This window comes from Bidens hawaiensis, unplaced genomic scaffold (genome assembly GCF_021521415.1).
Source record: "Bidens hawaiensis isolate Kalapana, Puna unplaced genomic scaffold, B.hawaiensis_p1.1 tig00001236_1, whole genome shotgun sequence".
Taxonomy (NCBI): Eukaryota; Viridiplantae; Streptophyta; class Magnoliopsida; order Asterales; family Asteraceae; genus Bidens; species Bidens hawaiensis.
Genome location: NW_027491070.1, coordinates 1,440,256 through 1,557,649, shown reverse-complemented (window position 1 = coordinate 1,557,649; position 117,394 = coordinate 1,440,256). Strand labels below are relative to the sequence as shown.

At 37.0% G+C, this 117,394-nt stretch overlaps 9 protein-coding genes and 2 pseudogenes across 10 annotated transcripts; 5 read left to right on the top strand and 6 right to left on the bottom strand.

Annotated features, from left to right (window-relative positions):
* The first annotated feature begins 5,816 nt into the window (after positions 1 to 5,816).
* On the top strand, positions 5,817 to 13,377 carry LOC143568598 (uncharacterized). Of its 2 annotated transcripts, none has more exons than XM_077054723.1 (10): positions 5,817 to 6,258; positions 8,545 to 8,659; positions 8,747 to 8,857; positions 8,980 to 9,152; positions 9,368 to 9,694; positions 10,187 to 10,312; positions 10,387 to 11,391; positions 11,690 to 12,182; positions 12,316 to 12,406; positions 12,500 to 13,377. In XM_077054723.1, exons 1-10 carry the CDS (start codon positions 5,932 to 5,934, stop codon positions 12,693 to 12,695), a joined length of 2,964 nt encoding a protein of 987 aa, XP_076910838.1. In that variant the 5' UTR covers positions 5,817 to 5,931; the 3' UTR covers positions 12,696 to 13,377. The 2 variants fall into 2 exon arrangements, with proteins under 2 accessions (XP_076910838.1, XP_076910830.1); XM_077054715.1 differs by having other exon boundaries at positions 11,684 to 12,182.
* Positions 13,378 to 15,845: 2,468 nt separating this feature from the next.
* LOC143568589 (putative LRR receptor-like serine/threonine-protein kinase At2g24230 pseudogene) lies at positions 15,846 to 18,920 on the top strand (annotated as a pseudogene).
* Positions 18,921 to 19,295: 375 nt separating this feature from the next.
* Positions 19,296 to 23,866, bottom strand: LOC143568581 (leucine aminopeptidase 1-like). Its single transcript, XM_077054707.1, has 10 exons — positions 23,611 to 23,866; positions 21,735 to 22,152; positions 21,437 to 21,631; positions 21,129 to 21,354; positions 20,937 to 21,063; positions 20,758 to 20,853; positions 20,601 to 20,678; positions 20,460 to 20,520; positions 19,901 to 20,088; positions 19,296 to 19,552 (listed from the first exon to the last, which is right to left on the bottom strand). The coding sequence occupies exons 1-10, from the start codon at positions 23,830 to 23,832 to the stop codon at positions 19,418 to 19,420; spliced, it is 1,746 nt and encodes a 581-aa protein (XP_076910822.1). The 5' UTR covers positions 23,833 to 23,866; the 3' UTR covers positions 19,296 to 19,417.
* A 7,566-nt stretch (positions 23,867 to 31,432) lies between these two features.
* LOC143568569 (transmembrane 9 superfamily member 9-like) lies at positions 31,433 to 36,327 on the bottom strand. Its single transcript, XM_077054698.1, has 7 exons — positions 36,090 to 36,327; positions 34,305 to 34,469; positions 34,113 to 34,222; positions 33,879 to 33,975; positions 33,679 to 33,791; positions 33,413 to 33,563; positions 31,433 to 32,796 (listed from the first exon to the last, which is right to left on the bottom strand). The coding sequence occupies exons 1-7, from the start codon at positions 36,201 to 36,203 to the stop codon at positions 31,639 to 31,641; spliced, it is 1,908 nt and encodes a 635-aa protein (XP_076910813.1). The 5' UTR covers positions 36,204 to 36,327; the 3' UTR covers positions 31,433 to 31,638.
* Positions 36,328 to 41,742: 5,415 nt separating this feature from the next.
* On the bottom strand, positions 41,743 to 43,079 carry LOC143567317 (early nodulin-like protein 14). Its single transcript, XM_077053768.1, has 2 exons — positions 42,668 to 43,079; positions 41,743 to 42,290 (listed from the first exon to the last, which is right to left on the bottom strand). The coding sequence occupies exons 1-2, from the start codon at positions 42,855 to 42,857 to the stop codon at positions 41,908 to 41,910; spliced, it is 573 nt and encodes a 190-aa protein (XP_076909883.1). The 5' UTR covers positions 42,858 to 43,079; the 3' UTR covers positions 41,743 to 41,907.
* A 5,293-nt stretch (positions 43,080 to 48,372) lies between these two features.
* LOC143567306 (uncharacterized) lies at positions 48,373 to 50,990 on the top strand. The gene is made up of 4 exons (XM_077053760.1): positions 48,373 to 48,917; positions 49,966 to 50,036; positions 50,137 to 50,482; positions 50,580 to 50,990. The coding sequence occupies exons 1-4, from the start codon at positions 48,804 to 48,806 to the stop codon at positions 50,742 to 50,744; spliced, it is 696 nt and encodes a 231-aa protein (XP_076909875.1). The 5' UTR covers positions 48,373 to 48,803; the 3' UTR covers positions 50,745 to 50,990.
* Positions 50,991 to 51,703: 713 nt separating this feature from the next.
* On the bottom strand, positions 51,704 to 53,597 carry LOC143566303 (OVARIAN TUMOR DOMAIN-containing deubiquitinating enzyme 5 pseudogene; annotated as a pseudogene).
* Positions 53,598 to 68,323: 14,726 nt separating this feature from the next.
* LOC143568559 (shikimate O-hydroxycinnamoyltransferase-like) lies at positions 68,324 to 71,066 on the bottom strand. The gene is made up of 2 exons (XM_077054689.1): positions 70,596 to 71,066; positions 68,324 to 69,303 (listed from the first exon to the last, which is right to left on the bottom strand). Exons 1-2 carry the CDS (start codon positions 71,031 to 71,033, stop codon positions 68,422 to 68,424), a joined length of 1,320 nt encoding a protein of 439 aa, XP_076910804.1. The 5' UTR covers positions 71,034 to 71,066; the 3' UTR covers positions 68,324 to 68,421.
* A 12,182-nt stretch (positions 71,067 to 83,248) lies between these two features.
* Positions 83,249 to 87,318, bottom strand: LOC143568554 (eukaryotic translation initiation factor-like). Its single transcript, XM_077054684.1, has 9 exons — positions 87,002 to 87,318; positions 86,117 to 86,188; positions 85,878 to 85,973; positions 85,652 to 85,804; positions 85,439 to 85,539; positions 85,267 to 85,354; positions 84,835 to 85,185; positions 84,509 to 84,751; positions 83,249 to 84,419 (listed from the first exon to the last, which is right to left on the bottom strand). The coding sequence occupies exons 1-9, from the start codon at positions 87,161 to 87,163 to the stop codon at positions 83,499 to 83,501; spliced, it is 2,187 nt and encodes a 728-aa protein (XP_076910799.1). The 5' UTR covers positions 87,164 to 87,318; the 3' UTR covers positions 83,249 to 83,498.
* A 3,817-nt stretch (positions 87,319 to 91,135) lies between these two features.
* On the top strand, positions 91,136 to 95,660 carry LOC143568652 (uncharacterized). Its single transcript, XM_077054755.1, has 12 exons — positions 91,136 to 91,537; positions 92,686 to 92,748; positions 92,817 to 93,200; positions 93,299 to 93,370; positions 93,462 to 93,587; positions 93,656 to 93,868; positions 93,948 to 94,154; positions 94,240 to 94,401; positions 94,529 to 94,622; positions 95,007 to 95,122; positions 95,197 to 95,241; positions 95,337 to 95,660. Exons 1-12 carry the CDS (start codon positions 91,205 to 91,207, stop codon positions 95,568 to 95,570), a joined length of 2,049 nt encoding a protein of 682 aa, XP_076910870.1. The 5' UTR covers positions 91,136 to 91,204; the 3' UTR covers positions 95,571 to 95,660.
* Positions 95,661 to 110,159: 14,499 nt separating this feature from the next.
* On the top strand, positions 110,160 to 112,819 carry LOC143567299 (AUGMIN subunit 8-like). The gene is made up of 6 exons (XM_077053756.1): positions 110,160 to 111,639; positions 111,725 to 111,844; positions 111,917 to 112,033; positions 112,124 to 112,213; positions 112,304 to 112,411; positions 112,526 to 112,819. The coding sequence occupies exons 1-6, from the start codon at positions 110,635 to 110,637 to the stop codon at positions 112,586 to 112,588; spliced, it is 1,503 nt and encodes a 500-aa protein (XP_076909871.1). The 5' UTR covers positions 110,160 to 110,634; the 3' UTR covers positions 112,589 to 112,819.
* The last annotated feature ends 4,575 nt before the right edge of the window (positions 112,820 to 117,394 follow it).

The window sequence follows — 117,394 nt, the reverse complement described above, 5'->3', positions numbered from 1 at the left end:
TGGGTTTAAAAGAAGCAGTTATGATATATGTGTGTACAAGACCGGATATTGGTTATGTTGTCAGTGTTGTTAGTAGATATATCAGCAATCCTGGGAGACAACATTGGGAAGGTATTAAATGGATTTTTAGGTATCTAAGTGGTACTATGCATAAAGGTTTAGTTTTTGGTAAAACTGATAATTCGGATCAGGTTATCAGTGGGTATGTGGACTCTGATTTTGCCAAAGATTTGGACAAAGGGAGGTCCACATCTAGTTATGTGTTTAAAGTTTTAGGTGGAGTTGTAAGCTGGAAGGCAACATTGCAAAAGGTTGTTGCCTTATCCACCACTGAGGCTGAGTTCATTGCGCTGACTGAAGCAATTAAAGAGTGTATTTGGCTTAAAGGTTTCATGTCAGAAATGGGTCTTGAAATAGAAGATGGGATGGTGTATTGTGACAATATGAGTGCTATTCATCTGTCAAAGCATCAGGTCTTTGTCTTTCATGAGAGATCAAAACATATCAGCGTAAAGCTGCATTGGATCAGAGAAGTTTTAAGTTCTAGGGAGATCAGGGTTGAGTATGTTGATACTAGACATAATGCAGCTGACATGTTAACTAAGAGTGTGCCTGGAACAAAGTTTATGCATTGTTTGGAATTATTGCATATTTCTTAGGTTCAGGGGCAGTTTTGGTATTTTTCAATTTCTGCTCAAAGGTGGAGATTGTTAGATATTGAGCTAAATTGAATAGATGGTCAAGAGTTAGTCAATGACAGTTGAGTTAGATTGGTTATGTCAAAGTTGGTAAAGTTGAAGATGTTACTCAGTTGTAACTTCAGGGACTGTTTTGTTACTCAGTTGTAACTTCAGGGACTGTTTCTGTTATTTCTTAAACATTGATGCTGAAGCTGTTAGCAAGTGGTTAGGGTTACAATTTGGGGATTATATAATCTCTGGTTCTCAGTTCAATTAGTTTTTAGTTTTCACTTTCATATTCATCTTGATTTCGTTTCTTGTAAACAATTAGGGTTTCATTGAGTAATCAAATCCTTGAAGTATTGGTTGAATCTTTTGATCGTTTAATTCTTTCGTTTGATTATCCACAAATTAGTTAACAATCTCGGTATCTAAAGATGACAATGTCAATTTATTTACTTGTAATTTGGATTGTGGTTTATCTTAAATGGTCAACATTTGGCTTGTAAGAGAACACGGATTAGCTATGTTCATGTTCGTTGACTTTAACTTAACAAGCGATCAAACACGAACAGTTAAAACGAACAAGGTTTTTTTGTCTGTGCTCGCTCGTTAAGAATAATGCATGTGTCCCTGCTCATTCATTAAATGTATAAATGAATGGCTCACGAATTCAGATGAACACACATAACTTCGTGAGAAAACCAATTAAATGTAAACATGAACATCGATATAATGTGCCTAGAAAGTTGATAAAACTACTAAGTTGTAACGAGTGATATTTTAATTCCATGAAAGTAAACTAAATTGTAGCGAGCCTAAAAACTTAAATAAATATATAAACGAACTTAAAAAAACGTAAAATAATAAACACACATGAACGTAACCAAATGAACAAACGTAAACGGATTCAAATGAACAAACGCTCACTAACATAAATGAACAAATGTGACATGTGTTTGTGTTCGTTTAACTAAATGAACAAACATCGTGCTTCGTGGTCGTTCATATATTAAACACACAAATTTCCTATCAAAAGGTTCACAAACAGTTCACTGAACGTTCGGTTCGTTAACAAGCCTAGACTGCCTAGTCAAATTTCAAAAAATAGCTAAAGATGGAATCCGTCAAATGGGTCGAACATCATTTTATTTAAGATTTAGATTCCTATTGCAATACCATTATTTCAGTAATTAATTTTTTAACACATTCATAAATCTATAAAAGTGAATATAAATTGTTATTAATCATCTTTTCAAGTTAATCTTGCATTTTAATTTGAACAAGTTTAGACCAAATGAAGTTGGTAGAGTAAAGATAAACCTCGCTTGTGTTTTTGCATTCATAGCAATTGGATGGCCATCAATTATTTACTACACGGGGATAGTCGGATGGATAAAATTCTGGTTAATGCCATGGCTGGGCTTTCACTTTTGGGCATATAACTAATTAACTATCTTCCATGTATTATACTTAATAAGAGTTATTTTAGCAAGGCAATGGATCAAATACAAAATTATTATATCGTGCAAAGTATGCAAACCGAACGAAAAAAAAGTGAGAGAGAATTTTGGTAAATTTTTCTATAGTGTAATTACACTGTATCATTAACTATAACTAGAGTAATAAATCTACGCTACAAAATTTACAAGTAATAAAATTACTCTACTTGTAAATTCTATAGTGTTATGAAATATGCTACTTGTAAATATTGTAGCGTAATTTTTATTTTAATTTTTATATTTCTAACATCAGATGTTACATTACTATAAGACTGGTCGCTATGGGGCTCCAAAGGCTGAGCTGGCGGGCGCCGAACACCGCAGTGGGGCGCGGTTCTTCGTTGGGCGCCGATGATTTGGTGGTTCAAACGGCCGGCGCGGATGAGGCTTGGATGGTGGGGCCCTCTCTCTCTCTCTATCTCTCAAACACACATACATACATATGTATATATGTATTAAAGGGGCTTCGAAGACCCCCGCACCATAGAGGGGCATCTTTCGGGTGGGGCTTCGAAGCCCCCTCACCATAGCGACCAGCCTAATTTTATTACTCTAGTTATAGTATGTGATATAGTGTAATTATGATATTCTACATATTTACCAAAATGCCACTGAATGATTTTGCTATTCGATTCGTACACTTCGCACGGGTTTTTAAGTTTGTACGTTAACCGTCCCCTTTTATCAAATTAATTTATATTGTATTTGCGGATGAGCACTTTCACCATGGTTCACCACACTGCGCCTCACATACCGTTCAAGCCTTTAGATGAATGGAATGCGGCCCAGGCCCAACTAAACGGCACCATACACTGTGATTATCCTCGCTGGTAATATTTGTATATTCCGACTTTAAGATATAATTATCATGTTAAAACTTAAGGTTTGTATGTTACAGGGTAGAGATTCTTTGTCATGATATTAATGTTCATATACCTCATCATGTTTCCCCAAAGATTCCTAGTTACATTCTTCGTGCTGCTCATAAATCTATTCAAGAGAATTGGGGAAAAGTAAGATTCATTGACACTTTAGTGTACATATTTAATTATTTAATTAAAAAAATGGTTATATATAACGGGTTGAAACTGACATTCGTATGGAATATGGTGTAGTATTTAAACGAGGCGTCATGGAACTGGCGGTTGATGAAGACAATATTGACGAAGTGTCATTTGTACAACGAGGAAAGAAATTACATCTCGTTTGAAGAGGTTGCTCCCGAGATACCCCGGCCGATTGCATTTCTTAGAAGGATAATGCCCGATAATGCATAATATACACCCATATCTTTTTTTTCCCTTTCTTTTCTTACTTTTAAATGATTAGTCGACGTTTATATTTATTTCCCTTTTAATTATGTCATTCGGTCCTTCAGACTTCAGAGTGGGACTAGTATAACCGGTAATTCGGTAAACTAGAAGTGTGTTGCTTCAATAGATGGTCCAGTTTTTAAAACATTGTTAAATAACTTAAATTTATAAAGATAAAGATTACAAACGTCTGAGGCATAACTGCTCATGCGTATGGTACAAGTGGTGGCATCATGATTTCTTTGTGAACCCATGTGTTAGCCAGCCACACAAAAGTGGTTAGTTCCAAACCATACAGGTGTCGAGACACTTTCATTATTGGTGGTCCAAGTCATGGTCTCATGGACACCAAAAACACAAACAAACAATAGATATAAATAATGAGTATGTGTCACTTTACATTTTGTATTACCTAAAGTAAAAGACATTATAGCGCGCTTGTCTAGTTTTTAGATCGTATTTTACATACCGAATGTTATCACATGTCAGCTAACTCCATAATATTATTTTAGGCTCCTATTGATATTCTCTGTACGTCATTTTTCTTGAATTAGCAATATACACAACAATTAATGTTGAGCATTGCACTTACCGTTTTAACCAATCAATTGTTAAAGTTGTCAGCATGATAGCAAAGTTAGCAAGTTGCCACAAATTTCAATCCAAGAACGAATACAAATACGTTCTTATGATGTTATTCGTGCGTGAAGAGGTAGGTCCCAGCAGAGCCCAGTTGGACCCGCAAGACTCACCTCAAAGAGGGACGTCTGCGCAGTTGAACCCGCAAGACTCACCTTCAACAGGGACGTCTGCGCAAAGGCTAAACTCGCAATTCACCTTGAAGAGACGTCTGCGCAGAAACCAACTGGATCCGCAGGACCCACCATGCTCAGAGACGTGGCGTCCTTACGCGCAGTACGCAAGCTGTTCCCGTAGGAAAAGCCTCCCAATGGTCGACGTACTCCGCCTGTTCCCGCAGCAACGGATACTAGCCATCAGGGAAGGCTACCCGCGCAGCAAAGCTACACGCACAAGGCACTTAACTCTTAAATAATTCAGTAATGTCACCTGAAGAAGGAGTGAGCAAGCCGGGAACACTCCCGCACAAAGCCGGGGACACTCCCGCACAAATGAGCCAGTCCGTACGATACTGGAGGATCTTTTGTACTGTACCTGACGAGGTATGGACAAAAGATCTGACCAAAGATACGACAGCTCACTGACAACAGTATGACGAGCAGCACGCTCTTGTACTGCATGTCACTATCAGCCGCTGCCTACTCACCAACCTGTCGGAGGACGTGCGTAGCCTGCAGTTGGTGGAACAGGAATAGTACACAGCCGGCCCGGTCACTATCAGCCGCTGCCTACCCACCAACCACCAGCATAGCACGTGCGTAGCCCACAGTTGGCAGAACATGAATACTATTTAGCCGGCTGTACCTGCTTGGAAACATACCTTCGGCTATAAATACTCCAACACCTTGGAATGGTATGGACACATTACATTACCTTATCACATCTTATCTTTTCTAGCAATCTCTTAATATACACTTATATTCAAGAGCAGTCTAGTCTGATTCTCACGCCGGAGGGTGGTCACAAGGAGGTACCCCCCCCCCATTCTAAGTGACGAGCTCACGGTGTCTGTTTTGCAGGTCACCAGAAGAACCATCTTTGCCGGACATAACCCCTCGTGGGAAACATCTATTTAACCCCCAGATTATCCGTAATCTACCCGGGTCAATTAGTGTTTCTTCAGTGCGATTCTTTGTTCTTCAGGAGATTGATGCAACATTTCTTGTCTCTCTAGTATTTTAAATATCTGTGCGATATGCAAGTGAAACAATAAAATAATAACACTTAAAAGAGAGAATACAAAACAATACGTTTTAACATGTTATTGTGATCAATACATGAAAATATAAACTTCAAATACCTTAATTGAAGTTTCATATGTCTAAAATTAAATTTTAACCAAATATTGATACATAAGTAATCAGGTTTTATAACAGAGACTAATCAAAAATACCCCTATCGATATGATATTATACAGTCGTATAATCATATATGAAATCTACACGTAGACATCTGTCATTGATTGTATAACAAGATATGGTTTCTAAAACAACATTTATATCATATGACTGATGAATTCATGCCGACTTGACGAGAGGAGTGCGTTCATTACAATAATAATAATAATAATACCAATAACGTTTTAAAGTTTTGATCATTCATAAATTTTAGTTATATAGTATGTCTTAATTAATTAATAACAAACATTTTATAATTAATCAAATCAAAGGTCCATATTGACCGATCAAACCCTACAAACGTTATTATTATGAAGGTGTAAGCTCACTCACTCACTCATACGGCACAAGAGTTATTATTAGGGTTTATGCAGCACACAAATCTACAATTCAATTCACCATGGCCGAACCACTGAGCTTGATCGATAGTAATAATAATAATATTAGTGTGACTGAAAACTCAGGTGGTGAATCGTCATTTAGAAGGATTGAGTTTCATTTAGCAAGTAAGTCGTTCACTGGATTCAATAACGATGGGGGTTTTAGTGTTGAAACCCTAAATAATAATAATAATAATAATAATAATAATAATAATAATAATATTAATAATAATAATAATAATAATGAAAGTGTCGGCTCGGATAGTGTCGGGTTATCGGGTAAGAAAAGAGATGCATCGGAGTTGTTGGATCAGGAACTCAGTTTTCAGATTACTATCAGGAGAATTGTAAGTTTATTATTATTATTATTATTATAATTATTATCAAGTTTAATTGTTTATTGATCATAAATGATTATAATATTAGGGGTGTAATTGTGTAAACGAGCCGAGCAGAGCTCAACGAGGCTCGAGCTAGGTTCGTTTTCACTTTCCAGAGCTCGAGCTTTGGCTCATTTTGAGCTCTTTTTCTAAAGCTTGAGTTCGACTCGTGAGTTGTTTTTCAAGCTCGGGTTCGGTTCGTTTGTTATTTTTTAATTAACTTTTATATGTTTAAAATGATTTTTATATATTTTGAGAAAAACCTTAAAATGAGCGGCTAAGCTCGGCTCAGGCTCGGCTGTGCGGTGTTTCGTTTAATACATGGAAGTCTATAAGAGGTAAAACTTAAAATTAGACCAGGCTCGTTAAGGCTCGACGAGCCTAAACGGGCTTCTTATATAAGGCTCGACCCTAGGCTCGATAACTAAATGAGCTTTATTTGAGGCTCGGGATCGATTTGATCTCAAGTAGCTCATGAGTCATGAGTGCCTCAACTTGTTTGCACCCCTAATAAATATAGTATAGAATTGTTATGTGGATGATTGGATTATCGAGTTGGGATGTGACAGGATAGTAAGTACTTAAATGTTATTCAAACTAATGACTTTTAGGTTAAAGTATAGTGAAGAAGTTGAGATGATCATTGGATATTTGAGGAACTTAGGTTATATTAGGGTACACTTTTCTTGTTATTGTGAGAAGTATAATTAACATTAAAATAAGACAATTAAGTTGCACAAATCACTATAGTTTAGTAATGATGAGTATTCAAGTAAGCGTTGATCAAGTATGGAACTATCTGATATCAGTCCAAGCCCTAAGTCATCGAGTTATTATCACAAAGAACACAAGTATTCGTTCATTTCACAATGAATACGATGGCTTCATGTCTACATTGGATTACATTGCATCATCATGATGGCATCTGCCGTATTGGTATCAATGTATCACCTTCAGTTACTACCATTTTACAATGTTTGTTATAGTTGAACACTTGAACCCACTACTGAAGGCTGATTTTAACTTTTTTCCCACCGAAGCTTTTATCTGATCAGATGGATGATATAGACGTATAGGACTATAAGTTTGGTCAGTCTTGCAGGTTTGATATGCGAGGTACGTTCTCAGTGGGAATTAAGTTACAAGTTGTTTTTAGTGTGGGGTCCACTATAAAAAATGTTGTACAATGATAGTGACAGGGGGTGATCCACGGAGACCAATAGGGCTGATGTCATCAAGATGATGCGATGTAACCCAATGTATATATGTAAACATGAAGCCATCGTATTCATTATTTGTAATGAATGACTGCTTGGAAAACCCTCTATACAATAGACTTCTTGTCCTTTTCTGTGATTCTCTTATCTTTCTTGTGATAGTTACTTAATGAATTGTGCGTTATCAGACAGTTCCATTCCTCCATTCCTGATTATCACTTACCTCAACAATGAGAAGCAGAGCTGGCGAACGCATAAAACTATTGAGCCGTACATATGTTTAGCATGCTTATTATCACACTTCACTAAACACGGTTACTAATTAATAAGATAAAAGTTGCCAAAAGCGTGATCTGTATAATCGCTTGGGTATTTGGGTTACTATTGGATAGTTTGTTGGAGAGCAATAATCAATTCGAGTATTTTGGGTTATTCGATAGTCAGATAAAAAGATTATAAAAATCCAAGAAGGTAGAAGACTAGAAGTTTTGGTCTTTAAGTTAAAATTAGTTGAATAGTCAGCTAGAGTCTTAGAGCCTGAGGTGGATAAATTGCACCCTGATGACTTTTAAAGTATTCATTAGGTTTACTTTTTACCTTGTATATTCATTTTGCAACCGGATGGTTTCTGTTGTTTTTTTAGATTTTTCTTTCCTTTCATAGTTCCTTTTTGCTTTCTTGAAATGTTTTTTCTTTCAGCTCTGATATTCATTTATTGTTCAACTTTTGCATTTTGTATGTTATATTTTTTAGTAAATGCATGCTTCTTCTGTTAAAATGCTGGCCATTTTTTTTGTTTTATGAACTAGTTATGACATAAACTAGATTTGATAATCTTTATATAGTGTGATATCTGGTTTTCTTATATAAGCTCTGATTTCTGAAAATTTTTGACTTGTGAACTTTTCGTCTGCTAACTTTTGTTGTAAGCCATTTTATTTTTGTTTCTACACATTACACATTTTGTATCACTCTTAATCAACCTAAGTTCTTTAAAAAAGAGGTCACAGGCTAATTTTCTTTTGACAATATATAGGGTGCTGGTTTGGAGAATCTTGGGAACACTTGCTTTCTTAATTCAGTACTACAATGTTTAACATACACCGAACCCTTAGCTGCATATTTACAGAGTGGAAAACATCAAGTTACCTGTAAGTACTATTTAACTTATATTTTTTGTTCAAGAATTAGGCCTTACAAACATTTGACTTATATTGTACTCCCTTTTCTCTATAAAGGTCGGAAATCAGGATTTTGTGCGTTATGTGCTATTCAGAATCACGTCAGTCGTGCACTACAGTTACCAGGAAGATCACTGGCACCTAAGGACCTTGTTTCAAATTTGCGTTGTATCCTGCAATATATATATGTTCACTTTCTTTTAAAGATTTCATTTTTTACTTTGTTTTCAGAAATCTTCAACATTTTGTATTATTTTCAGTTTTTTTAATCTTCTTTAACACATAATTAGGTATATCTAGAACTTTTAGGAATTCAAGACAGGAGGATGCCCATGAATACATGGTAAATTTGTTGGAATCAATGCATAAATGTTGCCTACCTAAAGAAGTGCCTACTGAATCACAAAGTGCCTATGATAAAAGTTTGGTTCACAAGATATTCGGTGGTCAACTTCGGAGTCAGGTGATCCCTTTGCAGAAGTGGCAAAACGGGTCGGGTATATGGTTTTTGTGGGTCAAACTAGGTTGGCTTGACCCAAAACGCTTTACCAAAGTTTTAATTTTTATGAATGATTAGTGTGTCAAAGTTGCCAACTTTAAAAGAATTAGTTAATCTTTTATATTTTACTCTTTTGACTCATGAGTCAAAACATTAATGAATTTATGTTGATATTTCAGGTGAAATGCATGCAGTGTAACCATTGCACAAACAAATTTGACCCGTTCTTGGATATAAGTCTGGAAATCTTGAATGCTGACACTTTATATAAGGCTTTTGCAAATTTTACTGCTAAAGAACACTTAGATGGTGGGGCTAAGGAATATCAGTGTCAGCAGTGCAAGCAAAAAGTCAAAGCTCTCAAACAGCTTACAGTTTACAGGGCCCCAAATGTTCTTACCGTCCACCTTAAGCGCTTTGGATGCTACATGTCAGGCCAAAAGATTGATAAGAAAGTTCATTTCGGTCCCATTTTGGACCTGAAACTGTTTGTCACCGGTCCATATGTAAGTCTGACCATTTTTGATAGGGTTTGATATATGTGATGATTGTGATAGATAGAGTGAAGATCGGATAATAGGGAAAAGATGGAAGAACGGTTGTATTAACGGAATCGTAAAGGTTACAAGTTCCGGGCCTAGCCCTATCTCACTGCATAAGCAAGAGCCATGGCAATGCCATATTCAACATAAACATGCTCCCCTCTCCCTATTGGCTATTGATACCTATTTATAGAAATATAATTACACTTAACCCCCTCCCAAAATAGACAAATGACAATTAGGACTAAAACTAGAATATGATTCCTATCAATTTTGACCTGCATTATTTCAATATATATTTTGATTTTACTCGTTTGGCGGTTTGGCCAATTAGAAATGAAACAAAACCCGAATCAGCTAATACATAAGTTAACGAGTTGAAATTAACGTATCTACTTTTAAACTTTTTTTTTTTTTTTTTAATTCTAACTAAAATTTGTTTGCAAAATGACGCAGGATGGTGATCTGAAGTACACACTTTATGGTGTTTTGGTTCATGCTGGTTGGAGTACACGTTCTGGTCATTATTATTGTTTTGTTAGGACGTCTAGTGGCATGTGGTATGCACTTGATGACAATCGGGTAATAATATGACTTGAAAGCGGATAAAATGGTTATTTTGTTATGTTATTTGTCTAACTTCTTGATTTGAACAGGTATATCAAGTGAGTGAAAAGACGGTTTTTGAGCAGAAAGCTTACATGTTATTTTATTTTAAAGATAGAAACAATTTTTCATCAAAAAAGGCTAAAGATGCTCATCAAAAAGAGATGATTGTGATGAATGGTGCACCCAATGGGCCAAGAGAGGCTCAAATGAAAGCCGGTCCAAGTAACCATTTATTAAATGCTCAGACATTAATGAAAAAAACTGCAGCTGTTGCTCAACAAAAAGAGAATATTGTGATGGCTGTTGCACCCAATGGGCCCAGTGTGCCAAGAGAGGCTCAAATTAAAACGGGCCTAAGTAACTGTTCATTGAATGCTCAAACGTCATTGAAAGAAACTGCAGATGTTGCTCAACAAAAAGAGAACATTGTGATGAATGGTACATCCAACGGGCCAGGTGCAGCAACAGAGGCCCAAATGAATCCTGGTCAAAGTAATGGGCTAAGTTCTGTTGCACCAAAAGAGGCCCAAACAAACACTCTTCTTAATAACATATCATTAAATGGTGACAAATCTTTGAATACTGTTAGCACACCCAATTGTTCTGATGCACCAAAAGACGCCCACATGAAAACAGGCCTGAGTGATGAATCAGTAAATGTTCAAAAGTCTTCGGCTGCTGTTGGTATTGAGGGAAATGAGCTCGGCCTAGTTGCTCCAAAAGAGACCCAAATGGAAATGGGTCTGAGTGATGGATCCTTAAATGCTCAAAAGTCTTTGGCTGCTGTCGGTGCTGAGGGAAATGGCCTCTCCCCAGTTGCACCAAAAGAGACCCAAATGGAAACGGGCCTGAATGATGCATCCTTAAATGCTCAAAAGTCTTTGGCTGCTGTTGGTACCAAGGGAAATGGGCTTGACCCAGTTGCACCAAAAGAGACCCAAACAGACTTCAAATTAAATACTGATGCGTCAGAACCAGAACAGACCCAAATGAAAGAAACTTCCGTTTCAAAAACCACCTCGGAGCCTAGTAAAACAGAAGACCATAAAAAGGTAATCTTTTAGGGGTTAAAACGGGTCATTTTGAATGGGTTAGGCACACTTTTTGTCTACATTAAATAAATCAAACTTTGCAGTGTTAAGTATGATTACAAAAGCTATATGTTACATTGTTATTCCAATAACTCTGTAATAGTTTAACTTTTGAATTGAATGACTTTGGCGGTTTTATGCAAAGAAACGCTTAACTTATGACTCGTTTGACCATTTAGCTAATCTTATATTTTACACATTTGACCACTGTAACTTTCTTAAAATTTTCTTATTTCACAACTAATTGGGAAAGTTTCAGGAAATTGATGAGGGTGAGTCAGCATTGCTGAAAATATCAGACCTTGGCAGGAAAACCCATAACACAGAATTGTCAAATGTGCCACAAAAGGAAAGTTCTATAAAGAATGCTTTTGAGCAGAAACCTCGTAAAAAAGTTAAGAACTTGTTAAAGTGTAATTTAACAAGTATGAAGTTCAGCTCAAATGTTCTTTTGGGGGCATCGTTAAACCGGAGGAAAAAAAAGAAACATAAGCGAAACAAACGGGTCAAGAACCTTGCTCAAGAGAATTTGGTCAATGGATGCTCGTCTTCATTTGTCAAAATCGTAGTACAGGAGACGGTCAAACATATTGTTGATGACAATGGATTCAAACCGAGAGTTGTTGAAGACGGTGCTGTACTTGCAACAAGTGATTCTAATAGTGGAAGTCAATCAAACCCTAAAAAATCAAATCAATCGTCTCAAAAGAGTTTTCTGCATATGCTTACCAGGGGTATTGATGAGAGAACAGGTGAGTAAAATTACTCTTTTGCCCTTTCTTCCGTACTTGGATAGTAATATAAATTTTTTTTCCTGTTTCTTTGTATTTTGAGTAAAATGGTTTGAATACTTTTGACCTACACATGTTTTTCCTCTTAATTCAGTTCCTCGGTGGGACAATGACGAGTCAGCACCATCTCAGATTTTTAGTGAAGAAAGGCGGGATTTTGCCATTGGTTATACTGGAGATCAATGGTGAGTTATAACACCACAAATAAACGTTTTAATCATACGAAACTTATGATTATTTATACGGTCTTTATATTTTATGAACTATTAATTCAACAGGGATGAAGAATATGACAGAGGAAAGAGGAAGAAAGTTAAGGTCTCGATAACTGAATTTGACGAAAGAAACCCTTTTCAAGATATTGCAAACGAGAGATTAAAGTCACACTCACAAAAACGAAAGAGTAATCTATCAAAAAAGAAAAACAAGCATTTTAAACAGTCAAGATCTAACAATGTGCCTTACAGGATATGATGCTGAAATTATGCCAAGAATATTGTTTTCTCAGATTTGACGATTGAGAATGCCCGACATATTTACCAGGTATTTTCGTAAAATTATTTTGTGAGTTGTAGATTGAGTGAGTTCCTGAGGTGTGAGGAGTATTTTGTCCGAAATTAGGATTTTGAGTTCAGGTTTTTTCGTACTACTGTTGAAAGCGGTTTAAGAAGTATTTTGATTTAAGAGGATATTGAAGTAATGTGATACCTCTAAATGTTTACAATTTTAATTGGTTCAAATGATATTTTAGCATATAACTTAATAAAGTTTTTATTTTTTGTTTGAATTATAATGCTTAAAGTGTATTATGCGATTCTTGGAATTTAAACTTAAAATGTGGTTCTGTATCGTCGTGCTTCAACGACGTTGAACAGCGTTGTTGCATGTAATGATCATAATACTATTTTCGGGTTGGTTTATTAATACTTTTTATGCTTTATTTATTATCTATTTTCTTTTGGAAAAGCAATGTGTGTTTTGGGTGAGCATTGGGCACAATGATTAACACCACTACAATTCTCATGATTGCTTTCTTCATAAACAAGCTTCCATAAGTATTCATGAAATATCATCAGGCTGCTAAATGACTTGTAATTATTTCCACAATCCATTGAATGATGTTTAATGATTCTTTGTAGATATCCATTAGCATGTGTTTATTTTTTATTGAAGCATTAGTAATTAGGGATTTGCGTCGAGTTGGAACCTGGCTGGATCGTGCCGGGCCCAGACTACGTTTTTAGAAAATCAAAATCGATGATCACTTTGATCTTTTTTAGATCGAGTAGGTCTTGGTTTGTGCAACCTGAATTCATCTAAAAAATGAAGACCTACATTTGAATCGAATCGAACCGAACACGAATTATTAAAGTAATCGATGATCACTTTAATCGCTTTTGTCTCAGGATGGGCCTATATTGTGTTTCCTGGTTACTTGGTCTAACCTATAACGCTATTGGCTGATAATAATTCATATTGATAGTGTAATTAACAAAGCTTGTAGCTTTCACGTTAGTTGTTAAAGGCAATCTCATATTTATGGCTAATTTAGCCAAGAAAAACATTTCTATATTTTTTTTTCATTAAAGAGAAACATAAATATTACATCAACATAGCAGGTAGGTGGGCAACAAGCTGCGCCGCCACTCCTTTCTGAATTGTAAACCCTAACCTGCTAAAGACATACCCGTGCCCCTTTAGAGTCGACACATTTCTATATTATATATATTAAATAGTTTTTATAACAAAACAAAAAATTCGAAACATATCAAATTTAAATATTTACAAGTTATTATCATTTTAAATCAAATATTATAAAAATGAAATATTCACTATCATCAACTAAATAAAATAACTGTTTTTTTTTATAATCACGAAGATTATTATTAGTCAATGTTGTTACCTATAAACTCATACTTTAATGAAATATATATATTTGTTGTTACATGTGAGCTCACATATATATGACTTCACAAGAGTTTCCATGTTTTATTTAAATCTATTTAAGCAGGTTCACGACAAATTGCTGTAGTTTTTGTTTGTGTTAATATAAACAAACTTTAATTACTTAATTAATCACTTAGTTTATATTTATGTCTATATATTTTGCTAACAAGATATAAAACCTTATGAAATAGATTGAAAATTGAATCGATTATTATGATTTATGCATAGTTCAAATTTAACTACTCTTAATTATATTAGTGTTCTTCAATGATTACACCATTTATGGGAATTTTGAGCAAACCATGTTTTTTATCACTTATTCCCTAACTAGAGAAAACGTAAAATTAAGAGAAGATACGACCAGTCGGTCTATGAAAATCTAATAGTGAACGTTTTTTTACCGTTTTATCAAAATCACCAAAACCCTTTTTTTTTGTAATTACAAATAAGTCAAGTTTCAATATTGCTTCATTTTTTTGTGAATCCAAAAAATAAAAAGGGAAAAATCAAAGCTAAGTGAAGAATGTTAAATGACAAAAATAATAAGTTGAAAGAAATTAGTAGAAGAAATAACTTTTTTCAACTTAAATAGTTATTCTACTTTTATCCACGCGGTAAAATATCTTATTTATGCATGTGCATATTTAAATTTCACTAATAAATCTGTTATTTAATTCCCCACAAACTAATACACGTGGTTTAAAATAATATACATGAGCATAATGGAAATATTTTCAGGAGAAGGCTAAAGGTTTTATATTATCAATATGATTGCAGCATGTTATAAAATATGTGTGACTCTAGCTTGTACTATGGTTGAGGTTCTTTGGTTTCAACATTCAACAAGGTCACCTTAAAATGTTTTTTTTTGGCAATCTTCATAATTATCAGGTTTTTAGTATACGCTTATACCGACACCAACGTGGACTCCTAATGGTAAGTGAATATCACGGACAACAAGAGGGGTAAGCAAAAGTCTTTCGGGACGAACACCTACAGACGATGAATGTGAGATGAAGGCCGGAAAGAGGAAGTCTGTTGAGGTTTATTTAGGATAGATACATTTAAAAAAGAATATTATATTATTTTAATCCGATATAAATGAAAGGAAAAATCATCAAAATAGATATGTTAACATCTTTTAAGCAAAAAAACACAAACATTGACTTTTAGCTCACTAAAAAATATATTTAAAATCAACCATCAAAAAACGTCAAATAAGTTAAGTTGGCTAAAGAGTCGGACTTTTAGCCGACACATAAAACGTTGAAAGGACCATGTGGCATGTTATTATTGGTTCAAGTGTGCGTGATGGCCAGAATCTAGCCACCCCTAGCCGTAGCATGTGACGTCGTGGCCGAGTAAAAGCCTCAACTAAAAAGTAAAACTTATCTATCAAACGTGATTGTTTTCGTAGACTTATAGTACTATTCAACGTTTTATGTGACGGCTAAAAGCTTGCCTCCTTGTCAACTTAGTTTATTTGGCATTTTCTGATTATTTGGTTCTTTTACAAGTAAATGTGTATTTTGCTTATAGACATGAAGATATGTCTTGATTTTTGATGATTTCTCCTAAATGAAAACTGTTGACAAGGAAGTAATTATATTTCCCTCAAAACATTCTTTTTGCTTTCTAAAAAGTTGATTTCATATCCATAATTACATCCAATTTCATCATGGAAAAAACCTATAATCCAACTTGAGTAAAAAATCAAAATGATGTCTACCACCCCAACTCACACACACAACAAAACACACTCAAAAACACACACAGTATGCCATCATTCATTGAATATCAACAGCTTTTTCTGTTAATCTCACCCACCCCATGACACATTTATCAACCCCTTCCACTCACCCTCTCTTCACTCACTAAAAACTGCCAAATTACCTATTCCCTATATTTCACTCTTTTTTTTTATTATTTTTATAAAAAAAGATTGAAGCCTTTTCTCATGCAACTTTAACAAAAAGACAATAAAGTTTTAAACTTTACTTCTTTTCTCTGATGGGTATATTTTCTTGAAACCAAGCAAATATTCTGGTGGTGGTGGTGGTGGTGGTGGTTGACTGGTGGGCAGGTAGTGAAAGTGAAAAAGATTTGATTTTATTGAAGGGTTTTACATTCCATCTTGTTATATCAATCTTTCTTTAGCTAATATTGAAAATGAGGGTTGCTTTATTAGGTTGCATTATGATATTAACACTTTTCTTGAAGTCAAACCTTGGTCAACAGCAAGAACAGTCTATACCCAATTCAGATGAGTTCTTCATCTCTCAGTTTTTTGAAAAAATGGGTATGAATTCTTCAAAAAGTTACAATCTTTCTTCATCTTTGTGTTCATGGCAAGTTGTGTTTTGTGACTCTAAACAACAATATGTCATTGGTCTTGTTGCTCCTAGTTTAGGCCTCACTGGTCCCATTCCTGATAACACCATTGGCAAGCTTAAAAAACTTCAGTTTCTTGATTTGAACAGTAATCAAATCACTGGTTTTTCATCAGATTTTTGGAGCTTGGTTTCACTCAAATCACTTAATCTTTCAAACAACAAGTTTTCAGATAATCTACCAACCAAAATTGGTAACTTTGGATCATTAGAAAAACTTGATCTTTCTTTAAATAATTTCACTGGTGGTCTCCCTGATTCATTCAGTTCTCTTGCTGGTTTACAAGTTCTTAACCTCAACCGAAACCGGTTCGATTCGGTTATTCCATCTGGGATCATAAACTGTCACTCTTTGACTTCTGTTGATCTTTCTTTTAACAGCTTTCATGGTAGTCTTCCTAAAGATTTTGACATATCATTTCCCAAGTTAAAAAGTTTGAATCTTGCTGAAAATTTGATTAGTGGAAGAGGTTCTGATTTTTCAAAAATGGTTTCTTTGAATTATTTGAATATTTCCAAGAATCTTTTTAAGGGTCCTGTGGTTGAAATATTTCAAGGGCCATTGGAGGTAATTGATTTGAGTAGTAATCAGTTTGAAGGTCACATTTCTCTCAATCATACCTTTGATTGGTCACACTTAACTCATCTTGATTTATCTGATAACAAGATTAGTGGAATGTTTTTTGGTAACTTAACTAAAGCTCATAATCTTAAACATCTTAATCTTGCCAAAAACAGGTTTTCCAAACAAAGATTCATCCAAATTGATGAACTTTATAGTTTAGAGTACCTTAACTTATCGAAAACCAACATCATGGGTCAAATTGATGATCAAATTTCAAAGCTAACTCATTTGAAAACACTTGATCTGTCAAGCAATCATCTTTCTGGAAAGATCCCATTTTTAACCTTCAAAACACTCCAAAATCTTGATCTTTCAAATAATAATCTATCTGGAGATATACCCTTAACACTCTTGCAAAAACTCCCATGGATGGAAAGATTCAATTTTTCTTACAATAATCTAACCCTTTGTGATTCTGATATTTCACTCGAAACCCTTCAATCCGCATTCATCGGGTCAACAAACAGTTGCCCGATCGCTGCAAACCCGACACTTTTCAAGAAAAAAGTGCATAAGCATCAAGGGTTTAAGCTTGTTTTGGGTTTATCCATCACTTTAGTCTGTTTGCTTCTATGTTTATTACTTTTTGCATTCGGGTATCGGTCAAGAACCATAATGTGGGATGTTAAAGAGTGTTCTCATCAAGAAAAGATCATTTCGGGCCCGTTTTCGTTCAAAACGGATTCAACCACTTGGGTTGCAGATTTAAAGGTTGCGTCTTTAGTCCCTGTGGTGATCTTTGAGAAACCATTGTTGAATTTCACCTTCTCTGATCTTTTATCAGCCACATCCAACTTTAGTCAAGACACCCTTTTGGCTGAAGGTCGGTTCGGGCCCGTTTATCACGGGTTTTTGGGCGGTGCAGTTCATGTAGCGATTAAGGTTCTGGTGCATGGTTCCACCATGACTGACCAAGATGCTGCAAATGAGTTTGAGTATTTTGGTCGGATCAAACACCCGAATCTTGTTCCGTTAATGGGTTACTGTTTGGCAGGTGATCAAAGAATCGCGATTTATGATTATATGGAAAATGGGAATTTGCATAATTTGTTGTATGATCTTCCTCTTGGAGTTCATGTGAGTGAAGATTGGAGTAATGATAGCTGGGAAGATCAAGAAAGTAATGAAAATGGTATTCGAAACGTGGGGTCCGGAGGTTCGTTGAATGCGTGGCGGTTTAGGCACAAGATCGGGCTCGGTGCAGCCCGTGCATTGGCATTTCTGCACCACGGGTGTTCACCGCCGATTGTTCATAGAGATGTGAAAGCGAGTAGTGTGTATCTTGATTACAATCTTGAACCAAGATTATCGGATTTTGGTCTTTCCAAAATCTTTGGAAATGGTGCCAATGATGACATGGCATGTGGGTCCCCTGGTTACATCTCGCCAGATGATGTGGTGACACCAAAATCTGACGTTTATGGATTTGGAGTGGTGCTTTTTGAGCTGATTACGGGTAAAAAGGCAGTTGGTGATGAGTATCCAAATGATGAGAACTTGAAAGCACAAGATTTGGTTAGTTGGGTTAGAGGACTCGTGCGAGTGAACCGTGGGTCACAAGCCATTGATCTGAAGATTCGAGCCACTGGTGATGAAAGTGAAATGGTGGAAGGTTTGAAAATCGGGTATCTATGCACAGCTGATGTTCCATATAAGCGACCGAGTATGCAACAAGTGGTTGGACTTCTTAAGGATATTGAACCAGTAAGAGAGGATAAAGAAAGTTAAATGAGTCTTTATTGTGAAAAAAATTAGTTTTAAACTTTAAAATTTGATGAAAAGTTTGTAACTTTTAAGTTATGTTCTTTGGAATGTAACTTATATTAATAAGATTGCTGGAGGTTCATACCAACATTTTAGTTATGTTTCATGGGGGTATTATAAGAAACAAGTAAAACTAGTTTTCAAATATCGCAGATATATCACTGCCATTAATTGCTTAGGTGATTATTAAATGAAAAATTAAGAAAACTAAACTAAATGCACACTCTAAATGTTATTTTTGCATTTCATAAATGCACGCGAAATGCCAACATATTAAAAATCAGAATCTTGTTTCATGAGATGGTAGTTGTCAAGAAATATTAGTGATTTGATAATTATTAATCCAAATTGGCAAACTTTGTTTCTTCTCAATTAAGAGATCAAATCACAAATTGTTCCATTTTCACCACATTTTAACTTGATTCAAACCTCTAAACTTGTAGCTGCCACATCATCATGATGACACTGCCTTATTTAGATGATGAGTTGGACTGAACCCATTCCACCAACGTTGGGATAGCAAATCCAGTTGCCGCCTTTTTCTTGTCGTTCCAAACGGGCCCAGCCATGTCGATATGCAGCCATTGAACTTTCTCATCAACAAACTGCAAAATGCAAAACATCAGTTTTGACTTTTTGACCTGGTCAAATGTCTAAAATACCCTTGTGTTGACTAAGGAGGTTAAACTGTCAAAACTTATGGTAATCACAATGGGTAAACTTACAACTTACACCAAATTGGAAATAAATAGATGTAACTTTCAAAAACAATTCATATGAGGTTAAATTGATGATCACAATGCACATATGTAATTTTAGCTTAACAATCAGCAAACTTTTAATGGAATCTAGTGGAACAAAACTATTATTAACATTAAGAAAAGTAGCTTAAATTTTAAGTTTTAATGAAAATTTAATATTGGAAACTAATTCAAATTTCATGTGGCAAATACCTGCTTCAAGAACAGAGCTGCAGTGATAGAACCACCCTGACGACCGCCAGTGTTGACCATATCTGCCACCCCGGATTTCATCGACTCCCAATAACTTTCCTCCATTGGCAGCCTCCAAAGTTTCTCTCCGGCAACTTCCGAGGCGGCAACCACCTCCTTAGACAATTCATCATTCGGTGTAAAGATGCCTGTTTTATTTTTTACCAAAATGTTAAGAAATATTAGAAGTTTACCATATAGTGGCATACAAACAACACATATTCTTAAGAATATATAACATATCCTCACTCAATGATATAAACGTGTCAAAATTGGATGGTTTGGGTGATGCTGCTTTGAATAAGTTTTGATTCCTTTTAAACATTAAATGCCATGTGCACAAGTGCTATTTTTTCAAATGGTATAGAATATTGGAATGAATTCATTTGTGTTGGTGGCAAATGATGTTAAATAAAAGGTACATGTTCCATATGTTTGCCACCCAAGAACATCAAAATCATGAATTAATAATGCATTGTGGCAGTAATTTCTTATTCATATATTAAGCTTCATATTATACCTGCAATTGAGGGCCCAAGAGCAACTACACAAGCTCCAGTCAAAGTTGCCAAATCAACTATCTGCAGATATGAACGAAGTATACTTTGTAGGACCCACAAAATATAAACGTCTAATAATGTTAATGGACAGCTAAATTTACCTTGTCTACACCTTGATTACAGGCATACACCAAAGCATCAGCAAGTGTAAGTCTTCCTTCAGCATCAGTGTTGTTAACCTAAAATATAAAAACCAATAATCAACGTATTCACGTGAAAGATTTAATGAACTACTTCAACTATACCAACTAGATATACCTCGATTGTCTTTCCGTTTGAGGCTGTTAATATGTCACCAGGCCTCATACCGGTCCCACTTATCATATTCTCACAAGCCGCCACTATAAAATGAACCTGTGATAATAAAACCATAACGAGCCAATTATAGCTATGTTCAATCTCAAGCGGGACAAACTGTTATAAACCGTCTGACTCACCTCTACTCCAGAGGGTTTAATTTGACCTAGGGCTTTTGCAGCACCTAACACTGCAGCTGAACCACCCATGTCAAACTTCATTAGCTCTATAGAGCAACCAGGGCCAGTCTTGATGTTGTAGCCACCGCTGAAAACAAATAATGTTCAAATTTATATCTTATACCCATAAAAAAAAGATAAAATTATCATTACCTGTCAAAAGTCAACCCCTTTCCCACTATAGCTAGCTTGGTTTTAACAGGCCCACTTGGTGGTTTATAACATAAATGTATAAACTTTGGAGGATTTGCAGAAGCAGCAGCAACACCGAGATACGAGCCCATTTTCAATTCTTTGCATTGCTCGGTATCCAGAATCTTTGCTGTAAAAACATCACTATATGCAGCAGCAACCTTTTCGGCTTCTTCTGCCAGTACCTCTGAAAGCATATATGTAAATACAGAGTAAGCAAAGATTGACGAAACTAAAAGATATGATAAGTGAGATGAACGTTGACTCACGTGGAGTGAGGACATTAGCAGGGGCATTAGTAAGCTCTTTTCCCAAAATTACCCCTGAGCAAACGTCTTCTGCATACTTAAGCTTCTTTTCTAACTCGGGCCCACTTCCGAGGCCAAAGAAGTCAACAGACTTGAGAGACGGCTTTTTTGACTCAGATTTGAATCTGTTGTCTTCATGAGTACCCAACAATGTACCTATAAAATGGTCCAAAAAAAGATAATGCAACAATGTATCTTCAAAAGTCCATCCGACCTACCAATTATAAAACCTCTAATAAACAAAAACAAATTAACTCACCTTTTGCAATTGCTGAAGCAGTGGCTAGCTTTTGTTCAAGAGTTAAGCCTTCAACAGAAGCTAATGCAACAGCAACATTGTTTGCTTGTGAAGCCTTTGCAGCTGATGCAACCAACTCACCAAAAGCACGAAAACCGGAAGTAGATGGGCCTGTTGGCTTTCCAAGCCCAATCAAGCTAACCCGTTTGGGCCCAAGATCTGAAACCCTAATAACCGTTGACTGTCCCGTCTTTCCAGCGAAATCTTCCTCAACAGACACTTCAGATAATAATCCACCTAATTTAGAATCAAGTTTTTCTAGAATCGGGTTTTGGAATTTTGAGTTTTTGTCTTTTGTCATGTCTTTTTCTGTCACACCAACTGCAAGTATGTCTCCTTTCCATTGTAACAAATCAGTTTCTTTAGCAGCAAAAGAGATCTTTCATGTTCGAAGAAAAGTAGAAGAAAGATTTAGTATTTTTATAAAAAATCCACAAAACACATTTCATTAAGGATAAGTTGATATCAATTATAACATTCTAGTTCTCGAAAGAATCTATTAGATGTGGAAAAATACGATTACAAAAAGTATGCTAGTACAATAATAATATGACTAGTAAAATAAAACATGTAAGAGGCTGTAGTCACTTAAAACGACAACTTCTAACTGATTTACAAAGATTAACTCGTTTGATCAGTTTTCTTTTAACCTAAAGATCAAGATGGTCAAATGTAAAACAACAGGCAAGTAATTATTTAAGTATCACTAAACAATTAGCAGAATTCAAGTCAATATAAGATACAATTAATATTTCAATGATACAATGAACTTATGAAACCAAATAACACACGGTGACCTTTAAAAATATTGCTCAATTTCTAAACTTATGCACATGTAAAAACCAAAATCTAATCACCGAATTCCCCCAAAATAAGTCATGTTCCACCAGATTATCTTTATAATCTCAAAATTGACAAGAAAAAAAGACTTAACTTAGATTTTAAAAAAATTATAAGTTTAAAAGAGTAATTAGTGGTGCAAACGAGCCGATCACCTCACGAGCTATTCAAGATGGTATCAATTCGAAACAACCTAAGCAGCACGAGCCAACCCTGAGCCTCAAATAAAGCAAGTTTAGTTATTGAGCCCGAGCTCAAGCCTTTGTTTAGGCTAGTCGAGCCATAACAAGTCGTGTTTAGTTTTTTAATTTTAGCCTTTTCGGAGATCTATGTATTAATTTCACACTACACAACCGAGCTCAAGCCGAGCTTTGGTCGTTTAAGGAATTGCACACGAGCTCGATCCAAGCTTAGGCTCGTTTAACGTCTTCACAAAATATATAAATATAACAAAAACTGTAAATAAACTAATTAACAAATAGCAAACAAGTCTAGACCTCACTACACAATAATAAAGCTATTTTAGCTATCAGGCCTGAGCTCGAGCGTTGTATGGTTAGATCGTTTAGGCTCGTCAAGCTATAACCAGCCTTGCGTATTTTAATATTTTAGCTCTTTTGAACTCCAATGTATTAGTTTCAAACCGACTCTAAGGTTTTCTCAAAAAAATATAAAAACTAAATACAAATAATAAACGAGCCGAGCCAGATCGAAGCTCGGGCTTGAAAAAACGACTCTAGCTCTTCGTAAGTCAACCAGATCAACGTAACCATACATGCAAGTGATGTAACTTCGTTAACTTAATTACTTGTAGTTATTTGGTCAAATAATCAATTAATATTACAAAATCAATATAAATTAATTACATAAGGATCAACGGATCAAGTGGATACAAATCTAGGTTAGTCAACACAATAATCAATCAATCAATTAATTAAACAAAATCAATCAAACTTAATTGATGTAAATTAATAATAATAATAATAATAATAATAACCTTGGGATGATCGATTAGGGCAGGATGAGTGAGGCCGAGAGTGGCCTTGGCGATAGCATGAGCCATACGAATATGCTGTCTTGGTGGAGAATAATAATAATAAGAAGAAGAAGAAGATATTGAAGTGATATAGGATATGGATCTGAAGTTATTATTATTGGTGAAGATGGAGGAGTATGGGTTAACTGCAACTCTAATGGCTGCTAATGCTATTGAAGCCATTTGGGATTGGATGGTGCGAGTATTTATAGGGGAATGAGTTAAGTTGGGTGAGGTGAGTGGAGTTGACTGACTCAGTGACTCACTATCTTATGCTTTTACGTTTTTTGGCTTTTAATATTATAATTATAAATGAATATAACTTTAATGAAAAGAAATCATAAAATATCTTTTTTGTTTTCTTTTATAAAAATTAAGTTGTTTTAATAATCCTTATTATTTTATTGTTACGGGCGGTATCAAAATTAAAAAGGTTGGTCATCAATGGTCCCATGTTAAAAAGAACTTAACGACGTTATATTTTTTTTCGAATTTCAAATTAATGTTTTAAAGCTTTGATTGGAAGGAGCAGGACCGTCTCCGAGAATTTAAATGACTCGGTCGAGCCGAAATAAAAAGTTTCGTAAGGCCCTAACGAGTTACGAAATTAAAAGGCTCCTAGGCCCAACATCTCAAATGGGTTATGGGTAAAAAATAGATTGGGCCCAATATCTAATAAAAAAATATTAAGATTTGTACCTATTTTATAAAAATATTTTAATATATATATATATATATATATATAATTTTGTGCCCCCGAAAATTAAGTGTCATGGCCGGTCGCCCGGGTTGCCCAACCTACCAACCGGCTCTGAGAAAGAGAATACGAGTCGATTGATGTAAAACTTAGTTTGAAACGATGAAACTGTGCTTCAATTCGAGTGTTTGAACTTACAGTTAACAAAAATCAAGTCATTTGTATCATATTTTCGAGCTAAGTTTTACATCAATTGAGTTGTATTATTTTTCCGATCAAAAGCCCTAAAACATTAGTTTGAAATTCGGAAATAAGTATAACGTCGTCAGCGCCGCCTCTGAGAATACAAATAAAAACCAAGGCCTGGGGCATAAAAAAGAAAAGACCCTAATATACAAACTTAAAAACTCTTATATAATAATTTAAACGAATAATAATAATAATAATAAAACAAAACATTTTTTTAGCAAAATGATCTAACTCAAACGTATGTATCTTCACATTCTTCTCAATTTGTGTCTTTCTTAAATCGTCTATTTTTCTCTTTTTACATTTTTGACTACCGGATAAGTTTTTAGACTTACGAGACATACTAGCTAAAAAAACACATATTATGTAACATCCCAAAATTTCAATAATAATATTTTAATATATTATATGTCTTTAACGGACAAGAATTTACCCGAGTTAGTAGATTATAAATAATAATGAGAGATAGATAAGTAGGCTAATTAGAGGAGTTGATGATGGACTAAAAAAGAAAGATGGGCCTTAGGTCCATGGGCTTAAGGAAGTATAAATACCCCTTAAACCCTAAATCTTTTCATTTCCATCCATATTATCCATCTTATTCTCTCTACACCTTAGAACACACACTTAAGCCATAAAATACCTTCCTTAGCCGCCACCCATTATCCAAACCATAAACCGATCATAGTAATCATAGATCTTAGATCATACAAGTAAGCTAACGAGTCCAAGGTCGTGTATCAAGCTAGCCGTGACTTTACTAACGTCTAAAGATACGTTTTAAGCTTAAAGAATACATTTTTATGAACGTTTTGCCATGACAATTGATCCTAGAGTAGATCGGGTCTAGATGTTTCATAAAAATACAAACTTGATGATTAAAATGGATGAAATGGACTCATAGATATAAACGGTTCATAAAGGAAACCCTATATCTAGCCTAGAACGTTTTAACCCTATAAAGGTTTAAGCTTTATGTCTAAAATGGGTTAGATCTTGAAGCCGTGATGGTAATGGGTGTAAAACAGTTATGAATGACAGTAAAAAGGGGTTTAAAGGTCACGATTTTAGCCTTAGAACTGTAACTGAGCAAGGTAGAAACATAGAAAATGGAATGATGAGTTGAACTGGGTGTTCTCGGCCAGATTTGAGGGTTCTCGGCCAACCCGTGTTTTCGGCCAAAACGAGAGTTCTCGGTCAACGAGAGTTCTCGGTGACCTGGGTTCTCGGTGACCTGGGTTCTCGGTCACCAAGAGTTCTCTGCCAAAGAGTTCTCGGCCAGTCCTCTGATTGGGTATTGGGCTGAATCCACTTGGGCCTAGACCCAGTTGAGCCCAGAAGAACAGTTGGACTGATTTAATTAAGCCCATAAGGTGCTAAGCCCAACTTAGAAGATAATTTATAATGTTAGTGGGAAATGTGTTAAGACAGTTAACGAAAATAAAATAATTTAAAATGTTAGTGGAAAATGTGTTAAGACAATTAACCCCAGCTAGGGGCTCTGCCCCTTGGACCCCGCTAGGGGCTGTCGCCCCTAGAACCTCGCTGCCAGGGGCGCTGCCCCCGGACCCCCTGTTCGTTGTGTGTTATGTAAAGATAGAAATACGTTATGAGTAGCAATAGTTAATTGATACATGTAAATATTATACAGTTAGCCGTGCACAGCTCAAGAAGGGAATAACTATTAACGGTGAACGTAACCGCATTCAGGTGAGTTTCTAGCCCCATTCCTTGTTATGTTTTCGGGGCTGTGTGCATACTCGATGTGATTTGTTAATACACTTATCCTAAGTGATAAGTGTATGCCCTATGTGATATATGTGTACGGTATGAATGATTGATTGTCGGTACGTGAACGATCTTCGGATATTGCACGTAATGTCAAGTTATAGTTATGAATATGAATGCTATGTATAATGTATGAATGATTGTTTGTCGGAACGTGAACGATCTTCGGATATTGCACGTACTGTCAAGTTATAGTTATGAATATGAATGTTATGTATAATGTATGAATGATTGTTTATCGGTACGTGAACGATCTTCGGATATTGCACGTACTGCTGATGTGGTCTAAGTTATATATATTATTATATAAATATTTCCTATACTTTGGAGTATATTTGGGGTTGCTTTTATTGAATAATTCGTCTAATTGGTTCATGTTTAGATATTAAATATTTCAAAAGACAATGAGCTAAAATGATACATTTTTACTAAAACTTGAGACCAACGAGTTTATGGTCAATTATATGTTATATACTACTAGTTATAGTTATTATATACATTGATTAAAAAATATATATATATCTTGCATAATAAACGAATTGTTCAAAGTATTAATACTTATTAATTTAAATTGTCTAACCTCCATGTTTGTTTGGTAAAGGAATATAACTAAAGAAAATGGATGTGTGATCGTTGTGGAGTTTTGTTCATAAAGTCCACAAAAAAAAGGAAAGAAAATAGAAACAACAATTTATTGGGTTTGGAAACGAGCCGTGAATTAAATTGGACTAATTAATTTTAATGGGCCCTTAATAAAGTTATGTTAATTTTGCAATAGAAAAACCCTACGGAAGAAATAAAGAAGGGACACCACAATTATAAGGGGGGTCGGCCCCTGTTAAGTGGACGCAATCAAAAAAGGAGCAGGGGCACCATTAGTGCGTTTGACTTTGGAATAGAAAGAAAAAGAAGAATACTGTGAAGCAAGCTCGCAGGGTGGTGAATTAAAAAACAAGCAGGTAGACTGCTGAGTTAATTTAAGCTCACAGGCTAGTAGCTCAATTATATTTATTTCTTTTTCGATGAACCGTATTATTTGTTATATCTTTGTTTCATCGTTATTATTATGATTGGCTAAACTTTTATACTGCCTTGGTTTGGATGAATACGTTTTAGACTCGTATTATTTTCGGTTTTGGATTATTTATTGATTGGTTTATGTTTTGGTAAATTTTTTATTGTGTTTGGTTGTGATACATATGCGTATTTGGTATTAATTTATTATCAATTTATTGTTCCATATGCGTCTTTGTGAATGTCTTTCATGTATGGATGCATATTAGGTTACTTACTGCTTGTTTGTAACTAGTTTATGGTTTATAGTTAACGTATTCCATAGGAACGGTATTTGAGAGTTTAGAAATACCTTATTTTCTGTCACTTGAGAGACTGGGAGGTAATTAAGTGTCGTCTGTTTTGGTCTTTTGCGGGTTTGGGTAGTGATTGCACGGGAATGAGTTACCCTAGATTCCTTTAGATTCTTACAAATCCGAATTATAACCTAATTCAATAAAAATACCCCTTCATGTCTTAGGGTGTTTTGTGATTAGAGTGACCGGGAGGTGATTTAATCTTTGGGTACCTTAGCATAGTTAGGTAAGGTGAGACCGGGAGGTGATCCGAACCATTAAACCGTTGAGCTTACATGATATTTAGGGTTCTTAGGTATTGTTGGTGAGACCGGGAGGAGATCTAGCATACTTTAGTTATTCCTTAGTGTCATATTATTAGAATTCGGTTACCGATCATAAATCCAATTCCGAGAGTTTACGAGTTGACTAATAGATTCTTTGCCTAGGTAGTTATTTCCCCTATTTGAGTTCCACCCCTATTTGTTCGTGTCAGTTTTAGAGTAAACATTATTTATTTAAGTTATTAGTCAGAGTCTAGTTTAGGTGTCGCTAGTGTCCTGTGGGTTCGACATCCGGACTTCATTAGGTTGTACTACAGTTGATAGGTACACTTGCCTGTCTAGTGGTCTAGCATTAGGATAGTCTAGATTTATAAATTTAAAACTAGAGTGTCTATGTTAGGTTAAGTTTTTATAGACCGTTTCGCACATCAACTGCCAAGTTATGATTATGAATATGAATGTTATGTATGAACTATGAATGATACGTATGTATGTTATGAATGAATGTAAGAGATAGAAAGATAGAAAAGTGACTGGAGCCTAATAATATCCAAGGCAGAAAAGGGACCGAGCCCTTTAATAATCTCGAGGCAGAAAAGGGACTGGCAGAAAAGGGACTGGACCCTAATAATATCCAAGGCAGAAAAGGGACCGAGCCCTTTAATAATCTCGAGGCAGAATAGGGACTGGACCCTAATAATATCCAAGGCAGAAAAGGGACCGAGCCCTTTAATAATCTCAAGGCAGAAAAGGGACTAGACCCTAATAATATCCAAGGCAGAAAAGGGACCGAGCCCTTTAATAATCTCGAGGCAGAAAAGAGACTAGACCATAATGATATCCAAGGCAGAAAAAGGGACCGGACCCTAATAATATTCGAGGCAGAATAGAATAAAGTAAAGTATAATTTGATTTATGAAAGTATGAATGGAAGTATGTATGTATGAAAAGTATGTTATGTTATTAACTAGAACTCACTCAGCGTAGCTGATTTTTAGTATGCATGCAGGTGAGTAGAATGAGACAGCTCGCTTGAGGGGAACACGTGGCATTGAATAAGAGGCTGACATCGGAAAACGTTTATGTTAATATTATGTTATTTTGAAAGACAAAGTGTTCATTCTAAGACAAGTTATGGACTAATGTACTGTTTATGAAAGTTTTTATATTCCGCGAATGTTTTTATTAACTCTGATGACTAGAACTATGTGAATGACTAAAAATCCAACGTCCAAACGTGAGGCACCGGTAACGGGGCCTTACATATTAACATGGCTAATCTTTTTTCGAACGGCGTTAACATGGCTAATTAACAAGTAGTAAAGCTAACATCATTTAACATTAAATAATTAAAACATAAATTAGAGATTAAGAGCAGGCTTAAGTGTGTTAACTGACTAATTATCATTATTATTAACAATTAACATGAACATATAACAGTTAACAAATAAATTGAGATTTGAAACAAAATTAAAATAAGACTAATAAGTTATATAACTTCAAAGTTAGCAACCTGTAATAGCCATATCAAGCTGGTCGCTGGCTGCCGGAATATCCTCGGACGTCGGAACTCAAAACTTGGAAACTGATGGTGATGGTTGTATGACTCATTGATGTGTTTGAATCATAACCCTCGCTACGTAATTTGGTTTTGTTAAATGTGAACTGGGTTTTTTTTTAACTAATGGGTCTAGTTCAGAATATATGTATAAAGAAAAATATTAAAATTCATGAGCCCTTAAAGGGAGTGGGCCTGGGACTTAAGCCCTCCCTGCCCACCCCTTGGGCCGGGCCTGAACATCGTTATGTCCTCAGGGGACCACTGGATACCAATTTTTTAAAATTTAAGATTACTTGTGACGATAAAATACATAGAGATTATTATTGATCAATATCATTTAATATGGATTATTAAAATCGAATATTCCTCAAAATTATGTGACTCGCTTCTACAAAATGACATGTGCTTGCGTACATGACTTTCTTTCCATTATTACGTTGGCAAATTGGCAAATAAATATACTTCAGTTGAGTGCTTTTTTTTTAACTTAACATGAAATACGTTATATTCATGATGTGTCATTGAGTCTGATACAAGAACTTACAACACTAATATCATCAATTAAGGGGCTGTTTGGTTAATTCAGATCTGAATAAGTCAGATCTGAATGAACCTCTGTCCCATTCAGCAACAATAATAATTCTGAATGATTCAGACCTAATTTTAATCATTCGAATGTTTTTCTATTTGGAACCAAACAGTCTGAAGTCTGATTAAGTCTGAATGAATTCATTCAGATGTAAACAAACAGCCCCTAAGTAAAATCTCTATAGATCTGAAAGCATATTCAATTAGCACTATCAAGAATCTATCATCAAACTACGAAGTTGATCAACTAAACGAACTTCGTGGCCGACGATTGTTAAGAGAGTAGATTTGTTAACATGAAAAAGAAATGAAATATGATTTGATTGTTGCTGCATTTAATCCACGTACTATAAGAAAAATGCACATGAGACTTATTAAGCTTGATTTATAGTCTTTAATTTCAATATGTTAATTATCGTCTCACTCGTGTCCCATTAGAAAACCGTTCTTTTGATAATACGTGACACAAATTTAGAAAGTATATATATTTTGGCTTAACTAGTTATCTTCTTCCCTTTTTTTTCGGTTATTTCATTTATCCTTAGTTTTTCGGTTATTTTCAAATTCTTCATAATTCATTGGCTAAACACAAAAAACGATTAATTAACGTCAAAACAACATAAGACCAATTTATAACTCTACAACTAGCACGAGCTATTAATCACTATATGTTTTCTATAAGTGAATTAGGTTTATAGATACACTTTGAGAACTTGAGCCATCATCTCATTTCATTTTGGAAGAATACAATGATTACCATTTAGAGCTTTTGATATCAATGACCATTTAGGCTATTTGTTATGGTATGGCAAAGGAGGCGTCATCTAACCACCTCACCATCTAAGAGCGCGATATACCACAACACCCTAAATATTATTCCGGCGACAAACTAGTTTCCCCTCCCGTCACTATTACAATAAAGGTGGAGTCCACCCCACTAACAACCAATCTTTTCTTTAATATATTTAAACCTAGTCAACTACTCAACCCATAACGCGTAAATTAACACATGGCAAGTTATTACTTATTACCCAACAACCTACGTGGCAATAACGTAACACGATGACAAGCTCCTACTAGCTATCCCACGACACAGCTTTACAGCTTTTGATAGTCATTTTGTATTGTGTGTACTTGTCTTAGCTACTTGCTAAGTGCCTTTCTTTTAATATATTTGCCATTAAAAAAAAATGACCATTTAGCAAGGCAATGCCCACATGTTTAATGACAGAAACATGACCAACAAACAAAATCAACTTCACAAACACAAACTTCAAAATCTTGATACATAGCAATAAACATTAAAAATAATGTCATAAAAATCCTCTCAAATCTCTACATACAAATTATGCAGAAGCAAGTAAAAATTTCAACAGTTTGTATAACTAAACATCAATAACATACCCTAATTCCCTATAAAAACATCCAAAGCTTGTTACATATTACTAACCCTCTCTTCCCTTCCTTAACCGATCAATCGATCTTCACCGAAGAGTAAATGAGCCTCGTGAACCAGAAGCACGCGTAGAAACCAATCGTACCCGTCAGCACAAAGAAAGCATATGACGCAATCAACATATACCCGAAGTATAAGATACCCGAAACTGGCTTTGTGATGTTAAGCTTAGTGAAGAAATAGAAAATGGTGTATAAGAATAAATACAAAGCCGACGAACCCGACGTTAAATATGATCTCCACCACCAAAGATAGTCCTCACTGCAGAGCTGGAAGTAGCATAACACGATAGTGATTTCCGCACATGTCACGATTAGTATCACAAACACGATGAAAAGGAAACCGAAGATGTAGTAAAACTGTTGTAACCAGATCGATGTTAAGATGAAAAAGAGCTCGATGAAGACTGCGCCGAAAGGAAGTATTCCACCGATCAGAATCGAGAAAGCTGAGCTCATGTACCAAGCTTGTTCGGGTATTTGTCTCGGGATCTTATTGGTTTTCACGGGATCTTCGAGTGCAGGCTTCTTAAACCCAATATAACTCCCGAAGAAAACAAGTGGGACCGAAATCCCGAACCATAGGAAAACCAAAGCAAACATGGTACCGAACGGGACCGCACCGGACGATTTCTCACCCCAGATTAACGCATTGAGTACGAAAAAGATGGCAAACGCGATACCCGGGAACATGAAGGCAGTTTTGAGGGTGATTGATTTCCATTCGGTTCCTTTAAACGATTTGTAAAGACGAGCCGACGCGTACCCGCCAAAGATACCCATGAGAACCCAGAGTATGAGTAGAGCCGTCATGAGCCCGCCTCGGTTAGATGGGGAAAGAAACCCGAGTACCGCAAATATCATGGCGAGTAATATCATACCGAAAAATTGAACACCGGTCCCGACATAAACACATAGTAAATCTGAGTTAACCGGAGGGCGGAAAACGTCACCATGAACCAATTTCCAGCCAGTTTCTTCTTGGGCTTCTTCTTGTGTTTCTAATTGGTTGTACTTTGAAATGTCGCGGTAAAGTGTTCTTAACATGATCATGGCTACCATACCCGATAAGAAAAGAACGATCATAAGCGAGTTAACGATTGAAAACCAGTGAACCTGATCGTCTGCCATCAGAAGATAAGTGTCCCATCTGGATGCCCATTTGATCTCACTTTCCTATATATATGAAACACAGTACTTATGATTACTCGCCACTAAAACAATATTAAACCCAAATCTTCGAATAAAACGTTTTAAAAGATTTTATGCATTAAAAACAGTTTTGACTACTTTATGCTTAACGTATTTTACTTAAATCATTTTTGAAATATTGGTATATTACATGTCTCGTTCGTTCATTATGTCCGTTTATCTTCGTTCGTTTACGTTCATTAATGTTCGTTAGCCTACATTTCTTTAAGTTAATTTATTTGCATAGGTATCTAAATATTTCAGCTCATTCCAATTTAGTCTGGTTATGATAATTTTCTAGGCCGAACGTATTTATGTTCATGTTTTGGTGTTCACTTATGTTTGTTTATCCATTTTCAGTTATGTTCATTCATTTACGTTCCGTGTATCATACGATATTATTGACGAACGAATATAAACTAACATAAACAGTCACGTTCTTAACGAACAAACACGAACAAGAAAAGCCACTTCGTTTAATCGTTCATGTTCAATCGTTTGCTTGATTAAAGTTAAATGAACAAACATGAACATGCTCCGTTCGTGAGTTGAAACGGCAAACTCTAAAATAGTAAATGATATCTTTAACCTAAAGACTTACCTGGAAATCAACATCATAAGTGAATATAACTTCTTTGTTATTTTCAACTTCTTGTGGAGGATCAGAGGTCAAGACGGTCCGTTTAGCATGTGCATCACATGTCGTTAGGCGGTTCTTGTCGTTCCACTTTCCATCATATTGATGCTTCACACTAAATCCAACCAAATGATCACAATTCAGTCAGATGTATAAATGTTAAGTCAACCCATTTGACCATTTCGGGTTGATGACGAGTCAAACTGAAAAAACTTTCAAAGCATCATTACCTGTAAGCATTAACTTCAAATCCCACAATTCTTGCAGAGTCTGTTTGAATGTCCCTGTGATACTTGACTATGAATGCCAAATGATTGTTGATAAAATACTTTTCTTCCTTTGTCTGAAGATACGCACAAGTTACAGTAAAACTTATATTTTACAGATAATATAATAAAAATACAGTTAAATTTGATTTAGTTATACTTACTCCTGCATATTGTATTTTGCGTCCAACAAAATATCCATGTTGATAAATAACAGGTGAATTTGTCATTGGAACAACCAAAGGTAGATTATCTAAGATCCTGTCAATAAACAATAACCAAAAATAAGAGATTGCATGAAACGGGAATAAAGATTATCCCATATTAGGTTGAAACGGAGGTTAAATAAGTATATTTGTTATAACATCACAAATCAAATGAGGTGTGAAGTAACCTACATGTTAACTCTATACTCGTCATCAATCTTCTCCTTAAACTCTTTGGTTTTTTTCTCATCCAGCACTACGCGACACACAACGTTACACATCTGTGGAATTCGCATTTGAAACTGCAATAGAAATGTAATTAAAATCATAGCATAACAAAAAACATAATAAGAAGAAAATCTCCAAATGTAACTTATTTTTTACCTCATATGGAGAATTTTCAATACGATCGCCACGAAGAACCTCTCCGAGATTCTCGGCACTGTCGACTATTTTATGAGGGCGACAGTAAGGAATGGAGTAGTAAGAATAAGGAAGCTGAGTCTTTGTAGAAGCCAATTTGTTTACTTTTACCCTCAGAGTATCTCCCTGCAACATTATAAGTATATATTCAGACACGTTACAACTAGATACACATAAGATGAAGCTTGAAACATAGTATGCATGATTACATATTGCCATAAACAGCAAAACATACAACAAGATTACATCAAAAACATGTTTAACCATTGACTATGAATTTTTTTTCCAATTTACAGTTACATACTAGGAATTATTTTCCATATTACGGTTACCAAAGTAACACTACAATGCATGAAACTTATCGTCACGCACAGTTGTTCACCATTCAATAAAGAAGCGTTAATTCAAGAACATTATGCATGAGATGTTGCCAACTTCAAATTTACAGTAAAAGTTTTCCGTGAATGCATACACGCGTATACAAATCAGTTCTTGGTATTACAAGACTAGTGGACATACAAGATCTACACTTTTAAGCATTATTATTATCAGTTTGTAGGGTCCCAAAGCTAATAACCTTACCATTTATCTTTTCTTATCTATAAATCAGATCAATTTCATGCACATAAACTAGTTCTACCGGACCTATACTCATCATAACATACATAATCCAATAACTACAAACTAACATTATAAATACAATAATCACATCGATAACTACAAGCCGAGTTTCAAAAGCTTCCGGCAAACAAATAATAAATTCTACTCACAGATATTCATTAATAACGCACACGCGCATCAGACTCTCGAACAGTCCAGTCATTTAATCAAATCAGATCAATTTAATGAACATAAACTAGTTCTGCAGGACATATCCTCATCATAACATACATAATCCTATAACTACAAGTTAGCATTATACATACAACAATCACAAATTCACAATAATGAAAGATCGATAACTAAAAGCCGAGTTTCAAAAGCTTCCAGCCAACAGAACATAAATTCTACCCGCGGATCTTCATTAATACCGCACACACGCATGAACATAAACTAGTTATAGTGGACCTATACTCATCATAACATACATAATCCAATAACTACAAGTTAGCATTATACATACAACAATCACAAATTCACAATAATGAAAGATCGAAACTACAAGCCAAGTTTCAAACGCTTCCGCTGAACAAAACATAATATCTACCCACGAATCTTCATCAACTTTCATTAACTTACGCACACGCGCATCAGACCCTCGAACAGTCCAGTCAACTAATCAAATCAGATCAATTTCATGAACATAAACTAGTTCTACAGGACTGATACTCATCAGAACATGCATAATCCAATAACTACAAGCTAACATTACAAAAAAACTATGATCACAATATCATAAATCACAAATGAAAGATCGATAACTACAAGCCGAGCTTCAAAAGCTTCCGCCGAACAAAACATAAATTCCACCCGCGGATCATCATTAATACCGCAGACTCTCGAACAGTCCATCCAATTAATCAAATCAGATCAATTTCATTAACATATACTCATCATAACAATACATAACACTACAATCAAATTAACAAAACAATTATAGTCTTCATACAATAACTACAAAACCCAACATTTCAAGATCTAAACCAACAATCACAAATTCACGAACAATTGAATCAACCCATCAAACGATTCAAACCCAACACAACAACAATAATAATAATAACATAAAGATGTAATTTTGAATACCTTGAAGAAATCTTGAGGGGCAACACCAGGAAGGTAGAAGGAGAGTCCATGGAATGATAAGAGAAGAAAGAAACAGATCCGTAAGTGAAGACCCAGATGCGATTGATTACCCATATCATGTAATTGATTGCAGATCTGGGTGTGTTTGAGTGTGTGTGTTGTGAGTTTGGTTTTAATGGTGGAAACCTGGTGCTGCACCTAATTGGGGATCAGGAAGATGAGTGGAGTGGAGATTGGCGATGGTTATATTATTCCCCGATCAAAATAATTTAGTCGGTAGATCATTTAGAGAATTCTTTTGTCATTCAACAAAAAAAAGTTCATTGCGTCCAGTACTTGTACTCCTTGTTTTTTTTTGGTAATAAGGGTGTGAGTAGAGGTGCACAAATCGGTTTTTTTTTAAAAACCGGTTCGGTTATTAACCAGACCGGTTTTTTTTGGCCCGGAAAAAAACCGGTTCGGTTAATAGCCGGACCGGTTAATAACCGGTTTTTGTATCTGAAAACCCTAACCGGTCTAACCGGTTAGGACCGGTTTAGAAACCGGTTAGAACCGGTTAATAAACCGGTTTTTTTATTAACCGGTTTTCTAATAACCGGTCTAACCGGTTAACCGGTTTTTTTTTTTTTTTTTTTTTGGGTTTAGGGTTTGGGGTTTAGGGTTTAGTTTGGAAGACCGAAGCCATTCTTTGCTTTCGTTGTTAGGGTTCTTTGCTTGGAAGATTAAAAACACATAACTTTCATTTATAGCTTTTACATTAAAAATACAAACATTAAATCGTTATCGCATATTCGTAACTCAAAAATACAAACATTAAATAATGCTTAGACACGATTACATTAACAACTTGCTGTTTCTTACTCATTATTTGCCTCCATGTTTGCTGTTTCTTTAACTAATTTTCTTCGCTACCCGATCCCGAGCTATTCCTTAGGTAATCGTCGTACGCGGCTTCTTCATCGGTCATTGGTTGAGTGTGTCCTTGATTGACCTCGTCTTCATACAAGCCCGCCTCATAGTCCATTTCCCCCTCGAGTGAGCGTTGATGTTGTGCCCTATCTAAAGAGTCCAAGTAATCCTTGTAGCAAATCGACATCTCTACAGCTGGTGGAGTGAGTCGAGTCCTCCTAATCGATATAACCCTGCCAGAAACAGAAAAAGCAGACTCCGAAGCTACCGTGGAAGCTTGGACCGTTAGTAAATCTTTGGCCATGGCGGCGAGGATCGGAAACTCATCCTCCTTACCTCTCCACCAAGCCAGCAAATCAAGACTTCTAAATTCATCCGGAGTCATGTGTTTCACAAAGTTGGTACCACCATACCTTCCAAGTTCACTGCTTGGGGTGTTTACCTTTTGACGTTTACCGGCGTCTTCCCAAATCATGTAGTACATCCCCATTTCAAGGTCGGTTTGGGATTGGGATTGGGCAACAGCTCTTAACGAGTCATGAATTTGGGAAGACGACCCGTATTTTGTAAGGTAAACATCATACATGTTTGACAATGTGGTGTTGAAAGCATTCTTTAAAGTTTGGTTATAATGGGGGTTTTGATCGTCGTTTAACTCTAGCTCATCACAAATTTTTTCTATTAAAGCTTCAACACCACCAACATTGATGCAAGGGTTTAACGCAGCAGCACATGTCAAAACAGCGGGTAGTTCTTGAAAATATTTTCTAAATTTTTCTTTCATTTTTACACCCATATCAAAATAAGGTGCACCCCTACAATGAAGTTCACTCAACTTTGTGCACATGACAGCAATTTTTGGTAAAGCAATGAGGCTTGTTGGATAGTAAACCCCGGATAAACTAGTTGTGCAAGATTTAAAAATTTGAAGGACCTCCGTAACGATCTCAATCAATAACCAGTTTCTAGGATCGTACGGTGCACATTTACCCCTATTTGACAAAATTTGATGAAACGCAATTAATGATTCTTTTTGTTGGATGGCTTTCTCAAACATATCACAAGTCGAGTTCCATCTTGTTGGACAATCCCAATTTGGCCCCAACCATTGACAATTAGCTTTTACACAAAATTTTTTGTATCTTGAAAATGTTGTATTGTTGCTAAAAACATCTCGTAACATTCTTTTAAAATTGTTTCTTTGCGTTTCGATCACGTTTAACCCATCTTGCACGGCCAAGTTGATAATATGTGCAATGCATCGGCTATGAAAAAACGCTCCATCTCAAATAGGTTTATACTTTAATTTTAAATGGCCAACTGCGGCCGTATTGTTGGACGCGTTATCAAACGAAATTGAAAAGATTTTATGTTCAATCTTGTATTGTCGAATGACTTTATCCAAGAGTTTAAAAATATTTCTACCCGTGTGCGGGTAATCAAACAATTGAAACGCAACGGTTCGTTTCATCATTTGCCACGACTCGGGGTCAACCCAATGAGCCGTCACACAAATGTATGAGTCGGGCGAACCATTAGGTACCGACCACACATCCGTTGTTAAGTTTACACCAGTTTGTAAGTTTGAAAAGTATGAAATTAGTTCGGATTTAGCGTTTTTCCATGCTTTAAGACAATCTCTTCTAAGGGTCGAACGACTTACGTGTTGGTAGGGTGGTTGAACATACTTTTGCATCATCTCCGTGAATTGAGGGTTGTCGAAGTGGTTGAAAGGAAGTGTTTGTTGAATCACAAAGTTTGAAAACTGTTGACGTACCGCTTCAAGGTCGTACGTAAACACCGTTCATTGATTCGTCATCTCCGGCTGCGAACTACTTCCCGATTCGTCCTTCAAGGCCTTGCAAAAGGGCCTTTGTACATGCGCTTTTAAAGTGGAGTTTGCATCTTTGCCATAAAACTTCAAACAATGTTTGCATCGAGCTTTTTGGCTACCGTTAGACATTTCGCATAGGTCGAAATGTTGCCAAACATCTTGGTTTCGTTTTGTGGGGATGACCCGAACGACCGTTTCTCCCGTGTTCGAGGCACCCATGTTGACGGATGAAGCAGCACTTTGGGAGGCCATGATAATCGACTACGAAATAAGAGCGTATGGAGTGGTAATGTGGTATAATTGAGCGTGAGATAACAAAATAATCGCGTATGAAATAAACGTTTAGAGCGTTTGGAGTTGTATAATCGAGTGTGATCTAACCAATACCCAACCTAAACTATATATAGATGTTTGTGGGGGTAAAATGGGAAAAAAAACGGTCAAAAAAAAAACGGCTATATAGCCGTTATACAACGGAAAATAACCGGTTTTTAACCGGTTAACCGGTTATAAAAAAACCGGTTAACCGGTTTTTTTATAACGGTCAAAAACCGGTTTATAAAAAAACCGGTTAACCGGTTTTTTTATAACCGGTTATTAAAAAAAACCGGTTTTTTTTATAACCGGTTATAAAACCGGTTTTGGCTCTAAAACGTGTAACCGATATACAAACCGGCGGTTTGTAAACTGGTCAAACCGGTTTACAAAAAACCGGTTTTCTTAAAAACCGGTTTCCGGTTTAAACCGGCAAACCGGTTCGAGGACCGGTTTTTTTGACCACCTCTAGGTGTGAGCGGTTTGATACAATTAAAAGACTAACATGAAACTGAAGATAAAGTCGTCAGTTTTATTAACAATTGTGTGCACGGTTCACTATGGTTACTAAATTATTTTATTTAATAAGAGTGTAAACGGTTCGGTTTGGTACGATTGTTATTTGCCTAACTAAAGTTATCGACTAATCTTTTATTAACTAATCGGCTTTCGATGAATCGTTTCGGTTTATTTGGTTAGTTTGTTGGTTTTGGGCTACTTGTCGATTAACTTCGGTTAATAAGCAAAATCAAACTTTGGCTATAATTTAGCTTAGAAGTACATGAAATTAAAGGATAAATAAATGAAATATAGATATAAAACATGAAATACATGAAATTGAGGTATTACAGCAATAATTCCTACAAACATATGAACATAGGAAAGGTTCGGTACGGTTCAGTTCAGTTCAACTAGTTTTAGTTAACCGATGATACAAAAGAATATCCGGTAACCGATTTTTGATTTTTGTTTAATAATTTGGTTATTGCTCAGCTCTAAATAACTCACACTGTGGTGTTTTCGTAAAAATCATACAAGCCGAATGATCATGTATTCTTACATGTCCACATAAGATAATGTGAGATCTTATACGGGCCCAACTTTATTAACCGATTGATATAACACTTGTATGATACTATGATGTTTTAGAAATCATACAATGCGTATGATGTAAAAGTTTGTTTCATCCAACTCGTATGATGTGACAAATGTGATTTGCAAAGGTTTACATAATAGGTATGCTTATATGCGTATATTTGACTGTATGTATAAAAACACCTATGTTGCAATAAGATCTCAAAAACCAATTTATTTAAAGTATAACTTGTTATTTTAGTAAAATATAGTTGGCAAAATATTGTTTTATATAGAAACCATCATTGATAGTTGGTTAAATATTAATGAGATTGCTTAAATGAAGGGATTGTGGTTGCTTCATATAGAAATTTCGTAGCCCAAGAAGCTCACACGACACTCGTTTTGGTAATGTGTAATTATCGCTACATAATTATTTTTTAAAATCATTAACATTTTCTAGTTGTTAATTATCCTAGTATTATGATTTCATATTAATTTATTATCATGATTATATCAGAAAGTGGTATTGGTAATTATAACATAAAGAAACATGATAGAAAAATGTATTTGATAAGGAGTTTGTAACCTTCACTAAAGGGGCATAATGATAAATCATAACTCAAAATTTTGTTGTGACAAAAGATTTGGTGTAGTGTTTAATCAAACATTGCTAACGTTTTTGTTGTATTTTGTCGAAACAAAAGATTTGATGTAGTGTTTAATCAAGCATTGCTAATGCTTGGACCATATCTGTTTCGATGTACACTCACTCAATTTTGACAGTTATACGATTCCAGAAGATGATCTAGAATTGGGTCAATTACGTTTATTAGAAGTTGATAATCGAGTGGTTGTACCAGCCCAAAGTCATCTACGTATTATTGTAACATCTGCTGATGTACTTCATAGTTGGGTTGTACCTTCCTCTTGTGTAAAATGTAGTGTTTGACTTTTGATAACAGACACACTAGCAACATCGTGACTGCGTGGCATGTGGTTGAGACGACAACACTTGGTCCTATGTTACAAAACAAAATTGTTAAATAGATAGTATTTGTAAGTAAAGATATAGAACAATATTCACTTATATATCAATGCATTTAGTTTCTACCTTGATTATGTATTGAATTCCATCTCTCTTATGTATGTTGCCCTCACAATAATTGACCAAACAATGGCTAAAGTTTGGAATGAAGCGGAAATTTGGGTTTTTGAAAAAAAGTTTGGAATGTGATATGAAACTGATGTAACGGTTTTTAGACGTCCAACTTTGAAGACGCTCTTAAGTAGTAAACAAAGTTGGTCATATAGCTCGCACTCCAAATTTGGATGCCTAACAACACCTTTTACACTTTTACCGCTTTCGGAGTTTTATTATTAATTTGTCATAGTAAACTGGTAATTAGAAACAAATGAAATAAATTGGCTTGGTAATTGTTATTTACCATTTAGTTATCTGAATGGCGAGCCTAAACGTATGAAGATTCAAATATTCAAGTAAAACAAAAAATAATTCAAATATTCAAGTAAAACAAAAAATAATTCATAAAAAGCCAAATTCCAGAATTATAAAATAGATCAACCAATTAATAAACACATAAATAAAAATTAACAATAAGCCTTTCAACAGAAAGACCATAATCCACGCAAAAGTCTAATAAAACACATAAAAACATATAGAACTTAAAAACCAACCATAAAACAAGCCAAAATAGACATAACAACCGTGGCAACACCAACAACCCCAACACTCGATGCACCAGAACCCGATTTAGGAGACTCTGTGGGAATTTGTGCCGGCGGAGGCGACACGACAGGAGAACCTTTAGGCGCAAGAGTTGGCGATGGAGTGCTATGTTTATGTGACAAAACCCTTACCTCCAATTTCTCACCCTTCTCACAATGTCCTTCGACGCCACTAATGAAAAAGAATGGACCCGACTTGTCCATCTTAACCATTGTTTTGCCATCGGTGTATTGTTTAATCGGCTTCGCTTTGTTACATTTGGTGTAGTCCCCTTCTTCTACTTCCAACACCGAATCCATGTTCGAGTCATACTTAAACACTAAGAAATTAAAAAAAAATCATATTACTCATTCTATATTATTGATCAACCATTTATAGACTTAAACTTATTTATTGAAGTTGGTCATTTATGTTTTCTATAGTGAAAGATATAAAATCAAATAGTGAAAAGCAACATTTAGAATTAATCAATTAATGAATAGTAGACGTTATAGTGTATATAAAAAAAACAAAAGAAAATTACCTAGCACACGCGTTATTAAAATAAGCAATTTTTTTTGTTTTCTATAGTAAATGATGTAAAAGTCAAATAATCAAAATCACTGTTTAGAATCAACCAAACAATGAATTATAAATGTTTATCAATTACAGAATGATAACGTTATATCATGTTAAAAAAAATAAAAATAAAATTACCTAGCACATCTCCGATCTTAATCCTTTCCAACTTAGCCCACTCGTTTAACGCGTCAGGAGACGTAGGGATATACCACAAGCTCTCTTTTCCACCAACCACAAGCTCTCTCGCTTCATGCGCCACAAAATTCATCGAAAACGAAACCAAACCCGTTATAAAACACAACAAGAAAAACCTAGATGAACCCATTTTCTCAATAAACAAGATCAAAATAATTAGGTAAAAGATTAGTATTGTTATTATTTTTACTTTGAAGAATGGTTTACTTGTGTGGTAAGAGTCCAATTTATAGATGTTATTGTGAAATCTCTCCAGACTGTAAATATTGCCACGTCAGAGTCATGGCCTCATAGATTGGTGTAGCCGTTTTAGGAGTTGAGAATATATCGTACTTGATAATAACGATTTTATTCAAAATTAAGCCGATTCATTTTAAGTAATAAATATTAATTATTAAATATGGTCAAGGTCAATTTAGAAATAAATTGATGGGTATATTTTTTATATTTATTGGAATTGAAGTTTGACGGTTTATTGATTAAAGATTTTTTTTAGTAAATGAGCATCATTTTAATGGTGCTTCGGTGATTTTCTCTAGGGCAAATAACTGGTTTGAGTGTTGTTTGTGTCAAATGTCGTGTGCGAATCAGTGGTTTTACCATGATGGGCCTTTGAACTAATTTTCCCTACAACAGGTGGCGTGGATGGCTTTTTGTCAATGAATGTACCCAGGTTTCTGAATTTTGTTAGTTGTTTAAAAATTGATTCTAGTTTTTTTTTTGTTTATTATTTACTTCTACTAGTAGCAGTAACAATAACAATAATAATAATATTAATAATAAGTTAATAACTGTGTCCGTTTAAGTTTAAATTTATGTATCTTACCAAATTAGAAATGGGCCTTATAGGCTCTTTTTTCTTCTATCCAGCCCACAAATTGAGCAATGCTATTTATTTCTTTATTTCCTACTAATTATAGGTTTACGGAATTAAATAATAATAATAATAATAATAATAATAATAGTAAACTTTTATTTCTCTCCGACTAGGATGTTGCCATGTTGGTGGTATTGGGGTTGATATGGAAGGTCAATTATTCGATTTTTTGGTAACAATAGTAAGTGATAATGATAAATTGAAACACTCCGTCTAATTAGCAACAGCAACTAGTAATATTAATGTTATCAACTTAGATTTTTCAATTATAATTTGTGTTACAAATTTTCATATACTCCAACTTATATGATTTAAATTTAATGACTTGTAGTATACGACGATCCACTAATATTATGCGTCTACATTGGTATGGCGTAAAAGACATTCAAAACCTATAGAGCCATCCAAGATACACTCATCCTATGCCCTATATTTATTTGGATATGAGGCTATGCTAGTTCTTTGTGTGGTTAGAAACATTGACAATTTTGTTTTTAATCTCTATATGTTCTGTAATTGAACATGTTTATCGTCGTCTTGATTTCACATTTTTAACGCATCATGTATGAATATGCATCCTATTTTTATAACTGGTGTTACATAATTCATTTTCTTCATTTATTATATTTTTTTTACTCTGATGGTAAAACCACACGTGATGGCTTAGTTTTCTGATGAAAACAAACGCCACAACTAAGGTAGCACCACGCCTCTCTTAGTATCGTGCTAAGTTTTAGATGAGTTATTAAATATGTTTTAAAATAATAATTGTGTAATGATTGAAAGGGATCATAGGGGATTTTAACACTACGCTACTTTTTACAAAACTAGTCATTGTAGACTATGATATAATATCACGTATCACATTACCCCCTATGTGTTTCGTCACCTTTACTCGTGGGATCCAATCTTGAATGTTACATGGTTTGGGATCCAATCTTGAATGTTACATGGTTTGTGACATATTGGATTGATATCCATAATTATCATGATGTGTCAATTCCACCACTAGATTAGACCGGCTAATGATAAGATGTTTGGTTGGGATTGTGCTTAATTAGTGTCCAAGATTAGATAGATCAACTAAATCAATGCAAATTATTAATATGTAACGAGCTGAACATCCTTATCAAATATAAAGTTAACAAAAATAAAACAAATCATCCTAAACCATAAATGATTGCTTACGTTCTATTTTTACAACCAAATCTTACAATCTTACAATACTAATAAAAGAAAATGTTAAATCTTATGTGTCACATTTATCCCAAATCCTAGGTAACATTTGGTATGCATGAATGACAGAGAGAATGAAATGATTCATTACGTGAGAATGGAGAAAGTGGTGTTTGGTTACTCAATGGAATGGAATCATTCATTACACATGGAATCTCATTACATCAAAACCATTCATTCCCACCCCTTCTTTTTTTTTCCATTCCTCCCTCACCATACTTTCTCAACATCACCACCACTACTGGTACCTGACCACCACCGTCCCTGTCGCCACCACCTTCGCCACCACCACCTTACCACCAGCGCTACCACCGCTACCTGACCATAACCGTCACCACCACTGTCGCTGCCTAGCCACCACCACCGTCGTCGCTACCCTACCATCGACATCACTATCAATGTTACTACCGCCACCCCACCACCACAACCACCCCGCCTATCCGACACCACCACCATTTTCATCGCCAGAGCTATCACCAACATCGTCGCCATTTCAGTTATTTTTTTTCTTTTTTTTTCGGAAAAAAAAAATATTCTGGGATAGGAATATTTTTATTATTTTTATTTCATTCCTACAATTTTTTTGGATACAAAACAACATAAAGTAATTATTCATTTCATTCCCATAAGTTAACCAAACAAAACAAAGGAATAGTAATGATCCATTTCATTCTCTTGTTCATTACATTCAATCTCTCATTCCATTCCCTCATCATCCCATTACTTCCAACCAAACATACCCCTAATCTCTCATTTCATTCATTCTAGCTATCCATGGGTCATAGGTCAATACCATTTTGTCTATTGGGTTAAAACATAATATTTTATTTGTTAAAAAAAATATCAAAAAAAAAAAAATCTTACAATACTAATAAAAGAAAATGTTAAAGTTTACGTGTCAAGCCCACATTTATCCTAAATCATAATCTCTTATTTCATTCATTCTAGCTATCCATGGGTTATAGGTCAATACCATTTTGTCTATTGGGTTATAACATAGTATGGATTACATTCATGATTGAGTTAATTGTCATTTTTATACATAAGGTTTGACCATCTGCACAACTTTAGTACTTTATTTAAATTTCTTGCAAATCAACACCCGACATTTCCAAAATCATGCTATTTTAGTATTTTTTTTTAACCCCATTTGTTTTTTCTATTAAGATAGGGATAAAATAGTGATATTTTTATTTCTCATTTGCTTAACCCTATGGTAAAAATAAAGGAGTCGAACTATTTTTTTAAGAAAACTACATTAACCGAACTACTTTTTTAACAAAAATAAAGTAACCGAACCATATTTTTTTTAACAAAATTAAACGAACTGAACAACTTAAAAAAAACAAACAAACCGAACCTCTTTTTTAAACAAAAATAAACGAACCGAGCCACCTTTTCTAACAAAAATAAAGAATGGAACCACTTTTTTAACAAAAAAAAATAAACGAACCGAACCAACCGAAATATAACTCATAAGTTCTACTTTGTACATTAAATAACTCACAAGTATCTTGAAAATCACAATTGAAATAACGGACTTAATTTAATTTAATTATTTGACAAATCTCGTGTAATACACGAGTTCAAAAGCTAGTTAATTATATATTGTGTTTCTTGTTTTCCTAAACTGATTATAAGTCTCGGATTTTACTTGATTAAACAAGACGTATGATAACACACATACTCATTAAGATTATGATACCCAATTCAAATTGTAACAAAAACATTTAAACACAAATAAAACTGTTTGAACACGGTAGATTTTATACTTGCCTTATTCGGTTGGATTTTAGTAACACTAACACTTGGTTGTTATTTGATTTGAGCAATCAACTAGATTACAATACTTGTTTATTTGTATTTATTTATTTGTTGCATAGTTTTTTACTGGTTCATATGATTAGTTGAAGAAAATTCAATTGGGTCCAGATTTGATTACACATTTACACAATAATGTAAAGTTGTAAACTTTATGCTTAGCATAATTGCATAATGTAAGGTTGTTCACGGTTCGGTTTGAAACTGTGAAACCGTTTAAACCGGTCATCGGTTCGGTTTCACGATTGATTTTTTTCTTCAAGTAACAGTCGGTTGGTGTCAAACAATTTCAAACCGTAGTGAACAGTTTGGTTTACGGTTTATATTAAAAACCAACCGTATAAAACTGAGCCGGACCGTATAGTATAATTATATTTAATCTTTTAAATATTTTATATTATATATGTCAATATTTATGTTGAATATGAACTTGTAGTGCAAATGTTTATATAATAGACATATTAACTATTAACTAAATACGTATTGAAAAATGGTTGAACCCAAATTCCAAATACAGAAGCAAGGTGAAATGAAACTCTTTTAAATGTTCTTCAATAAATTATTAAACCATAAATCAATATATATATATATACTTGATGATCTCATACTCGAAATCTCAGGCCACTTATTATGATGTATTTTTATGTTTCTAGACATATTGTGTTCAAACATGATCATTGACGAATTGTATTTATATATGTAAAACATTTTCAAATTATTTGCGGCCCAAACCGTGTAACCAAACCGTAATGAACTGTTTGGTTCGGTTCGGTTTAAGAGTTCAATGGTTTGGTTTACAAGAATAAAAACCACGAAAACCACACCCCTAGCATAAAGGACAAGAATTGGACAAGCATCCTAATAGGAGGACTAAACAGTAACTTATATTTGCAATAAACTCTCCCAACTTTTAAACATGTCATTTCTTACCCTTACACTTTAAGATTCTCTCTCTCCACTTAACCTGTTCAACTTGTTCTTAAACATGCCGACACTTTTTGTCAGGTAAGTGTCAACCATGGTGGGTAAACCAAGATATGAGAACACATATAGACATGTGAAATTACCATAATACCCTTTAGTTGCTGGATGGTGGATGAAAGATTCTTTTGTTTACTTTTGTAACAGGATTACACATATACAGTGACACCCAACCAGAAAGTTTATTAAATTGACCTCTATCTTCCATTATGATTCTGAAATTACACTTTTACCCTTGTATGACTCACAAAGAAGAATGTTTCAAACAAGTAACAAGAAGGGTAAAATAGTAATTTCATTATTGTCAACATCTCAAACAAAATATTAAAGAAACCAGGCCTAGAAACCTGTATCTTCCATAATTATTGTAAAAATTACACTTTTACCCTTGTATGACTCCACAAAGAAGATATTTCAAACAAGTAACAAGAAGGGTAAAATAGTAATTTTATCTAGTCACCATCAGAAACAAAATATTAAAGAAACCAGGCCTAGAAACAAGGCACAACCAACAACTGCAACTCATCTCTCTCTTCAATCTTTCTCTCTCAAGAAACACATTTTAAAATTTTTTTTTTTTAATATATATACATCTTTCATTTATTATCATTTATTGATAATAAATGGAAACTTTAACATACCCATCATCAGAAAACCAAAGAAAGATTATTAGTCTACACACATACATTATACATACACCCATTATCCCCTATGGTTCTTCAACTGGCCCATTTGGACCAAAAACTTATTATGTTAAAAGATAATAATCTTTGAAAAGAAATCATAATTAGAGTCTTCAAACTCCAACCAAACCAAACCCACCTCACACACACACAAACAAAGAGACCAATATTAATTATGTATATGTATATTATTATTCCAGAAATACCCTTCTGCAACCCCCCAAAATTCTCCATCTTCATCACTCCATTGTGTACCAAACCAACCGATTTATGTGGGCTTTTTGGGGCTTTCTCTTTGGTCATAGTTTCATCACCATCAACACAGAAGAAAACAGGAAAAAGCATATTTCTTTTTAAGTCTTTCTTTCTTTCTTTCTTCCTTACACACCCCTCATAATAATAATATTAACTCTTTCTTTATCTCTTTCTCTCTTCTTTATAATATTATTAATGTTATTGTTATCATATTTGAGATCTGATGAGTAATAAGAAGATGAAAGGGGTTGCTTTTGATTCATCATCTCATGATGATATTATTAGGGCAAGATTTAAGCATCAAACCCTTGTTCAAGATTATCTTCAGTTGCAAAAGGTATACTTTCTTGATCTTTATGCTTCAAGATTTGTGTTTTTGGAGTTGGATTGATTTGTTTCCTTGTGGGTTCTTCTTGTTTTAATTATATGTTGTGATATGTCATATAAGAATTCTTAATATCTCTTGATCTTATGTGTTATGTGTTTGAATAGATCTATATGTTATTTCAAGATTCTTAGGAAAATTCATGTTTTTTTTGTTACAGAATTGTTTTTTTATTACTTATTTGATATATGCTTGTACCCTTGATTATTTAGGTGTATTTTGTTAGTTACAAACTTTTGGGTGATAGGGTTTGGATTGAGAAGTGTTTAGCATAATTTTCTTGGCAAAGATTTTGTGCTTTATTCATCATATACAGAAGGGTATTTGTGTCATAAATCTTTTATGTTTTAGAGTCTTTTTTGAAGTTAATTAGGTTATTGTATGATTTTAAGTTGCGGTTGCTCGCTCTCTTTTTAGTTTAGTTTTTATTGTTGATTTTAGACTTTTAGTGTCATCTTAGTCAATTTAGTATAATTAGATTTACGTAAGTCCGCGTAGGAACAGGAATAAATATTGTTAGGAGCTAGGAGTCGAGTAAACGCTCGATCATAAATATTATTATTTTGCGCTTATTCATCCATAGAAGAGTGTTCATGTCATATCTTTTGTGTCTTGAGTCTTCTTCGAAGTTGCGGTTTCTCTTGCTCTTTTTTTTAATTTTTATTGCTGATTTTAGTGCCATCATGATCGTTTTAGTATAATTAGATTTACTTAAGACCGCATAGGAACAAGAATAAATATCTTACGAGCTAGGAGTCGAGTAAACGCTCGTTCATAAATATTACTATTTCAATGGTTCAATCGACGACTCGTAGGGGCGGATAAGGGCCCTTACTCCGTCCCTCACAGTGTATTACTATCGGCCCTATAACACTTCCTCCATCTTTGGAATTGAATCACACGATTCACAATAGATATTCATACCGTAACCTTCCAAAACTTTATAGGATATGTGGTTCTTTTTAGCACCAAAATCTTTAACATGTTACTGAATTTACAGGAAACCGAGGCTGCAAGAAACAGATTGGATGCCATGAAGCAAAAGAAACGTACTTTAGAAGCTGAAGTTAGGTACGGTATCGCTTTGCTAGCTATTTACAACATACACAATTTAGCAATCAAGAAATTTAATTTCCATCAAGATTCTAATTCTTGTTCTTGGTTTTCGCAGATTCTTGAGGCGACGCCACAAGTTTCTAAGGAAAACCAAACCGTCAATTCCGCAGCAAGTAAAATCGCATAATGTTGAAACAATCCAATACAGAAAAAGCAAGGAGAAGGGTAACCCGACAAAGATGGCAACTTTCCCCAATTTGCCCCTGATTCCCAACCAAGTCCAAAGGGGAAACACGCACACGAAGATGAAAAACATCATTCCAAGTCAACCACTTCCCGTGTTTCACTTGGACCGGAATGTAAATTCACATGGAAACAACTCGTCTCCAGTGATTGATATTAACCAGAAGTCAACTGTGGTTAAAGCTAAAGCACCTATATTCGACTTGAACCTGATATCCGTATGTTAGCTAACTTTGATTAACCATAAAACTCGTTTTGAAACAGTTAAAATGTTCTTTAAAGTTTTCTAACGTTTTATCGCTGGTTTATTTTCAGGTCGAAGAAGAGGAATTACAAGAGAGCTTTGATGATCAAAGGATAGAAATAGAACAACAAAATGATTTGAAGCTATCGATATGTAGAAATGTTGTCGATGGTTCAACAAACCGATCAGGAAAGAGGAAGATATCGTGGCAAGATCCGGTGGCTTTAAGGGTATGAACTGAACCGATGGTTTAACTAGATGGATTAGGTTAAATCTATATACTCAAGACCTAGACTTCGAATTACGTTGATGTTTTGATGGTAACTTTATGGCTTAGAATCTATGTAAAGAAAGGTTTGTGGGATTAGTGAGTCTTTTTGTTTTGTTTGTCATATGGAAACAAGGATGATGAAAATTATAATGATGTATATGTTGATATAATTATGTGTTTGACCACTTTGGCTGAGTAAACAAAAACATCTTTTTGGAAGAACTTTGTTTTTTTAAGTTAATGTTTTGTCTGTTTAATTTTTATATGTTAAGTTGTTTTTAAACTTGGAAAACAGTTTGGCATATAACATTATAACACTATTGAAAACAGTTTGGCATATATACATTATTGAAAACGGTTTGGCATATACATTATTGACAAAATCAGTTTAATGATGATGTTTATAAGCTATAACTGCCAGACTACCGAAGCAGAAGCATGTGGTTGGTTCGGGATTTTAATGGTTTGGTTACGACAATTAACAGCCGAGTTTGAAACTTGAAATCAGCCGTTGTAACCTTTAATAGTTATGTATTATAATCACGAACCATCAAACTCGAGATTGTCTGTTACATTTACTAGTATTTTAATCACATCTTTCTGTTCAAACTGTAAGCGGTAAAATCAGTTGGTTGGTTGTTTTCTAAAATCGTAGTCAGTAGTTCAACTTAAATTTTTCAGTAAAAAAAACGGACGGTAATACCCTTGTATGTTGTAACATTCTTAAAAGTCAAAGTCAAAGTCAAAGCACAAATGTCATAAACTCAAATCAAACACCATACTTCAGAATTCAGATGGCATCTAAAATTTCAAATTCAATAACAATTCATTACAATACTCCACTGCAGAGTCTAAACATATGGGGAAAAAGTATAAAATAAACTTCAAGTATGAAATGTAAACCTGACGCATTTGGGTTACTTTTTATACGGGCACAGCCGAATTATAATGCTCGCCAAGCCCAAACGCATGCTTATGATATGACAAAACAATACTCGAATCCAAAGAATCGCCACATTTATACTCTTTTCCCTTTTCCACATCAGGAAAATATCCAGAAAATATCATGATATGTTTCTTAAACCAATGAGTCAACGCACCGAGTTCGAGTTGACCACCCCAAGCAACCATTGACTTGACTTCATGATAATAACTCTCAAACCTCTTTTCCATATCATCATCTGTAAGGGTTTCTGACAGAAAAAAAGGAAGAAAATCCGACGCATTTTTCCTCATGTAATCAACTACCAGTTTTCTAACTTCTTGAAATGTGTAGAAAGTTGACCTTTTGACTTTTAACTGGTCTTCAACCACTTGATACAGACAATGCCCGTCTGGTTTAACGTCATTTATCATCAAACCAAGGGTTTCAAGTTTTCTATCTAATCTTTCGTTTTCAACCATTCGATCACTTACAATGTTGCTTTATTCTTCTTGTATTCTTTCTTCACGGACTGCTTCTTCTTGGGCCCCTTTATTTTCCTTTTTGCACTTTTAGTCGGTTTTGAAGGATCGGTTTGGTTGGTAACGGAGACTCGGCTATAGCTTTTGTCAAAATATCAATATCAATACTATATTCTTTCATTTTTCCAGTAGCAGTTGTGTTTGCATAACCAACAGAAGCGAGTTCGGTTACATATTTTTCCTTAAGTTCAGTAGTTATAACGAAAACACAAACTATATAGTTAGAACTGTAAATAGTTCTGATTTGGTCTCTTTAATCTCTACACAGCCATACAATAACACAAAGCTGTTTTTTATTCAGGATTAATTATCTCCCAACTTGAACTTCAAAATTTTGTTTTCTGTTTTATCTTTTATTTGTGTTTTATCTCTAAAGTTGTTTCAGCTTTTGTTTGTTTAGCAAATAAACGAGCATGAACTAAGAATCTCGTTAATTTGATTAACTAAAAATGAATGAACACGAACAGAAGCCATGTTCGTTCAATTGTTTTCTTTATGTCTTCACTTTCATTTATGTTCGTTAATGTCTGACTTGGATGACAACATTAGATCTCTTTCCAGTTTCCATGTTACGCTGACACGTTTTAAAGGCTGTCAACAACCCACTGATCATCTGATCAAAACTCACCAAAGAGATATTATATATTCATATATCAAACATAACATGAAAATTATAAAAAAAAATCACAAAAAACACCCATGTGTAGATAAAAATCAATTCATGACATATATTATATATCCCTAACAAAGATAAATTAACCTAAACAACGTGACCAACATAACCATACATAGTTACATACACCTATTCATCAGATTTCCTTTGTGCACGCGCTTTCGCCTTCATCCGACGGTTTTTCAAATGCTTTTTGCCTTTCTTATGATCCCTCATAACCACCTCATCATAAGCTCCAGTCTTACACATCTTGCACCAAAACTTGTACTTTTTTCTCATCTTTCCACCATCACTTTTCTTCACATTTGTAACACTCCTAGTTACCCCTAATCCAATCTCACCACCAGTAATATTATTCCCTTTCAAACTCTTTACCTCAGGTGTTTGTTTCTTTGCAGATATCTTCATAGATGCCTTCATAGATGTCTTCATAACTCCGAGCCCAATGTCACCGCCAGTACCGATATTATTACCTTTCAAAGAGTCCACTTTTGCCTGGTGTTTTTTACCTGCTAAATGGTCATTCAGACCGTGCTCAGATGTAGCGGTAATGTTACACACTGTGCATTTCCATTCCTCGGTTATTATTTTCGAACCAAACCCGCTTGAACTTGCAACAGACGGTGACACTTGGCGTTTTGATCCTGACACATTCACACCGGTTGGCTTTGGCTGTAACATATTATTACAAGTAGTGATGACTGATGATCAAACAACACTAGCATTCTGAATATCTATATCTAGACATTAGACAAGATTGAGTATATATAAGATTACATGCATTGATATAACATTAAAAATAATACGACATCAAGTCATGGTTGTAAAAATCCCGACTAGGCGCCGTGTACTTGCTACAAGGTATGGTGTCGAGGCGACTTTCTTTAGCTCTGCCTAGTTACTCGGAATTGATTAAAAATGGTCAACCTCCACCACAATTGGATCTAGTCGGTCAAGTCGAGCGGATTTTGACTTTAAAAAGTTATACATAATTCATATTTCTATAACATTAAAAAACGACTATCATTTTTTTAATTAATTATTTTCAAAACTTATATACTTTAGTATTTATAAATGTATCGTATTTATATTGACATTCACGTATTTTGTTATAAATATTAGTAGATTTATGATACTTGACATATATATATAATCTTTATAATTTACCACGGTCCGAGTACTCCCCGAGTACTCGCAACTCTCTAGTCGACTGCCCTGGAGCGCCTAACGACTTTTGCAAATTGCAACCATGCATCGGGTACATATAACTTTGTACATTTATGTGATCACTGATCATAACCAAACAGTACTTGCTAACTAGAGAATATTTTCTTTAGTATCGTAGAACATAGAACCAGACACATGTCACATGCATATACTCAGTTTAAAATTCAAAACCAAAACTTTAGGATTTTAACTTTTAATCATTTTAGCTAGCAAAAAGCACTCAATTATTGTTGGGATCATGTGGCATCCTTACACATGATCATGATAAAATTTTCAAGAAACCCTAATTCAGATTTGTCATTATACAGTACTTAGACCATGTGTAGTTAGAACTAGACACATCTGGGCATTTTACGCCATGTGACGCCTCGTCAGCTTTTGGGCATTTTGCAAAAAGTGGGCGCAAAAGACACCAAAACGCCTCTCTCTACCACTCTCTCACAAAAACCTCAAAATTTGTGTCATACCCGCGTTTTGTAGAAAACGCTATTGCCAAAAAGAACCCCCCCCCCCCCCGGCGTTTTCGACCCAAAATGTTGGCCGACTACATATGGTCGTTATTTTATAATTTTGTTAAGAAAGATTAGTGTCGTTTTCTTCCTGTAACATTCTATTATTGTCTGGCCCCTAGCGTCTTGCTAGGTGTTTAATAAAATTCGCCTATATTTAAATAAACAACTAACCAACATAATAAGCTGATCAGGTGATGGAGGCATCCGTTGGAACGGAACCGGAACCGGAGCCTGAACAGCCTCAAGCGCTCCGAACGTCACCGTAGTGATACCCACCGCCACCATACCTCTCCTCACGCGCCACGGGGACTGTTATACCGTACGGTGAGAACTGTTCACCATGCAACCGCATATCCGGCTCACACGGGTGGTACGAACGCAGCGGTTGCACTAGCATCAACGCCGGCGCCTCTCTCACCGGTGCCATGCCTTGTAATCCGTCTGTTACAACATTCAAATCAGATTTTTAGGTTTTACAATTTTTACAAACCATGGAAACTTTAACTAAAAACTTTATAAAATCAAATAAAAAAATACTAATAATAATAATAATAATAATAACAGTAATAACGTCTTACATCTAATCCTACACCAAGTATCTTTTAAAGTTTGACCACTTAGGCTGAGGGGTGTGGGGCTTCAACGGGGGCGCTAGAGCCCCTCTGCTCGCGCCCCCAGGCGCTAGCACCACACCCCCGGGGCGCGAGAGGGGCGCGAGCACGAAAAACAAAGCAGGCGCAAGCACCTTCGCGGGACGAATATGGCGTAAAGGGGCATGGGAAAACGTGAAAGAGCCGTTGGAGCTTAAAAATGAGCCGTTGGGCTCTTATTTAATAAAAAAAAAATTTTTTTTTCCTATATATAACCCATTTCATCTAAAACAATTATCACAACTTCCAAAAAAAACCCAAAATCAACTCATCTTCCAAACTTTTTTTTAAAAACATGGCTGGAAATTGGTACCCAAACCTAGATTCAGATTATATTGACGACGATTTATGGTCGTCACCGGACCAACCGATGTTTTATTCGGAGCCGCAACAATCATCCGGCTTTCAACCATCCAACATACAACCGTCTCCTAACTTTGTTGTTCCGGAGACACAAGAATCACACGGTGAAGCTACGGGACAAAGAAGACGCGTCCACCGGAAAAAACAAGTTGCAACGGACGGGTCGGGACCGGCTTCGACTCCGAGGACGAAACGGAAAACCACTCCGTGGTCATCGGATGAGAAGGAAGCCTTGTGACGGGACGCCAAGGGGAAAAAACCGGCTGAGGGGGAAGCCGTAAACATCGCCAATCTTGTTGAATCCCTCAATAAATTCAACAAAACCATGGAGGTGGTCTCTAATGACAAAAAGGAAAAAATTCGAATGAGAGATTTGGACTTCCTTACTAGAGACTTCAGTAACCTAAATCCGGTCGATCAAATGCTAATGGAAAAGCAAAAGAAACGTATCCGAAAGAGGTTGATCGAAGAAGACCAAGCCGAAGAATAAGAATAATGTTTTTTTAGTACTTTTATTTTTATTTTATTTTTAGATATTAATGTATTTTTTTTTAATGTGTGTTTTTTTTAATAATTTATGAGTTTTTTTAATAATACGTTTTTTGAATGTATTTATAAAAAAAAAAAAAAAAAAAATCCGCTGGAGCCCCTGCTGGAGCCCCTCCACACCAGGGCCAGGGGCTCCAACGTGGGCTCCAACACCCCCCTTATCCAGTTTCGCTCTCTACCACACGTCACAATATTATTGGCTGGAGCCCCCACTCGCGCCCCCGTTAGACACCCCTCAGCCTTATGGTCAAAACGAACATCTAATAATAATAATAATAATAATAATAATAATTACAAAATAATGGGTGAGTGCGTACGGATCATGGGTTGGTTGGACAAGTACGAGTAGTTTAAAGAAGACGACGACGGAGATGACGTGGAGATGACGTAATTGTAGCGCTTCTGCGTATCAAATCTTCGATGGTTGAACTCCATTGTTGTTGTTAGAGAGAGTGTGGAGTGAATGAATATTATTAGGGTTTCACAAATGTTATAACGGCAGCGATGGTCTTGTTTCCGTACGTTTGGTACAATATAATCATGATATATTATGGTTTTAAATAAGTTTAACTAACGAAATGGATGGTGACGGTCCCACACTTAAATATGTTTGTTTCCAATGATCAACGACTAATTATGGAAGTGTAACTCCATTAATCCCATGTTGCCGGAAAAAAACATTTTAGATAGAAAACTCCTATTTTATGTATTGGAAATAGTTGGTGATGTTGTTCTGTTGTTCATATAGCTAGTGGTGGTCAATGGCGGTAGTGTTCATGAAGTGGTGGTCAGCGATGGTGTTTAGGTGATGGTGGTGTTCAGGTTGAGTTTTCTTGAGTTTTATGGTAAAACACGTTTTCTGGTGCCCGACGACTACACTTTCTTTAATTGTGGATCATTGGAAGTAACATGTTAAAAAGTGGGGCCGTCACCAGCCATTTCATCAGTTGGAAATCACAATGAATAAAAAGTAATAATTTAAATTAATTAAAACCAATATATATGATAATTGCAAAACCATATAATAATAAGAATAAAGTTGTATTTTGTATTTTAAAATATCACACGTATTACGTAACACGATTACATAACATTTAATGATAAATTTCTTACTTCCCAGGATTTAAAAACCGTATATTCACAACACTAAACCGGTATTGAAACTGTGTATGTAAACATATTGCAAACTAAATAACTCGAAACCGTGTATTTTGAAATTATAAAGGAAATGAAATATATTTTAAAAGAAATATTTTAAAAAGTATAGAAAAACAATGATGTTATATCAATGTTTTAGAACTTTTCTTATTTGATTTATTTGTTCGGTCAATAATGGATAATATTTCCCTAAATGTATTATATAATATTCAAAAAGTAAAAATTTTAAAAATAGTATATATATATACTTATGTAGAGAAAAGATTCAATACAATAATTGCTTACGTACAAGGTTACAAGAATACTTATATTTCTTGAAATCGATCTATGAAATCACATCACAAGATCTCAAAATCGTCAATATATATCCAATTAATCATTGGTTCACCGAAATAAACAGTTTTGGATCGTTAATCGATCAATTTTTTACTTTTTTTTTTCACGTAAACCGTTTTTGAGCGTTTTAAGTTTTCGGCTGAGCGTTTTAAGTTTTCGGCTGAGCGTTATAGTATTTTTGTCTTTGATTGCCTCGCATACCTATCATGCATTAAGTCATTATTGCATAGTATCTCGACCCTAGTTATGTATATGCAATATATATTTCAAATCTATAATGATAAAGTAACTCTCCGTAAAAGCACCAAGAGTATAAAATAGGCTGTTTCTAACATCTTGTTAGTGCTTTAGTTATAGAATAGGTTGTTTGTGACAACTTGCTAGTGCTTAATTTTAAAAATTTGTCGTTCAAAATAATTATAAAGGAGGGTAAAGAAATTGTGTTTTATTTTCAGTTTTCACGTGATATCTTTTTAAGAAGGTTGCTGAAGAAACACTAACCAGACCCCAGACATATTACTGGTAACCTGGGGGTTGGAGAGATGTTTCCCACGAGGGGTTAGACCCTTGGAAGACGGTTCTTCTGATAACCTGCAAAACAGACACCGTGAGCTCGTCACTGAGAAGGGGGGGGGGGTTCCTCCTTGTGACCACCCTCCGGCGTGAGAATCAGACTAGATTGCTCTTTAAATATAAAAGTATATTAAGAGATTGCTAGAGCAGATATCAGGTATAATATGATGATAATATGATAATATAAGATGATCATACCATTGGGGTATTTATAGCCGAATGTAGGTTTCCAAGGGGTTTAGCCGGCCCAACACGCTACCAACTGTAACCTATGCACGTGCCCTGCCTGTGAGTGGTGGATAGGTAGCGGCTGACACAGAGCAGGCGTGTCGTGCACTCTTCCTCTTCTGCCAACTACAGGCTAGGCACGTGGTATGGCAGGAGTTGGTGGGTAGGCGGCGGCTATTGGTCACAGTGCTGTGGCGTGCTGTCTGCCATGCTGCTGTCAGTGAGCTGTCGCATTCTTGGTCAGATCTTTTGTCTGTACCTCGTCAGGTATCACACAAAAGATCCTCCATCATACGGACTGGTTCATTTAGGCGGGAGTTTTCCCCCTCCCGCCTTTGCTCATTCCTTCAGGTGACACTGGGGAGAGTTAAGTGCCTAGTGCGTGTAGCCATGCTGCGCGGGTGGCCTTCCCTCATGGCTTGTATCCGAGGCTGCGGGAACAGCCGAGTCCTTCACCATGGGAGGCATTTCCTGCGGGACCAGCTTGCATACTGCGCGTAAGGACGTCACTTCTCTGAGCATGGTTGGTCCTGCGGATCCAGTTGGTCTCTGCGCAGACGTCCCTGTTTAAGGTGAGTCTTGCGGGTCCAACTGGGCTCTGCTGGGACCTACCTCTTCAAGTCCCCCCAGTCCAATGTTCTTCTCATGCGTGTTTAATAAAGTGAGGTGAACTTTTGGACTTAAAAGGGTTTTGAAAAGGGTTTTGTAAGGTTTTCCATGGGAAGTCCTTGTCACTTGCAGAAATGCCCGAGTTTCCTGCTTGGTCTTTGGGTATGATGCGGGTAGGTCTGTAACCTCCTCGCAGGTCAGGAGCATTGAGTCCCAGTTGTGTGGATTCTCCATGAGGTTTTGGTAGTTTTGAACATAGTGATCAATTATGTTAAAACCACCAATTCCATCCTGGAGCTTCAAACAACGTAGTTCTCGACGTTCCCGCTATGCGGGGATGTTATTTCCTTTTCCGCAAGCATTGCCCAGAAGATCCTTCTTGGTTTCAATTCCCAGCGGAGCGCTAGGTATGTGAAGGGTTTTGCCTTAACACTGTACCTGCGCTCGTCTTACGGTTACTTTACTTCCAAGGTATTCCTGGCGTCAATTCCCTGCGGGTGCTAGGTATGTGAAGGGTTTTGCCTTTACACTGTACCCGCACCTGTCTTATAGTTACTTGGTTGCCGAGGTACTTGGCTTCAATTCCCTGCGGGTGCTAGGTATGTGAAGGGTTTTGCCTTAACACTGTACCCGCATCCGTCTTATGGTTACTTGTTCGCCAAGGTTTTCTTGACTTCAATTCCCTGCGGGTGCTAGGTATGTGAAGGGTTTTGCCTTTACACTGTACCCGCATCCGTCTTATGGTTACTTGTTCGCCAAGGTTTTCTTGGCTTCAATTCCCTGCGGGTGCTAGGTATGTGAAGGGTTTTGCCTTAACACTGTACCCGCATCCGTCTTATGGTTACTTGTTCGCCAAGGTTTTCTTGGCTTCAATTCCCTGCGGGTGCTAGGTATGTGAAGGGTTTTGTCTTAACACTGTACCCGCATCCGTCTTATGGTTACTTGTTCGCCAAGGTTTTCTTGGCTTCAATTCCCTGCGGGTGCTAGGTATGTGAAGGGTTTTGCCTTAACACTGTACCCGCATCCGTCTTATGGTTACTTGTTCGCCAAGGAAAGGGGGTATTTTCCCGCTTCTCTTTTTTTTTTTTTTTCTTTAAATTTTGAATTTTGAAATTCGAAAGGTTGGTGGAAAGATAGGAACAGTCCAAACCTCTGGAACGTCGCGCGACGGTTTCTTCTGACTGTGTCAGGACGTGCAGGAAGTTATGGTGACGTGACATTATATGGTCATTCCAGACGCTTTTTCAGGCGCGTGGGCGCGATTTTTCGGGCGCGTGGCCGCGAAATTACTGGCACACGTCCTGTCAACAGCTGTTGCCAGTCTGCTTTTTGCCACGTGTCATAGTTTCATTGCACATTTGATTTCTCTCTCCTCCGCATTAAATTCACCGCATTAATTGCGATTACTATATAAAGGGGGGGAGGGTTATTTGCAATCCACACTTTCCACTTTCATCTCTTCTTCTCAAGTAATTTCCGGCGAATTTTTCTGTTCAGTAAAGCATTACCCTGAAATCTCTTTTCATCTTTCTTCCACCATGTCTTCTCATGATGCTGATGACCAGAAGACTGCTGGCGAATGCCAGTGCTCTCTTCCTGTCGATCTGTACCAGTATATCGTCAGGAAGTTCATGCTCGAGTCTCTCGAGCCTGAGTTTCCTGAACCCCACCATACTGTGTACGATGCCCCTAGTGGCAAGATCGGGGTTTATGCTGCATTCTTTGTCTACGGAAACCTTAGGTTTCCGTTGACAAAGTTTGTGTACCGTGTCCTGGAGAGGCACGGTGTGCACCTGACAGAGGTGCACCCCATGGCCATTGCCAAGGTCCGGCACTTTGAGTGGGTGTGCCGGATACTGGGCCTTGAGCCCCTCGTTGACCGTCTGATGACCTTCTACACTTGGAGGTGCATCCAGGGGTGGTACACTCTTACAACCCGTATCAAGGGTTTAAAGATTTGTACCACCGAGCGGAGTCTTCGCTCATGGAGAAGAGAGTTCTTCTTCATATCCGCTCGCGCCATCCCCATCGCCATGAAGTTCAAGAATGGCCAGGCGCTTCCGAACCTTCCCGCCCTCAACTACGAGGAGGCAGAATGGTTCTCGAAGATATCTCGGGTCCAGTCCCCGGTTTTCCGTTTTCCGGAGTCGGCGATGGTGATGCTGGGGATGAGCCGGGTGTGGAAGGCGGCGAATGCGGATAAGGTTCCGATCGTCCTTGAATATGGTTCGAACTCTATCCCTTATGGTACGTCTTGTTTCATTTTGCTGACTTCGATTTTTTCTAACTTTCTTGTTGATTTCAGAGGGTAACGATCTTCAATCGCTCCTGAATCCGCGGGAGGAAGATGGCCCCGCACGGATGGGTACTCGTGCCCTGGACGAGAACGAGTTGCCCATCCTAGAGCAAACTGCGAGTCGGTTCGTGGAGGTTTACCCGCCGGGTCAAGAGATCCTGAGCCATCGACGGCCAGGTAAGCCTATCTTCTACCCTGAACCCCTCAATGCTGTGCCTGCTGCTGGAGTTGTTGACATTTCTTCTTCTGAGGAATCCGCAGAAGGTCCTCCGTTGGTGCGGAAGAAAAAGGCTGCCGCCGGGAAGGGCAAGGAGAAGGTGTCCACTGCCGGCCCGGTAGTCCTATCTGACTCCGAGTCAGATAGTGTAGAGGTGGCGGGGAAGCCCGGTGGTGAGGAAACCACCGCTCCGGAGGCTGTAGCTGTTACCTCCGGGGAGGCAGCGACAACGACGGTTACCGGTGTCAAGAGGATGGCTCCATCGGGTTCGCCCCCGCTCGTCCGTGCGTTCAAGCTCAAGAAACCCCGTAAGTACCCCCATAATTCTTGTCTAGATTTGTTGTTTCAAATAAATTTTCTAACACTTTTGCTTGTGCAGGTGTGGATGTTGACGCATTCCAGGGTGGAGTTGGAGCAAGTATTCCCCCGCCAATGACGGTAGGCTCGGTCAGCCTTCCCGAGGCGTCGACCCAGGCGTCTACGCCTGCTTCCGCTGGTTCCAGCCTTCCTGAGGCTGTTCCAGCTGAGAAGGTGTCTCCGCCGGCCGTGAGTGCAATTTTTACAGCATCTTTCACGGAGCCGGCGGTTATCGTTGCTGAGGAGGCGGTGCCAACAATGGCTTCCACAGCGGCTGCCACTATACCTGCGCCACCGGCACCGACGGCCGGACCATCAGGTACGCGCCGGGCTTTCCGCCGATCTATGCCACCTTCCCGTCTGCCTGACCTGTTGGATGGATTTCCTTTAGGTTCAGGTGATGGGTTTGGCGGCTATCGGCCTGTTATTGACCCTACAGGTACGTAGGGTTCTTTTTCCCGTATATATTTTTATCGTCTTTTCCTAACTGCCTTTGTTTCTTTTGCAGTGTCGGATTCCAATGAAGTGTATGTTCCAAGATGGAACATACGCCGAGGAACAACCCTTCGCACCCCTGTGGAGTGCGTGGACTGGGCTCGCCACGCTGCTCCTCATGGTGCGTTGGGGGAAGCCATGGCTAGCTACCAAGAGGGTAGGCTAACCAATGAGCTTCGGGTTCTCCAGGCCCGGACGCAGCCCCGCGTCGAGCTGCTTTGTCGTGAGAACGACAAGTTGAAAGCAGCTCGCGCCAAAGATGTATCTGAAGCGCGGGCTCTTCGGGAGGAGAACCGGCAGTTGGCCGCTGCCGCAGCCGAGAAGGAGAAGGCATTCAAGGCCCTCGAGGTTGAAGTCCAGGCGCGACTCGAGGCCCGCTCCAAGGCTGCCCAAGCTGTGAATGAACAGCTTCGGCTGGCCAAGGAGACTGCGCGAAACTCAACTGAGAGGGCTGCCAAGGCTGAAGCTGTTGCTGAGCCGCTTCGCGAAGAGAATGAGCAGCTTAAATGCAAATTAAAGGCTCTTCAGCATGCTCATGACGCCTTGGCAATGGAAGATGCCAAGAAGCTGCAGGAGATCCTTGACCAGAGGGGGGTGCTTGACCGCACTGAAAGGAAACTCAAAAGCGTCGAAGAGGCTGCCGCCAAGGAAGTTCAACTTGCCAACCTTGATAAGAGCGGAGCCGAACGTGCTTACAAAGAAAGTCAAGCTACCCTCCAATGGCTGCTTCGAGAAGCGTTGCCTCAGGTATCTTTAACTTTTTCTTTACGCTTTCTGCTCGTAATTAGAAAATGTTCTAACTTGTATTCTCTTGTAGGTTGTGCGTCGGGTCCTTTCGGAGACCTCTTATGACGATGCGATGAGCACAGCCCTCAACGCTTCTCATGAGGATGGGGAGAAGACTGGCTTCCTGCTTGGTCTAGGGTTTGCTGAGAGGGGCTTTCCGCCCTCCAACTTCCCTTTATTCAATGTTAATACTGAAGCTGCTTATGACCAAGCTGTGAACCAGTACGCTGCCTTCCCGCATCCAGTGGTGGAGAAGGTGAACGAAGCTGCTGCTGCTGATGATGGGCTAAACATCCTTAAGGCTTTCCTTGGGCAGCCGCACTCTGACGGTGCTGGTCCAAGCGGAGGTGGCCCTGAAGCCTGATCCTGAAGATCCCTTCCCACTGCTAGGATAGACTTAGCTTTGTATAGATTTCTTTTAGGCAGGTAGTTACCCGGCCACTGTTGTAATATATCATTGAAATATACGATTGTTATTCCTTTCATTGGATTCTTTGCTTTATAAACTTATGACTTGCATACTTAGTTTAAATTAGCAATTTTCCAAGTGTTCAGAATAATAACCTTTGAACGTGGTTGATAATAGGTGTGAAGTTTTGCTTCCTCTTTCGTGATTGTGCGGGTAGAACCGTCACTTGTACTTAGTAGGATGACAAGACTTTACCCTTATCTGACCTGCGTGTAGGTTTCTCTTACCTTTTGAGGATAAGTTAACCTTTGAACGTGGTTGATAATAGGTGTGAAGTTTTGCTTCCCCTTTCGTGATTGTGCGGGTAGAACCGTCACTTGCACTTAGTAGGATGGCAAGACTTTACCCTTATCTGACCTGCGTGTAGGTTTTTCTCATCTTTTTAAGAATTTTGTTTTGAACCGTTCGACGCGCGGTTGTTGGTGCAGTTCCCTCGAATGATTCATGCGGGATAGACCGGCACTTTCATTTAATGGGATGAACTCCTTCAACTGACCTGCGTGAAGGTTTGCCACGTTATTGGGTTCGTGCGGGTAAGACCGCCTTCCCACGCAACGACTTCACGTAATGTGAATGTCGTCCAGTGTTGGATAGTTTTAACCGTTCGACGCGCGGTTGTTGACAGGTTATTATTCAGTTTCCTTAATGATTCATGCGGATAGACCGGCACTTTCATTTTTGGGTGCTGAACTTTTTCCCCTTCAACTGACCTGCGTGAAGGTTTGTCACGTTATTGGGTTCGTGCGGGTAGGACCGCCTTCCCATGCAATGACTTCACGTAATTATGCGGTGAAAACCGGCATATTAGTGTCCAGAAAAGTATAAATGTAAAATCATCAGCTTCGATGTTCTAGAGAGAATCATTTCCATTAGAAGTGGCTCTTGGCCTTTTCTTTACAAATTGGAATTGATTTACATGCAAACTGTGTAAATGAGCTCCCTTCCATGTTGTTGGGATGGGAGCGCCATCGAGCCGACACGCACCTGTTTCGGGATCTCGTTCTTTACGCAGCATGTAGTCTCTACTGAAGCTGATTTTTTATTCGTGTTTACCCCAGCCGTGGTTCCACACGCACCTGCCTGCCTGCTTAGCTTTTATTTCGCCACGAGGTGCGCGAGCGTCCCATCTCTGACGAACGTTTCGACCATGTCTTTTACGTCTATGCATTCTTCAGTGTTGTGGCCTTTTGTTCTGTGATAGTCACAGTACTTGCTCCGATCAGCATCGTGACGATGTCGGATTTCTGGAGGCTTTGGCCATGGGAGCTCTTCAGTAGCAAATATGTCAGTGACGCTTTTGGTAAGTGGCGTCCATCTGGGGTTCCGGTGCGGCTTTACATTATCCCTTTCACCCAATCGGTGCTGTAAGCCGGATGAGGTGTCAAAGTTTACCCTTGACTGCCAAATGCCTTGCTTCCGTTTTTTGTTCAATCGGGCGGTGAGGACGTTGTCCTCTCTCGTCCTCTGGGTGTAAAGGTTTGTGCTCTGCGGAAGGTCTCTACCCAGTTGCTTCTCCGTTTCCGCATAGCGTTTGGCTGCTGTCATGATGCCATCCCATGTGGATGGCATTCCATCTTTACCCGTTAGGGTCCGGATAAGCTCTGGGTCCTGCGCGCCCTGGATGAAGGCTGCGCGAACAAGATCCTCGCTGATATTGCCCAAACTTAACTTCTTTGAGTTGAAGCGAGTGATGAAGTTTGGCAGAGATTCATCTTCTTCCCGTGTGCATTTAAGGATTGTCCATTGCTCCTCGGTATACTTTCGCTGCTGGCTGAAGTGTTGGCTAAACTTCTGCTGGAAGTCTGCCCAGTCGTAAATGTGGTTAACCGGTAAACGATCAAACCAAGCCCTAGCAGCCCCCACCAGCGTCATTTGGAACATGTAACACCACGTGGGTTCCGTCCAATTGCTAACGGTTGCCCCCGCTATGAACCTGTTCAAATGGTCGTCTGGATCAGATAGGCCGTCATATGTGCCTATGTTAGGCATTTGTTTAGCGCTCTTCGGGGCAATTGCTTCAGCAATGTCCCTTGCAAATTTGGACGTTCCTGCATTTGTAACGTTTGGTCTGAACGTTTTAGAGAAGTCTCGTGGACTTCCATCTATGCTTTTTGGTTTGAAGGCTTGTCCAAAATGCCTTTTCGGTTGGGTTTCCGTTTCTTTACGCTTCCCTTTTGCCTTATGACGAGGGTTCGCGTCGGAGTCGGATTCCTCCGAGTCATCCTCCCAGTATTCGAATTCGTCGGCCTGTTGCACGGAACGCAAGCGTTCGTTCAACTCAGCCTGGAATTCCTTTTGTCGTGCCTCCGCCCATGCCTTGACTTCGTCGAGAGTCTGGCGGGGGAGTCTTCGTTTTTCAAACTGGGTATCGGTGGATCCCAGTAGGCGGTCATTTACTGCACTTGCCCCTGCTTTAATAAGTGGGGTAGTGTTCGTAAAATTTACTTCACTTGCTCCGGCTTCGGTAGCCGGAGTAGTGTTTGTAAAAACTGTGTTGCCGGTATTCCCCCCAATAGCTGGGGTTGTGGTTACCGGAATTTCTCTAACCATCTTTTGTATAAAGTTTTGAAAAAACTGGAGAAAATTGTAGTTCTAGCTTTATGCACGGATGGCGCCAATGAAGAAACACCAGTCGAACCCCGACCGATTACTGGTAACCTGGGGGTTGGAGAGATGTTTCCCACGAGGGGTTAGACCCTTGGAAGACTGTTCTTCTGATAACCTGCAAAACAGACACCGTGAGCTCGTCACTGAGAAGGGGGGGGGGGTTCCTCCTTGTGACCACCCTCCGGCGTGAGAATCAGACTAGATTGCTCTTTAAATATAAAAGTATATTAAGAGATTGCTAGAGCAGATATCAGGTATAATATGATGATAATATGATAATATAAGATGATCATACCATTGGGGTATTTATAGCCGAAGGTAGGTTTCCAAGGGGTTTAGCCGGCCCAACACGCTACCAACTGTAACCTATGCACGTGCCCTGCCTGTGAGTGGTGGATAGGTAGCGGCTGACACAGAGCAGGCGTGTCGTGCACTCTTCCTCTTCTGCCAACTACAGGCTAGGCACGTGGTATGGCAGGAGTTGGTGGGTAGGCGGCGGCTATTGGTCACAGTGCTGTGGCGTGCTGTCTGCCATGCTGCTGTCAGTGAGCTGTCGCATTCTTGGTCAGATCTTTTGTCTGTACCTCGTCAGGTATCACACAAAAGATCCTCCATCATACGGACTGGTTCATTTAGGCGGGAGTTTTCCCCCTCCCGCCTTTGCTCATTCCTTCAGGTGACACTGGGGAGAGTTAAGTGCCTAGTGCGTGTAGCCATGCTGCGCGGGTGGCCTTCCCTCATGGCTTGTATCCGAGGCTGCGGGAACAGGCGGAGTCCTTCACCATGGGAGGCATTTCCTGCGGGACCAGCTTGCATACTGCGCGTAAGGACGTCACTTCTCTGAGCATGGTTGGTCCTGCGGATCCAGTTGGTCTCTGCGCAGACGTCCCTGTTTAAGGTGAGTCTTGCGGGTCCAACTGGGCTCTGCTGGGACCTACCTCTTCAGTTGCCATATGTGAAGAAGCACAATGATGTTCTAGGGAAGAAGAATTGCTATATTTTGTCTTTTTGAAAATGAAAGAATTCAAGATTTGAAGAAGGTTGGTGGGATGGTCAAAGTCACCATTCATATTGATTTCGTCAATTCATGGGAACTAAAGTTAAATTTTGAGTTATGTACGGTTTTAGTCACTGAGGTTTGCTTAGTTTTCGGTCCGGATATTTTTTTCTTTTTAGTTACTCAGTTTTCTTCTTGTCTCGGTTTATTCAAAAACTTAACACCGTCAGTTGTTGATGTTAACTTTCTCCATGGTGCATTGGTGCCCATTCACATGAGGAATTTTGTGATTTTATTTGAGTTATTTTTTAATAACCTAGAAACCTAAAGAATGTGAAAAGTTTTGTCCCAATTTACATCGGTCTTCCTTATACATCGTTCTGGTTTGACAGATTAGGTATTTTTCTTCATCTATCATAGTTATTCAACGTACTACTATTAATTTGTGCTTGTACTAATTTCATGTTGACGAGATAGGAATACATGAATAATAGGCACAACCATAAATAAGTTGACTTATATGACCTTAAATAACCCGTAAAAATTAACTTTTTTTATTTAGTATATGGATTATAGCTTTTATCTTTTAACATTTAGCTTCACGGGTCGTGCTCGTGTCAACCTGATGGGTTCATTGGTAACTCGTTTAACAGATTTATTTTTACATATTTTCCAATAATGTGTTTTATGTAATAAGGGGACAATTTGACATGGTTCAAAGAGAATTGTTTAAAAAGGAAAAGAACAAAAATAAAAATTTAACAATCTTGTTAAGCAGGTCGTGAACGTGTCAATTTGCAAATAGTCGTGTCGTTTTTAGATTTATGTGTTTGACACCATTTTTGGGTCCGGATAGCCTTTTTGGTTTCATGTCGGGTTTGACTCGTCAACCCAAAAGTAAAAAGGCCTACCCATTTAGCCATCCTAGGCTTCTAGCTATATCATATGAGAAGTATAATGTACCAAACTCACTCTTCATGGGCTAGAATTACAAATTATTATTACAAAAATAGCCAACAAATCAAACAAAAAACCACAATGAACAAACTGCCTACATCTTGTTTGGTTCAGAAACCTCACAATTCATACAAATACTTCTCAAAAAGTGGTTGTTCACTTGCATCTAAACACACTGCCAATGTCACACTTCTATCATTCTTTGGGCTCGGTAGAACATATACGGTCCCCTCGTACAATATGATCGCGGGCCCCATAAAAATGGGCCGACCCCACCCAAAATCCGCATCATGGACAGGCAGTCTAGTCCATGCATTTATATTAAGGTTCGGGCTAGCAAAATAACTCGGTCCACGAATTAGAGCCGATAGGTCGGGTTGTGTCTCGAGGTAATCAATAGCTGATCTTAAATAGTCATTGTCCATTTTGGTCAACGTGTTGTGAATAAGTTTCGCAGCGTTGACCAATGGTTCGGATGTAAGAGTACCCGACTCAGCTACCGGGGTAGCGGTAAAGACCACGTTCCCGAGGTAGCCAGGTGGGAGGTGTGGTCTCAGTCTTGACCGCCCGTCAGTGGCTACATACAGCTTGGTCAATTGGTCAACCGGGAGCCCACGAGCCTTGCACGCGCACCGCCAAATGTGGGCTGAGAGGATCTCGTACGTGCTGTAGTTGGGCCCGCCGTCGGTCCTGGCTTTCGCTTTCAACACGTTTTGTTGTTCGAGTGTGAGTTTTAGCATGGCGGTGGAGGATTTAGAACCCGGTTTTCGGGTGGTGGTGGTCATGGTGGGGGGTGGGTGGTATTCAACATGGTCATGGGTTGGAGTGGGTGGCTCGCGGGCTCGTAAGAGGGTTCGGTCAATGAAGGGTGGGATGGCTACTGAGAACCCACGAGCCATATCGGACCATGTGTTTATGAAATGGAGAGATGATAAACCATCTGATAATGTATGGTGTACACCGCAACCTAATGAGACTCCTCCACATTTAAAATATGTTACCTATAGAGTATAAAAGTCAAAATTAGAACAAGATTTATAAATTGTGGTAAAACTTAAAATTAAAAGTTAGTTTACCTACTCATCTAACTAAATTATGCACTTATGACTTGTAACTTGTAACATACAATAGGCATTATATGTGGTCTGGAAATTTTATGGGCATTCATACTACCTTAGTAAAGATATTTGGACCACATAGATACAGCTTTGAATGTTTATAGGGTGGCCTCACATGCCTTTATAACGTAATATCCACGCAAATGGCATGAGTTGGGTAATAAGAATACAATTTGAGTTTGACAAAACTTTTTTTTTTATCATAAAATTAGGAAGACTACAAAATTTTCAATTGTTCTAGAAATCATATATTTTTAGCCATTAAAAAAGGACATAGTTATACTCAAGGTTTCCAACATTTTTTAAATCAAACAACTGGAAAACTTTATGTATTTATTATTATTACTTCATGCTTATCTTTATATTTTTTTATGTTATATAGAATAGACGGTTGACATTCCGTCTCAGAAAAATTCACTCGAGGATCCAAACGCTGTTAAAAGAATAAAGAAATGCATAAAACTACTCAATTTTTTTGGGCAGATCTGTTACTAAAAGATAGATCTAGCAACTATTAAAAATCAAGTTGTTCACATGTTTCATGTTGTGTTGGATGCTATCATTTAATTCTAACTCTATGCATCAAATGACTTATTGTTTGTGATGTGAACCAAGATCTCATGACCTAGTGTATTCATATTATGTTATTTTTTGAACCTAATTTTCTTATTTCAATTGGGCAATGGAGTTTTGTTCTTCAAGGATTTTTTTTGGTTTCGGGTTTTTCAACGTGGTTCGGAAAAAAATGTGACCCAATAACTAACCCTTTTTAGGGTTCGGGTTCAAGTTATTTGCATTGTCTAAACATATTGTAAGCCAAAGCTTGAAACAAAACAGATAGATCTTAATGAGTTATTTGCTCATGGATTTTAGCGAGCTATTTGCTCTATTTTAAGTTTAGACTCGCATAACGTGAGTCAAAGCTTGATACAAAGCAAATAGATCTTATTGAGATATTTGTTCATAAATTTTAGCGAGCCATTTGCTCTATTTCAAGCTTTGACTCGCATAATGTGAGTCAAAGCTTGAAACAGAGCAAATAAATCTTAATGAACTATTTGCTCATAGATCTTAGCGAGTTATTTGCTCAGTTTTAAGCTATGACTCACATACGTCAGTGGAAGCTTGAAACATAGCAAATAAATCTTATTTAATTACCAATTTAATACCCGTACCTGTGCAAAAAACAGCGGATAAGACGAAATGTCGCCCGAGTAGTCAACGCTGGGCGTAAGGCTCCGAAACTCGGGCGAAGGCGTAAACTCTCCAAAATCATCCAAACTCGTATCCGACTCCGCTTCAACGAACAAAGCGCCTTCTCCATTACAGTTAATCACAATCCTACCACTCTCATCTCTACCCAACCGCCCAGCCATCGGATAAAACGAGACAAGCACATCCGCCAACGCCTTTTTCATCGCATTCGGGTCGAAAAAGTTGGAAGATCCATTTGGTCTGTAGAAGTAAACAGTTAGAATATGAATCCTACCAACAACTAAGTCCAAATTAGATGTCCAAAGCTGGTTGTAAGAATCAGGTGTTGTCTTTGCAGGTGGAATGAGTGATGAGTTGGTTATTGTTATGTTCATGGTTTTCTTTTGTTCGGAATTCATAAGGAAAGACTAGACAACAAATGTGTGTGGGTGTTTGGGGGGAATAATAATAATAATAATAATAATAATAATAGTATGAGAGAGGATTGGTAATTGGTTTGGGGTTGCACACATTTTGCTATTGGTGTGTGAGCCTTTATATAGAGATTGGAGTTGGGAGATTTTTAATATATTTTAACTTTTTTTTAATTGTATTTGAATGGTGGAATTAGTTGTCAAATGCCATTGAGTCTTCTTCTTCTTTTTTTATTTTTGTTATTTTTTTTACTGCGACTTTCTTGTGAACAGGAGAGCTCCAGTATTCTGCTCTGATTAGATTATTTTGTTTTAACCAAGTATACGCCGGTTTAAGAGTTTGGCTTTCGCGATTTTTTGGGAAACCATATAGTTGTCTGTTACTTAATAGTTGTTGTGTTGTCACAAAAGCAGAACTGTAACATATGATGGGACGAAAACCCAGATAGTCTTGAAATTCAAATTGACAACCATGTACAACGTCTAATTTAAAACTTATATTACCTTAATTCATCAAAAATAATACATTAAATTTTGAAATCTTACTGAAAAACCCCAAGGTTTTTATGATTACGCCACAAGTGGTGGATTCAAGGAGTCTTTTCTCTTGTTTTATTTATTTTGGTAATGAATATAATATAAGTTAAAATGTAAAAGGTTATGAAATGTAAAATGAATAAATAATTATTTTGATGTTGCCAATGTTAATTGCTTCACATGGTATCCCGGCTGCCGCCGTCACCTTGAATTTTTTATTTATTTATCTTGGTTCTAGATTAATCGTTCATAGATAACCTAATTCGAGAGTATGGTTATCAAACCATGATTATATTTTTTTCTAGCGGTTAACGAATCTTTCAATAGGTTACTGTCTAAATTTACCATATCATGATATACTTGTCTTTCATTCGGGGGGGAAACCTTCTCTCAAGGTCAACGCTCGTGCACACTCGCCCGAAGACATAAGAGTGCGGTGAGATAAAACTCGTTCAGTTTAAGAATCCAACTAATGAACACCACCTGCTCGTCTAGTCTTCCACTATCACCTGGTGTCGCCAAAACTAAATGTTGGGGCAGGATTTCAAACATGGGTCGCATAAAACACCAAATTTCTTCCTTAGACATGTCAATGAACCAAACAATTGTAAACAACTTATCAAAAAGTTAGTTTATATTATAAATGAACAAATACGAATACAAATTGCTACGATGCACTATTCAATGAACCAAACAATTGTAAACAACTTATCAGAAAGTTAGTTTATATTATAAATGAACAAATACGAATGCAAATTGCTACGATGCACTATGACGAGAAGTTGGGGAACTAACTTAGGTTAACTTCATTTGCGATGATAACTAACTTATTTTCAATCAAAATAATGTAAGTGGTTTTGAAATAGCGTAAATAAAAATTAGGGGCATACCAAGTTAGCTTTCCAATACAGTGAGATTCAAAATGACAAGAGTCACAGTTAAAAATGTCACAAGTCATATTACATTGCCTATAAGAATTATTATTGATTAATTGGTCACGTATAGTTTATAAAATTAAAACTCAATTTGCCTAAGAACCTAAACCCAAACTAAAATTATTGTACTTTTGAGTTTTTAGGCTTAAAATGATGATGATTAAGATTTTGAATAGTTAACATTTTGTATCATGGTTGAGACTTGACAAGTCACATAGGACCACCATGCCAAACAAATTCTTAAACCACATTCTTGTACTATATAGAAAAGGTGAAAGCTCATAGACCACAATTTTTTCTTGTCATTGAAGACAAGTGAACACAATTATTTGAGTGGTTTAAGTTACAACTCTAGTTTGTTCATACATTGATATCCTAGTAGACTTGCACAAGTAGAATTTAACCAAATAGCAAGAGGTTTACAATTTGAATTTCAATATTGGTAACATTTATTATTGATGATTATCAAGACGTTTGTTTATGAGTTAAAGAGGTTACCGGTTGTACTGTCTTATTCAATTAGTCAAAATAAATAAATTATAAGTTGGGTGTGGCTCAATGGTAGAGCACTCACTTTATAAGTGAGATGTAGGGGGTTCAAACCTCAGTATCACCAATTTATATGAGAGATATGAGGGATGACCCTGGCTTGCCAGGGTTCGAGTCCTGATCTCACCCGGTTTTACCGGCTCCTCGTTGTCGTGCCGTTTGGCGAGCGTAAGGGTCGGGTTTTATCCGGTGAATCCCTCAATAGATGGACCGCTAGGGGCTCCGTCTGTCCGGACTAGTGGCCGGCTCGGGCTACCTTTAGCAAATGGGGGCCGCGTACGGAATACCCAGCGTTACTTAGTTGGCCGTTCTGAAAAAAATAAAATTAGTCAAATAAATTCGGATGATTTGTCCTTCCAGGCTTCCCTAAATACGCATATACTCGTTTTGTAAGTGTTACCTAATCTATAAATAAATGAAAGAAAGAACCAACTACAAGACAACGATTTTAATGCTATTTATTTGATTGGTGTGAAATCCTAGCCACAACGTATATACCCATAAAATTCTCATAACTATCGGACTCAATCTCGAAATAAATGCATGTCAAGTATTAAAAGTATGTACCGTGTAACGTCTCTCACCCAGTCTGTTGATCCAATTCATAAATTCGAAGTTACACTCTAGACAGTGAGTTATTGAAGTGGTAACATAATTAGAAACTATATTAATTGATAATTGTGAAGATAATATTTTTACAAGTTGCACAATATTATATAAGCTTCTAGAAAGTCTTCTAAAAATATCATGTAAATTATAATGCTAAATAGTTGATAGATGGTCCCCACTTAAAAACGTTTTTTTCCGGCCGGAAGTCGCTACATATCAAGTTCGAGATCCTTGCATGATTTTTATCGTTATGAACCTTTATGCACCGGGTTTTCTGCTAAACAGAAGATGATGAGTTTAGGCTACCCAATACTTTTACAATCTCATGCGTATGAGTCCGTCTTTTGTCATCAGGTTACCCAGCAACCAAACTTTATTCGCTGGGTATCCGAATAAATAAATGAACGATTGGATTTGGAACAAATATTTTAATAATTAATATATATCTAAATGTGAAAATATAGCTTATATATTTTGGCAACATTATTATATATGTCACCTTCATGTGGAGAAAAATGAGGTTGGAGACGTGATGATCATCTATATTTATTGTGATTCCAACTTGTCTATATTATCACAAAAAAAATGCATAACATGGGAAACCCCTACCTAACCGCTCTTTTTTTAAATTGAAGCCTTCTAGAAGGTCATGTTAATTATGAAACCTAACCAATTTACTATGAGAAAATTTACCATTTATGTTTATTTTATTATTTATATGAAATACTGTATAACTCAGTAAAAAAATATATATACAGTTACTTAACTATTAAGTTATTTTAATTTTACCTCCTATACCATCGAGTAAGTTATTTTAATTTTACCTCCTATACCATCGAGTGTGTTTTTTACTGTTTAATTATACCTTCATTAAGCTCGAGTAGGTTCAAGCTTAACTTGAGCTACGAGAGGCTAGTTTCGAGTTTTTTTTCTAAAGCTTGAATTTGGCTCGTGAGTTGTTTTTCAAACTCGAGCTCGGCTCATTTATTATTTATTAGTTAATTATTATACATTTTTATTTTTTAATTATTTTTATGTATTTTGAGATAAACTTAAACAAGCCTAAGCTCAGCTCGAGCTCGTGTAGAACCTTAAGCGAGCTAGAGCTCGGCTTGAGCTTGGCTGTGAAGTGTGAAACTAATACATTAAACTATCAAAGTCCAAAAGAGGTAAAGGCTCGTAAGTTGTTTTTCGAGATTAAGCTTGGCTCGTTTATTATTTATTAAATAGTTTATGCTCGCTTTTTTTTGTTATTTTATATATTTTGAGAATTACTTAAATGATCAAAGCTCGGCTCGATCTCGTGGAGTACCTTCAACAAGCCAAATCTCGGCTCGAGTTTGGTTATGGAGTGTGAAACTAATACATCAACCTATCAAAGTTCAAAAGAGGTCAAATTTAAAAGTACACAACGATCGTTTGCACTCTTGTTAAAAACTTAGCTCACCAAACTGACTTGATTTGAAATTAGCCGAATACCATTGGGTCCTAGCTTGGATCGAAATTTACATGACCATTATGATTTATAAACTCAAGGACAAATAAACGTTAAACCAATTCAACTCACTCTTTAAATAGCCTTAGTCAGAGCGGCTCACCGCTCAAGGGGGAGTAAAATAAAGTAACAACTATTTAATTCTAGTTTTGAAATTGTTAGATTACATGACTCGTAGACAATAATTATACGTATGCATAGATGTGGAGTCATGGTATTGAAATTGAAACAAACAAAAATGTATTGATTAGAGGGGACGGGGCGGTGCATGGTGGCCTCCCCGTCACGCGTGATGGGGTTGGACACACCGCCGCCGGTTATTTGGTCACGCGCAAATCACAATTTTGCGTGATGGTCATCACGCTTGGTGGGGGTGGTTTCCAAGAAAGAATGTAACCGTTGGGTGGGATCTAGCCGTTGGGGGGGGGGGGTTTAAATAAAAAAAAACCAATATAAAACGAAAACAAAAACATAACCAAATCCAAATCAAAACCAAATTCAACTCAAAAACACTCTCAAACTTCACCTTCATTCACAACAAAAAAATATAGAATTTCCGAAACACTCGATGCCATTAGACACCGATAGCTCTTCGTCTTCGGACGATGACATTCTCGAATGGTTCCCGTTGCTATACAAAGAACTTGAAGGCCCGAGCCGTCCAAAGAAAAAGCTGGTGGAGCGTGATCGTATACATGCCCACAACGTGCGGGATGAACATATTCATCATCGGTTGAGATGGGATCTTGTTACCCATATAGGTTCTTTAGGTTTGGAATTTCCGGATTCAGACGAGGAGTAAACGTTCGTTGTAACTTTTATTTTTTATTTCTAGATTTTAAGTTGAATTATATTCTATTAAACTATTGTTTTTATTTTTAAGTTCTATTAAATATTGTTTTAATTTTTAAAGTTAAAAAAAAAATTCCATCACACCATACCACCACCCCTAGTAAAAAACCATCACATGTGATGAAATTTGGGTTGGTAATGTGACACAATGTAATTGGGTGGGGTGTGTCATGAGTGATCACACCACATCCCCCCCCCCCCAACCCCCCAACCCAAGAGCTGCAACTTGATAACGTATAAGGTTAACTGTACAATACCACAAATGGTTTCCAATAAGATTACAAACATAAAAATATAGCAAAACATTGATACAGAAAACGAAATTTACTAGACTATAATTTACGGCATATTAAGTTATTCGATGCCATCATCATGCAATAAAAAAAAAGACTTCGTTTTCAAGTCCACCGCCAATTTGATGATTTACTCGTAATATTAAAATAATATAATCCCTCAATTAAAGGGAGGTTGGGTTATACTCACACACTTATTATTTTATACTTATGTTAAAGACAAAAATGTCATATTTATTTGATGACAAATAATATATTTTATGCATTTTTATGTTTCAATCTCCAATATTAGTACATATTATATTCTATTAAAATCAACTAGGTAAAAGTGTCTCGATCATCTATAGATTTGTTGTCATGACTCATCATATATAGCTTTATTTCTTTTCATGTGAAAATAAACGCGTTTAATTAATAAAGTGTTTGTCTTATAAGTAGCTCGATTTAGTAATTGGTTTCTTACTGTTTTCCCATTTTGTTCATCGGAGTAGACAAAGTGGTGTTCTCAAAGGAAGGATTGAGAAGGATTTTGGGTTGGTCGCGACCATCATAGGGTGTTGTTCTCACTCGTTTTTCACTATTCTTAATAATAATAATAATAATAATAATAATAATAAAGGGAAGGCTTTTGTGTTTGTGAGAGGGGTGGGGGTGGGGGTGTGAGGGGGGGGGGGGGGGTAGGGTGTTCATCGAATTGAATAACGAATTTTCAAGTTAATCGAATCGAATAATTCGAATAATTTATTTTTTTGCTGGTATTCGTCTTCGTTTAAAAGTTGGATTATTCGATTCGTATTCGTATTACATCCCATATTCGAAATTCGATTATATTCGTATTTGAAACTCGAATTCGAATAAATTTGAATTGATTCAAGTTAGCATATGCTAAAAACTTCAAAAATCATAATCATCAATGTAAAACACATAAATATAAGTTTAAAGTAGCTACAATACCATATGAAAATAAGTTCAAAATTAAGTATTGACAAAATTAAGAAATATCAGTATGAGTTATTGGGATTTATTATTATGTTTTGACATTTATTATTTAAGGATTTGACCTAAATTAACAAATTAAATATATATTAATATATTATATAATTTGAATTCGAATTTCTAATCGAATCGAATAAAAAATCATGAATTCGTATTCGATTACTATACTCGAATACGAATCGAATCAAATTCGAATATTTTTTAAATCGAATTCGAATCTTCATATTCGAATTCGAATCGGATCGAATTTCGAATGTTTCGAATTCGAATCAAATTTTGAACACCTCTATGGGGGGTGGCTAAGGGTGGACAAAGTGTGTTATAGACGGGATCGGTACTGATCAATACAGGTGAGAACATCAACCCATGGTGATTGGTATCGAGGCAAAAGGCGTCCTGCACGGATTGATGATGTCAAATTTATAAAAGAACAAAGAACAAATGGGTTGAGGAAAACAATTTGGTTAATATTATTTAAACAAAAGGCGCTATATACTTTGAAATGCATATTGAAAAGTATTAACTATGTATAACTACAATCATAGGCAATGATAAAAATCTTAGATGTCTTATACTCATGGATACATACATTATTGATACAAATAAATTTAATGACCCATAGGGACAACCACACATTGTACATAATGTATGGGTTGTGTTGTTCCAGAACCTTTTACAAGTGATTCAACTTTATTGAACATATTTTTGGTATAATGACCAAACCAACCTTAATTCATGCCTTCATTCCTTTTATCAAACAAATTATTTTCACACCACGCAATGTAATTATAAGTTAGTAAAATCTCACTTGGCAAATGTAATAATGTATTTAGGTTCGGATTGACGTTAACAAATATAATTTATCTCAATTTCTTTTTTAAATTGTTCAGTAGTTGTTCTTCACTAATCTCTTATACATGGCAAGGTGATGACTATCGTCAGAACATCTTTTTGATATGTACTGAAATATTCAAATCGATACCTGCGAATTTGGTATTTGTGACACTCAACAGGAATATGCTAATCATTTATACTTTATGGCAACTCGCTAATAAGGTTTGGATCTTAATAAGTTTGTGGTGTCAAATACCCCCCCCCCCCAAACACTATTTTCACTTTTACGGTTCGGGACCTCCTCGAAATACATAAGTTTGTCCCATTGTGTAACAAAAAGAAGGTGGTGCATAGTATTATAATGACAGGCCGACATGGTGACATGTTGGTGTATTTGGAAAGCGAGAATCGAGACTATCTTTGAAGATAAAGCGGAGGAGACATTAAATCTTTGGGCTTTCTTTGGATTAAAAATAGGTCCTCGTTTAAAATTTTAAATTGGAAAGATTGATGTCATTTTTATCTTGTAACTCGGTTTTTTTGTCTATTTTATCCGGTTAAATGAAAGTTGCCATCCAGAAAATATAAAACAAAAAGAAAACGTTTAATACACTTTAATTTAGAAATTCATGTTACCTCACATGTCACCTTCCATCATAATAACATGAATATATTTATTTCACTATCGAGTTACCAATAGTTATTGTGAGAGTGAATTTCAACCGTTCAATGGACCACTTCTTTGTAGTATTAGGTACTAACGAATCCCATACACGTACACGAATCGAAAATATTAAACGTCATGTCACTATCAATTGTTAACTCAAAGTCCATTTTGTTCTAGAAGCTTTCTATTTATAACATATAGTTGTAACATATTAAAATTTTAATTATTTCATAAAATGCAACCGGCCTTCTTGTTCAATAACATAGAGTTCTGAAGTTTCAAACATGACTCAATATAGATTTTTCTCATATTGTGGGCATCTTGTTGATGATATTATATGATGAATCATGCCGCTTAAAAATAGTATAAACGATTGATATTCGTGCACTTTGATGGTTCTAAACGTAGTTAACAAAAATATGTTAATTTATTAAGGGGGTATTTGGGTTAGCTTTTATTTTTATGCTTGTGCTTATATATTAAATTAGCTTATAGCTATTTTCTATTATTTTGATTAGTTTTTTTTAAAGTGTTTGGATTAGCTTATATTCTACAAGTTAATTATGTGTCTTAATAAGTTGTTAAATACAGCATTCTTTAATATGTTAGAGTAATAAGTTGCTTAAAAAATTACTAATCTACCACCATTTGAGGATAATTGAGTAATTTACACCCTTAAACAAATAAGCTTCATCAAATAAGCTAAAAAACCATATTCAAATAAGCTTCTTTAAATCTACTTATACTAATAAAAGAAAATAATTCTGACACATGATATTCTGAGGTTAATTCTCATTATCAAATTCCCTCTAAAATCACTTTTCTATCTTATATATATAATAAAGGAAACCCTTTTATGCCACGTGTCAATCTAATAGTCTTCTATTTTTATTTTTTCCCGCCCAAAATCTAAGGATGATATTGTTGCGATATCATCATTTTATTTTTTTACACAAAAATTAATATATTTAGATATATATGATCTGTAACTTTATGTTATTCAGTAATATTTAAAATTTTGCTTTATTTTTTTTTAATTATTTAAACCCGTGTAATACACGGGTTTTTAATCTAATATTCTATTGACGGAAAAGAAAAAAATAAGCATAAGTTTAAAAAGCTAAGCCAAACACCAAGTTAAGCTTATTTTATATAAAAAAAAACTATAAGCGTTGTTAAAAAAGCTAGGCCAAACACCCCTTAAATTACGTAACATACACGTTCAATCAATTAATTAAGTGATAGAGTCGTATATTCCTAACTACAAATATATATAGTTTCCAAACTATATCGGCTACATTATTAAACAGGGTTCATATTTAATATTGATGCAATCATAAAATCCTCACAACTTTAATCTGTCAACTTTCAACGTTCATAATTTATTGTTTGAACTATTGTCGTGTCCATTTGTATTTTGGCTTTCTTCTACGCATTAATTTTAGTATACTGTACCACTTAATCACACGTAGTAAAATCTTGGACATGAAATATAGATTAATAAGAAACGCTAGACTCGTAAATTATTGTCGCGATTTGAACGCGTCGACTTTAGATGAAAGAGTTTTTCTGAAAAGGCGCTAGCTTATTAAATTTTGTTAAGACAAAATAAAGAATATTGATTAATGCAACATTTAACGATTCCCTTAATGATCATATCATACAAGGCTCGGGCTAGATAACTAAGCGAGCTTTATGCGAGCCTCGGGGTCTAGGCTCGTGCTCGATAAAGGCTCATAACGTTTGGAGCCATTATCATCAGGTCACCCGGCCAATTGATCAAGTTCGTAGGTTAGGTCAAACTTGACTCAAAACGTTATTTCTTATTCAAACTTCAATAAGATGGTGATTGTTTCAAACCTTTTTTTTCTGGACGACAAATCTATTATGCTCATTCACTACTCAAAAATATTGTACGCAATGCTCAGATTGTTTTAAAATAATTTACCTTAATAAGGCTTTCTAGAACAATTACTAACCTTAACCAAATGACCAATGGCGGAGCTTGGACTGAGCCACCGGAGGTGGGGGGAGTTCAAAATGTATACAAAATTTCACAAACGAGAGGGGGGTCGGACTCAAATTTTCGGTCAAAAAAGACTAAACTTACACTACGTAAAAAAATTTTCAGCCGAAAACGGATAAACTTACACTACTGCGTAAAAAAACAGGGGAGCCCGGGGCCACCCCTGGCCCCAATGAAGATTCGCCCCTGAATGACAATAAAAATTCTTTATTAAATATAGCAAACTACATGGCGGATGTAATTGCGTAATATGATAAGAATTAAAACTCTTGTCCATTGATATATTATATATGTGTGTAAATAGAGATGCACCAAATAACCAACAAATCATTTAAAACACTCAATCTTCATCATTCAAAGACGTCCAAAGGAAAGTAACTATCCTTATAAGTACTATTACTGTACTTTAATGTCTGGTTTATGTTTATGATTGAATCAACATGTTTAGGGTTCTATGTTTTTGACTAATGTTTAAGGATTAAATCAACATGGATTTGAACCCGAGATTTTCCATCTACCAAATGGGATAGCATCACATTCACAATTTATTTATTTTCTTACAATATTTGTCACTTGACTTTGACTTCCTACTTCATATATATTCACTCTTAATGTTATTTTTATTTTCACATATCAATTTCGCTTTAGTTCAATTACAATATTCATCCGTCCTCTAATTACCAATTTCACTTTGTTTGATAACAGAAGATGACTTTTAACTCCTTTTCACCTTAGGTAAATATTATAGAAATTCGTGTAATAAATAAAACATTAAATAAATAGTGTTAACGTTTAGGAATTATAAAACGATATTTTTAAGTAAAATATGTTTTTTAACGCTATTCACTCACAATAAACGGATTACGGTTAAAAAAAATGGCACCGTTACAGGTTCTTCGACCTTTAAAACTCTGCCCCGTGAGTTGAAACATAGAATAAGGTAGAGTTAAGCCGTAAGCAAGTTACAAGTTCGGATGTTTTAAATTTTATTTATTTATTTATTTTTTTGCTTTAACTTTAGAATGCCAAAGACAAATAATTTTGAATAAGAAAGTTAGGTGAAGAATAAGAACTAGTAGATAGACTTTTGAATTCAAACTTAGGGTTCTGATTTAAATCTAACAAGAAGAATTTAAGATGATGAGTGTAATTAAGGTGTTCAAGTTTATTTTGGTTAATCCTAATCTAATCTAAAAAGTTTATTTACTTTTTAATTCCTCATTCAAATTGGACATGAAAAGTTAAAAACTGATTTTGTGTTGAGTTTTTCTTTTACATGACAGACACTTGTTTTACGCACTCTTATTAAAAAACTACCAATCGTGTGTGACGGGAAAAAAATAATAGTTTTGTATCATTCATCCGCTCACGTAAAAGACTTCACAAGGAAATAGTCTATATTTGTTAACTGTAAACTTTTATAAACAACCGGCAATATCAGTTGATACTTGATGTTGGATTTTATAAATTTCATATGTAGTTAACTTTTTAGAAAGTTTGTAGTCAGAAATAAATAATTTATTTAAAGAAAAAGGTATTTAAAACTAGGAATTTGTCACACAAACATTTGCATGTTACTATGGCAACATAAGATGGACACATGAGATTTAACAACTAAAACAATTTGACATTTAACACACACACAAAAGTTGACATTTGTTTTGCTATCTCATAAAGTATCAACATTTATTTTTCGATGTCATTGAATATATATTCTATTAACTATTATGATATATGTGATCAAGGAATTCTTAAAGTGACCTAAGATAAAGATGGCAAAAACTAACAAATTTTAAATAACATAGTCCTGTTTCGCATTTTCTGTAAGAGTTAAAAAAATCATATTTTGATAAAAGATCACATAATCGCATATCGTGTTGTGGCTAAACCAAACGCATGGGTTTGAGAGGGGAGGTCTTGAGGTTCACATCCCACAGACGACAAGGTTTAAAAGAAACTCGCCATCACTTCTTCACAAAGTTAATAATGGGGTAAAAAAGGTGTAATTTTTTGGTCCAAAAGGTACAAAATGTTCCCTTTATATATGCTCAAATAGACGTGTAAAAATTTGGTTTAGAAACCAAACCGTTCAGGTTAGTCAAAACCAATTTTAGTCGAACCAAATTGGGTTAGAAACCGGCTTCAAGGCAAGAACGTTTAGCTTTATTTGAACCGATTTGGAACCAAAAAACTCGTTTTTGGTGCATATTTTTGTCATTTTCCAAACCGGTTTGGGGAACAAGACTATGAACTGGTTCGCGCCATTTCTCATACTGATGACGAAATAAAGTTGCAATGTTAGTATGTGACAAAATATAATCTTTTCTTGTTGGCTCACGTCAAGGGCGTTGCCCAGAACCTTGACGAGTTAACTTAGCCAACGATGATTATGTAACGTAGATGCCTCAACAATAATAAAATTTTACTCCAAAAAATTACAAAGACAAATAAAGTCTTAAAAACGTCGCGAAGTCGCCTTTCGACAACACTCAAAGATGTCAAAATTCATGGTAATGAGTCCACCATTTTGCTTTCAAACACCACATAAACTATGTCTATAATAATAATAATAATAATAATAAACCTCAACAAAACAAGAAATTATACAGTGTCGCTGCTAAAACTCACCATAACACGTTTCAAGACCGAACACCTTCTCAAAACAAGCTTTCGCACGCACCCACATCGGCTGCTTGCGACTCCAAAACGTCCTCCCCGACAACCTTTTTAGCACCACCGAAAACCGCCTTCTGATAATAATCATCCTCCATTTTCTTTAACACATCAAACACAATCTTGAAATCCAAACCACCAGAACCCACCAAATGTCCCATTATCTCACCGAAGTTATTTGGCGCTTTTGGTAAATCGATTGCAATATCGTCCAGCAACGACCCGTATGAGACGCACCCGGTTATCAAGTCGGTTCGAGTCAAAACCTTTTTAGTCAGAAGGTGGTCCAGAAGCTTAGCTAGCGGCTCGACACACGGTGGGCTTTTCTCCAAAGCCAGTGAAACCGCTTCCTTCACAAACTCGGAATGATATTCCGGTGCTTTCAGTTCCTCCAAACATTGTAACGCCTCGTCTAGTATACGAACACTGAAATACTCCTCGAGTAAAGAAACCGTCTTTCGTTTTAGTTCGGCGGGATTTTTCGCCTTCACAGGAGACGGTGTTGGAACCGGCTTAGCTGGAGCCGCCTGAGAGGCGGAGATAGAAGCGGCACCACCGGGTCCACCAACCAAGGCACTTGGCTTACCGCTAACAAACCCGACACTACCTTGAGGAAGAAACCTCTGGCTCGGTGACGGTGTCTTGTTTTGCACCGCTGGTTGAACGCCCCGAGGCATTGAGCGGGACCTTTGAACCTCCCAATTATCATTATCCAATCCCGGTGCACCTAGCATCATGCGGGCCCCAGGCATCCCGGGCATCATGCCACCTGTACCTGGTCGGTTGAAACTCGGGCTTACACTCCCTTGTGCTCTGCTGTTTCTCATGCTAGCAGTGGACCCCGCACGCAGCCCCATGTTCTTCTCAGCTTCATTATGAATCTCCGTAATCGTCTTCGCTTTCACCTTTTAGCAAAAAAAATATAATAACAATAAAATATATGAAACTAAAAAAATTAAAAATAACTAAAAGAAAATAGAAAATAATAAACTACCTCCGCCATCCTTGGAATCCATTTTTTGGATATGAGGTCAATAACGTCGCGTACCATAAACTTCATACGGTTTGCCAGCTGTTGATTTGTTGATAATTCCTTAAGCCGAGTAAAATAAAGATCATTAATCCGCCTCGATTTCGGACTCTCATCGAGTTGTTTTCCAATCGTGATAAAAAACTGGCAAATCGCCTCGACATTTTCCTCCTCAGGACAAACCTTGTTGTCCGGTCCCAAAAGTTCCTATATAAATTATCATAATGTAAGTCAGTAACAAAAGTTTACAGTGTTATTATTATTATTATCCAAACAATCATGAATCAAACCTGAACGATGTGATGAACGATTTTCTCGGGGACCATTTTCTGCTTCAAAAGCTCACCGATCAACCGAATGTTTCCAAGAGTGCGGAGTTTAATTAATCTTTCTTTATCTCTACGTTCGGATTCTTGTTCGGGTGCGGTCATCTGCCTTATTTCTGCCAGTAAGTTGTCGGCACCCTCAAACGCCACTTGACAGTTATTTAATAACACACGCTTAAAAGTAATCTCCTTCCCATCAGGTTCATCAGACGGGAATGGAGGAAGCTTTGTGTTGAGATCAGAGCACAGTTGAGCATACATCGGGCAAAATGTTGGCTCGAGAACAGCTTTGTCAAATATTAACGAGATGACACCCTATTTTTATAAGAAAAATGAACATATTATTAACTTTTATTAATAATAACATTTTGATGAAAAAAGATTGATAATGCATACCTTAAGAATATCAGCTGTGGTGATCCCCGAGTCAATGAGTTGACCCTTGAGAAGGTCAAACTTTTCTGGAGTCAACTTGTTCAAGATACTGAAAATAAAAAATAAAAAAAACTTTATTACAATATTTCAATAATCTTAAATATGTAATTATTCAAGCAAATTACTAATTTACCCTTTTACTGTCTTCAAGACACGGTCTTTTTCAGAAAGAGTGCCTCTTTGAACAGACCATGGCACCTCGGCTTTGACCAGTGCAGGAGCAGGGCCACCCGTCTGTCCAAAAACTTAAAAAAATTATTTACATTATAATCAAAAGTTTGATGTAAAATAATAAAGTAGCTTCTTTTGGCATTGTCAAATATATATAAATTTTTAAAAAACCGACCCCTTGGTTAGAGAAGCCTTGTGGTCTACCAAATTGTGAATTCGGGTCTTGTCGGCCCGCATCCCAAGACCGCTCATCCACTGATAGTGGAGCTCTTCCACGCCAGTCCCGATTGTCAGGCTCAGAGTAGCGTGCCTGAGACTGATTTGGCACCTGCAATTAATAATACCATTGTATATGAGTATAAACTATGAGATGCGGTATACATTAAGTAAAGAATACTTACACTTCCTTCAGATCTGGTCCAGTTTTGTGACTCACCGAAAAACTCAGTTTCAACTTCATGTTTGACTTTAAGTATCACCTCAGGGATGTCTACAACCTACAAAAATAAAATTTTACTTTTCATAATTTGGTGTTGATAAAAGATAACTAACAATCCGGCATTAAAAAAACCTAGGGTGAATCGAGGTTAGCACAATTAAGTGAAATAATAAAGTACAAACGCGTAGATAAAATTATTACCTCCCTAAGTTGCAACAGTTGGTCTCTGGTGTAGCGAACACGCTCACCAAGCTCAAAGCGGGAATCATTACTCTGGAAAAAGATTTCAAAAAATGCAAAATTAATGACGCGATGAAGAGAAGAAAAAACTAAAGAGAAATAATTGCGCGTACAACCAACATATTGTTAAAAAAGCAACCAGTATCACAGCATTACAAATGCTTAACAACATATGTGGTCTTTTGCAAAGTTACATTATATATGGCCAATGTGTATAGAATTACACCTACATAACTTGAAGAATTGTTTATTATTTAAAAGCTAAAACAACAAAAATATATCATCAAATTGAAAAAAAAAATGAATAATAGCATAAATCATAAGAATCACACAAAAGAACATCACTTTCATGAACTATACAAGAATCAAAACTGCTGCATTCACCTCCATAACCACCAGCAACATACCACAAAAAACATGTTGAATATCTACAATTCCAACATTACTTTTTTAGAAACCTCAAGTCCCATAACATTACTATATTGTTTGTAACATAAAGTAAATAAAGCTCACTACTTTTATTCAATCTTGTAAAATCAAAAGCATAACCACCACAACACCATCAAAATCACCCAAAAAAACATAAATTAACAAACCAAATAAATAGAAAAAGATTAACATAACAGCTAAAAAACTAACCATGCAGAATATGTTGAATATCTAACATTATTACATTACTATTGTTTGTAACATAAAGTGAACAAAGCTCACTACAACACCATCAAAAATTATCTTTAAACAAACCAAATAAATACAAAAAAATTAACATAACAGCTAAAATACTAACAATTATCAAAAACCAACACAAACCCAGATCCAAGATTAGGGTTTACACAAACCACCCACCTTAAACACTGTGGCGGCGGCGCCGCCGGAGTTGGGCCGGAGCACGGGAATATCCGAAGAGCCAAAAGCTAAGGAATCAAAACGTGGGCCAGTAGTAGTTCGTCCTCGATTAGCACCACCACCACCAGGTCTTAAACTCAACACTGTCTGATCAGCCTGCATACCTCAATTGATTATACTTTGAATTGAATTGAATGAAACCCTAATCGGCGATTGAAGAAGAATGACAAGAATCAAAGAAAAGAAAGATAGGGTTTTGAGTCTCTCTCTAGTAGGGTTAGAGAGAGAAACTTATAGTAAGGGTTGTGGGTTTTTTGTGTTTTCTTTTATAGGTGGAAGTTTGGGGTGGGTTTTGGAGTTTGGTGGTTCTTCAAGGGGGGTATTTGTAGTTTTGTGTTTCGGTTGGAACCGGTTCGGTTTGGTAAACAAAAGTTAAAACCGGTTTATCATCACTTTTGGTTTGGGTTGAAACTGGTTTCTTGATCAGGTTACGATGAGTTTCGCTTTTGGTTTTGATCGGTTTTGCCCGGTTTTGGTTTGGTTAATCGGGATTGAACTGGTTATGGTGAAGAAAATTACAAACCGGTTCTGAACTTACGGTTCTAAACCGATTTTACATAATTGGTTATAAACGGTTTCGGTTTGATTTTCGAGCCGGTTCTATTAACCGGTTTGTTTTCGCGTCTCTAGTTTTAGCTAAGTGTGTGTTTGGGGTTTTATTTAAGTGGAGTATGGGATAGTCCTTTGAGTTTGGGAAAGTGTTGATTTTGGTCATGTGTTTTGTGTGTTGGTTGTTGTTTCTATTAGGGTTTTTTTCTGGGTTTTGTTGTTTTTCGTGGGTAAGAGAGCAAGACATGTATGTATATATGTTTTTATATTGCTTTTATGTGTTTTTATTGTTTTGTTGTGTTTTTATTGCAAGTTTGAATTTGAATTAACGATTCATGTATTTAAGCAATGTTTTTTTACTATAGAGTCGTCCGTGCGATGCAACGGATATTACAAACACTGCTAATCACACATGAAAAAAAATAAGATACTTCGATTAGTAAGAAAAAAACGACCAACAAACGTTTTTTTGTTGTAATTTGTTTTAAAAAGTATTAGGGTGTACATAAGTTATGGTTGTTTAAAAATAGGGAAATGAAGTTTGTTTAAAAGTCAACAAGATATTTAAAAAGATTGTATCGTACGTGTTAAATAACTATTTAAACTGTAAAATTACCTTTTATTTTTTGTGTTCTTCATATGTATTATAATGCTACATAGTATAGATTACAACTTTCAGAAAACGATACAACTAAAATATTCATATAACCGTAGTATAATAACGCTTTATTCTTTTCATCGAAAGTCACGTTTTATTAACATTATACATCTATCTTTATCGATATTGATGTTACAATAAATTTATCCTTCATAGTTATAGAATTTGTGACATGAATTGTGTATTCATTTTATTGTCATGCCTTAACTTTCATTAATGGTGAATTAAAGTCATTTGATACCCAAGCTTTACATTGATGTAACATCATGAAACATGTATTTGGTGGTGTATGCCCACTAATATGAGTCATAAATTATGTTGTGCGTGAATGAATGTCAAACTTGTTGTTTCTCTCTTATTAAGTTATAATAAACTCTAAGTTCACGTGTAATGAGGCATTATGGAGTGTTATAAAGCCTTGAACGTTTTTACAATAAATGTTATGTGTGTCTTGAAATGATAATGATTGAATGACCATCATGGGTCATTAACCATTACGTATGGCCTTACGATACAACTTGGTGATATTATATACATGGAAACCATATCATTTTTTTTCAAGAATCATAATGTTATTCATTGTTAATGATCACATGTATTAGTTGTGATTTACTACTTTTGGAAGCGGTTATATATCATACGTTAAAATCTGTTATTAGACGTATTACACTTATTAATGGTTATCAAGTAGTCGTTGTAGGTGTCGGACTAGTAAAAAATATGTTGTTCTACTTGATGCATTATATCTTTGACAGATGTTATTCATGTTCAAGTATTCTTATATGATGTAAATACTAGAGTAAGTTGAAGGCGAGCAGATAATAAATGTGAATGCACGCTCATGGCCAATGAATGTTATCAAGGCACGTGATTGATCAAACATTTTATTATTGCAAGAGAAAACCGACTCAAAACGCGTTACAATAATTCTCTATTTACCACACAATTAAAAACCTCCAATCAAACCCTATAAATTTAAACAATAACTTGGTTATCATAATAATCATATTACAATTAGAAAAAATAAACCAACTTGTCAACTCAGGTCATTCCATATTCACCAACATGTGAACATGGTCTAGAATTACCAAAATGTCATGCCCAATAGTCAGTCATATGACTCTCGTTAACAACTTGCTAGTTTCACGATATCCTATTCAACATTATTGATTTGGATAGATAAAGTGTTATCAGCTATCACCCTTTATGTTCTACACATGTAGCCATCAAAAGATTTGTCTAGATAGTAGTTATACACGAAACCTTTGGGGTTTAGAATCTGAAAGATCGAGGGCTCGTTTTACCTATAAGAAAGTAGATAATCGAGTATTTGTAGCCAAAAGGAAATTAGCACGAGAAAGGAGAACGAGGCAGTTTGCGACTAATCCCAAGAAGTGATTAACAGCGAGAAATCAACGTGATTGTACCGACTTATGAGAACCTAACCGATAATTCCCTTTCTCATTATCAAATCAATGAACCAATACTCACATCACCAAAAGATTTGGTAATTTGATTTGTCTGATGGGTCAAAAAGATGGATTTAGGGTGATCTCTACATCGTCATTGTTTTTATGGGCAAGTTGTTCACGTCACCAAAAACTTAATGATATCGTTAAACATTAATTATTAAGAATATCATATGTATATTGATAATATTTTGGTTTATATAGTAAATATATCTATTTACTATATTTTTTGTGAGTGAAAAATTGGAAAATATAGTAATTTAATAATTTAAAGAAGTTTTATTTGGTTGAATAAAAAATACATATTATGAATCGTATACGAATAATATTTGAAATGTAAAAGTGATTTAAGATGAAATGTGTTTTTAGCTTTTAATTACTTTTAGATCATAACTATGTCAAAAATGACATTGTCACTAAGAAGCACTATTTTGATTGACTCAAAATGTGTGTTATGTGGTCTTAATGATGAACTTTACAACATCTATTTGTAATTGCAAGGTTGCCAAATGGGTATGATTGATTATTTATGACTGGGTTAAATTACCAAATCTTGTTTATTTCGATTCGGTAAAAGATATCCTTGATTTTTCAAGTAAACATAAAAACAACGAGGAGGAATATCTAGTTATTCAATCTACATCATTGGTCACGTATTGGGTGATTTGGATATCAAGAATTGATTTTTAGTTTGAATGATGTTCCCTTTTCGATATCGAAAACGGTAAATGACATAATATTAATATCATTTATGGGTGAAGAACAAAAGTAAACGCTCAAAATTAGAATCAGAGAAATTGTGCAAGTTTAGTTTTGTGAATTTCTCATTATTGTTTGGTTTATGTTTCCGCCTTGTAACGCGTATTCTTCTTTCTTGTACATTGCTGGTCTTATTACTTCTTGTAAGTTGTCTCCCTTTTCCTTTTCTAATACTTCTAACCTTTTAAAAAAAAAGCAGAATTACATGTATGAGATGAGGATTTCAATGTAACCTCCTTAACATCTTTAGCCTAATTTAAACAAGTCAGCTAAAGAACACAATATCAAGGTGTGAGGAACATGGGCACAACTTAGTTAGGGCCTGGCGCCTCAATTTATTTTGTTTGGTAGTGAAAATTTTTACACATAGTGTAAATTTACACGTTTTGACCAAAAAATTGAGCCCTGCCCACTTTCATTTACAAAATTTTGTACACAAAATGAGAGACCCCTTGACATGTATGGCCAAATTTTAACACATATGAGAAAAAATGTCATTAGACATTGAAAGTTCAAGTAATCAAGTCTCAACGTCTCATAATCAACACATGTTTAAGTGAAAAATAAAAAATTTAAACGAGTCAAACAAACAAACAAGCCAAACTTAATTCATTCAAAAACGAGCCAACTCAACTAAACTCAACTCAAACATCACAAAATCATTAAACCCCTCCTTATCCCCTCCATATCCCAAACAACTCCCAAACCATGTTCCTCCACTCTCCCAATTTCCATTTCACAAAAAACCCAAATCCCAAAATCCAATTACAATTCTCACCCAAAACTCATCATACCCACAAAAGACCCTTAATTGAATGCTCCAAAACAAGGTCCAAAAGAACAGGTAAGTCCAGGTACCCATCAGAGAAAAGAAAGCTTAAGTCAATCCAACAAACACAGACCCAGTTTGACAAATTCAAAGGCTTTTGGAGGCTGTTTAAGCTCTCCGTGTCGGTTGATAAAGACCCTGGTAAAGATTATTATTGTCTTGAGGTTAATCATGCTTTGCTTGAAGAAATTGCTAAAGTTCTTGAATTCCCGGTAATTGATTTGTTTGTTTCGTACCTTATATTTAAGTATTTAATCAAATGTTAGTTATATGTTTATTATTAGAGGTTGATTTACATTATTCGATTCTAATATTTATATATTTTTGAATTTTAATTTTATTTATTGTAAGGATGAGAATTTATAACTCAGTTTAAAAGCTATCTGGTTTTGTGACCCGCTTATTTTTTTACTATAAAATTGTTTTCTAATTATAAATAACATTTTTTGTAAATTGGATATTAATTTTTAATATATCCCTATTTTATAGGATTTTAGTATCAAATATTTGGTAGAGATTAGTTTTTAATTTAATGATATGTTATAACCCGTTTAAGGGCTATCTGGGTTTGGTGAGACCCATACCCGTGAATAAAGCAATTTGGTTGCTTGAGATAATGTAGGAAGCAACCAAAGAGTTTTTAAATGTTTCGTTTATATATGTTTAAGATGTTTTGTAAGTTAAAAAAATATGGGCTTTTTTTAATTAAAAGATGTTGTTAATGACATGATGTTTTAGGATAAAAAGCTCGGAAAAAAGTGGAGCTTGTTTGGTTATCGAGCCCGAGCTCTAGCCTTGTGTGGGAAGGTTGTTTAGGCTCGTCGAGCGTTAATGAGCATAGGATATTTTTAAGTTTTTTTTTTAACTTTTATGGACTTCTATATGTTAGTTTCATGATGCACAGCTGAGCTCGAGCCGAGCTTAGGTTCGTTAACGTTTTTCTCAAAATATATAAAAAAAATTAAAAAATGTATAAAAATTAATTAATAAATTACAAACGAGTTCGAGCCGAGGCGAGCTTGAGAAAAAGACTCATGAGCCAAACTCGAGCTCTCGTAAGTCAAAACGAGCCTAACCAAAGCCGAACCCGGGCTTGGTTCATTTACACCCCTAGTACCTATGCATTGACCTTGAATTATAAATTATGTAGGTTATTACTTCTGCATTATGCGTATGTTATAAGTATAGACTCTAATATACAAATATGCCCCAAAAATAAAAATAAAAAAAAATTAAAAATAAACAAGCTGGCTTGAGCTCAAAACTTATCTCGTCAAGATAAACAGCTGGCTCGGGTCAGCGCCAGCCTGGCTTAGCTCGGCTCGCATACACCCTTAATCTATTTTATGTTATTGTGCAGGTTGCTTCAATGTTACCACCAGAAGCATTTACAGTTCTACGGAAATCATTTGATGCAAGAAAGGTCTATCACTTCACTTCAAAACATAATCTTGAAACATGACAAAATGTTAAAAAGTTTTCAACTTTCAGAGTCAAAAGGAGCCTAACTTTGTGTACACGGTGGAGTTGGATGTCGAAAAGCTCCTAAATTTAGAACCAAGAACTTGGGACTTCATATCACGTTTAGAACCCAAAATTGGATTAATAGAACACACGCCTCATGAACGAGTCGTTGGTGATTTAGTCAACATAATAAATGATAACAAGAAAGTCAACCATGTTACTAAAAGGCCAAAAATTGCAGTCGTGGGTAGCGGTCCAGCTGGCTTGTTTGCAGCTCTTGTTCTTGCAGAATTTGGTGTTGATGTTACTTTAATAGAAAGAGGGCAGCCCGTGGAGACACGTGGGCGCGATATTGGTGCTTTGGTGGTTAGAAAATTACTCCAACCAGAAAGCAACTTTTGTTTTGGCGAGGTTACAGTTCATCATTCGTTTATATTCTTGTTGCATATTTTTGTAAAATGAGAAAAAAATGTTATATTTGTTATTTATCGCAGACTTATGGTTAACAGGGTGGTGCAGGTACTTGGAGTGATGGAAAGCTGGTTACTAGAATCGGGAGGAACAGTGGAAGTGTTTTGTCGGTTAGTTTATTTTCAGTTTATTTTGAAATGACTATTATGATTTTATATTTTTTTATCCTTTACTGAGATTAATTGAATAATGAAAACTTAGGTTATGAAAACGTTAGTTCGGTTTGGAGCTCCAGAAAGCATCTTGATTGATGGAAAACCGCATTTAGGAACCGATAGATTAATTCCACTTCTGCGCAACTTTCGACAACATTTGCAAGATTTGGGGGTGAGTTGCTTACATGTTCAAGTTTTGTTTAAAATGATTTAACAAAATTTTTTTTTCTTTTTTTGAAGGTTAATATTAGGTTTGGAACGCGGGTGGATGATTTGATTGTAGAAAACGGTCATGTCGTTGGTGTCAATGTATCTGATTCAAGTGGAAGGTTACAGTTTAGTAGTGAGAAACTGGGATTTGATGCGGTTGTGCTTGGAGTTGGGCATTCTGCACGGGATGTATATCAAATGCTTCTTTCTCATAATATGGAATTAATTCCAAAAGATTTTGCTGTAAGTTCCGGTTAAAAATTGTCACGTTTTCCATGTATTATCTGTACCTTTTTCCTAATCTTTTATTTCTGATGAACAGGTTGGCTTACGAGTCGAGCATCCGCAAGAATTGATAAACATTATTCAATACTCTAAGTTGGCGAATGAGGTCCGAAACGGGCGTGGGAAAATACCAGTTGCCGATTACAAGGTTGTTGAGTATGTTCAACGAGACGATAATAATGATAATGCACCGTTTGCTTCACAAAGGAGTTGTTATTCTTTCTGTATGTGTCCCGGGGGGCAGGTAATTTATTATTTTATTCTCAGTTTTCTACTTTATGAATGCATGATTTGAAACATTTATTATTGATTACTTGCATTTTTTTTAGGTTGTTGTGACCAGCATAAATCCATCAGAATTATGTATAAATGGCATGTCGTTTTCTCGAAGAGCATCGAAATGGGCTAATGCTGCACTTGCTGTCACTGTTTCATTGAAGGATTTTAATGCTCTTAATTTTCATGGGCCTCTTGCAGGTGTTGAGTTTCAGGTACTTTATTAAATTTATTTATTTTGTTTTTTTATAAAAATCAGCATAACACATCTTTAGCTTGTTATCTTGATTTTATTCCCAAAATTTATATTTTTTATGGTTTAAAACTTTTGGTTTTTTCAAGAGGGAATTCGAACAAAGAGCGGCTACTATGGGAGGTGGAAATTTTGTCGTGCCCGTGCAAACCGTCAAAGATTTCATGAATAATAAATTATCCGGTAAAATCTTGATTCATTTCATATTTTTAACTACTAGATGTTGCAACTTCGAGCCGTTTACTTATATGCGGGTTACTGAGTCAACCGGGTCAAAGCCCAAGTTGTATTTTTAATGTGCAGAACCTTCTAAATGATGTTATTGATTAAAATCATGACTATCGCTTTGTAATCATATATGACATACTCAAAAGGGGATAGCGGCGCAGCTTGTTGTCCGCTTACCCATTATTCAGATGTAGTTCGGTTTGTGTTTCCAATTGAAAATAAATGAATATTTTTATTTAAAAAAAAATAAAAAAAATTGTAAAATAATCAAAAGACCAAAATTACCATTTTGACCCGTTAATCACTGATTGTACTCACGGCTTGTTTTTATGTTAGCAGCTACTATGCCGTCATCAAGCTATCGATTAGGAGTGAAGGCTGCAAATCTTCACGAGTTATTTCCCGTTCATATAACCGAGGCGTTGCAGCAGTCAATCTCAACATTTGACCAAGAGGTTCTATCTTTGACCTCACTTATTTAACTGTAAAAACATATTTTTTTTTACTAATTTGCGGTTCTTGTCTTCAGTTACCGGGATTTATCTCCAATGAAGCCCTTCTGCATGGAGTCGAGGTAAAATTCTATAATTTGTCGTTTTCTTTAAAGTCAACCGGATCCACAAAACCGACTGTTTTTCAGCTTTAAACTAATTGTGATATTTTCTCCAGACGAGAACTAGTTCTCCAGTCCAGATTCCTAGAAACCCCGACACTTATGAGAGCACGTCGTTAGGAGGTCTGTATCCGGTAGGTGAAGGTGCAGGATATGCAGGTGGGATCGTAAGTGCAGCCGTTGATGGCATGTATGCTGGCTTTGCTTTGGCAAAAAGTCTTGATCTTTACGAGGATGACATCGAATCCATTTTCGGAAGGACTCAGAATTCTGGATTTGTGAAATACTAGATATAGAATATCATTTTTATGATACAAAATTTTGATTCTTAGAAACATATTCTCTTATGTAATATGAGGTAGTTGTGATATAATAATACTTATAAAAATACTCAGTTTATATTCCTCACCATACTACTTTTCATGATGAACTTACCTTAACACAATAATAAGCTATGGGTAATTACGTGCAGTGGCGGACCCATAAATTATTTTTTTGGGGGCGATATCGGAACTTAACATTAATTTTAAGAGGGGCGATCGAGATTTTCACATACAAATAACACTAAAATTATTTTTTTAAGGTAGGCGGCCGCTCCCCCTCCTAAACACATAGGTCTGCCTCTCATTACGCGGATGCCTTTTGTGGTTGCTCTATAACTTGCTCCATTAAACTTTGATGCGGGTAACATTCGTGGTCCATAGAAGGTTGTAATTGAGGAGCAAACGTAACGCCATGGAGATAACGCCATGCACCCAAATGACCACGAATGCTACCCGCAACAAAGTTTCTGGGAGCATGAATGTAATTTATCAAAGTCAAGGAGCAAACGTGAAATCAGTGTAAACCACATGGGGCATCAACATAACTAACTCAGTAATTATTTTTCAATGGACAATGTATCACTTTTGTAATTATTTGAGTAATGCTAATTCCATCAATTTATGTAATACATTAATACCTTATAATTTGGTGTCATGAATGTCTAATTTTCATTGTTATGGGTGTGGGTAAAAGTTATTATTGTAGACATCATGATAAAGATATGGTAGAAGTCAATATTGTAAATTAAGGATGCTAAGAGGAGGGGGGGGGGGGCGGTGCGTGGTGGCCTCCCCATCACGCGTGATGGGGTTGGTCACACCGCCGCCGGTGGGTTGGTCACGCGAAAAAAAAGAAATCGCGTGATGACCATCACGCTTGGTGAGGGTTACATTTCCAAGAAAAGAGACGTTAGGGGGGGGGGGGGGGGGTGTCGCCGGAAAAAAAAAACAGAGAAGAAGATAGGGAAGAAGAAAGTGTATTATTATTATTATTATTTATATTTTAAATACAATTTACACATTTAACCCCTTAACTTTCACATTTCTTTTAAACAGAATTTAGAATAATTTACGAATTAAACCTTGAACTTTTGAATGCTATAAAAATTATATAAAAGTCGGCTAAGTTGGCGGAAACGTGACGAGACCTATATCAACCATTTCTTTGTCGGTTTTTATTTATTTATTTATCTTTGTAACATTTAATCTTGCAAAAAAAAAACAAAAAAAAAAAAACCATCACACCACACCACCACCCCTAGTAAAAAACCATCACATGTAATGGATTTGGGATTGATGATGTGACGGATGGTGATTGGGTGGGGTGTGTGATGAGTGATCACACCACATCCACCACCCCTCCCACCCTAAAGTTGTTGGGATTACTTTAGTTGCTTTTTAAATACATAATAGACCTTATTATTTGATCCTATAACGTGCTACATCTAATGATGAATAAATATAATAACGTGTTTAGGGTTTTAATAATATTGAAATTCATGACCCTTAAGACTTATCTTCATAACTAAGTTATGATTTAACCCTTTTTTCCCTTCTTTCATATGAGTGTGATATTATTAACCAAATTGTGGTTATAATTTAATAGTAAAAAGTAATCATAAAAATAATATTATCATAATCTTAAGGGTGTTGGATCTAACCAATAAACTTTTGTTATTTTGTTGGTTTATTTTTAAATATTTTTTTACGGTGGTTTATCCTTTAACAATTCCAATCCTTAAAAAATAATAATTGTAAGTTAACCATACATACCATGGTACTATTAATTTTACATTCTGCATTAGATATTTAGATGTCATTCACACATGTATACAAATATTTATACAGAAATTTGTTCAATGCATAACAATTTAGAATAGATAACTACGAGAATCGCATAAACACTTTTACACATTGCATGAAAGATATTCATACATAATAGAGAGAAAAAACGTGAAGTTATAATACTGTCTAATGTATCATATCTTAAATATGTATACATGCATATACGGTTTCTATAATTGCTTATTTAAATTTGGTTAAGGTGATTGATTATAAAAGGATGCTTGATTGTGTTATTATCTACACAATGAGCTTCTATAGATATAAGCACAACAAACAAATATACATGAATAACACATTAAAAGCTACCGAAAAAGAAAATTATAAAAGTGCATGACAAACATCAAATACATTGTTATAACTTATAAATAAGTGATATATTAAGTTCAAGCACAAGAAATTAATTCTTTCAATTACGTTTATTTAAAATGATTATTCTGTTCTTTTCCACCGAAAAGACTCAAAGAGCATACACATATTATATCCCAAATCCACAAGTTTAAAATTATAATAAGCAGTTAGGCACGAAGCACGCTAGTAGGACCATCTCAAGAATATTAAACAATTGTCACTTTTTACATTTATATTATTATAACCATATTTCTTATTTTTAGTTAGATTAATCAATAAATTATATATAGAGAACAATCTCTTTTAACTTTTTACCCTAGTAAATTGAATCAAATGACACCAACCATTTCCTTTTTTCTAAACTCAAATAAGTGACAACCTTTTGGTTTACCGAACCCAATCGTTAATTGTTTTTTACTAATGAATCAAATTTTCATTTTACCTTTACATTATAAATATTTAATAAAAATTAATAATCATCCCAATATCTACTTGACTATTTCCATTTAATGAAGAGATAATTGTTTAGTTACTTATGTATGATAAAAAATAAATAAATTATCGGTTATGATATTATAGTGTAGCACATACTTTGTATTTAACTAAAGAAAAACATTTTTTATGACATATATAGCTCTACTAGTAAACTATTACAATTTTTTTTTACAACCAAAGGTTAGGATTAACACATGTATGTACACATGATTGCGGTTGTATATAGTTCTATACATTAAGGGTCGCTCAACACACAATCAATTTTATGCTAAGAAATGCAAGAATCAATTAAAAATTGTACATGTTATTCTAACTATGATATATAAAACAGTTATGCAACTATACCATCATCTTTCTTTATTTCTTCCGATTTATCTTTAAATAATTATGTACTCACTCTGATGGTTCTCTATTTAAATTTTCTTTTTACAATAAACACAAGCTCTAAAATTTAAATTTTTTTATAAACTCACATTTTAGGTGTAGTAATATGTTTGTTGATACATTAAAAGTCACGCATACATTGCACATCAAAATTCAAAATCCATGATGGCTATATATACTTTAGTAACTTTATAATGATTATTCTTAAAAGGATTAAAGTGTATGTCTCGTTGGCGCCAAAGCATTCTTCTCTAAGCTCCCTCAATTCTCAACTAACTTCACTCTCTTCATATATTCTTGAAGACGTACCTATTCATCTCCATTCCCGGAGTATCAGAGACCACCCTTAGGAGAAAACCAGTCATAGGTGACGTGACGTATTACTATTAATTATATTGTTATGCATGGGCTTTGAAAATAAGTTATTCATGTTGAAGAGGTAGGTCCCAGCAGAGCCCAGTTGGACCCGTAGGAATCACCTTGAAGAGAGACGTCTGCGCAGAAACCAACTGGATCCGCAGCACCCACCATGCTCAGAGACATGACGTCCTTACGCGCAGTACGCAAGCTGTTCCCGCAGGAAATGCCTCCCAATGGTGTACTCCGCCTGTTCCCGCAGCTGCGGATACAAGCCATCAGGGAAGGCCACCCGCGCAGCAAGGCTACACGCACAAGGCACTTAGCTCTCAATAATTCAGTAGTCACCTGAAAGAATGAGCAAAGCCGGGAACAATCCCGCACAAAGGCGGGAGGGGGAATACTCCCGCCCAAATGAGCCAGTCCGTACGATACTGGAAGATCTTTTGTACTGTACCTGACGAGGTATGGGCAAAAGATCTGACCAGAGATACGACAGCCCATTGACAACAGTATGGCGAGCAGCATGCTCTTGTACTGTATGTCACTATTAGCCGCTACCTACTCACCAACTCCTGTCATACCACGTGCATAGCCTACAGTTGGTGGAAAAGGAATAGTACACAGCAGGCCTGGTCACTGTCAGCCGCTGCCTACCCACCAACTGCCATCATGGCATGTGCGTAGGCCACAGTTGGTAGAACAGGAATACTATTCAGCCGGCCATACCCTCTTGGAAACCTACCTTCGGCTATAAATACCCCAAATGGTATGATCATCTCATCTTATCTTGTATCTTACATCTTATACCTGATATCTGCTCTAGCAATCTCTTAATATACATTTATATTCAAGAGCAATCTAGTCTGATTCTCACGCCGGAGGGTGGTTACAAGGAGAAACCCCCCCTTCTCAGTGACGAGCTTACGGTGTCTGTTTTGCAGGTTATCAGAAGAACCATCTTTGCCGGATCTAACCCCTCGTGGGAAACATCTATTTAACCCCCAGATTATCTGTAATCTGCCCGGGGTAACTTAGTGTTTCTTCATTGGCGCCATCCGTGCATAAAAGCTAGAACTTCATTTCTTTTCAGTTTTTTCAAACTTCTGGAAAGATGGTTAAAGAAACTCCGGTAACCACAACCCGAGCTACTCAGGGGAATACCGGCGACTACACAGTTTTTACGAACACTACCCCGGTTACCCAAGCCGAGGCAAGTGCAGTAAATAATCGCTCACTGGGATTCACCGATACCCAGTTAGAGAGACAACGAACGAGGCTCCCCCGCCAAACACTCGATGAAGTTAAAGCGTGGGCGGAAGCACGTCAAAAAGAATTCCAAGCCGAGTTGGATGAACGCTTACGTTCACTCCAACAGCGTGAGGAATTCGGAGAGTACTGGGACAATGATTCGGAGGAATCCGATAGTGACGCAAACCCTCGTCATAGGGCGAAAGGGAAGCGTAAGGAAACAGATTCCCAACCGAGAAGGCGTTTTGGAGAAACCTTCAAACCAAAAAACGCAGGTGGAAACCCACGTGACTTCTCCAAAACATTTACACCAACTGCTGCAAAGGCGGGAAAGTCCAAATTTGCAAGGGACATTGCGGAAGCAATCGTCCCGAAAAGTGCCAAACAGATGTCTAACATCGGCACTTACGATGGTATATCTGATCCAGACTATCATTTGAACAGGTTCATAGCGGGGGCAACCGTCAGTAGTTGGACGGAACCTACGTGGTGTTACATGTTCCAAATGACGCTTGTTGGGGCAGCTAGAGCGTGGTTCGATCGTCTACCGGTCCACCACATCTACGATTGGGAAGACTTCCAGCAAAAATTTAGCCAACACTTCAGCCAACAAAGAAAGTATACCGAAGAGCAATAGACAATCCTCAAATGCATTCGAGAGGAAGATGAATCTTTGCCAGACTTCATCACTCGCTTCAACTCAAAGAAGCTAAGTCTGGGTAATATTAGCGAAGATCTTGTTTGCTCTGCTTTCATCCAGGGCGCAAACGACCCAGAGCTCATCCGCACCTTAACGGGTAAAGATGGCATGCCATCCACATGGGATGCCATCACGACAGCAGCTAAACGCTTTGCGGAAACGGAGAAGCAATTGGGTAGAGATCTCCCCCAGAGCACAAACCTCTACACCCAGAAAACAAGAGAAGACAACGTCCTTACCGCCCGACTAAACAAAAAGCGGAAGCTAGGCATTTGGCAGTCAAGGGTAAACTTTGACACCTCATCCGGCTTGCAACATCGGTTAGGCGGAAGGGATAACGTACAGTCGAACCAGAACTCCAGATGGACGCCACTCACCAAAAGCGTCACCGAGATATTCGCTACTGAGGAGCTCCCATGGCCAAAGGCTCCAATAATCCGACATCGTCACAATGCTGATCGGAGCAAATACTCTGACTTTCACAGGACAAAAGGCCACAACACTGAAGAATGCACAGACGTAAAGGACATCGTCGAAGCATTTGTCAGAGATGGGACACTCGCACACCTCGTGGCGTAACGAACGCTGAGCAGGCTGATGCGTGTAGAACCCCAGCTGGGGAAAACACGAATAAAATTGCAGCTTCAATGCCGGAGACTACATACTGCGTAAACAACGAGATCCCGAACCAGGTGCATATCGGCTCGATGGCACTCCCATCCCAACAACATGGAAGGGAGCTCAATTACACAGTTTGCATGTAGATCAATTCCAAATTTGTAAAGAAAAGGCCCAGAGCCACTTCTAATGGAAATGATTCTCCTTAGAACATCGACGCTGATGATTTTACATTTATACTTATGAACTTTCCACACGAATATGCCGGTTTTCACCGCATAATTACGGGGAAAAGTCGTTGCGTGGGGAAGGCGGCAAAACCCGCATAAACCCAAAAAACGGCAAACCTTCATGCAGGTCAGTTAAAGGTAGAGTTCAGTCATCCCACTAAATGAAAGTGCCGGTCTATCCGCACGAATCATGATAGAGGAAACTGAACACAACCTATTAACAACCGCGCGTCGAACGGTTAATTTATTCAACACTGATGCCGGTACTCACCGCATAATTATGTAGAAAGTCGTTGCGTGGGGAAGGCAGCAAAACCCGCATAAACCCAAAAAACGGTAAACCTTCACGCAGGTCAGTCATAGGTAACCTTTGGTCATCCCACTAAATGAAAGTGCCGGTCCTAACCGCACAAATCATGAGAGGAAACCAAACCTATTGACAACCGCGCGTCGAGCGGTTAACATATTCAAAATACTTTAGAAAGTTTCGAACAAAAGGATGAGGAAAACCTCCACGCAGGTCAGATATAGGTAAAGTTTAGCCATCCAAGTGCAAGTGACGGTCTTACCCGCACAATCACGAACGAGGAAGCAAAACTTCAACCTATTATCTACCACGTTCAAAGGTTAACTTGTTCTACACTTAGAAAATTTCAAAGGAAAAGATGAGGAAAACTTCCACGCAGGTCAGATATAGGTAAAGTTTAGCCATCCTACTAAGTGCAAGTGACGGTCTTATCCGCACAATCATGAAAGAGGACGCAAAACTTTAACTTATTATCTACCACGTTGAAATGTTAAATTATCTAAGTACTAAAGAAATTGCTAAGTTAAATCAGAATATGCGTGAAATAAACAAGGCAAAGGATTGGCAAATAATCTTTATTCCATCGAAATTCAATTATTACAAAGATTGCTGGGTACATACCCGCATACAAAAGAAGCTATACAAAAATAAAAATCTACTCTAATGGTGGAAAGGGATCTTCAGGATCAAGCCTCAGAACCACTACCACTTGGACCAGCACCATCTGTAGAGTGTGACAGTTCAAGGAAAGCTTTAAGGATAGCTAGCCCATCATCAGCAGCGGCAACTTCGTTTACCTTCTCCACCACCGGATGCGGGAAGGCGGCATACTGATTCACTGCTTGGTCGTATACAGCTTCAGTATCCACATCAAATAAAGGGAAGTTGAAAGGCGGGATGCCTTTCTCAACGAACCCTAGACCAAGCAGGAAGCCGGCCTTTTCCCCATCCTCATGAGAAGCGTTGAGGGCTGCGCTCATAGCATCGTCATAAGACGTATCCGTGAAGACCCGATGCACAACCTACAAAAAAGAAAAAATACAAGTATCAAAACCTTTTCTATTCACAAAGGAGCGCAAAGACATTATGAAGTTAAGCTTACCTGAGAAAACGCTTCTCGAAGAAGCCATTCCTTGGCAACCAGAGCTTCTTGGAGGGCGGCTTGAGCTTGGTTACGGGCGCGTTCGGCTTCACTTTGGTTGAGGTTGGCAAGCAACACTTCTTTAGCCGCAACCTCTTCAACGCCCTTTAGCTTCCGCTCAGTCTGGTCAAGCACCCCCCTCTGGTCCAGGATCTCTTGGAGCTTCTTCGCGTCTTCCATCGCCAAGGCATCATGAGCCTGTTGGAGCGCCTCTAGTTTAGCTTTAAGTTCCTCATTCTCAAGGCGTAGAGGCTCAGCAACAGCTTCAGCCTTGGTGGCCCTTTCAGTTGCGTTCCGAGCAGTTTCCTTAGCCAGCCGAAGCTGTTCGTTAACAGCTTGGGCAGCCTTGGAACGGGCCTCGAGACGGGCCTCAACTTCAACTTCAAGGGCCTTGAACGCCTTCTCCTTCTCCGCAGCAGCGGCGGAGAGCCTCCTATTCTCCTCCCGGACTGCCCGCGTCTGAGCTACTTCTTGAATGCGAGCTGCTTTTAACTTGTCGTTTTCACGACAAAGCAGCTCGACGCAAGGCTGCATCCGGGCCAGGAGAACCCGAAGCTCATTGGTTAGCCTACCCTCCTGGTAGCTAGCCATGGCTTCCCCCAACGCACCACTGGGAGCTGCGTGACGAGCCCACTCCACGCACTCCACAGGTGTGCGAAGGGTTGTTCCTCGGCGGATGTTCCATCGTGGAACATACACTTCATTGGAATCCGACACTGCAAAAAAACAAAAAGCAGTTAGGAAAAGATGATATAAAAAAAAAAAAAAAAAAAGAGGCCAAAAGAACCCTACGCACCTGTAGGGTCAACAACAGGCCGATAGCCGCCAAACCCATCACCTGAACCCAAGGGAAATCCGTCCAAGAGATCAGGTAGATGGGAAGGAGGCAGAGGTTGGCGAGAAGCCCCATGCATACCTGAAGGACCGGCCGTCGTTGCCGATGACGGAGGAGGCATGGTGAAGGCCGCCGCGGTAGTAGAAACCAACGGAGGTGAACTCACTGTAGGTGAACTCACAACCGTGGTTGCCGCTGCGGAGTCCGCAGAAAAAGTAACCGCCGGCTCAGTGAAAGATGCGGTAAATATGGCACTGACAGCCGGCGGTGATGTCATCACAGCTGGAACAGTTGGCTCAACGGAGTGAGCAACTGAACCAGCGGAAGCAGGCGCAGCCGCCTGGGTCGTCGCCTCAGGTAGGCTGACCAAGCCTACCGTCATGGGTCCGGAGGTACTCCTCCCCGCTTCACCCTGGAATGCGGTAGCATCCACGCCTGCACAAAGAAGATAAGTATTAATGATGGAAAGCTATGAAGTTAAAAATAAAGGAAGTTTGTACTTACGGGTTTTCTTGAGCCTATAAGTGCGGACAGGCGGGGACGAACCCGATGGAGCCGGCCTCTTTGCGCCGCTCACCGTCGTCATCCTAGGCTCTCCGGAGGTGACAGTCGTCGCAGCCTCCCGGAGCAGTGGTCTTATCACCACCGTTGTTCCCCGCCACCTCCTCGCTCTCGGTCTCTGAGTCAGACCGAGGCACCGGATCGGCAGTGGAGGCCACCTTCGCCTTCCCCTTCCCGCCGGCGGCCTTCTTCTTCCGCACCAACGGAGGACCATCTGCGGATTCCTCATCAGAACATAAGATTAGAGGAATTCCAGCAGAGGTTTCAGCATTGAGGGGTCGAGGGTTGAATAACGCCTTACCTGGCCGCCTGGCGCTCAGGATCTCGTGGCCTGGCGGGTAGACCTCCACGAACCGATCCGCCATCTGTTCAAGGATGGGCAACTCGTTCTCATCTAGAGCACGAGTACCCATCCGGGCGGGACCATCAGCCTCCCGCGGATACAGGAGCGACTGCAAGTCGTTCCCCTCTGAAATAAAAGAAAACAGTTAGAAGACAAACCTATATAAACAAAGTAAACAGAGCATACCGTAAGGAAGAGAGTTCAAACCGTATTCGAGGACGATCGGGATCTTTTGCGCCTCCGCATCCTTCCACACCCGGCTCATCCCGAGCATCACCATCCCGGACTCCGCAAAGCGGTAAACCGGAGATTGGACTCGGGATATCTTCGAGAACCATTCCGCCTCCTGGTAGTTGGAGGCGTGAAGGCTGGGGAGTGCTTGCCCATTCTTGAACTTCATGGCAAGGGGGATGGCGCGAGCGGAGATAAAAAAGAACTCCCGCTTCCATGAACGAAGACTGCGCTCGGTTGCGCAAATCTTCAAACCCTTGATCCGGGTTATCAGAGTATACCACCCCTGGATGCACCTCCAAGAGTAGAAGGTCATCAGGCGGTCGACGAAGGGCTCAATGCCCAGAATCCGGCACACCCACTCGAAGTGGCGAATCTTCGCGATCGCCATCGGGTGCACCTCGGTCAGGTGTACACCGTGCCTCTCTAGGACACGGTACACAAACTTTGTCAAAGGGAACCTAAGATTCCCATAGACAAAGAATGCAACATATACCCCGATCTTGCCTCTGGGGGCATCATACACCGTCTGATGAGGTTCAGGAAACTCAGGCTCGAGAGACTCGAGCATGAACTTCCTGACGATGTACTGATATAGATCGACAGGCAGAGCACACTGGCACTCGCCAGCAGTACTCTTGTCATCGGCGTACACCCCAGCCTCCTGGGCTGTAGCCTCAAGATCGTGAGAATACATCTTGCAGGTATGAAAAAGAGAACGATTTCAAGAGAATGCTCGACTGAAAAGGTGAGTATTCGCCGGAAATCGTTTTGAAGATGAAGAGAAAAGTGAAAGTGTGGATTACAAAGGACCCTCCCCCCTTTATATACTAATCGCAATTAATGCGATGAATTTAATGCGGAAGAGAGAGAAATCGCAGGTGCAATGAAACTATGACACGTGGCAAAAAGCAAGCTGGCAACAGCTGTTGAAAGGACGCGTGCCAGTAATTTCGCTGCCACGCGCCCGAAAATTCGCGCCCACGCGCCTGTAAAAGCGCCTGGAATGACCATATACTGTCACGTCGCCATAACTTCCTGCACGTCCTGACACAGTCAGAAGAAACCGTCGGACGACGTTTCAATAGTTTGGACTGTTCTTATCCTTTCACCAACTCTTCGAATTTCAAAATTTCAAAAAGATTCAAAAGCGGGAAAATACCCCTTTCCTTGGCAACCAAATAACTGTAAGACAGGTGCGGGTACAGTGTTAAGGCAAAACCCTTCACATACTTAGCACCTGCAGGGAATTGAAGCCAAGAATACCTCGGCGACCAAGTAACTATAAGACGGGTGCGGGTACAGTGTTAAGGCAAAACCCTTCACATACTTAGCACCCGCAGGGAATTGACGCCAGGAATACCTTGGAAGTAAAGTAACCGTAAGACGAGTGCGGGTACAGTGTCAAGGCAAAACCCTTCACATACCTAGCACTCTGCAAGGAATTGAAACCAAGAAGGATCTTCTGGGCAATGCTTGCGGAAACGGGAATAACATCCCCGCATAGCAGGAACGTCGAGAACTACATTGTTTGAAACTCCAAGATGGAATTGGTGGTTTTAACATAATTGATCACTATGTTCAAAACTACCAAAACCTCATGGAGAATCCACACAAGTGGGACTCAACGCTCCTGACTTGCGAGGAGGTTACAGACCTACCCGCATCATACCCAAAGATCAAGCAGGAAAGTCGGGAGTTTCTGCAAGTGACATAAGGACTTCCGCGGGAAGAATCCCCATGGAAAACCTTAAAACTAAACCCTTTGCTTAAGTCCAAAAGTTCACCTCACTTTATTAAACATTCATGAGAAGAACATTGGACTGGGGGGACTTGAAGAGGTAGGTCCCAGCAGAGCCCAGTTGGACCCGCATGACTCACCTTGAAGAGAGACGTCTGCGCAGAAACCAACTGGATCCGCAGGACCCACCATGCTCAGAGACGTGACGTCCTTACGCGCAGTACGCAAGCTGTTCCCGCAGGAAATGCCTCCCAATGGTGTACTCCGCCTGTTCCCGCAGCTGCGGATACAAGCCATCAGGGAAGGCCACCCGCGCAGCAAGGCTACACGCACAAGGCAGTTAGCTCTCAATAATTCAGTAGTCACCTGAAGGAATGAGCAAAGCCGGGAACAATCCCGCACAAAGGCGGGAGGGGGAATACTCCCGCCCAAATGAGCCAGTCCGTACGATACTGGAAGATCTTTTGTACTGTACCTGACGAGGTATGGGCAAAAGATCTGACCAGAGATACGACAGCCCATTGACAACAGTATGGCGAGCAGCATGCTCTTGTACTGTATGTCACTATTAGCCGCTACCTACTCACCAACTCCTGTCATACCACGTGCATAGCCTACAGTTGGTGGAAAAGGAATAGTACACAGCAGGCCTGGTCACTGTTAGCCGCTGCCTACCCACCAACTGCCAGCATGGCACGTGCGTAGGCCACAGTTGGTAGAACAGGAATACTATTCAGCCGGCCATACCCTCTTGGAAACCTACCTTCGGCTATAAATACCCCAAATGATATGATCATCTCATCTTATCTTGTATCTTACATCTTATACCTGATATCTGCTCTAGCAATCTCTTAATATACATTTATATTCAAGAGCAATCTAGTCTGATTCTCACGCCGGAGGGTGTCACAAGGAGGAACCCCCCCCCTTCTCAGTGACGAGCTTACGGTGTCTGTTTTGCAGGTTATCAGAAGAACCATCTTTGCCGGATCTAACCCCTCATGGGAAACATCTATTTAACCCCCAGATTATCTGTAATCTGCCCGGGGTAACTTAGTGTTTCTTCACATGTGTTTCGGTTTTGCTGTTAAAAGTATGTTACTTAATTATGAATTTTATGTTTAATTAGTCTGCTTTAATATATAGTTTTATATTATAAGGTTTGTGCCAAAATAAAGATACAGAAGACAATAGATCCACTTTCTATGAAGATCTTATTTTTTTCTTATTTATGATATTATAATATTATTATTAATAATAATAATTGTGAAGAATAATAATGTATTTACTCCGATTTTTGAGAATTTGTCACTGTTCTGTGAATCTGGGACACCGATCTGCAAAATCCAACATTACATCATGTATTGTTCATGAACATGCTACTAGGTAGTACATAGTACAAAATTAACAAATTATTTATAGGGATGTGATCCTCCCACACCACCCCCATATGCCTATACGGCTCGTATAGGCCAATTAACAAATTATTTATAGGGATGTGATCCTCCCACACCACCCCCATATGCCTATACGGCTCGTATAGGCCTATACGGCCGTATAGGGTACACATGCCTGACAAAGGGACAAAAAAACAACTTTTTGCAGCCTATACGGCCGTATAGGCATACGACCGTATAGGCATTACATGTCTCGTATTGCATTCAGACAAAAGCATAAAAGCTATACGGTCGTATAGGGCTATACGACCGTATAGAAAATAAAAGCTATACGGTCGTATAGGGCTATACGACCGTATAGAAAACATTTTCAGAAACATTCAGACTACCTTAATCGCTGCCGGAAAACGATTTAAAGAAAACCTCAAATTTTGGGGTGTATTTTTATTTTAATGTATGTTGACTAGATGTTAAAAAAACCTCAAATTTTTATTATATGTAAGCAACAAATATGCCTAGACAGTCTTGAGCTTTTGACGAGCTAAGCTTGAGCTCAACATTTAAACCCGTTAAGATAAAAGAACAAAATACGACCCAGATAAATCACATATATTGTATATATGGTCATCATTTTTTTTAAAAAAAAAGTGTCTATAAACGAGCCAAATACGACCCGTATAAATCACATATATTGTATATATGGTCATCATTTTTTTAAAAAAAGTGTCTATACGGCCGTATAGGCCATACGACCCGTATAGGCCTATACTACCTGTATAGGCCTATACGAGGCACAATAAACGATGGCAGACAACCTCTGACACGATTCATGTCCTATACGACCGTATAACCCTATACGAGCCGTATAGGACAAAAAATGGTGTGGGAAGATCATGGGTGGTGTGGGAGGATCCCATGCCTATTTATATCAGGTTTTTACACTAGTGATGCAATTTTTTTTACCGAATAACGACACCAAACCTAGGGCTGGAAATTTCCGACACGAATCTGTTAATACAACACCGCACGAATATTAACAGGTTTGGGTTTGAGCTTAATAAGTTTCGTGTCTTAAACAGATCTGTTTAAATTCATGTCCTAACAGTTAACATGTTAGTAACTTGTTTTATATTTTTAAATAAAGACTTTTGTGGATATTATGAAAATTTTGTTTCACAGGTCATTTCGTGTAAACCTGTTTCTAAATAGGTTCGTGTTTCGAAAAAAATGACACGGTTAGTTATCGTGTCGTGTTTTTTTTCTAACACTACATGTAATTATGTCTTATCGTGTCGTGTCTCACATAGTCACATGCTATGCCAGCTTTCAACGAACCGATACCATAGGTATTCTTTTTTTTCATATTTTCGGTATTTTCAGTAATGATGTTATTATAGTAAAATGTTCATCCATAAATTACTTAACTAGTTAAAATATTTTCAAATCTTATAGTGAGACATGAAATATATGAATTTGTGACAATATTCTGACCTTGTTTGTAAGTATTATAAACATATGTTTCAAGCAGATTCAATGCATTGATGGGATAGACAATGATCTTCTTGTGCACATGGTCTTCCATGTTTGTTTCCATAACTCATATGATTATATAAATTATATACATTATTATTATTACCTTCAATCAGCTGACTTAGTATTTTTTAATTAATTGCACCTATTTGTCTGTTTCTGTTTAGTTAAACTTTAACTGTAAAAATATAAAAAACATACTTCAATTTAAAATCTTAAATGTTATATACACTCATATGCAAGCAGACAGTTTTTCATTTAATGTGCCATCAAGATATGCTGTGTGATTACCCTACCTTAACTCTAACGTGAAGTCTGTGAAAGTGACTGCAGGTTAATATATTGAAATATATTCTATATATATATGATTATATCTTATCTTTGTAGCTCTCTTTCTTTCATTTTCCTCAAAATATGATCTGTAAGTGTGGTCTGTAAAGTGCATATTAATACTCTTTAAGCTTCAATATATTCTTAGTGTTTTTTTTTTTTTGATAATGTTAGGATGTAGGCATCAAAGTGGTTAAATTCAAGAGAATTAATACTTGTTTTCAGATCTGTGTGTGACTGTAAAGAGTATGCTTTTGATCAGCTTTATACTTTTTTGATCATAATATTATTATCTTTATCTATGTGTAACAGCATCTGATCCTATAATAAACTGATATAAAGACTCATAACTGTATTGATCATATTGTCATATGATCAAAGGCATCAATGTGGTCAAACTCAAATCAAAAGATTGAGAAGAATGTTGGTTCTAGATATAGATCACCTACACCGAGGCGTTGCGCTTCACCGAACACATCAAGAACATTTACCAAAACGCCCTTATCAACGAGAGCGTTGTCCACCGAAAGAAGACGGCCCGTCACACCACAATCACCATCATCATCGTCATCGTCATCGAACCCATCCACACCGGTCCATGACACGTCGGTTAACGTTGACCTGGCAGCCCGAAAGGCTGCAGTTGGTGGTAAATTACCAGAAACGTTATGGCCGTCACGAACGCGTAGTCTAAGTGTTTCTTTCATGTCAAATGCATTTTCGCTTTCGACAAGTAAAAGAGAGAAACCGCCACCTCAGGCTCTTACCGACGGCACGCTGAAGCCGTCATCAAACGTGTCGGTGTCACAAAAACGAGTGTCAACACCCGAGAGAAAACGGAGTCCACTTAAAGGCAAAAACGCCATTGTCCAGACAGAAAATCGGTGGCCTGGCAAAACAAGCTCTAAAGGTTTGACCAAAGGCGTTGACTTTCCCGACAAGTCGATGAAAAATTTAACTTTACCAAATATTAATGTTAGAACACACTTGGAAAAATCTGCAAGTGACAATTTACATAGAATGTCTAATAATATTTCTTCAAGTTTATCATCAAGATCTCAATCTTTACCAGCTAATGGATCGGCCCGGTTGCCTTCACCTTGTAAGAAACCGGGCCTGGGCTCAAAATCAAGGCCCATAAGCCCGGCCCCTTCTAAACGGGCTAGTGCTAGTCCTTCTCACATTAGGCCATCTAGCCCGTTGAGACAACCCTGCAGCTCAAACAGAGTTTCGGTTCTTACATTTGTTGCTGATATTAAAAAAGGTAAAAAAGTTAATGATCAGATTGAAGATGCTCATTATTTACGGTTACTTTATAACCGACAACTTCAATGGCGATACATTAATGCCAACGCAGAAGCCGCCTTTAAGTATCAGAAATCAACAGCTCAGGTTTGTACTTATTTTTTCTATTTACATACTAAATTTATTACCGTGTTACATTTTAACTAACAAAATATTATATTTCATAATACAGACATCTCTATATAATGTGTGTAGAAGTACATCAGAACTGCACGCTTCGGTAGCCGCAAAAAAGATCGAGCTTAATCAGTTGAGATTGAAGTTAAAGCTTTCCTCGTGTTTAAACCAACAAGTAAGCCATTTTATTTTAACTTAATTTTATTCTTTTATTTTAAAATATTTAACCGTGACATCTTTGGTTCAGACGGGCTACCTTAATGAATGGGCTAAAATTGAAAACGATCACAATCTTGCACTATCTGGTGCTATTGAAGATCTAAAGTCAAGCACTCTTAGACTTCCTGTAACAGGAGGTGCAACGGTACGTCATTCGTTGAAAAAATGTTTACATATGTAACAAGTTTTAACTCTGAATTTTATATATTAATAGTTGAAGTTTATAAATTTCCAGGTGGATAATCAGACTATGAAGTCGTCTCTTCGGTCAGCACTCGAGGTCATGCAGACAATGGAGTCCACTATGCAGTCTACTATATCAAGGGTATGCAAGTTTGTGTGTGAATATTGTTAATTGGTAGTATAAGATCTTTTTAAATTATTAATTAACAATTCTTAATATTTGTATACACAGTTGGAGGAAAGTAATTGTTTGGCATATGAACTTGCTAATGTAGTGGCACATGAAAGAGCTCTTATTAATGAATGTGAAGCTCTCTTGAATTCTGCAGCTTCTTTACAGGTAAAAAAAATATTTACTGTGTCAAATATGATTAAATATAAGGTTAATACCATAAAAATTAAAAACCAACAAAGTTTAATCTTTTTGTTTTTTTTTAATGTTGGTTATATGCAGGAAAATGAGTACAGCCTTAGGACACATCTAGTACAAATGAAACAAGAGTTGACAACTCACTGAGGCGTGGAGCAACGAGTAATGTTACTTAACGATAAAGAGTTATATTGGTGAACCCGAGATTACCCTTCTGTCATCTTGTGTGTGAAGAAAAATATCGACACACGTTGTAGTACAAGACACGATGAGTGTATAGGTTTCCTAAGAAGCGGAACATTGTAATATGACCATGAATGTCACAATTATATACTAATAAAGAGTGTACATATTAGGCACATGAGAAATCAAATATTTTTAGTTTATCGGTTAAGCTAGCTGAATACTGGAAGAGCACAAATAAATAATGTTTTAAAGTAAGAAAATGCATCAGATCAGCAGTCCATTCACGTGTTTGACCGGTAAAATCAAAAGTCCAAACCCGGATTTATTATAGTTAATTTAAATATATAAATATTAAAAGTTACAATAATAAGTAAGTTATTAGAGTAATAATAACAAATGTAATAAAAAGATATTCAAGCACAATTGCACAATAGTACGGTCACATTAGGTCTCACAAGATTGAGAAGAATATCAGTTCTAGATATATATAGATCACCTACACCGAGGCGTTGCGCTTCACCGAACACGTCAAGAACATTTACCAAAACGCCCCTGTCGGTTCCAACAAGAGCGGTGCCCGTCACACCACAATCACCATCATTATCGTCGTCGTCAAATTATTAAAGTTTTTTAAAATTACATAAACAATAATACTTTTTATTAAAATTCTTTACCGTTGAAAGCAAAAAAACAAACAAAAAAAAATATTTTTAATTAAAAAATCAATCAATCAATCAATCAATCAATCATACCCAGTAAAATCCCACCGACAGCAAAACTATAGGTAGGGTCTAGGGAGGGTGGGATGTAGGCACACCGTACCTCTATCCAAAGGAATAAAGAGGTGGCTTCCAGAGAGACCCTCGGCTCTAAGTACATGTGTATGTGTATGAGTATGAAGCAAAATAAAGGAAATCAAAGTTTAACAGTTATATAAAAACTACTACTAATTATAAAAATATTAATAATAAGGTCACAGTTTAACAGCTATATAAAAGCTAATAATAATTATAATAATAATAATATATGTAAGGGAAATACCATTATGGTATGTGACCTAAATAAGTCAAGTCTAAGCCCTAAGATATTCAATTCTCTCTAAAAATCCTTAACTTTAATTCTACTTCTCCACGAATTCCTATCCTCAACCATGTCCTCGGAGAGGTTTAGGTCTATCAAATCATGCCTAATTCTCTCATCCCAAGTTAATTTCGGTCATCCTCTACCCCTCCTCCCCTCTATAGTAATGTTTTCTACGGATCTAACAGGATTCGTCGTCTGTCTTCTCTTTACATGTCCAAACCATCTCAATCTCCACTCTCTTATCTTGTCTGCTATGTTCGCCACCCCTAATCTCTCGCGAAACACAACGTTTCTTATTCGGTCTAGCCTTGTGTGCCCACACATCCAACGTAGCATTCTCATTTCTGCTACCTCCATATTCCGCACTTGTGCCTTCTTGATGGCCCAACAATCTGTTCCATATAGCATTGCAGGTCTAACTGCCACTATATAGAATTTTCCCTTTAGTTTAGTCGGGAAACTCTTGTCGCACAATATACCTGTGGCTGCTTTCCATCTACACCATCCTACCTGAACTCGGTGGGTCACATCACTGTCTAATTCCCCATAGCCCTGCTTGCGGTGCGCACATATGATGTATATATGTGTGAACCCTCGGGTGGGCAAAAGTGAAATTGCACTAATTTTGACGTTATTTTACTAATCTCGTGAAAATAACGTTAAAAGTGACGGACGGTTAATCAGGCATCATGTAGTGGCGTTGATAGCTGAAAGATAAGGGTACATGCACCGATCAGCCGGTGTCCCGATGATTGAGTGCTATGTGCCTTATGTCCAAGGCTTGATGCAAAACTACTATCGAGCCGGGGGTCTCACCGGAAGCAGCCTCTCTATCCCTATCGGGTAGAGGTAAGGCTGCCTACTTCTTACCCTCCTCAGACCCTACCATAGCTTTGCTATTGGTGGGATATACTGAGTACGATGATAATGATGATGATTAATTAAAAAATGAAAGATAATAAAAGTGGGTGTTTGAAAATGTTTTCAAAAAATTCATATGGAATTTTCCTCTTTCCTTGTCCGAAATCAACGAGTTAATTATACTATTCTTCTTTGGTATATTCAATTCTAGTGAATTTTGTATCATAGCACGAGTCTGGTTAAAAACTCCAACCTAACCCAACCCCAATTTTGTGCACAAGATCAAGTTTGAAAAAACTAATATCTTTGCTAATGCTAAGTTTCATTGTAAACATTGTCAACAACGTAAAATAGGCTTAGTATACCTTACTTAGACATAGTCTTCTCTTTCGATAGAAAATCCTCCATTGGGATTGGATTATAATAAAAGTAATATATCAAGACCCTTGACCCTTCTATTTTAAAGAAAATTCTTCTACATTCTCTTACATCTGACTACTTGTTCTATTTAGATTATTTGCTTTACATCATTGAGAATTCCATTCGAAAAGAAAAAGAAAATGGTCTTTATTATGATAATCAAATGAAGTCTTTACTGTAAAACTTGACTCAAATAATGATATAGAAGTAAGAAACTCAAAATTTAAATGAAAAATTAATTGTATTGGGTCCATTAATCATATTTACTTTTATGAACAATGTCACGTCAGAACTAAACATCGCACCGAAAATTTTATACATTAAACCAGGCACTTGGACTCAAGTCCGTGGTCAGTAAACAGATTCAGCAATCACCACTTTGATTAAAAATCATAATAACATGGACGGACCCACGTGCAGAGTCTGCCACTTTCACCTATCATACCAAACAAAAAGTGACCATGAGCAGCCAGAAAATTAATCATTTGGGTTCAGACTGACTGAGTCCGTAAGTAAATTAAGAGAATGTGTTACATCGGAAAGGCCACAAAGATCTTCATCTTCCTCATCACTGCTCTCATTTTGGGCTTCGGTCTCCTCCGCCGTACCATTCACCCGAAATCACACAAATGCTCCGCCCAAGAATCATGTGATCAGTCTCAACTCTATCCGCCGCCGTCTGTTGTAGGTCCGAATACCGCTCCTTCGCCGTCTGATTCGAGTGCTGAGCAAACTCCGCCGATGGTTGTACTAGCTCCGCCTCCGGGAGTTTGAAGGGTAATTTAATAATATCTGTTATTATTATTATTATTATTATTATTATGGGTTGAGTTATAATAAGAAATTAGTTTTACTATGAAGATAGAAAATAATCTTGTCCATTCATTTTAAAATTGAATGGTTGAGATTATATTAGAGATCATAAAGTGTAAAACAAGGGTAAGAGCATAACAGAGATAACACATTTGTTGACTTTCTCTCCCCACGTGCAAGGCACATGTCAAATACCCCATCATTTTAAAACGTCCATAACTTTTTTATACGACATTTTTTTTCAAAACAATTTCACCATAATAACGAGTGTTTTTTTATCTTTTATATGAGTATCATATTGCTTTATAAAAATAAAAAAAAAATTCGTGGGTTTTTACAAGGTGTGTTTTATCATAATTGTGTGTTTACAAAATTGTGTTATACAAGTGTGTATTTTTTTTTGGCTCATCATATATTCATTTTTTTTTGAGAAAATATTGATCCTTTTATATATAACACAAACCGAACAACATCTGGATAATGGGTAAGCGAGCAACAAGCTGCGCCGCTATCCCATTTTGAATCGCAAAGCCTATTCTACTAAATATAAATCCTTGGTTCCTCGGGCTCTGCGAGTCACTGTGGACCACCTTCTGCATAGTGTAATGGGTAAGCGAGCAACAAGTGTGTTTTATTTTTTCATAGTGTTTTTTGCATTGTGTTTTTTACATTGTGTTATTTAATTGTGTTTTTTATTTTCATAGTGTTTATTCCATTGTGTTTTTTACATTGTGTCTTTTTCATTTTGTTTTTCATAGTGTTTTATTTTCCGACGAAATTTCCAAAGACTTTTCCGGCAATGTGGTGGCGGTGGGCGGTGGTAGTTGTAGGAGATGAGTGAAAATTTAAGTGGGTTTTAATTAAGTGGGTTTTTGAAATTAAATTAAGTGGGTTTCAATATTAAGGTAGTAGACTAAAATACCCTCCTTCCTAGCCTTCTTAGGAAAACCAAACTTCTTATTTGATCATTTCTCTTATTATTATTATTATTATGAGTATGACCACTTGATTTTGATTTTGATTTTGATCAGAGGTGGGCAAATAAACCGGTTAACTGAACCGATCCGAAAACTGAAATGGTTTGAAACCGTAGATTTGGAACCAGTTTGTAATTTCTCCACAAAAACTGGTTGCAAACCGGTTAACCGAAACCGATCAATACCCAAACCGAAACCGATCATAAACCGGTTTTGACTTTTATTGGCCAATCCGAACCGGTTATAAGTTTTAAACCGGTTTATGCACCTCTAATTTTGATGATGATATCCTGAATTTTTTTATTCAAGGGTTACTAATTTGGAGGATCAAATTGGTCAAAAAATTTTCTTTGTATTTTAGTAAAAAACAATTTCAACTATTATTATTATTATTAGGGGTGTGCATGGGACGGTTTTGAGCCAAACCCATAATCATAACCTATACGTCGGTTAATGGATAACCATAACCATAACCGACCCGTTATGGCGGTTTTGGTTAATCGGTTTTGTAGGTTATAGTGAGTCGGTTATGGGTCAGTTAGCCGTAACAAAAACAATGTAATTGGGCCTTAAAATTTGTTACCACTTATTACAAATAGTGACATGACATAAT

Excerpts from the sequence above, each read along its gene's own strand:
- LOC143568598 (XM_077054715.1), top strand. The coding sequence starts at position 5,932 with ATGGCCGAACCACTGAGCTTGATCGATAGTAATAATAATAATATTAGT. Across the intron at positions 6,259-8,544 it reads AGATTACTATCAGGAGAATT|GGTGCTGGTTTGGAGAATCT; the intron begins GTAAGTTTATTA and ends GACAATATATAG. Across the intron at positions 8,660-8,746 it reads TGGAAAACATCAAGTTACCT|GTCGGAAATCAGGATTTTGT; the intron begins GTAAGTACTATT and ends TTCTCTATAAAG.
- LOC143568581 (XM_077054707.1), bottom strand. The coding sequence starts at position 23,832 with ATGGCTTCAATAGCATTAGCAGCCATTAGAGTTGCAGTTAACCCATAC. Across the intron at positions 21,632-21,734 it reads TGCTTCAGCAATTGCAAAAG|GTACATTGTTGGGTACTCAT; the intron begins GTGAGTTAATTT and ends ACCATTTTATAG. Across the intron at positions 20,089-20,459 it reads TCTTGGGCCCTCAATTGCAG|GCATCTTTACACCGAATGAT; the intron begins GTATAATATGAA and ends AAAATAAAACAG.
- LOC143568569 (XM_077054698.1), bottom strand. The coding sequence starts at position 36,203 with ATGGGTAATCAATCGCATCTGGGTCTTCACTTACGGATCTGTTTCTTT. Across the intron at positions 34,470-36,089 it reads CCCCTCAAGATTTCTTCAAG|GGAGATACTCTGAGGGTAAA; the intron begins GTATTCAAAATT and ends ATAATGTTGCAG. Across the intron at positions 32,797-33,412 it reads CTTATGATGTTGATTTCCAG|GAAAGTGAGATCAAATGGGC; the intron begins GTAAGTCTTTAG and ends TCATATATATAG.
- LOC143567317 (XM_077053768.1), bottom strand. The coding sequence starts at position 42,857 with ATGGGTTCATCTAGGTTTTTCTTGTTGTGTTTTATAACGGGTTTGGTT. Across the intron at positions 42,291-42,667 it reads TAAGATCGGAGATGTGCTAG|TGTTTAAGTATGACTCGAAC; the intron begins GTAATTTTATTT and ends TTAATTTCTTAG.
- LOC143567306 (XM_077053760.1), top strand. The coding sequence starts at position 48,804 with ATGAGTAATAAGAAGATGAAAGGGGTTGCTTTTGATTCATCATCTCAT. Across the intron at positions 50,037-50,136 it reads ACTTTAGAAGCTGAAGTTAG|ATTCTTGAGGCGACGCCACA; the intron begins GTACGGTATCGC and ends TGGTTTTCGCAG. Across the intron at positions 50,483-50,579 it reads TCGACTTGAACCTGATATCC|GTCGAAGAAGAGGAATTACA; the intron begins GTATGTTAGCTA and ends GTTTATTTTCAG.
- LOC143568559 (XM_077054689.1), bottom strand. The coding sequence starts at position 71,033 with ATGAATTCCGAACAAAAGAAAACCATGAACATAACAATAACCAACTCA. Across the intron at positions 69,304-70,595 it reads ATCCGCTGTTTTTTGCACAG|GTAACATATTTTAAATGTGG; the intron begins GTACGGGTATTA and ends TATACTCTATAG.
- LOC143568554 (XM_077054684.1), bottom strand. The coding sequence starts at position 87,163 with ATGCAGGCTGATCAGACAGTGTTGAGTTTAAGACCTGGTGGTGGTGGT. Across the intron at positions 85,805-85,877 it reads GGACCAGATCTGAAGGAAGT|GTGCCAAATCAGTCTCAGGC; the intron begins GTAAGTATTCTT and ends TATTAATTGCAG. Across the intron at positions 85,186-85,266 it reads CCACAGCTGATATTCTTAAG|GGTGTCATCTCGTTAATATT; the intron begins GTATGCATTATC and ends TTATAAAAATAG.
- LOC143568652 (XM_077054755.1), top strand. The coding sequence starts at position 91,205 with ATGTTCCTCCACTCTCCCAATTTCCATTTCACAAAAAACCCAAATCCC. Across the intron at positions 94,155-94,239 it reads GTATGTGTCCCGGGGGGCAG|GTTGTTGTGACCAGCATAAA; the intron begins GTAATTTATTAT and ends CATTTTTTTTAG. Across the intron at positions 95,123-95,196 it reads TCTCAACATTTGACCAAGAG|TTACCGGGATTTATCTCCAA; the intron begins GTTCTATCTTTG and ends TCTTGTCTTCAG.
- LOC143567299 (XM_077053756.1), top strand. The coding sequence starts at position 110,635 with ATGTGGTCAAACTCAAATCAAAAGATTGAGAAGAATGTTGGTTCTAGA. Across the intron at positions 111,640-111,724 it reads ATCAGAAATCAACAGCTCAG|ACATCTCTATATAATGTGTG; the intron begins GTTTGTACTTAT and ends TTCATAATACAG. Across the intron at positions 112,034-112,123 it reads CTGTAACAGGAGGTGCAACG|GTGGATAATCAGACTATGAA; the intron begins GTACGTCATTCG and ends ATAAATTTCCAG.